Source organism: Megalops cyprinoides, chromosome 9 (genome assembly GCF_013368585.1).
Source record: "Megalops cyprinoides isolate fMegCyp1 chromosome 9, fMegCyp1.pri, whole genome shotgun sequence".
Taxonomy (NCBI): domain Eukaryota; kingdom Metazoa; phylum Chordata; class Actinopteri; order Elopiformes; family Megalopidae; genus Megalops; species Megalops cyprinoides.
The window spans coordinates 35,137,433-35,281,611 of NC_050591.1; the positions used below are offsets into that span (position 1 = coordinate 35,137,433).

General features: G+C 42.8%; 3 protein-coding genes across 4 annotated transcripts in view; 1 reads left to right on the top strand and 2 right to left on the bottom strand.

The window, feature by feature from the left end:
- The first annotated feature begins 7,774 nt into the window (after positions 1-7,774).
- LOC118783834 (zona pellucida-like domain-containing protein 1) lies at positions 7,775-14,148 on the top strand. The gene is made up of 10 exons (XM_036537791.1): positions 7,775-7,868; positions 8,158-8,384; positions 8,623-8,807; positions 9,198-9,270; positions 9,858-9,955; positions 10,198-10,278; positions 10,441-10,612; positions 10,981-11,095; positions 11,608-11,738; positions 13,915-14,148. Exons 1-10 carry the CDS (start codon positions 7,775-7,777, stop codon positions 14,146-14,148), a joined length of 1,410 nt encoding a protein of 469 aa, XP_036393684.1.
- Positions 14,149-19,741: 5,593 nt separating this feature from the next.
- On the bottom strand, positions 19,742-118,406 carry LOC118782697 (disks large homolog 2-like). 2 transcript variants are annotated; one of them, XM_036536172.1, is made up of 22 exons: positions 118,329-118,406; positions 80,945-80,998; positions 74,030-74,080; positions 71,648-71,772; positions 69,980-70,149; positions 68,210-68,346; positions 66,779-66,923; positions 66,342-66,504; positions 63,690-63,749; positions 62,886-63,041; positions 51,564-51,720; positions 49,726-49,828; positions 36,755-36,869; positions 32,625-32,801; positions 31,879-31,954; positions 26,094-26,139; positions 23,177-23,227; positions 22,542-22,643; positions 21,937-22,109; positions 21,251-21,360; positions 20,743-20,834; positions 19,742-19,950 (listed from the first exon to the last, which is right to left on the bottom strand). In XM_036536172.1, the coding sequence occupies exons 1-22, from the start codon at positions 118,404-118,406 to the stop codon at positions 19,844-19,846; spliced, it is 2,448 nt and encodes an 815-aa protein (XP_036392065.1). In that variant the 3' UTR covers positions 19,742-19,843. The 2 variants fall into 2 exon arrangements, with proteins under 2 accessions (XP_036392065.1, XP_036392064.1); XM_036536171.1 differs by lacking the exon at positions 26,094-26,139 and adding an exon at positions 26,807-26,906.
- Positions 118,407-130,000: 11,594 nt separating this feature from the next.
- LOC118783835 (disks large homolog 2-like) overlaps positions 130,001-144,179 on the bottom strand; it is a 14,318-nt gene continuing 139 nt past the window's right edge. Inside the window, exons 1-5 of the mRNA XM_036537792.1 lie at positions 144,169-144,179; positions 138,558-138,653; positions 135,898-136,059; positions 132,327-132,386; positions 130,001-130,081 (exon numbers count right to left, since the gene is read on the bottom strand). The exon at positions 144,169-144,179 is cut by the window's right edge and continues 139 nt beyond it. Coding sequence (XP_036393685.1) covers positions 130,001-130,081; positions 132,327-132,386; positions 135,898-136,059; positions 138,558-138,653; positions 144,169-144,179 — 410 coding nt within the window. The remainder of the gene's footprint in view (positions 130,082-132,326; positions 132,387-135,897; positions 136,060-138,557; positions 138,654-144,168) is intronic.

Here is a 144,179-nt window from a genome sequence, read left to right on the forward strand (position 1 = left end):
TTACACGTGCCGCTAATTCACGCTGCAGAAAAAGTCGGTCTTTAGACTTCGTTAGGGGCATCTGCGGTGCAGTGCAGTAAAAGCTCCTTCTGCGATAATAACAGCGTCGAAAATCATAAACTCTTCGCCCTTGCAGTGAGTTGTAGTCAACCCGCAGGAGTGATAAACCGCAGCGCTTAACCTTGGCACGAGCTTTCCCCTTACTTCTGCTTCTGCCGTATAGTGTTTTTCGATCTTGATTTATGGTTAAGGAATCACAAAAGAACTACTGCGGTGTTTCCAAACATGGGTAAAATGTCCTGCAATTGTGGAAGTATCTCATAATCTATCGCAAGAACGCACGTGCCATTTGTGCCATTATATCACTAAGCGTAAACTGAAATGTGTCGTTTTGGTTTTGAATCATGCTACTATTATTATTTTATTATTTTTTTTTGTCATCGTTGTTGTTGCTGTACAGAAATGGAAAAGAGAATTTCTAGGTGAACAGCCTTTCTGTTTTGATCTATCCATTACAAATTGTGCCTGTACTAGACGTGTTAGGGTATCGTGTGATCTCAAGTGTCCCTGAAATTAGGACATATTTCTGAGAAAGAACAATTTGTTCGAAATGATTTCATCCAGATAATATTCCACAAATACGTCAGAGAAGAGTTTATGCCATCGATGCATTTAAGGATTTAACCTGCAGCAGGTGAAAGTCAAACGATATTCGGAAACAAATCCGAACACTAGCAACAAAAGTTTCACCGCCTTGGCACTTTATGATTTCCCTTAAAGTAAAACGCGCTTGATTAGTGGACCACGGAAGACGAAACGTACACACAATTTTATCTATTATTTGCATGCATTATGCGCTTGACTTCACCTTTGTAAATCTGGGTAATAACCCCGACTACAAAATATTCTATTGTACGCAATAATCCCCAAAGTACAAAAGTAATGTGGTTCAGTATGCCGCTTTGTTCTGTAACAAAGCAGTCTCTTTGTGATGTTTATGTGGCATCACAATTTCATATCACAATGTAAGATCAGAGGCGTCAGGATAGTTTACTGAGATAATTGCCTTTGGCTACAATCTGAGAAGAGATGATATCCCCTGTGAATGTCACGGTATGAGTAAATTAAACGGTTTTGCTGTCGCTGGCTCGCCAGTAGATGTCAGTCCTGGTAGAAGAGCTTAGAAGAGGATGCGTTTATTTTTGTCAAATATTCACTATATACTACTACCACCACTTCTACTTCATTCTTTCTTTCTTTAATAATAATAATAATAATAATAATAAAATAACGCATATTATATTTATTATATTATTATTATTATTTTATTATTATTATTACAACGGAGAGCGCGAGCACAACTAAGAAAACTCTCCTTTTGGGGTACATTTGGGGCATAGGAAATTAGTGCCATGATCAACAAATACAGTCATATTGTCATATTGTGAAACCATGCCTAGCTTTATCAATTTATCAAACTGCGTCCTCAAACAGACTTTGCTCTCAGATGAGAACTACTGTCTCATTATGGAACTGTACACATTCTGTCCCCGTACTGTCGCTATACTTACTGTATGCACTTTTGTACGTCGCTTTGGATAAAAGCGTCTGCTAAATAAATAAATGTAAATGTAAATGTAAATCAATTGACCTCTAGTGTTATATAGTAGCCTACGTCAGCCGGTACGTAGCCGCATCGGATTACAGGTACCGTCTACAAAGTCCCTTGAAATTAAAAATGGTTTTATCGGCTCGTGTACCATTTTGTATGCGTATTGGATTTGTCTGGAACTAAACATTCTCCCCGACGCCATAGGTTTGCCAGTTCTTCAATCACCAGAGTAAGCATACCTAGTAAGTTAGATACCTAGAAAACGAAAGGCGATGAAGACTGCATTCACAAGTTATGTAACCCCAAATACAGATTTTGTTGGAATCCTCTGAATTGTGAAATGCGCAACACGTCATGACTGCATATCCACAAAGTTCACAAAACAAACAAACATCTACAACAATTTGTTTTTAAAAGTGGTTCCCCTGAAACACATCTTGATGTAGCAGGTTAGAGTATAGATTTTTGAAAATGGAATACAAAGTTTTAAAAGTAGAATTCTTACATTAAAACCTGGCAATCTGTTCACATGGAGCTAAATGTTTGGATTGTTCCTGTATGACACAGAGCGGACCTTTTTTAAGAGTCAAAGGTCATGCCGGCTTTTAGTTACATGTTACATAAGGATATTACAACACCTAAAGAGAATGCTGTTCAAAGGCAAATCATCATTGTTACTTGATGTTATTGCTATGTGGGTGAATTTACACACACGAGTCCACAGAACACAGTAAATACTTAAATTTGTATAATTTAATCATCTTGATTCTCATAGTCTGTGTGGAGTGACACCACTGCATACAGTGAAATCTCACTTTTTACCCTGATTATCTAATCATTCTTGTATCTTGTAAACCTCTACAAAATACCGCCTGGGACTGTCACACATCCGCCACCCAATGATGTGCCCTCTGGTGACCCCCTGAAGTGACAGTATGGATTTGTGTGCAGAGAGATTTGTTATTCAGCATCAGTGTTTTTTTAGTCCTCCTGTTGCATGTTATATTTAAGCCCGAATTAGAACATCACACATTTAATAGACACGGGTAACTCCATAACATGTCAGCCTGGGCTGTAGAGGTAAAGCCTATATTCACCTACACATGTTATCAGTAACCGAGAAATTATTTTTGGAAATTTTCAGAATGCGGTACTAATTACTGAAATTCTAGATAACCCAGATATTCCCTCTCAAAGGGACTATCAATAGCACAATGCGAGGGAAACAAGGGCAGTGAGCAGAAATAGCAGATTCTGCCATCTTCCTGTGTTAAGCAAGCAGTTACATGATCCTGTCACTGGCCGATTGCATAATGGGTTAATAGCATCCTGTGTGCAGATCATGTGATTATGTGGGAAAAAAAAAAAAAAAAGAGAAGACACGTAAAAGAAAACATTGAAGAAGAAAAGCACAAAAAACAGAGGAAAGAACAAAAAGGGAAAAAGTATGTATGTGCAATGTATGGCCTACGTGTATATCTGTGCGTAACTACGGAAAAGCAGACAGTTGGAGGGTGTGGTAGGCTATTTTTAGTGCACCTTTTCTGGCCCCCTCCTCCACCAGGCTGAATAGAACGGATCCTCGAAAGACTCCGAGAGTCTGCGACTTGTGACAACTGCAATCACGCACTTGTAGTCTAGATCCAACTCAGAACGATCACCTTGTAGCTGTCACCCACCCATCAGGTTGTGACACAAAGTACTCAGGCATATAAGCCTGAGTTCATATTGCCACTTATAATTATTTTCGCTGTCTTCCACTGTTGCTGTGCCCACTTAACCGTGACAAATACACCTGACCCACCTCTCTTTGCTGATCAGGTGTCCTAACTGGAACGAAGGCTTTGCGCAATCTTCCATGATCAGGGAGGGCATTCTCAATTTCAGCACAGGAAAACCCACAATCGCTCTGCCCCATCCGAACTGCAAACAGAATAATCTGTGTAAAGGAAGGCATGTAACACGTGCGTTGAAGGTCATTCTGTCCCTGAGAAAATCCTGCACATACTATTGTGGTCCAAGAGGAGACGATCTCGGGGACCACAGTAATAAAACAAGGAGACGATAGTGTTCTAGACCAGGAGATTTGCGATAAACATGAGAAAGAGACACCGAGAAGAAGGACCTCTGGAGGCCTGTCTAACATCAGGGTGTGAAAAGGGCCTCAATAGCACTAATGTCTTGCATGAAGCTGAGGGAGATCTTCCGTTTTTGTAGCCCATGACTTTGCCTTGTCATTTCCTGGAAAGGAATCACTGGTTACCAAATGTAATGAGTCACACCATCATGGAGACAATCATGTGCCATCCCCATGAGCCAGTAATATCTGTCATTATGAAAGCACACCTGAAAGCCTACCCTATAGAAAAAAGAAGAACTGAAAGCAGAATACCAGTCTCGTCCCTTGATCATATGTCAGGGTTTCTGCAGATAACAGATAATTCTGTGTGATAACATTTTTGATTCCACACCTTGAGACACTGAATCCCATACGCATCTCTTTTCTCTCTGTCACGCACAATAAATCCACATTATGTTCCTATCATTGAGAGATTAGAACAGGTGGTGCCTAATGATGCTACAAAAGAATTCAGATTTCTTTAATCAACAACAAAAAAACCAACATATTTGATATTGTGTAGGTCCCAAATGTATCTCAGTAAAGGCTGTCTTGATGTATGCAAATATTGTGTTGCTTTTATATGTAAGAAATGTTTATAAACTGCAACAAAATATCTCCTTGAGCTTGACCACTGGCCTGTAACAGCTCGAAGGTAATGGAGGTGGGACCGTTGACTATTTAATAAAGACTCAGTTTCATAATTATGTATCAGATTCAGCTGGTGCCTTGGGCTTTAAGCCCTTTGTGAAAAAATGAGGTCTCTTCAAACCCCTTTGTGTGGAAGCAGACACGCCCTTCTCAAACAAAGCCACCATGTCCTTACTCCGACATCTGAACCCTGCGAAGAGTTTTGATTTTCCTGTGAACTTAGGACACTGCGACCAACCCTACTCTGCATGTGTACAACCATTCAGAAGGTAAATAAATGAAATGCAAGGTAAACAAATGGTTATTTTATGACTACATTAAAAGACTCTCTCTAATTTCCTTTGATCTTCAAATATTTTAACGTGTTTTTTAAATATATTCATACAATTAAGCAACTAGCAGTGCCTTTAAATATCCATGAGTTCTGTATAAAATGTGCACTGATTTTAGGTGAAATAAGCTGATTTACTCATCTGAGTATTTTTTTCTTAAAAGTCATAAGTATTGAAAGCATCATGTAAGTGTTTCCACAACTGCAACTTCTACAACTTACCAGCTTTTCTTGGTAGGTTTAAGAATCCGTTTGAAAAAGACACCTTTTAGGACTTAAGTGCGTTCTTAAAATAGATCAGTTAGGATGAGTCTCTGTTCAAACTTCCTTCTAGGAAAAGACTGCTGCAGGACAAAAGTAAGAAACATCAAGTTTTCAGTGAAGGGAAACATGTATACGAGAACAATGAGAAGGAGATAATGAGGAACTTCCACTGGATCGGACAAACATTCTATTTGTTACAGATGTAGTTAAGGACATTCAGTGGAATGAATCCATCGCCTTTAAATTAAAAATGTAATGACTCTACATTAATTGGCAATAGGAAGGATGAAACAAAGCAATAAAGGTTACATCAGTCTTTGTACATATATTAATTTGGCATATAAAATTTTACAATAAACTGAAATGGACACCCATCAAGGTCATTGGTCCCATTTAATCTATTTTAGGAGTATGGGTTGTAAAAGATATTCCTTGCCTGTACCAGTGACTGCCAAGCATACATTTCTTGTCGTGATTGAAAGTTTATTAGATCATTGCCACTCGCTCTCCTAGTTAGCATGCTAGTTAGCATGCTGAATGTGAGAGGCAATATCATTCACAGTGATGGATTCTTCTCAAGACATTGGGCTTTCACATTCACATTTTGGCTTTACCCTTGGCCCAGACTTCTCCCTTATAATATTTTCCTGTTCTTCACCAACGAAGTCAGGTGCACATAATGAAAAATTGATAAAAATGATTAACTTTTTTAGCGCTAGCGTCTGCAGTGGTGCCAGCAGCCAACTGAACTAGGCTGCTATCACATTTATATCATCAGCAACGGGAAGCGTGAATAATAACCACCATTAGCGTCTTAAAATGTCTGATAAATTCAATCAGGTGTGCATACAGAAAATTCTGAAGATCAACTGGAAAAAAAAAAAGAATAGAATGAATCATTTTATGGGGGAGCCCAAAGCAAAGGCCTCGAGCACAGTCTGCTGTCTGCACTGCTGGGTTTGCCGCGATCTCATGTTGCCCCCAGCTGTAAACTCGCCAAGTCAGTCCCTCTGTTCCAAGTTCAAGAATGGGACACGTTCCCAGGAGGGGCAATTCAGGGATGCCCACGCCTGCAGCTATACGAAGTGCAACATTGTCCTGCAGTCTGACTAGTTTACACAACTAAAGGTTAAAGGCGCCTGGGAACCTTCCCTGGATTCAAACCATTCTCTCACAGTTAACTTAAACTGAATCACAATTAAATGCTACTTTTTCTTCAGGTCCTCCCTTTTTCTTCACAGACACAGTAATTTATGGACCTGTACAAAAGAACAACGCCTGCATTTATTTGCAGATGACCAGAAATAAAGGATTGCATTTCTGTAGTAGCTTCTGTAGCTTCTCTTGATCTAAAACCACTTTACAGTGATTTGGAGCCCCCGTTTGGGTAACACTGAAGCGGGGGCTGGTTAAACAGGCAGGTTTAGAGAGCCAGATAAGCCAGACTGGGAGTGTGTCCAGAGCCCAGGGGAACCCCCTACTCTTTGTAGAGAGTGCCTTGGGATCTTTAATGGCTGCATTGAGTCGGGACCTCGGTCTAACATCTCATTCAGTTATGGCTCAAACTCAAGTGCCCACAGAGGAAGAACTGACAGACATCTTTTGTGAATCACATTAAATTCACTTTATCTATTAGTACCAAATACCAAAGAAGATACAAGCAAAATAATAGAGCTGAAAGTATAACTGCCACCGAGAATGTAACGCCATATATTATTTTCATATTTTTTTGTGACCAAAATAATACATTATTACAAAAAAGGGGAGGCTTAAAATTAGCAGATTTATTGGTTACACGCCAGTTACATCTCAACACAATCCACTTCTCCATTACAAAAATTTCATTACTTTCCAAGGGGAAAAAAAAGAGCTTTTTTTGTGTACATTTTGTTTTGGTTTAAATATGAAGTATTATTTTCAGGACAACCCTAATTATGATACTTATTTTTTGTTTCCACCTTGGTGAACACAAAAACGTTCACACACAAACGCTGGACAGAAGAAAGAACAAATGCACTTCCCAAACATGACTTAATCAGATTAGCATGATAATGTTGCGGTGTGTGTGTGTGTTTAAGCTGCTCGTGTTGCTCTTTCGGCATCTCCCTTTTCACAGTCCCCCCGTTTTGTTTCCCATGTTTCCTTTCACACCCCGCTGCTGGTAATGAGGCCAGTATAAAAAGCAGGTGTCCATAGTGGGACACACGGATAAAGGACTTGGAAAAGGAAGTGAGTACAAGGGTGTAGCTCTGCACTCCCATTCTCTGGTGTCTGACTCTCACCTGTCCAAGGTAACACCTGTTCCTCTTCTTATTTAACAGGACAGATACATGTATGGTATGGAATAGAGGCTAAATTATCCATGAAGCTAACAAGCTTTGGGTGTAACATATGTCTGTATTTATTTATTTATTTATATATATTATTTTTAATGTGGGTTAATATCTTCTTTTGGCAGTAATTCATTAGGTGTAAGATGATACTACTTTAAGCATTAATGGTCACTGGCAAAACATCTGCTCTGAATCATTTCTCTGACATATTTTTTGTTATTAGTTTGCTTTTGTACCCTGGTTGCATTGTTGGTCGTTGGCCACATAAAATCTATTGTTGCTGTTCAGATCAAAGAAAGTGTTAACTCTTGGTGCCATTTCATGTTGCTTGAGAAGAGTGCAACAGCCAAACGAGCGTAAGGAAACAGAGTTTGAGAGTTTTCACAGTGAGCTTGTGCGTGTGGAAGAGGCATGCTGCTGCCTGTTGAGTGATACCCAGGTGTTGTCTTCCCAGTTTGAGGACAATGTGGCTCATCCTGCTAGTGTATCAGCTTGCCCTGATTCTCAGCGCTGAGGCTCAGAATGCATGCCTTACCCACCCTACATTCAGGGAGCCAGGTCAGTGAGTCCTCCGTTCCAGCCATCTCCCTTACATCAAAATGTTCCCTGTCCAACGCTGTCTCACTTTACCTTCTCGAGAATCTTCTAGGGACACCGCAGGAACATGTGGACAAATCTGTCCAACCCAATATCCACTGATGATTTTTTAATTTTTTTTATTCCTTGCACCTTCACACCATCAATGTCTGTTGAAGGAACTAGCTTAAGGTTAAGGTTAAGCCTTAAAAGCACCTTAATATGCCGGTTGGTAACTGTGTAGTTATCAGTGTGTCTTTGTGCTCCCCAGCCAACTCTGACATCACGGTCATATGTGGCACCGAGAATATGAAGCTGAGCATCTTAATGTGCCCGGTCTACTTTGGCGGGTACAACGAATCCTTGATGGCCCTCAATGCCCAGTTTAGCAAACCAGAGTGCCACGGGACGCCCGATTGGACAGTCAACCCGCCCATCCTGAAATTTAACTTCTCCATTACCGAAGAAGCCATTTCCATCTGTGCCAACAAGTTAAAGGTATCTGGACAGAGAGCTGCTGGATTTGGCCCAGTTCTCAGAATGTTACATGTCCATATCTTCTTGGAGAGAAATGAATTGATGTTGTGCTAAAACAAACTAGAGAAAAGAGGCTATTGATTTTAATGTACTGCTTTGCCAGTTCAGGCGAAAGATAAGGAGATCCTTTTGCCTTCCCCACTGAAAATCCTTGGCAGTTACAAATGTTGGTTCTTGGACCTTTCTCCCCATGCCACAGATCACCCAGGAGGTGGGCTCAGGAGTTTTCTCAGACTTTTCCAGTGTGCAGTTTGTCAACATCTCCGGGATGATCAACTCTGTAGACCCCAACGCGGGCACCATCACCTACCGGCAGGAGATGATGTATATTTTCTCCTGCCGCTACCCGCTGCAGTACCTGGTCAACAACACCCGGATGAGCGTGTGAGTGCCCTCCCACCCTTTCACCACTCGATCATCATTTGTGCCAGTGGGAGAAGATTACGTGACAGTGCTGGAGTCACCATGGCCACACTCGATGGACTACAGTCAAGGACTTTTTCCACTCTTGCTGAAATGGCCAGTTAAGGCTAGTTTGCCAGATCTTGAACAATGAAGCTACTCTTTCGACTTCTGAGTTTTTGAATCGCAGGTAGATTGTGAATAACCGCCCTTGATCACAACCACATTTTAAGGCCATCACAGCGACGCTATTTCCACATGTTTGTTGGGTAGAGATTTACGTTGCTAATATCATCACAAAGGCATATGGCCGGTCTCTGTTTCTGTCTGTGTTCTGTGTCTAACACTAATGGGCTCTGTGCTTGTAAACAGGTCTGGCGTGAGTCTGGCAGTCAAGGACAACAATGGGAGCTTCATCAGTACTCTGAGCATGCAGCTGTATGAGGTGAGGGAGCTCTCTGGGGTTCATCCAGCACTTTACATATTAATCCCAAACAACTTTATACCTAAAATGCATACGAGAAATGAGATTTGTCTTTAGTAATGGACAAAATGTACACTTAGACAGTGCAGTCCTAATGCTGGCAGGGAATTTATGCAACTGCTGGAGATCTAGATAGAAGAATAACAGTTTAGCCACAGAAGAACTGAGAGATGGCAGGGTTAGTCTGCCAATCTGCCAGCTGATGAAAACCTCAGTACAAAATGAAGAACATATGAAATAATAGCCTGAGAATAAAGAATAATATAATATAATATAATAATAAAAGAATAAAGAATAAAGAGCAGAGCAGTTAATACAGTGGTAGGCAAGAGCAGGGGCTTGGAAGCAGACTCCTGCATTGGAGAACCGACCAGTGGGAAACAGGTTGAAAGAAGTGAGGTATAACCCGAGCCGAAGAATCTTGTATGAAGCGAAGAGCAAGCAGCAGAGAAGCAGGCCAACTTTAGAGTAATTAGAGTGGCTTTAGGCATGGAAACCGCTGAATTCACGTAAATTACATCTACCACTCTTTGTCTGTGGACTTAAAGGATTCGACCTACCTGAAGCAACTGGTAATGCCGAGTACTGGAGTGAGGCTGAAGACACGGATCTTTGTGGAAGTGAAGGCGACAAATCTCACAGAAAGGTAACTGGGCCTGCTGCCGTATCAGATCCCACATAATGATGCAGACAGCACATTAATTCACCACATAGCTGTAACAATAAAATTAATAAACAAGAGAAAAAACACATTCCATGAACCTAGACTGTAGAAATGACAGAAACACATGGAGAGGATCTCACACACACACTCAACACATGCATCCCCATCACTTGTGAATCATCCACCAGGCCTGCAGTCCTAACATTCCAAACTTTCTTCTAAAGGTTCAACGTGTTGCTTGACCGGTGCTACGCTACAACGGCTCCCTTTCCCACCAACAGCACCTACTATGACCTCTTTGTTGGGTAAGACAGCCTGTACGGTTCTGGCATAATTGAGAGGGAACTGTGGAAAGACTGCGAAGCATGCTCCTCCCATTCCCCGCTCACAGACACACACAAACACACACACACACACACACACACACACCTGCAGTGTGACCGCATGCCCTGTATCCTTCCCCGCAGGTGCACACGTGACGGGCAGACAGTGATGGGGATGAACGGGCAGGCCCAGAGCGCTCGCTTCTCCTTCGAGGCCTTCCGCTTCGTTCAGCACAAGAACATGACCGTCTCCACCTTCTACCTGCATTGCGCCACTAGGCTCTGCGACAAGGCCGTCTGCAGCTCCCTGCAGCCCGTAAGGACGTTGCGCGCTGCCGAAAGCACCGCGAAGCTCTGCCCGTCGGCACACAGCTGCACTAATGCCATAAGGGTGCTCAGCTGCTCAGCTGCATCGTCAGCCAAAATACGGAGCAGAGTAGATTTTTCAACAGCAGAACAGAGACGAATAAATTAATGTATCCATCAGTTCATTCAATAAATCTGGATGCTCTAAAATGGCTGGAGTGAAATTGTAGGTGTAAGTTTAGCACATACTGTGGGGGTAAATACGAGCCGACTACAACTACATGATCAAAGAAAGAGTTAGAGATACTAAAATACTGATATTTAATGCTACTAATATTCAGCTGTTTGACAGAAATGTCTGACCTTTTCTTCCGGCAGAACTGTTCAGCTACTGGTCTGAGGAGGAAAAGAGAGGCTGATGCAAAAACAGGAACAGTCGTTAGTGACGTGGCCATGGTCACATCAGGGCCTATCGTCACAAGAGTGGACAACGGTAAGGACACACTTTAATAATATTAATATCATTATCATTATCTTTATCTTAGCTATAGCTTAGCCTTTATTGGCTGTCTGTTGACAAACTAAGCCATTCCATTGTCTTTGGTTGAATAATATATATAATTTTGGCCATCAGTACTCGGGAATTAGTGATGGCTTTTTAATATTTGAATGCATATTATGTGCATACGGATATGAATTACCAGTAAGTATGTTAATTGTTTCTGCTTTTTATTTATTCAGATAATCCAACGCCGTCTGCTTCTCAAGGTAAGGACTTCCTCTGTCATTTCTGCTAGCAGGTGGAAATTAAATTTGTCAGATGTTGAATGCTTAAACTAAGAATATTGTACAAATACCAAAATTAGGGTGGTTATTAATGATTTCCTAAAATTCATTCGAAAGAGATTTACAACTCTAGTAATTTGACATGAAAGATATTGTAGATATTGTGTGTGGCGATTGCATCCGTGTGCATGACACTTTTGCGTGACTTGTGTCCAGCAGGAACAACGGATTCCCAGGGAAACGGGCCCCTGCTGGGTGTGGCCGTCACGGCCGGGGTGGTGTCTGCGCTCTTTGTCTCCCTGGCGATGTACATTGTCTTCCGCGCCCGCTCGTCAAAGAAGCAGGAGAAGGTGAAACTCTATCAGTGATGGGGTGGAGGGAGGCGCGGAGGAACGGAACAATGGGATGTACGGGAGGGGGGGGGTGAGGTGGGGGGGGGTGGGGGGGGGGGGACAGGGACAGCGATCTCATGACTCGGACTCTTGCGTATCCGGATCACACAGAGATGAGCGCGTTGCGAAGGCGTGGAACGAACGGCGTGTGAGCGCACGGATGGAGAGCTTAGAATGAAAAGCATTCTATCTGCTGGGGGCGGAACCTTGAGATTTCAACTCTTACACTTCCATCTAACAGCAGTTTTGTATTGCATGTTTGTATTGCACAGATTTCAAGTAACATGTTTCAGAAATTAATTTCAGGTGTAGCACTTATATGTCACATAGCAAAATGATTCAAACAGCATTCTTTATGTTGAGAAATCATTTTTGACAACAACATCAGATAGAACTCTATTATTCTCAGCTCTTGAAATGTTAATATTTCATATCTTTTTGACAGGCATCACATCCTGCTGCATGGTATAGTAATATATATATATATATATATATATATGTATATATATATTTCCTTCTGTTTAAAGGCATGCACAATCTCAAAAGGGTTGTTGGTATTAAGGGCTATGTACATTTCTCCTGGATTCTCTTTTTTTATCTAACGGGAATAGTTTGGGGGACCTTATCCAGAGGGGACTGTGCTACCTCTCTCCTAGGCTTTATTCACGGTAACCCATGTGAATTTCAGCTGGCAACACCAGCTTCATCATCACAGATATACATGGCCTGTTGATTAGCTTGCCAGCTGAAATTCCCGAAATGTGGCGAGCTGTCATTGAGAGGATTGCATATGTCTTGTAAATCTACATGAAAGACAGTAGCTATGAGCAGATTCTCTACACCAGAACTTCATGGTTATACGGGTACTTTCACAGTGGTATCATAAACACTCAATATTAATACTACAATATAACTTTTTGTGGAATACTACGATATTACAATGTTTTGGACTTTTTTGTGGTCTTCCTGTCTTTTTCAAATCTGTATATATAAAATGACCTTATTAATGCTGTAAGGAAATAAAATAAGAATTAAAATATTTTTAATACGAAGAAACTAGTCTGTTTTTCTTCCCATTGATAAGGTGTATAAGCTTGATTGATTTAGTGAAAGACATTCTGGGACTGACAGGTTGAAAGTTTCTGCAGATCTGGAAATCAGTTCTTATGTGAAAGCGCCATTAATTCAGGAAATTACACGTACATTGTGTAAATCACTTGAGACCAGAGATATGGTCTTGAGACCAGAGTGACATGGCAGAACATGGTGAATCAAGGACATTTTGTGAATACGAGATGAGGTGTTACTAAGATAACATGTAATAACCAGCTATGCCATGTCAAATCAAAGGAGGATGGGGAAAGACCTCGGGCCTGCACTGGGCAAAAGGACACTGGAGCAAGTGGAGCCAATTTCCATTCAGCTTCCACGCTTGCCTGTGTAGTTGGAGCATGGAGTTGACTTGTCACCCTCCTGTGATGAAACCACTCGTCAAAAAAAAAGAAAATGTTTTTCAAATTCAATTACTTCTCAGTCTCCGAGCCATTTCCAATGTTATGTTAATCAATATCTCAGTCTACCTTTTACAATCATAATTATGTTATATGCTACTCAATAGATTGAACGGTAACATTCATTCTTAAAATATTAATGTCTTGATAAAGGCACACAGTTTTCCTAACTGGAAACTGACGGATCCATATCATAAATTATCATATTGACAAACAAGAAGCTGTAAAAGAAAACAAAGTGGACTTGAATATGACATTGGAAGCTTAGAAGAAGTGTTACAAAGGCACTGCTAGAGCATATACAACAGCTCTGTGTTTATGATAATAAACGACTGAGGAAATGCATCAATCAATCAATCAATCAACGAACCAACCAACCAACCAACCAACCAACCAACCAACCAACCAACCAATCAAACGATATTTAATACAGTGACCTTCAAAACAGAAAATGTTGCCAAGCCACTAATTGATATGACTGCTGCACATCATATAGATCTAAAGTAAGCGCATGAAGCTGATGCAAATAACAACATATCACAAAGCGAGGGGCACAAAGTGAGTGTCCCCAGGGTCACCTCGCTGACGCCTGTGCCCTCCTACGTCCCTGGTTGTGAGGTTAGGACGCAGTCACCAGCTCCCCAGACCCCGCATTCCACGGCTGGCTTTCTATACATCCACAGAGCCTCTGTCTGCTGACCCAGATCTCCAGAGGCCGCAGCTCGCCCGTACCGCACGGGAGAGGGGGGATTGTCTACCTGAAAGGGGAGAAGGAAGCTTTCTCTCACGAGACGTCCCGATCAAAGCCGCGCAGAGACGTATGGCTGAATTTCCCACACGTTGCTCGAGCCACGTGAGGTGTGTCATGATTGCGGGACAATGAGGGCCCGTTGTCCCACCTCGGCCAAGAATGTTGCAGAAAAGATGTTTACCAGGCAGGAAACAATTATTGAAACCAGCACTTCTGAGAGAGCAGGTGTCAGGTGTAAATATATATTTACTATCTACTATAATATTTTATTTCATATTATATTTCATAATATTATTTTATATTTTAATATTGTCAATATGTTAATATATTAATAAATGTTAATGTACTATAATATGTACTATATATAGATATAGATAGAGATATAGATATAGATATATGTATGCATTGCACATATTTGTAGGTATGCATATGTGTATATGTAAAATCATAACATATAATTTGCATTATAATCTAAGTGACTATAATAATACTATATAGCAGTGGTTCATATTAAAATATTTATATAATCAATGAACATAATGGACAGCTAGAAATATCACTTCGAAGGAGTATCGCCAGGAACATTGTGGAATGCTACATTGAGGATGAACAAAAAAGACAACAATTGAAGCAGCACTATAATCCACAAAGTGGATCAGTGTGACAACAGCAGATTCATCAGATAGCATCTTCATGCACTGCCCTCTTAATCCCCAGGAAACACTGCCCCATTAAAAAGATCGAGTGTCACACTTCATCTAATGCCGAATGAGGGCATGATAACAACCCACAGTGTTGGCGAGTGTTGGTGTCATTGTGTATCAGTAATACCATAGCTGTCTATTTTCAAATGAACGTACTGTGTGTATTATGGCAAAGTGCATGCTTTGCCTATAGGATAAATTAGGACGAGCGCCTAACTATGATGGTTTTAAATACTGGAACATATAGGAATACTGGCAGTGTATATGTGCCTCTCTTTTGTCTGACTGTTTCTGTGCCTATTTTCAGTTAGCAAACCATCTTCCTGGAGCCATTCAGTCTCATAAATTAGCACTGATTAACTCAGCAGCACTGAATAATCCATCATGTGTCAAGACGGAACTCGGAGGAAGCCTCTGTGAGAGACTGTAATTTCCCACAGAGCGCAGACAAACTCAGACTCACTTTAGAAAATGTTCAGACAGGCACTTACTTTGAATAGCACAACTTGGTGCTTTTGTTTAGATACAAAACATGCTGAAAAAATATACATTTCCGGTGTTAGTTTATTGATCCATTTCTCCGTGCTTGTTTCAAGGACACAAAGAAAGTGCCTTCTGGAATGTGCTAGTTTTATTGCCCCTCAATATTAAATCTTCTTTCTTATATTTGCTGTAGACTGTGTTTTTTTTCTCAGCAATCTGAATGCCATATTTAGCACACTATGAAATGTCTGATTTAATTATTCTTAGAGCTCATTTTAATATTTGCAGAGGTTTATGATACTATGAATTGTGACTGATTTGGGAATGAAGTTTCCTTAATAAGAGTCTAACTTCGAGCACAGCTGTTGATAACATGAGTTGTCAAATGACTATTAGTAATATTTTAGGAACCGCAGGAGAGATTAAGGCAGAAATTAGGCAGGTTATACCTCAGGTGATGAGTAACCTGTAGACTCCAATCTAATGCTGGCTGTCCCTACCATCATGCCTTTTGAAAGTCAACTAGCAGAATCCCGTTCCAATCGTCTTGACATGTCCTGCTAAGGCCATGGATGAGATATATGGTAATTTATTTTGCCTTCACACCAACACCTGTCTCCTAGTGGACCATTCAATATTCATTTTGATTGGTCCAGTCTTGTGGCGCACTCAATCCCCCCCCCCCCCCCCCCAAAGACATTCAAAGACATTCCCAATAAAAAATAAAGACCTGTTTTTCAAAGATTAATCCCATTAGAGAGAGGCATCAACCATATTCTGTATCAACCAATAAAACTTTACAAACATCTTACCAGTTGAAGGATCAAAGCATGATTAACCCAACGCTCAAATGACCTGCTAGGCAGCATTTGCAGATTTCATTTATAATAAAATTTCTTAATAAAAATCATTGCAACATCACTTGCTTTTGAATTTCTGCATTGACCTTCAGCATTTGTTTGCCTCAACTGCTTCCTCTTAATAAACCTGCTCCATCGGCTCTGCCCGATGAGAACAAGCATTGTACACTGTTGGTTCGTGATCTCATTCCAATCCAATGATCTCATTCGAGTTTACCTGAGTTTACCTAAATACTCTGAATTTAGGTATGTATTCTGACTTGTGTCCTGTTTTTATAAGAAAAACAGATTAGCCTCAGGATTCCACACAGAAATTGTAAAATGTCAATGATATTGAAGAAGTGGGATAATGATGAGACACACTGTACTGTTGTTGGATCGAGTGAAAGTGAGAGGAATAAAGGTATTGTCCTGAGGAAATACAACACCTCTTTGGGTATTCTGAAAGAGTGGTTGGAGCACTCCCACACTCCTGCCTGATAATAACGGCAGATGTGTGAGATGTACCGTGTGTTAAAAAATATGCAGTCATACTGTTTTTGAATGGATTAAATGACAGAATATGAGGCACACCCTGATGGCCAGCCCAGCTTCTGAAGAACCCCTTGAATGTCTTACCGTTCACTTCCTCTTTCCAAGTCCAGGTGATTCCACTGTTCATCCACTGGGGGGAGGTTGTTGGTTGGGTGATGTCAGCCCTCTGTGGATACTGGTCATCATGTTGAAGTGGGCAATACCACTGTAAAGCCTCCCCAGGGGGAGACTTTTAACTAGGTGATATTAATCTGTCTTCTGTCTTATCCTACAATGCTTAGATATGGGTGTTCAAATGGGACTTACCAGTGTCGGGGTGGGGGTGATTTCAACTGGACCAGAATCCTCAATGATGACCTGAAAGACACCAGCAGAAGAACACGGTCCCCCCAACAAATGCATCTGTACCCCTGAACCCCAAAACAGAAGGCAGCAGAAAACAGGCACTTTCCTTTTAAAAGTCACACCAAACCTTTAATTGTATTTAATCTCAAATAAATTCCGAGGACAGTACAATTGGCAGAGAGCAGTTTTCATCCTTCTCATGAGATTGCTGTGCGGTGGATTCTGCTAAAATTTCACCTTCCTTTCCTTTGGCGCTCAACCGTGGCAGTTGTTACAGAAAAGGGCGCAAGGTTCTTCGATGTGTTCGATTAACCGACTTACTGATCGATTAATAGTAAATGCATTTATACATAAAGCAAAGTGGAGCAAAAGGTAATGATTACAACCTTGAACTCATTAGTACTGTAACTGTGCTTAATACTGCCAAGCTTTGCCAAGGACACAGAAGGGGACAGAGTGGCTGGGAAAAGCTGTACAGTTAAAAGGAGAAAGAGTATAAACAGTTGTGGTTGTAAAATACAGGAGAATCTTGCCATTCCCACACATGCCAGAGATCTGTGTGAAGGAGAAAATCTGAAAAAGGCTAATGCGCAGATGGGATTAGCTCCACAATTAACAATGCAATAATGCCATACACAAGGGATGTATATTTATCCATTAGGGTCATTAAATTGTGTAATATTTAAAATAAATGTAAGAGTGCGCTGACATGGTGCACTACAACCCAGGAATAGGGACCGCTACGTGGCACAAATAGTGGAAACCGTGAATCACACGTCCACCAATGGCAAGGGTCTCCTGTAATTTAAAAAAAAAAAAAAAAGTGATCAAAGATGATTGCACCACAGTGACTGAAATATTTGCATGCCAAGAAAAAATGTATGCACAATCTGTTACATCATAAACAACTATTTCAGTAAAACTCAGAAAACAAAATAATACTTTCTTCCATTCCCCGCAATGTTGTCGTACATGATCACACCAGCTTCCACCGTTTTCGGCCTTGTCATATGAAGTAGCCATGTTTAGCTTTCACATGGGAGGTCATTATCCTCTTTAAGGCAAGTGGTGACCAATATGTCGATTCATATTTCTATAACCAGCATATCTGTGAATATGTACTTACTGGGCCTAAGGTAAATACATCAACATATAGCTCTCCACATAATCAGCTTACCAGAATTACAATGGGCTCTGTCTCAACTCACAGATATTACCATCTACAGCTCTAACAGCATCTCATCTGTGTTTATTTAGTGTGAAAAGTTTTAACAGGTTCAGAATTCAGAAGCTGTTGTTCAGTAACCATTACCAATGGGAGCCTGACATGGAAAAGATCTATGAAATACATACATATATTTTTGTACTATACATATCAAGCCATAAATAAATATATATGTTTACATCAATTCACAAATTATGTCACATATAAATTCTATACATATACAATTTAAAGGGGAATAATAAATAAGATTTCCTGTACAATTAACACATCAACAGCTGACAGCATCAGGCAGTCTCGCCCGCTAGACCTGCTCACAAACATTTCATCGGCATTGTTTGAGGTAAACATTAGCCCTTCCTGTAAACAGTTTTGACAGAGTACAGCCACACTGATCCCAGATCAGAGCGCTGTGTCCACTGTACACTCTTCAGTCATTTTGAAGATTCTGCTACAAAAGCATATAGTGTGGGAAACATTAATATTGGGCTGCAGTTCCCAGTATAACCTCCAGGGGGAGACACAAATGTCTGTTTTGAGTTCTGAAACCAAGGAAAACGTATTGGTCACCACAGTGCACCACCGTGTCCAGTCTCCACAACAACTGGATATCTCTTTGCTTGACCTTTCAGAACATTCAAATTAAACCAAAAAAGCCCAGATTCAATGTAAACACAATGAGCTTTGTCCTCAACAGAGCATTTTGATACAACAGGTTGTTGTTTGGAGAAATATACAACAAATTATGTTGCCTAAATCATGGAAAAAGACTGGCTTAATTAATTCAAATGTAAGGACAAAACACATTGGGTTTACACTCATCTGCATCTGCAATAGCACACTATGTAAATCTGCCCTTTAAATTTATTTATTTTTTTTACAAAGTTGTATGTCTTCATTATAAATGGTGTATTTGCTGTTGTACTCCTTATCAATATAAATATCAAAATATAGCACACATTTCAATTTTCCTCTACCCTAGTTGTGTATCAGTGTATCGTTCCTTCAAATTACACAACTCCTTATCCATCACTTTTTCAAATATACCATAATTAATTGTTTTAAATACGAATTGTCTTAGAAACATATGCAAAAAAATAACAATAATAAATAAATAACTGACAAATTAAAGTGAAATGAGTCCAGAGGCCAAGTGTGTGTAAAGATTACAAAGTCACTATTTCAACCACTAATGTTAACGGAGATTGAGGGTACAGAGTGGTAGTTGTTGGTAGGAAAGAGATAAAAGGCTGATATTCCTTCTCCTGTGTATCAGTAAGGAGATTATTATCCATCTGTCCCATCTTCTTCACTTGTTTTTTCCAAGTATTGTTTGCGTGCATACAGATCCCATTACAACTTAAAATAACCACAAAAAATAAATGTTATATATATATATATATATATATATATATATATATATATATATATATATATATAGAAACTAATTGTTCGTATTTGAGGCCAAAAAGGTTACTAACACTTTGTGTTGTACATTCAGGAACATTCATATTGAAAAAAGAAAAAGTGACAATGACAAAAAAGTCTTCATTTTAATAATCATAATAATAATAATAATCATAATAATTAAGCATATGTTACAAATTATTCCTAGGTTGCAGTCCCAGATCCTGGGTGATGCATGTGTGTTCTTTATAACTTCTCCTTTGATGGAATCCAGATATACGGTCCAGACTGATCCTCTATTACCATCTTACACTGGTTATAAATGTCCTCTAAGGAGTCCCCTTGCACCACAGCTGAAAGAGAGGGGTAAGCATGTTAGTGGCCTCTGTTCAGTCTAATCGCAGTGCTCCTTGCATTTAACTCCTCAGCAACAGATTCATGCAGGGTTTTTTTTTGCCTTTTTAAGTTTATTTTGTACCTTAGGCATTGTTTGAGTGCACTGGTAGTTGGCATCAATGAACATCAATGTGTGCAAAATAAAACAATGTAAAATTTACTTCAGTTCATTCCTTCTCACTTTTTACAACATATCCTTTGCTTGGGTACAATAAAAACAGTAAACATTCAAGCATAAATGCTGTTGAAAGACTTGTTTTATACACAAATGGGAAATGAAAGAATTCTCAGACGTGCCGTTTTCATTGTGTCCGTAAGTGGTTTTGGGTCAGGATTTTCAGGTTTAGCTTCGAAAATCGACTAACTACTCAATCCGCTGCGCGAAGAAGAACCCTGTTGTATATTTAATGATATAACTGCAATCCATTACACATCACAATGTGGTTAAATCTCACAAGTTGGTTTCATATCTTCCTTAATAACCCCTTTTATTTAACTAATCTATTTCCAACAGTCTGAAAGATAGCAGCTAAATGTTCTTGATAGGTGCTCTTCTGTGCTAACACTGGGTGGCAAATAGCTATTTTGCGAGCCAGCTCTTGTATCACCATTTAAGAAATGAGGCATGGCAAGATGATAATTGCTGCTGAAAGCCACCGTGCGTGCCACTGTGTTTTGCCGCTCGGTCTCAGTGGATAACAGATGCCAGACCTCCATCATTACAGTGAGTGAAACTGCGCTGGTGTTACCTGTGAAGTACTCGCCAAATTCCTGCTCTAGCTTCACTGCTCGGTCGTACGTTTTCTTGGCCTGGTCCTCCGTCAGCCTCTTGTTCATCTCCCTAAAGAAACGGTTATACAGTGGCAAAGTCAGCCATTTTCACTTGTGTCTTGAGAACAAGTCTCTGGCTAAATGAGCCAGTATTGATTGCGTTACGAAACATTGCGTTCGTCTAGCAGACGCTCTTATCCAGAGCGGTTTCCAGCACAGAATTGATTGAAATGAATTACGTAACGTCACACAGAGCATTAGCTAAATCAGAAAACTGAAAGAACAGAAAGCTTATGGAACTACATGATACACATATACTCTCTGGTAATGATAGGAGTGCAAAAGCACACACTGCTTCACAGTATGATGTTATACGCAGAGACAAATCCAGATAGGCTGTACTTTCCAAAGGCGTCTGAAGCTTGGAAAAAAAAAAATGCGGAGTAAAGATGCTGCTCTACTGTGGCGTGAAGCAGGACCACTTACATCAAAGAATCAATGGATCTGGGCTTTATGAAGATGGCAATAGGGTAGAGCTGTGCTACTTGTAGTCGTTTGATGGCGTTCCCCGACACATCCAGTATGCAGTGTTTGCCCTGCGGGAAAGACCGAACATGAAAACTGACCGCATCAGCCTCGTCGTTACAATCTACTGACCTTGAATCTGCTGTGGTGAGAAATTGCTAATTGTGAGTTCGCCTTTAAGCTGCTGCTATACAGGTTTACTCGCAAAATAAAGAAGTGGGAAAAGAAGAAAAAAAATCACAAAATTCCCTGACAACACTCCAACACACCAAATTAGACGCGTGCAGTCAGCTCTACTGCCAGCATCAAAGAGAGCGAGGTCATGAGGTCTTGCACATAATCTGACCTTTATTTTTCAGCCTATAAAATCTCATTAGGGTCTGGCATTTATTGGAATATAACAAAGAACAGAGTATAATCACTACTACCCCCACACATAAAACTCAAGATCAACCGTGGCTAGCCATATCCAGTGAGAATCCATATCCATATCCCCGAGAACACTAGCCGCAGACAAACTGCTGCATAAATCGCCAAATCAGAGTAACACATTGTTACTGGTTGAAAATGTGTAAAACCAGATGCTGCAGTCTTTAATTCCCACTGTAGATTCTCACGGTTGCTATGGCAACAGCGGCGTTACTCACCCGTTCAGCCACGTATTTGACGGACTGGACACTAGTCCCGTACAGATTGTCGTTGTACTGGCCGGCCTCGATGAACTTGTGCTCCTGGATGTCCCTCTCCATTTGCTCTCTGGAGCTGACGAAGTGGTAGTCACGGCCATCGATCTCGTAGTCACGCTTGGGTCTCGTGGTGTCTTTAACATAGAAGTGGAGGAAGAAAATATCATTTCAATCACATGGCCTTTGAAGTTACAAAGATAACAAGGCACTTAAATGTGTTTAGTGCAATCATTTACCTCGCATCAAGATTGGAAAGAACCCGTCCTACTCTCATTCACCCTGTCTAACCAAGCTAACAAACCTTCCATCACTATAACACCAATACCGCTGCCCCTCCTTCAACAAACAGACAAACCTAAAGCTATGCAAGTCTGAGATAATTTTAATTTAAACTGTGGACAAATACATTACTTTCCCAGTCTACTTACAGTCTATGAGGCATTTGTTACTTTCACAGAGAAGCTTTGGAAGATTAGAAGTATACATAAGAATTTCTGGCACACAGACTGAAGGAGCATTTAAGAAGATACGTGATGAAGAAGTGAGATATCTCGCCCGATACTCACGCGGCACGCATGATCCAAACTTGTCCGGGAATTCTGATATCAGGTCGTCGTTGATCCTGTCCTTCATTGGTCCGAGGATGATCACTGGTCTGGTGTAGTTTACTGTTCAGAGAAAAGCTTGCCTCACCACTCCACAGTACACTTACAGAGAGTACCACAGCTGCTCTCGGAATAACTGGTTCCTCCAAAATGCTAAGTCTCACTGCGTTCCTGGTGCTGCCTTCATTTTAGCTCTAAATACATTTACACCATTCCTCTGAGGCAGCTGAAGAAAAACAACTTTAGCAGGTAGCACAGATACACCTCTAAGACTGAGCACATTTCTTGTCGGTGTAGGATGTATTTGCTTAATTTACATCACTAAAATTTACATTTACATAAACTTTAATATCTGAATATGGCATGTTACAGAAATCATTTAAAAAAGTTGCAGTGTTGTTGCAGCCTTGTGTGGTATGCAGTACTACTGCGACTGATGAGTCAGCGGGTGCCCTAGGCTGCAGTCAGATACAGTGAGGAAGAATGATGTAGCTAACAACTATACAAGAATGTTTGGATCTGGAGAGTGATAGCTGCGTATTTCACACAGAAACGCACGAGTCTGAGAATGCCTCTCAGTCGAGAGCAGTACTTACTCTCTTGTCGGATGACTGGCTCGTAGGACAGGACCACGTCTTCCGGGCTCCCTGATGAAACACAAACACACACACTGAAATGGAAAATCGATCTGAAAATGCTGTCACACCGTGGCTGTGAATAAAACAAGGCATACAAAAAAACACATATACAGTGGAATGGCTATAATCAGTCCATATGCTTTTTTGTGCAGACTTAATTACTATTATTATTATTATTATTATTATTATGTTATTAGGACCTATTCTGTAGATAGAGTAATATTCCTCATGCACAACAGGCATTCCCTCAATTATTATTATTAGCTTGGCTGTTGATATTAAAAACATATTTAACACTATATTAACATATCTAAAATACCAAGTTTTACAACATTATTCTGAGGAGCACTGGAGCAAGCTAAGCTCTGTCGTTTCTTCTGACATGGAACAGATATTGCTGGGGGCCAGAGACTTGCTGATTTTTATAATAATGTCTAATATATCCCTCACATTTAACTGGAAATTAGCAGGCTGTTCCCACTAACTAGCAAATTCTTGTCTTAGTCAACTCACAGGTTTAAATATTATCCCATTTTCTCCCACTTAAATTCTGTTTTTAATCAATGCTGAAAGGTCTTTCCAATATAACTGCATTTCAAATTTTTTTTTTGTTTTTATCATTTCAGCTGCGGATTTGTGCCTACTCTACATTCAAGAGTCGATTTAGGAAATCCGAGAAACTGACAAAAAAATACAGAGTGCATTAAGTCCATCTGCGGGGTATTTCTGTGGGGCAATTTCATCTGAGGCCATGGCACTCTCATTTATGATGCACTGAGAAATGAGGAATGTGGAAATCTCTCCCGGGCACTGCTTCTGCAGAATTCAGTCTGGCCCTGTGCATTGTGCGCAACCCTGTTGGAAAATCTGGCAGTAATATTCCTGCCATTCAGTCTGTGTGCTCATGCTGACTGCTGTATATGGGGTTTTGGTTATAGCAAGCACAGTAAATGGCTGGGAGATTGTCCATTACTTGGATACGCAACTGTGAGAGGGTCATTCAGCTAAGGTTCTGACTACAGAGACTTCAGCACCCCCTGCTGGTTCCCTCTTTAAGGGAACGTGGATTTTGGATAAACCCCACCACACTGAGTGAATAAATGATTCAACAAATGAATGAATGATTTCTGAATGCAAAGAGGCGCTTTCGGTCTTTGCTTACACTAACGCTGCCCAAATGAAATAAATGATAAGCATTAAGATACACAAACAGCTAAATCAACAAACGTAGATATATTTACGTGGTGCGTATGTCCTAAATCCCTGCAACCGTACTTTAACCTCACAGACCTGATGAAGCGTGTCATGTTCCGGCCGTTTGAGCCTGTAATGGAATTATAGCACACAGGGTTGGGCTGGGACTGCTGTCTAAAATTTGAGCCAAAATCTCATTTTGAATGAGACACATACACAAAGGGATTACACCTTTGTTTCCAAGTTTTGGTTACCAAGCATATCAAGCTTGAATGGAGGATTAATTTATTTAGGCTACTTTCGTATTTAGACAGAAAAAGCTTATTTTCCTACCGTTTTCCCCAAAATGGACTGTTTGCTTTGTTGAGCCTTTCAGCTGCATTTTCCCATTTCTCTTTGTTTCTTTGTACGGACTTGTTTCACAATGCAGTGCACTCTTTTCTCAACAAGGCCGGACTGTACTGTGTTCATTTGTTAAACTGCAGAACAGAACATACTGTGGGTTTTATTTTTGTACAGACCTTCATTTACTGAGTGCCTTGTTTTTTTCCTGACAAGGAGAGGTTTCGACAAGATAATTTTGATCTATGTAAGCTGCTGAATATGATTAGGATTCCATTATTAGCAGTAGCCGGTCTGATATTACAGAGATGATTATGACAATGACATATGTCATTGTATACTAATTTGTGTCAACCCTTCCCACCCCCCGATCTAAATTTTACTTGCGGTGCCCTTGTTTGTAAGGGCAATTATTAAAAAGAAGCAACATTTTTATAAAATATAAATAAATAAAACATACGAGCAAAAAAAAAAACCTGGATTCACCCGAACTGGGAGAAAAGAATGATAAACACGCCTCTTTTAGGACTGTGTGTTCTTTGTATAGTGAGAGATGACCTGGAAATACTTGATGACCCACATTTTAATTTTTAAATAGCTGCATTGTGACATCACAAGGAAAAAAAGCAGGCACCTGAGTGAGAACTTCCCTAAGTGACCTGTGGTTGGAAGCAAAATGAGGCAATGCACATTTCAAATATCAGCGGGTTCAACGTGTGCCTCAGCTACCAAATGGCCACTGTGTTGTGCTTTATGACAGCAGTACAATTGGTTTTAACCAAATGGAGCTTCAGGAGCACCTCCTGATCTGAAAATATACAGCTTTAGCTGTAACGTATTTCCAACTTCTTACAGTGAAAGGCTGAAAAAAGGGATCTGCATTTTTGATTTATGTTTCACAGCCCATAAATCACTTAAATACTACATGTAAATCCTGGTCTTTCCTTCCTTTTGACATTCTAAATGTTACACACTCAGTCCAAGTGATAGATAAACAGCTACCATTTTTCACAGAAGAGGACAAACGGAGACGTAATCAACAGACAAATTATGGATCAACTGGGGCAGCAAACAAAACCCTGTGCCAAAGCTCCATTTTTCTTTTCTTTGTACTGTGGTATCATGCAAAAAAGGTTACAAAAATAAAGGAGAGAAGAGAAAAGGGTGGGAATGAATGTACACTGGTGGGGAATGCCAGAAGTGGGGACACTCGACACCCGGAGGCCGAAGAGGGCAGCCTCTCTTTCGCTCGCGAACAACACGAAGGACAAAGAGGTGATTATGACAGGAGGGGAGAAATGCGTCAGGAACGGTCACCTCTGTTACCTCTCAGACTTACTCAGTGTCTTTGTCCCATACTCTTCATCACCTATTCCAGGGATGTCCTGCACAGAAGTCCCCGGAGAGAAAGCAGAGAGAGGGAGAGAGAGAGAGGGAGGGAGGGAGAGAGAGAGAGAGAGAGGAGGAACGACCGCAGAAGGTGAGGTCAGTGGTGTTCTGGTGTAGGGAGCCCTGGAGGCCTGCCCTCCCGAGGCCTCAGTAAGATCCACACACTGCCACATGGACCGTGCCGGCCACAAACACTGAGCTGATGCGCTACAGGAACCACATCTGACATCACTTCCTGGACCTATAACCCCCCCCTCTGTATATCTTTCTCTCCTGTTCTCTCTGTGAGCAGAGATCAGTTTGTACAAGAAAGCTACAAAATGTACCCTTAGCTGAAAAATGTAAATTGACACCTAAACACTATTCAATTTCTTATTACAGTGCAATGGAAATTAATTAAATGGATTATCCAAAAGTCTAGATATCCCCCCACCCTATCTGACAGGAGTATGCGCTCACAGCTCAGTGTGAGTGGCAAATTCTCAAGCAGGCCATGGTTCCTGTACCATCCCTATGGAAACTAGATGGGCAGACGGTAACGGTGAGGAGAGTCCTGCATACACTACATTAGGTGCGTGTGTAGCATGTGCGCATACACACGTGTGTGTGCATCTGTGTGTGTGCACGCACACAAATGTTCCTTTTGTCGAAAGGCCTACTTACATTCAATGTCACTGCACTCCTGCACACCCAGCTCCTTACTCTTGTAGAATGGGAATTTTCGTGAAAAGATGCGGTTCTTTTTACGCCTGTGACTGAGTGACTGTGGAGGGAAAAGAGGCACGGGGCAGATGGGGGTCTGATGGGTGTCACACAAACATGCTGCCAAAAAACAATCTCTTGCAAATGTGGGCGGAGCTGCAGTGACAACCAATCAGTGAACGGCTGGCCATTTTACTTTTCTGGTAGCTGAACTCTCTTGAGTATCCAGCTAAAAAAATGAAATATCATTGTTATTGGCATGTGTTGGTTTATTCATTTATTAATATATTTCTTCATTTTTGTAACAATGGCTTTTTTTTTTTGCTTTAGATCCAAGGGATATTTTGGTTCGAAGTGGACTTTTAAATGCACAAATCTCTGCGATTTCATGTCTGAAGTTATTGAGCTTGTTTTCACATTTTCATTGCATATTGAATACATATAGTACATTCAGTGCTGGCACTACTATGATTTTAGAATATCCATATAACAATAAGTTTGTATTGGAATAGACCCACTATTTTGATTATACTAACATATAATTTCGTTTGATACCTTACTGCTCCAAAGCAATCTTTGACTATGCAAAAATATCTGCTGGGGAACAATCAAAAAGACATGATTAGCAGTATTCAGTAAGAAAACTGTAATTTACACCTGATTAGTGGAGTGTTTATATTTAACTTAGGGAAAATACAAAGAAGGGGTCTTCTTAGTGATGGCAAAGTGAGCCCTACAATGTGCGGAGCTACTGGGTGTTGTCAATCATTTGATTCTATGAACCAATAAAAAGACTGCTCTCCAGAGGAAAACTCCTATTGGTTCAAATCAGTCAGTCACTGATAGTAAATGACAGGTTCTTAGTTTTTGGGGTTCATGGAGCCTTACTCTCCTTGTACTGCTTTTAAATGGTAAAAGACTGGATGAAAAACATGCTTTGTCTTCTTCATTCCTCCCTCAGAATTTCAACTGTATCACTTTAATAAAGATGTTCTTGCATAAACGAGTGAAGAAAACAAGATTAAGAAACTAAAGGAAGATGACAGAAAGATTAAAGTTAAACTGAGCTAATTTGTATTTATTACAACAAAGGGTTGCCTTTAATTGTAAAGCCCAATTTTCAAATGACAAGGTTAGTATAGATTGGGTATAAATAAGGCAAAATAACAATGAAAATTAAAATGCATTCTGACAGGTGCTGTATTAATGTCGGATGGATCAGGTCAAGCAATTTATCTTTTCCTATGAAGATAATTTAATACTTTTATGCTTTGAGTTTATTTTGTTCATTTCCATTAATTAGCTCTGTTTTATACCTCTTTGATTTCTTTAAAATAATATTTATTATGTATTTGTATGAAAGTGTATATTTGTTCTTTATTTTTTTTGCTATTTTACAAAGTTTTAGGACAGGAAGATTTTTTGGATGTACCCCAATGGGCTCTAAAGCAAAAAAGTCTATTATCCTCTGAAAAGGATATCTTATGCATATGAATTTGAAGGCATATGGATACTTTGTGTTACTGTTCACATAGCTGTCATTGATGCTCACACCACCATTACAGGTGAAGCAGTGTAGGACAATAAAATGGTTTTACAACCCAGAATAACATGCCACAGTGAATCTGTACAAACACTGAAAAAAATGATAAAGGTTTGCTTCACACCATGCAGGAAAGTAAATATTAGAACTGTGCTATGAACAAAAGGATGGAGACTGGACATGTGCACACAGAATATAATCATTCAATCAATCAAATGATCAAACTGTCAATCATGCAAGTGGAAAGGAACATGGAACTGGATTGAGTGAAATATGTGGTGAAACCATGCAAGCTGACATCGCCCTGTAACTCTCTTTCTATTGGACCATATTATGTATACCATCACACTGATGTCTAAAAATGTGGATGTGTGCAATTCAAATACAGTATGATCAGCGTGAAACATACAGTAAAAAAACGTAACTCTTGAGAAGCTTTTGTATAGATGTGCAGTCAAACTCTCAATCCTAATCAGAAGCAGCTAAAAGAAAATTATCTCCAACAATTATCTCCTGTGAATTTGATTGATCTGGGCTATCCCTGATGAACTTTGTCTAAGAATTCTAGATTATCACGATTCCAGTTCTTTTCCAGATTATCAATCAAACATTCAATTGAACAGAAACCCCTGCTAGGCCCATCAAAGATGATTTTACTGGGTAAAGCTTTGGTCAGAGATGGATGTTCGGCTCATACTGCCACACTTTAGCGGTGCAGCACAGAGAGACATCGTGGTTCATTTTCAGATAACTGAATTATGCTGGCTACTTCCTGAGACAGGAATCATGTTCAAAGGCTTCCTGAATGCTTTTCGTCTTTTTTATTTTCTAGAAGTTGGAGCATTGGTTCTAGATGTTATGAGAATATAACACAGCGGTAAATTACAGGGCTATAAAATAATGGAGCATTTTACTTTAAGGTAACACAAGAAAACAGACTAAATATTCATATTGTGATAACAGTACTTTAATAGTCATCAATCAAAATCTGATCTGAATTTTGTAAGCACTTGCTAAAGAGTGAAAGTCACTATTGGTCAGTTGAACTCCATCTCACGTTCATCTGCCAAGGTCTCGATGGCAGGCCATGCAATGCCTTCATAGGTTTTTTTTCCCCTCATGTGCAGCACAGAGACGCTATCACCATTTCAAAACGGATGTCAAAGTCTTTCACATTCCAGAAACAGGCTGAGAAGTTACCATGGATACCAAGGACTCCATTCAGCCATTGGTTATGCTTTTTTTTTCTCTTTTCTTTTGTGTCTTTTAGTTGTGTTCCCAGACTGTTTCCTGGGGAAGGAGATTCTTGAGTTGAGTCATTCTGGGCAGTTGTAATTTCTATAGTTGGAGTCCTTGCCATTCAAGGAAAAGTAGGGCTGATTTTTTAAGGGATAAGGCCTGATTTGGTATCTCAGCCTTTTCTTTAAAACAGTTACTTTTACCCAAGAAAAGCATTTCAATGTAAGCACTAATGTACCACACTATCAACACCTTTTCCTGGTAAGCCGATGCATATCTGTTTGTAGATTTGAAATTTAAATTAATTTCAAATTGCAGTTATGTGCACATAATGAATCATGGCTGAAAGACTGAGTATTGATATTCATTCTTTTTTTTAGAGCGATTCCAGGTGTGTTCTTGTGATTACGAATGCTTGAAGTTCATTCATATAAATGGGGACTCATCGGGACAGGCCATTAACCAAACTGCTTAATCAAAAGAAATCAACTGCAAAATTTTAACTATCATTTCAAGCTGTGAATTCTAAGAGCAATTATTTTATCAGCCACCGTTCAGCCCTCACGCTTGAATGCTCAAAATCGGTAGATAAGAGACGTGGCATTGAGATGCAATTACTAGTATCACACTGTGTTAAAACAATGTGAACACACTCATTGTTCTTCCCATAATGCTGTCATTTCTGTTTCATTATTGCTGTGAATGTCTTGCTGAAATTAATCCACAGGCGTAATAACAGAGAATTGTTCCGTGAATCTTGTTGCAACAGAGAGGTCCACCGGACCTGTGATATGACCTCTGACCTTTCTCAAAGCTGGTTCACATGTATTGTGTACATTAGGGCTTTATAAGTTAAGTATAACTGTTGAAGACACAATCTGAGTATAGAGCTAGTTTATATGTCTGAACACACTTCCCAGCTATGTCTGCATCACACATAGATAAGAACTAAAAAGGTCTTAAAGGAGGCATGGATAGGTACAAGAAAAAAATATTTACAGTAAATGAATCTTATCAAACCCTATTTACAAATCTGAAATTTGAGCTAAGTGGAATCCTTGACCCTTGAAAAGCTCCATGCCAACTTCCAAGGAAAACTGTGTGTTTCTTGTAAGCTCATAGAAGGACAGAACATATTATGGAATACATAAGCCACACATGCGATTAAACCTTTTACAATATATATATATATATATATATATATATCCTGAAGTTATAAAGGGATGAAGGGGTATAAAGAATGGTGAGCTCAGACTTGCACTGAGAGATTATTGCATGCGGTGACAGAAGCAGGGGGTAGGCTTTTAGGAGCAGAGATGGTGAAATAGAGCCACAGCTAACACAGGCTAAACACGCAAACAAATGTAGTGCTAAATGCAGAAACGTACACATTAAGCTCTGCTTAATTCATGTGTTTTTTAGCACTGGCATATGAGGTAGTGTTACTTCGTGAGTGGTACTCTAGCCGCATGGTTGCCCTTGAAATCCTTCACACACACAGAGGCACACACGCGAGCGAGGGCCAGGTTATTTCTGTCCTGGGGTAGATATTCAGACATTCAGCACTGATGAAAAATTGAATGCGCATTAGTGGTTAGAAAAGGCCTGTTAGTTTGTGTGAAATTGTTAGCAGGACCTGACTGCTATGATGGCCTGGTCTATTCACACAGTCCAGGGGCTTGCAGCCATGGTGCCATGGCCGCTAACTGGGTCTAACAGCAGTGTGGGGCTTTTCATTGTGGTCTCCTTTTTATGGACGGGAACTCTAAGGTGGCACCAACAGTCTGATATCACAGCAGGCAGTGGGATGTAACCGCAGACCTAACTCCATTATGTGAGTTTGGGAGTGTGGCACCCGCTGTGCCCGTCCTTTCAGTGCATTTCCACAGAGCTAATCACGCTCCTGCTGGAATATGCGGCTGCAGCAACAGCAGAACAACGCGTCCAATGCTTTACATGCACAAACACGACTTTTCAGCTTTCACACAAAGGACAACGCTTACTGTAGGCAGACACAAAGATCAACAATAATCAGTAATGCAAAAATCAAGTGTGCCACTTCATAAGTGTACATAAGTACATAAGTGTGTGCTTCAACATGTGATGAGCCCCACTTGTTTGGCCAGTACCTGCCAAGCGACTCTGTCACCTCTGTAACCTTCTGGAGTGTAATACGTTTCAGATGATGAATCTGCAATCCATTAGAACCTCTTACTTTTTCCTAACCCGAGTTTTCGGTCTTGTTCCTTACCCCTTTAGAATCCAGTGTTCCCGGTTTGGCGTTGAACTTGACCGTCTTTAGTCGCGCTCTTTCCTTCCTCTCCACCCTGTCAAATGAGGAAAGCAGAGACCATCAGACCTTCCGACCATCTCTGACAACGGCTCTACTCCTCTCTTCTGACTTCTTTCAAAATCCCCCCCTCCATCTCAGTGATTTCTGAACCTTCTGAAGCTGGTGGAACAAAATGCCTCCTGACTCTCATAATCTGCAGCATCATATTCCCTCCCCTAAACACACGAGGAGAGGCAATTCTGCCTTTCCCCGCGCTCCACAGCTCATTTGATGCCCTCAATTTACTTTTTTACATGCATAATTGCTCATATCGTTCTCGTCTCTAATGACCAGCCGTTTTGTTTCCAAGCAGTTATTGCTCCTCAGCTCACTTCCACGACGATGTGTTTCAGAGCGCCTGCATGTTAATTTGATATGAATGCAAACACCTGTCATTATTTAAGGGTCCACATTTTGCTTAACATTTTGTTGTACTGTCATTGATATAGCAATTGTAGAGTAATGGCTGTGTATTAATTAAACCATGGGGAAGGGTAATACTCAACAAATCAATACAAATAAGGGCAAGAAGAGGAAGAGAAAGAAGACGAAGAACAAGAAGAGAGAATGAACAGGAAAATAAAAAATAAGGATGAATGAAGAAAAGGCTTCTTGCTCTCTTCCTTAATGAGTATGCATCTGTTTCCTTGGAAACCTGCGCATACCTCCGTTTGCTGGGGATGACCCCGATCTCCTCGCTGTCCCCGTCGGGCGTCACCATGCGCGCTTGCCACCACTCGTCGTCCGAGGCGTTGATGACGTGGAGGATGTCCCCGTACCTGAAGCTCAGGCCCTGGCTGGGCAGCCCACTGTCTTTGGCCCTCTCGTACTCAAACAGCGCCCTGCGGAGCAGCCACAGTGAACCAATCAGCCGACCCTTCGATCCATTCATCCGCACAGCAACCAGCTAACCAGCCGGTCAATCAACCAACTGTTCAGTGAGGATGTCAAAACTTTTATGTTATGGGTTATGGGTTTTTTTTTTTTACAACTGTATTGTCAGAAAGCTCTGGAAGCCAATCCAAACAAAAAAAGCCCAGGGCCAATTTGGGGGAAAAAGGAAAATTCTTAATGAGCCCTAAGGTGACTAGAGGAGGGACAGAACACCAAGAAAAGGGTCAACCTCTTCCACCCAAACAAACCTGAGCGAGTTTTGTCGCCTTGACAGCCCGAAAGGAGAAACGGGCTCTGCTGTTTGCCTGTGGCAGGACAGGCAGCCCCTCCTCAGTCAAGTGCTTCCGATGACACGACCAAAGTGACCTCAGTCTGTCCTGCTGTCCTACCAGGTCCGTCTGACCAGGCAGCTGGAGCAACGTTTCACAGAGGCCAACCCGCTCTCAAACTGAGCAGCAAGCATACACACATGCGTGCTGCAAAACCCTGCAATCTGGGGTTTTCAGGAGGTCAGTGTTTTCGATCAGTGTTACACGCCGTAAGGGAATTACAGTTCTAAAACATGACCTTGGGGATTCTTTAATCTTTCAGCTCTGCTCTCATAAGAACAGCTTAGGAGGGTTAGATTGATAGTGTTTCTGTTCATTTTCAGACTGTCAGAGAGAGCTTGCCAAAATCTGTTCAAAAGCACTGGGAGACATGACTACAATGGGTTGTCGAGTCTGTCTCCATCTTTCCTTCATAAACTTGAATATACACATAGGATATGATCGGAATTAATATCTGACAGCTCATTGGCTTGAATAATATTCAAGGGATCAATATTAATAAGAAGTATTGAATGTGTATCCCATGAGGTAGATTTTACATTGCTAGGATACTAACAGTTGAAAAATGCCTAAAGCAAAGATAAAAACAGTAAGTGATCCACCCAGGAATCAAACCCACAAACATACAGTTAGTCAAGTCCCGTTACCATTACAACTCACTACTTGCTGGTTGTATAATATATATCAATTTTTTCACTCTTGAAACTCTAGATCTATCAAAGTGGCTCATCTTGTTATGTTCACTTGTCAAATAATGTATTGCCTGTTGGTGATGATCAACATTGAATAATGTTAGTTAATGATCAAAATACTTTTTCAGAAGGGGAAAAAAAAACATTGATGAGAACACAAGGATGTACTTTATAACACATTCCTCAGTGAGCTCAGTACGTTCCAGCCATCCTTTGAAATGAAATGCTTTGTTTGAGCTCTCTCTGTCAGCTAGCCGAGATGCTAATAAAAACATTTCGACAAAAGGCATCAACGTGCGTATTACACTGAAGAAAACAGCCCTCACTGTGCGCCAGCATATTGTGTCATTCATTGATTATAATCAGCAATGGAACTGGCATGTATGAGTGCAACTATGGAACGCGTAGCTGTCGGCATGGAAACCATATAGTGCGCAACGCAATTACACACAAAATGGCCTCCATCAGATTTTATGGGTCTAAACCCAGGAGATGGAGATAACGACAGCTGTTGATATCAAAGCTGCAGGCTCCAACACACAGTTCACTGAAGTAATTATGATATTTAACGTGGTAATACGACTGTCCAATCACAAGCAGAGAGAGAAAATGGTACTCATGTTCAGAGCTAAAAGCATCATCTCGGTGCATCCATCAAACAGACCTGCTTAACCTCTGCAAAACCCTGCTATCTGAACTGTGCAGTAATCATACTCTCAGTTTAACAGGCCCTGACAGACATTTAAAAATGCACTTACAGACACTTCATGTCATCCACTGCACCTGCTTACTACTTACTACTGCTAGCGGTAGTGCTGCTAGTGATTTACATTAGTGCGTTTGCACATTGCATTTATGTTAAATACTATAACAGTGGTATTATTCAGCTTATTTCTGGAGTTTACATTTGCATTTTTTAATAAAATGTAATTGAAACATGCTGTACATTAGATTTTTATCTTTTCTTTTCATGATACTATAATACACTGCTATTATAAATAAAACTTTTAAGAAAGAATATAGAGATACAGGAAGGAATTCAGCACACAGAATTATTTGCTAGTGTGACTTCAGTTCAGGGTTTCCCCCCTCATGGATTTATTTTAAGTGTGCCCTCAGATTTTGCTTCCAATCTGAAATAATTACAAAAAGCTCTCTTACGGGCTAAGAGATCAATATCTGATTAGAAGCTCGGGGATCATTGCCCTCATGGAGAATCTTACCTAAAGCTATAGGGGCAGCAAACCTTGAAGCAAAACAGTGAGAAATTAATTGCTTTTGCATTTATTAAATCATTAAATATTAAATTGAGAATCAAGCCCATATATATGTACAATATAATTATCAACAGCAGGTTTATATGTGTGTGTGCATGTGTGTGTGTGTGTGTGTGTGTGTGTGTGTGTGTGTGTGTGTGTGTGTGTGTGTGTGTGTGTGTATGTGTATTGGCTATTTAGGCATAAATACAAGTTTGCAGAGAATGTAATCAGAAAAGAACAGAAGGTTGTGGGATGGAGTTTATATGGTGTTGCCACGGTAACCTGTGAACACTGATGCTGAATCTGCTATTATTAAGGATTTCAGGAAAAAAGGGAGAGGCATTGTCCAGACATGCAGTGCAATTCAGTAACTGTAAAGGCCTGTGGTTTCTTTTTCATAAGAAAGTAAAAGATTAAATTAGAGTTTAAATAAATCTGCTCAGGTTACAGCTAACATGATGCCAGCCAGGACCAAGAAACCTGATCTTTTTGCAAATTGAAACAATTTGGATCAATGGGTGGGGGTGAGGGGGCATCAGGTACAGTATGACATTACAGTGAGATGTCCATGCCATTTGCAATTACTGCATCAAAGTCAGTCTAAAGCATTAGGTCCATATGCATATGCCATTAGGTCCATATGCACATGCCCAATGCTGCTAGATATTTGCTCCATTAGGGTACCACAACCCCAGGCATAAGCCATCTTACTTGAGGCAGGATTACAATGTTCTGCAGTGGCACGTTGTATAGTGAGTGGGCAATGACTCCATGAGTGTCTGCTGGCTCATGAGGGACATTCCCTGACAGATGTTCTGTGGAGGCATTGTGGGTAATGATGTAGGTAGAGCAAGGGTGGAGTGCTGCCATGGGGAGGGCGGAGCCAGGGGAACGTGACAGCCTTGAGCTCTTTGACACACCAGCATAAAATGACTGTATGAGTAATCCACACTTTCCCACTGCACAACATATCCGCCAGCCCAGGGCACAATGACACACTATCTGCCTGGATCTAATATCAGTTTAGGTCAGATAAAACAGAAAAGGAGAACATGTCAAACTAGCCCACCCAGCAAACAGATACACTATAGGACACTCTCTTCTCAGGCTGCAAAGGGTTTGCAGTTTGCAGTTTGACCTCATGCATCAGAATAGCTCAGTTTCAGCCCCTACATAGGATGACCTTTCTGAGCTACCATCCAATCACAATGGCTAAATTCTGCCCTTTTCTGCCGTTTTCCCACCCTGGCCCGGAGGGTATTTGTGACTGACAGGACAGTAACCAATTGCACACCTCGTGTAAAACAGAAAAGTGGAGCACAGAAGATAAAATGTTAACAGCACGTGCCTTTACAAGCGGAGCCGTCTTGACATGTGATGTGAGCAGGGCAGGCTACTGTCAGATACCCTCAGTGTAAAACCCTACAGATGAATGTTTTAATCAATACACCTCATGCTTGTGGATATCCACAGAGTTATGAATACTAACATTTTGTAATATATGGAATTTTAGAGTGACCTGGAAATGATTAGTTGGGAAAAAAAACCCTGACAGCCTGGTTGTCTGTGACAGCCTCTGGAAATCCCCTTGAACTCAACAAATGTGAGACAGCAGGCTTACCTGACATAGAGTGAGCGCTTCTGATTGGTCCGCAGGGAGCCGCATCCCGAGCTCATACTGTGATTCATCATCTGCTCCCGCAAATCATGGATTTTAGCCTCGAAGCGTCCGTACTCTGCAACAGACCAATCACAGACACAATGCTGCAATCAGACTCTGCAACAGACCAATCCCAGACTCAATGCTGCAATCAAACTCTGCAACAGACCAATCACAGACTCAATGCTGCAATCATACTCTGCAACAGACCAATCACAGATTCAACACTGCAGTCATACTCTGCAACAGACCAATCAAATGTAACACTGGAATCATACACTTCAACAGAGCAATCAAATGCAACACTGCAATCATGTGCTTTATTCACAGAGCCACAGATTTTTCAGGCACCAAAGAGTAATTACAGCATTACAACATTAACTTACTCATTTGCATAGCTTGTTCAGAGAACCCTACATAATTCTCCTTTTCCATATTCTCCACCTATACAGCTGAATTTTTCACTGAAGAAATCCAGGTTAACCACATTGCCCAAGAGGATGACAGCAATGTGGTTAACCTGGAGGAAGTGTTATCCTCAGTCTTGGGTCACAAGTCCAGAGCCATGTCCACCATCCTGCAAAGCTACCCAGGTGTTTCTGTCACAAAGCAAAATCCAGGGAGCTCAAGCATTTGTAAACCAGCTTTTGAGGTAGCATTTGATATACTGAGTGCTTGGTACTGTTATTCAACATAAATGCATTTCTCTTACCCTAGATAATCCATCCAACTGAATTTCAAGTTGGTAGCTACTGAGTTTTTTTTCAAAATGTAACTTTTGGAAGTTTTGTTTGAAGTAAAAACCAGGTGAGCATGTTAAACAATCGTTTTTAACCCCAGGTGCCCTTCAGACAGGATGCATCATTATATCTGCTTAAGGGGGCACAGAGAGCCCAGACATGATCAATGCGATCCAGGCTATCAAATACAGAGGCTCTTCCCTGATTGCAGCACAAGGGTGGCCAAGGTCAAAAGTGCTACCGTTCAGGAGAAGCAGTGTAGACGCCTCACAGACACTCTTTTAACACATCCGTTAATTAGCCCTAAATCTCCAGCCCCATCGTTCCAGATTGTTATTTATGCTTTTACTTACTCAAAGAGAGACAAATGCACTTGATGTTTAATTACCTACTCACAATGAGTAGAATTATCTGGCTGAGAACAATTATCTTTGACAATGGTTTGTGAGGCGCTCTTTGTTTCTCTAAAATCTATTTCATATTTCATGACAGAAACAGTAGTAAAATCCTGGCATGTTGTTGGAACCATCGAATATAAAACCTTTATAGAACTTTCACAATATTTTCATGGCCCCAATACAAGGATGTATTGCTTGAGGAAAAATGCAAGTGCATAAAATGCATACTATGCTAAAGTTAAGTCTCAGCTAAAATGAAATCTGTTGTATTCTACAGTATGCATTAATAATTGAATAAAATAAAAATCAATGCACAATTACAGCAATATGAAGTTAAAATGGATCTGCAATTATCTGCGAATGTTATTTATTTCTCATTTCATTTGAAGTGCATTTTGAAGACACAAGTGGTGCCTGTAGAATTAGTCAGTGTAAATAAAATATCTGGAAATGCAGCACACATATTTCTGGCACTATACTGATTTAAAACTTAAATTTCCTTCCTGAATACAAGTCACGCTCACTTCTTTCATACTGTGTGCAATGTCAAGCTATTGTATGTATGAACACAATGTGTGCAATGTGTGCTTCTGAGATGCAGCATATTGACAACCAAAAAAAATAGTCAAAATGGAGGCAAGGCCAGAAGCCCTGAACAATAGCTAAGATTAATATTTGGTGAATCAAATGGAGTGTACAGCCAGCATTCAGACAGAATCTCATTCAGAAATTATAATTCCTAAATGGAAAATAGAAAATTCTTTACTTGAAGCGTTCCCAAAATGATAATGTCTTTTCATTGTAAAATTTGATACAGATATTGCAAAGCTCCAGTTACAATATCTTCTGTGAAACAAAAAAATGACCTTCTCCAACACTACATACAGGAAACCAAATTAATTTTCATAAATTATATATTTCTGGAAAATAATTATGGCAAATGTACATATAGCACATTGATATAGCTACAATTATTGATACAATTAATGATATAACTATGGATAATTTGTGTTGTTTTTGTATGGGTGACTTTAGGAGCTATTTGCAATAATTATTAAGTGTGACCTTTACTGGGCTTAACTGGAAGTTATGTATACACTGGCACTTTTACTGATGCAGTTAGGCTGAGGATCTTATTATTCAAGTGTACAACAGGAGCATCCCACCTGGATTTTAACAGCTATCTGATTTCAGTTTTAATTGCTTAAAGACTACACAACTGTGCTGACCAGTGAAGAGCAACAGCTAGACAGCTGCTAGCAGGTATGAAACCCAACCCATGTCCAGATACCACAGCCAAGCGAAGGAGACTGCAAAAGTGAGAGAAGCCAGTCCAAGCCAGTCCAACCTTGAGTCTCGGGTTCTTTCATCTGCAGAGACATGATAACCACACCGCCACAGTGCTTCCCACTGTGAGCCAAAGAGCCGGAGCTCTACTTTATCTTCTGTAATCGCCCACTGGAAGCTTAGGCACAACAAAGTAAAATATTAAAACATGGCACAGATTACGCAGTGACAATCTGAGCGTTGTCCCTTAGAAATGAATGCTGCACCTCTTCGTATCCAAGACAACGCCATCTGTGCCAATCATCTGTGGGACACGCAAGGATCCACTGTATTAAGCCACGGGTCAGCTGCTAGCCAGAGTGGGGCAGGCACTTCTGAAACCCCGCTGAATTAAAGAGCACTGAGGAAATGCCTGTTGTGCATGAGGAATATAACTCTATCTACAGGTTAGGTAACAATAATAATAATAATAATAATAATAATAATGATAATACATTTACACCTGTTACATGTTAGCGTCTGTGTAGTTTAGCTTAGTTTTCGAATATACCAAAATGTAAGGCTGACTTACTTTAGTGGCCACTACTATGAATCTTTTTCTCTTTTCTCTCTCTCTCTCTCTCCCAGTTAGCTAATTTAGGATGACAGGAGACATTTGTATGATTTGTTTTTCTTTTTTCAAAAACACTTTTCAAAAGCTTATCTTCTATAATAATTCTTCTATAATAATATCTTCAATAAAATACATAACATCAAGGCCTCTCTGTTTTTACAAACCTGACCAATGAACTCAACCACAGTTTGCATCTCACTGAGATGATTTTTTTGGTTAGTTTTTTTTTTTTGTTCTGTATCGGCGCTACTAACTTTATCCTTTCATATTCAAGTTGTATATTATAATTTAGATTTATTTCCCATGCACTGTTCACAAAGCAGACATACCCTTAAGAGCACTTTTTAAAGACATGCTTCAAAAAAGTATTTCTGACACACACAGATGGAAGCTTACTGCCTTTCTTCCACGCTGCAGAGGGTTATACCACTGTAACATTATCACTATATCATTTAGAGTGGGGTGTGTTTCAAAATGGAACCAGAAAGCAAGAAATTAAGGGGTGTGTGTTTCATTAAAAAAGAAACACTTCCCTGTATTTCATCTTGGCAACGTTATTAGAAAACATACATTATTACCAGAGTAAAAGAAACCAATGAAGCCTGTCTTCAGAAGGAAAATAAAAACAGCAAGTTAAAAAATGGATTACCATGGCTACTCTGAAGCATGTGCCACAAATGTATTTGTCATTAAATGTCATTTAAAGCAAATGTATCGAATAAACCCTGCCTCTGTCATGCAGCTATGACACCAGACCATCCCGCTTTCATGGTCACACTCTCTAATGGCAGATAACTGCAGACAATCATCTGTCTTCAGATTCACCTGGACAAAGCACCATGCAGGAGCTGGACACTCACTCATTTGTAGCGTCCTGTCTCCTTTTAGTTGAATTATAACAGGGGATGTGTTTATGAAAGCCACACATAATAAGCAAATATATAAGCCAGCTATGAAAATTTACAATAGGAAATGATCAGACATACACATTACACACTAAACTGTCAAACTTACCTGACTACAGTAGGTCTATTCAGTGCTTAAATTCCAGCACGGCTGTGAGGATGCTTTAAAGTAATATTCCTGCAACCCACTGCTAATCTCTCTAGCGCGTAAAAGAGAAGCCCCCCTCACCTGAACATCCCACACAGTGACACAGTGCGCGTGAGGTCAGCTCCAGTTGCGTGTCTGCTGCTCCGGGTCTCTAGGCTGAGACGAGCCTTAGCTTTCACACGCAGAGCTGACGGAGAGTCCTTCTGCTGGAACTTCAGCTCAGGAGGAACTCTCTGCCAGGAGCCCACAGACCGCACAGCGATTGGTCGCTTACAATCACCACGCACCGCTCAGCGCCACCCCCTCCTCCCGTGCAAAGCCCTGCCATTGGCTAGACACTCCCTCACCGGGATGCAAACCGCACCGTGAGCAGCGGTTTCTTACGCGTATTCTCCTAACAGAGAGATTGGTCCTCTCTTTCTGTTTAGCAGAGGCGCTGCCAGACCACTCAGTTCCCGCACTCATTCACATCCCTGCATATTTACAGCACCTCTGTGCCCTGTTCAGCCACGGCTAGGATGCACAATAAGTTTGCTGTGCTTTTTTTTTTTTTTTTCTTAAAAGACGTTGGTATTACAAGCTGTGAGTTAGAGAGAATTAGAGTATTTAACAAATCACTTCAATAAAATGAAAAGCTTTTTGCATGCAACCTTGATTTAAAAAGAAAAAAAAGAAAGAGTAATTCCATCATTTCCCTGGATGCACTGCTGATTGTGGAATTGATTTCTATGTAATAAATCCTTTCACTGAAAACACATAGGGTGTGATCGATCAGTTTCTCCAGGACTGGACGGCAGAACGAACTGAATGGAAAATCATCCAGCATGCGGTAACAATGAGGACCACTCCATGGATGGCTAAGGAAGAATAAACAGCCATCATCATTTTTAGGTCGCCATTGTCATGGCCGTAGGATTAGACCCAAAGCTCCGGATACAATTTATCAAAACAAATTGCCATCCCCCGCATGAATAATGCCACAATCAATGTGAAATCCTCTGTAGCTTTAACCATTTGAAACTGCCATGCAGCATCCCTGTGAACCTCTGAGAATCACGTGAATCTGAGAATGAAACATCTGCTGACACACAATGGATGATTTTGGCTGCATGCACATTATGCCTCACATTAATAAACCTACAATGGAACATTCATTTTCATTGCATTATATTGCATTGCATTCGTTTAGCACACACTCTTATCCAGAGCGACATCCAGCACAAAAGAAGTGAAGTGTATCCATGTTGAATGAGCAACGGTATCATACCGGGCTAACAACACTCCCAGTGAGGGTGAGCAAGCCTTACCACAAGTTAACTTGTGCAACCTGACTAGACAAGGGAAGCCAAGTATACTACCATACATCTCACTAGATCACAGAACCCAAAATCATCATGATACTATACATAAAATACACAGCAAGCATTGATTTGATTGACATGAAGACATGAGCCTCCACCTCGCTCTGTCATTTGACTAAATGACAAACCTCATCTCGCGGGAAAAGTGCTGGTTGCCAATGGATACTGTGCAAGTTCCATATTGCTATTATTATCAGAGACAGTCAAAATTAATAGCCATTCACAAATGCAATGTCAAGAGATTGAGAGGAGGAGACCAACTTTAAATTATGAATCAAACATTTAAGACAAAGGGAGAAGTTAATCAGCACTGGTCCAGGGGAGCTGTAGTATGTTTCAGATGCACTATGACACTGCAAGGGACTAAGGAAGACTGTCACCTGGATAGGATCGTTGGCGATGTCTCCTGGGAAAGATCACTGGAGAGAAGGATTAGGGCAAATTGCACTGATGACACCCCCACTCGCTGCTTCTTTTTTTAAAATATCCCATCGTTTCTTCCAACAGTGCCGGATGGCTTAGAAAAAACTTCCTGCTTGCAGTATTTTAATTAACCTAGTTTCAGCATTGTGGGATACATGACAATGGCGTCATTCAATTATATATTGTCCAAGTTTCTGATAAGGTTCCTTTTCACTGAAAGAATCTTGTGTGTGAATGGGGGGGGGTTCATACAAGACAGAATACTCATTTCACTAAAAATGAGGTATCAAACAAATTACTGGTATCAAACAAATCTTATTTTTATTAAAACATATTCAGATGCATCTGTAACAGTTGCTGTACCCAAACAAAAAGTACTCAAATAAAAAGAAAATACACCTATCAAAAGCAATTAATTTGGATCATCCTTTTGTGTAACATATATTCCTCACTGTAGATCATGAACAGATAGAGTTGACTGACACAAGACTAAGAATGTCAGCCTGCTGCATTGTGATAAACTTTGCAGAGACAATATATTGCAAGAAACTACATGCTCTGGGTTTATCGGTGGGAATTTATAAATTGGTTGTATTGTATTGGCTGTAATGGAAAAGGACTTGGACTCATAACAATGCTGCAGGTTTGAATATCAGGTACAGACTCTAGGGTACGATGCTTAGGCAGCCAGCAGATGAACGAATGTTCAGTACAAACTTCAGTAAGACTGCCATGGAAGTTACTGAGACCCAAGACCAGCAGATCTGCTGCAAACTGCTAAACTCATTCTGGTGGTTGAGCTTTTGATTAAACAAAGCAAGAACAATTTGAACTACAGAGAAAGTTTTACTTATTCATTTGCTTATAAGCCTACTATTGTCTGAGTCTCCAACCAGAAGAACCCTTGACATGTTCAGTACTGCTTGCAGACCTCTAGGCAGAGGGGACACAAAGACCCTAGCTCACACTAACCGCTGGATCTGAATCAGGGGTGGAATTTATAAATGATGCAACAGAGAGCACATTCAGACTCACACTCCCAGATTTCAGCCAGATGATGTCATACTAGTGATGGGTAGAGAAGTAGACAAACAGAGAAAGTCCAGGTATGTCACACAGAGACGGCTCATCACCAAACATCAAGATGGAAAGAGACTTTTCTTACACAATATTTACAGTCAAAAAGCTAAAAATAGTCAAAATATACATGGCATATGCCTTCTATGGCATAGCTTAGTATCTTAACAATATATATACATAAAATCAAGCTTTGAAAGCTTTCAAACAACAAAATTTAGTTGAAACGCACAAGAGAGACTATTGTAGCTGCCAAAAATGTATTACGAAAAGGAAGTAAGACACAGAAACAATAATCTTCTGTTTAAGCAATGACAGAGAGACGCAGAAGCTGAGGGTGTGGGGCATCCACAGCGCTGGTGACTGACAGACAATGTTCCAGGTGATGTGACCAGTTTTGGAGATGCAGCTAGACTTAAATGCACCCACATGTTGTTGAGTATTTGTATAATATGAATAGAATATGTTCACCTCCAGTTCAGTTGGGCGCTAACCAGAGATAATTCACCATTTGAAGAAGCAATGTTCCCACATTAGATAATGCTCCAAAAACCTTATCCTAATGTTTAGTTTGAAGAGTTCTCTGGTATACAAGTGCTATTCTTCATACAACTAGATTTCTTGAAAGTGCTCTTGAACTTACATAATTGTGCTAAAGGATATGACCTCATACCTGTCTGAGAGCAAATCAGCAAATGAAAAATTGAGGCACATCAAAATTATTCAGAGGCTCGTCTTGATCAATGACATCCTGATATAAATAATCTATTTCTCTCTCTCTCGTCTTTGCGCAGGCTGGTGATACTGCGGGACCCTGAGATCTCCACAGTCACATTCCCAGGCAAAATAATGAACTGTAAAAACCGTACTCCAGTGGCCAAAGGGCGGGCAAGGACAGAAATAAATCACCCCGAGGATTACAGTATCAATGACTTTCTTATTAAACCAACTTGAGCACCGAGTTCTGTGATTAATGCCTTTCCTCTGTCCCAGAGTCCCTCATTAAAACAGATATTCCCCAAACCAATCTTAGTCAGACGCAGGACATATATGCTTGGCAACTTTTGGCATGGTTCTGCACCCCACAGAGTACAGAGTACACCTACTCTGACTACGTAAGGAGATGATTTATTACAACAAACCTCATATATGTCTCCAGAGTCACCGTCTAGACTGATTACAGTGCAAGTGAAATGTTGGACGTTTCCAGCACAGTAAACGTGCCCTTCTCCAAATAACCTGCCTTTTTTAAAACATTTGGTTCCGTTCTCGCCTGTGAGTCTGATTTTTTTTTTTTTGCGTGCCTATTTTACTGCCACGCAGGGGACAGTGTTATGATGGGCCTCCAAGCTGTTCCGTTTCCTCACAAGCTCTGAGTGGCAGCTCGAAGAACGCCTGTGGGAGGTCCTCTCAGTACAGCTAATGATTTATTATTTCCGATTATGAATATGTATCTCAGAGCGCACTCTGCGCGCTGCTGTAAAGTTTGACACTGCCCTTTCGGAAAGTGCTCTACCTGCGGTTCCTTTTGGAGTTCATTTCAGCACTGGGCTGGCCCCAGCTCCCTTAATTAGGTGGAACTGGCTTGCATCCAGAGAGGGCCAAACCGCAATAATGAGACATTGTCAGGCAAAGGTTGCTGCCCTGGGTTAGAGGGGGGCAAGCCCAGCCAGGACCTCTGGAAGAATCAGACCTGCAGCAGAGAGGGGCTACCCTGGCATCCCTACATTAAACCAGGGAAAGAGAGAAAAATGATCCCAGGTAACCCCAGCTAACCTCTCCTACTTACCCCAACCTTTAAATCACCTATCTCTTTAACTCACAGCAGAGAAACTGAGTCAAAACCCATAAAGTCCCGAGTCTAATCACTCTGACCATCTCTACAAGGAGTCATAACTATTTGTATTTTCACAGTAATTCTATGTTCTACTAGAGTAAGCCATCACATTTCTGAGACTCTGCCAGGCTTTTAGAAGTAAATCTTTAGTCAAGCTGAAGAAATGGCTTTTTGCTCTGTAAAAACAAAGAGAACAGATCTATAAGCAGTGGTGCAAATGTAGACGAGGCACCAGCATTAGACAAAGGTTACAAAAACAGTGCTCTAAGAAGCAGTGTTAGAAAAGATCAGGTTTTTCTCAATACCCGGAGGGAATGAGAGAGCTTGCATGTGGTGCCATTGCACAGACCAACATAGTCACAGACGTCATTGTTCACGGCCTCACGGACTGATGACAGCTTCATTACTGAGAAGGGAATACACAGGGTGCGAGTCAGAGAGGAGCAAGCAGTCCGCCACACACAAACACAGACGAGCCTTTCCGCGATGGCCGTGCGGACGACTGTGGCATTTAATTGGGGGGATGGGGTGGGATCGGTGGGTGGCCGTTCTAAGCAGGTGAAACAGAGCAGCCATGGAAACGCAGGTGAACGGAGTTCAACCTTTAACCAGCTGGAGAGACGTCCCAGCTCCGAGCTGTGGGAGGATGACTAACACACGGCACACTTACACTCTCACAAGTCATGGTGATTAGAATGCCATCACCTGTGCAGCTACTGTAGATGTGTGCTGTACTGTAGATCTGTGCTCGGTCCAGACATTATTACATTATTGGCATTTAGCAGACATTCTTATCCTGAGAGGCTTACATTGGTTATGGTTTTTTACAAAGTTATCCTTTTATACAGCTGGATATCTACTGAGGGAGTTGTGGGTTAAGTACCTTGCCCAAGGGTACAGCGGCAATACCCCAGCAGGGAATCAAACTGGCAAACTTTTGGTTACATGCCCTACTCCTTACCACTATGCTACAATGCTGCCTATGTGTCTTGTTTGTGTTAAAAGTGCCTTGGTCCCGGGGTCATGGCTGGTTGAAATACTGAGTAAGAGACGAGCAGACATCCACATAAGCAGCTATGTGGATGTTAATGATCTGTCTAGCTTTGGATGAGCCTTCAGCCTTCATTAAGCATTCGGCCTTTATGAAAATGACATTATACTCTGAACTAGCCAACTGTGCGGGGAAGCTGGTTAGAAGCAACCCATTAGATAGTAAGAAAGAGAAAAAGGTGTCAGTAAGTGCTGAAGATGTGAGAAGTGTTGGAGTGCGCACTGGGAAGTGTGTTATAAGTGGTAACAGGAAAGGTGTGGCGTGTACACAGTGGTGTATGCTCAGAGGTGTGTTGTAAGAAGTGAGTGAGACTTTAAGATCTTATCTCAGATGAGTTTTGTTTTGATCATTTTGGCATTCAATGCAGCAAGATGAGTAGTCATCACTGCAACCACATTAATTTAATAAATACCAGCACATCCCAGTGAGTAGGCCAATTTATCCACCAATGCAAAGCGTGGCTATTCCAAGGAATTTTAGCAGATGACTGTGTTCTTTGCTTAAAATCAATCCCTACAGTTTATTAAAACCTTATTTGATTTCAAAACTCGCTGTATTCAAAGCATCAGTTCCATGATTCTGTTGCTCTACGTATTGCTTTTGACAGGATGAAAAGTATCATTTGCAATGCGGACTTTAATTTGCGTTGACCGTATGAAGTGATGTTATAAACAGTACTTATCCCTCTCCGACTCTGGAATGAACAGTAACTGCAATGACAATGTTCTACCACCAGAGGCATAAAAGGGCAAAAAGCCAGAAGAGGACTTCAATAAGAGCAGCCCATGGGAACAGTCTGGGTCCAGTTCTAATTACCTTGCCCAGGGGTACAAAAGCACAGCACCATGTGGAAGCTGTTATACAATTCTGAGGTATTGATTGGGAAGCTGTGCATGGGTGCATGCCCAATAATTATATAGCTACTGCCATGGGAATGTAACCTGCAATATATCATGCTTTTTATGTGAGCCAAGGTTTATGGATATGATTGTACTCCATATTCAAGTAGTATTTAATCATAAAAAGTACCCTACAATAATAAAAAAACCCTAGATTACCAATGCTAAGTAACACTGCCAATAATGACAGACAGTGTGCTATAGGAGTATGCGTTGAGGTGTGTTACAGGAGTGAGAGTGTAGTGCGATGGTGAGTATGTCACGAGCTGTGCTATAGAGAGTGAATGTGTGAAGGGCTGTTGGCAGCTGAATACACTATTGCAATGCAGGGACCACTCTTGCATAACAGAACCATTAACTTTTGCCTGAGTAGAGGTCCTGGGGTCAGAACACTGTTCTCAGTATCAACCCAAACAGGCATTCTTTTATATAACATTACATTATTGCCATTTAGTAGACGCTCTTATCCAGAGCAACTTACAGAGGTTACAATTTTTACACATTATCCATTTATACAGTTGGATATTGACTGAGGCAATTGTGGCTTAAGTACCTTGCCCAGGGGTACAGCAGCAGTAGCCCAATGGGGAATTGAAGCAGCACCCCTTTGGTTACAAGACCTTCTCTTTTCCACTATGCTACACATCTGCCCTCCCTGTTAATACTACTCAGCAATGAGCCAGACCGAAGAGACGCTCTTCCAGTATTTGCCAGTTATCAGATGCGAAGCCCCAGGTTATTCCTCACAGTCATTCTCTCCTGTGCACACAGAGTCCAGGTGCAGATGTGTGGTGGTCACATGACTCCCTGTACACACACAAAGGACCCGCCCCCTCCCGCTCTCCTCTCTTCAACTTCAGCGCACACTGGCGGCACTGCATGAAGTATGACAGACAGGGCTGTTCTCAGACAGTAAATACACTGAGAGGAAGGGTTCGGTCAGACAGACCAAGCATGTATCAATCCAGCTCACAAGGGCTATCCATTTGCTGAGTGCTTGGCACATCCAACCAAACACTTCCCCTGAGTGTAATTGTACAACTCGTGCAAGCCTTTTCTATAGAGACTGAAATAGGGAATGCCAGCTGGATCCATGAGTGTCGATGATAATGACAATGACATGGTGGAGTACTGATGGATTTTCTCCCTCGGGAAGCTGTGTTTTGCCCCCGGATTGAGTCAGAACTTTGACCCAGATGCCGATCTCACAAACCTGATGCTGAGGGTGAGTCCAGTCTGCGGCAGCACAAAGCAAGGTCTGACGAGTGAGAAAAGAGAGCAGTTATCAGTACCAGCTTTACCATCACCCCATTTTGTTTCCGGGTGGGTCAAAGTTTTGACTCAATCCCAGCCTTAGGCATCATTAAAAACAGTTCAGATTTAAAGTAAAGGCAGTTGGCATAGTTGCGACTGGTCCAGTTTACACATGAGCTAAGTTTTGTTCTCTGGTTTCACCCTCCACGTGGTTCCGAGAATTACTACTCAAATCTACTAACACAGAATCCTGTCATGTCAATCCTCATGCCATGCTGGCTATAACAGCCTCTTTACCGTCTGAGAACTGAAGCAGTTTTAAGGTTACCCCTTAATCCCAAAGTCTTGGACTAAACAGAGGCCTACATGGATGCAACACATACAACCACAGTGGCATACACCCACTGCCCTCACCAACCCATATCAGTAGTAAACAACCAGAATCGAGGCCAAAAGGCAGAGTATCTCTGGATGAGAGGCTGGATCACTGTGATTACTACAGCTCACGCATTCCAAACAGTCAAGGGCCGCCCCAGTGTCCTGATCAAACTCCTCATCTGGCCATTTACAAATCCCTGTTTAATTGGTTTTTATAAATAAATCACTGAGTGTTCTGTTGCAACATGGCTACTGTCCACCACCCAGGTTCCCCCCAAAAAGGCTCTGCATAAATGTAGTCCATTGTTTTTTGGCTATTTAGTTAGTGCTCAACGTCCTGCAGCTGTGACTTGGAGACAGACACCTCCAACCAACACCTCCAGGAGATTCGCGATTCCCTGTCCCTGTGCTCAAGGCTGCCCTCTGTAGGTACTCATACACAGCTATTATAAGCGCAGGCAAGTCCACATTCACTGACAGTGAGCCATGCAGGCTTGCATCACTGCAGGCAGCCCAGGTGGGCAGACGCAGGCCCCACCCACGGTCGGGCCAGACACTCACCCTCCGGGCGATACTGGGCGATGATGGTCACCGTCTGGCCCGCCCCTTTCAGGGCGGCGGCCGCTTGCTCATGTGTGGCCCCCCGCAGATCGATGCCGTTCACCTGCAGAGAGCCAGAAACAGACACACCTTCATACAGGGCACACCTTGCTGGGAAGATGCCACAGCCCACACTACACTCCGATACAGCAGATAATGAAAGGCAGAAAGAGAAGCAGGGAGGAAAGAAGAGAGAGAAAGAGAGAGAGAGAGAGAGAGAGAGAGAGAGAGAGAGAGAGAGAGAGAGAGAGAGAGAGAGAAAAGTGTTCCACTTTTAATTGCCCTTTATTCAAATTGAAATAAAAGGCAGGGTTATTTAAAAAGGTTTACAGCTGTACAGTTACATAAGCACAACATGGGAATCACCAAGGACACGTACCACAATAGAGTGTTCACATTAATTGTAAACAAACTCTGTAGTTGCCTTTTGACCCTAGCGATGCAGAACCTCTTACATGTATTGCTATACTGTATTTGAAGTTGTGTTCATGATTACCATGGGGGAATTCTATAGAGCATTTAATAATGTGCCATTATATGTCCGCTAAATCATTTGAGTGAGGACTTTGCCGAGTGTATCTGAACAGACCCATTCAAATCTGGCTGAGGTAATTAGGATTGAGGCGCATATGGAGTGCACACATCTCCTCACATGAATCCAGATCATGGCACATGCATCCCGCACGGACTGAGCGGCCCGGGTGGGGAGGACGCAGCTCCAACAGGCTGCGTGAGTTTGGAAGAGGTGAAGCGACCCCTCGGTGCTCGGCGGTTATAATTAGACGCCAAATCAGGGCAGCGCCGCGCCCCCGCCTGCCGTCCCTGCCTACCGCCACCTCCGCCACAGCGTCTAATCAAGGGCTCCGGCTCCACCCGTCCTGCTGCGGCACTGGTTTGATTTCCGTTTTTTAATCAGCGCTGATATTCTCTAGGGGGTGAGGAGAGGGCACTGTGATTAAGGAATCAGCATAGCCCCCAGGCTACCCCGGGCGGAAAGTAAACTCTGCTCCCAATGATCCTGCGTGTTCAGACCGGCGCAGACCGTGAGGTTCAGGGTGGATTTACTCCTTCATCCGGCGAGATCCTATCGGCGAGAATGGTGCAGTAGCACTCTCTGGTGGCTCGGAGATGCTCTGCATTGATACTGCTAACTCTGTGTTCCCCACATTTATAGGGTTTCTAGAAAAATGAAACTGAGGTGCAACAGTGTTGTGCTAATGCTCACTCACTTGTGCGGGAAGGTTTGTGTCTCAGAGGCCCATATGCAGGAGACAAACATTAAGTACAGCATGCAGAAAATACAGGTATTACAGGTAAAATAAAGACGGCAACTGGGTGCTTTGTGACTCAAAACAGAATGATGTTATGGAATACTGAAACCCTTACATCATATTTTGGTTGTCAAAATAAATTAAAAAATGAGAAAAAAATGAAAGCACTTACGCTGTAATTTTAAAACAAACATATTCTGAACAGATTTCATGTCAACAAAAGTCAAGCAAACAGCCCACATATTATGAGAGGCTGACCCCCATATAATACCCTGCAACAAGCAGGTCTTCATGGGAATTTAAACACGTCAGCCATAGCACACTACAGAGAGACATCACAATGACATCAACATGACAGGAACTGTATAAAGTAAAAGCAACAAATGCACACATGTAACGCTGCTCTATACTGCATCCTGAAAAACACTGCAATTTCCTCCCCAGTGAAAAATCTAAAGTGGACAGTGGTGTGGTGTCCTGAGACACTGAGAGCCGGATGTCTGAGGGAGGGACGGGGGTCTCACTCACGGACAGGATCTGGTCTCCTCTTCGCAGCTCCCCGCTGAGGTCTGCCGGTCCCCCCGCCAGGATGAAGGACACGAAGATTCCCTCGCCATCCTCGCCGCCCACGATGTTGAAGCCCAAGCCCGTGGAGCCCTTGTGGAGGACGATCTTTCGGGGCTCCCTGTACAGACATGTCAGGTAGAACATGTAATCGGACGCATCTGTCGGACTGAGCATCTTCCCTTCCGAGGAGAGAAACGCGCAGCTTCTGCTAACGGCAGGTACCCTATAGGGGATTGCTCTACTTAATACGCCATGTGTCCTATTTCTGAATTTTTTTTGTGCCCTCTCTCTCTCTTTCTTTTTCTAGAGTCGAGGAGTTAACTGTCTGTTCTTGGCTTCTGACAGCTTCTGTAGCACAAAGCCCCACCCCTTATTGAAAATAAACTATACCTCAAATTGGACATAAGCCCCACCCCCTCAAAAATAAACCACACCCTTTATATAGAAAATCCAATATTCTGCTTGGAAAATAAATCCTGCCCTCTCTGGTAAATAGACCACACCCTCCACAGAAGCTGAGAGAAATTATTTTCGAGAAGGTGCTGGTATCTTCTCATTGTTGCTACCAACAAGTGAGGCCAACCACAACTGATGTTTTTTTTTCAGCAAGATCATCTATTGGAGATATACAGCACACATTAAAGCAACAACAATTACATAATATTCTATCAATTAATTAAAAAAAATAAATTTGCTACCACAAAGGAAAAAAAAATCATAAGTCCTGTAGATTTCAATTTTTAGCTATAAACACTGAAAAAAGTTTGTCTGATAAAATGTCTCAAGTCCCATAAATCCTATGAAAATCGAACGCTTAAATATCCTAATCCGTCAATAAATGTACCTGTCCTACATTCCGACGGTGTGACATTGCTAACGTTCTCCAAATCACATTTTCAGACACTTCTGCCAGGTAACAAGCAGTGGTCCTGAGGCTGTCTCCCAGCAGACAAATCACAGTCTGGCTCTGAGAGCAGGTTTGGCAGAGGCGCCTTTCTCTTTGACATTTTTTCGCCCTAGTTGCGGAGGTGCTACATCCATTCTTCCCCCCGATGGTTCCCTGTAAATGGGCCAGTGCCACTGTTCTGCTCCCAGCTCAGACCGGTTCCGGTCCCCGTGGGTCACGGCACCTGATCGGGCGAAGACCCGCCGCTCAAAGCTACCCCCAGAGTCACACGCGTGTAACAAATCACCTCCATCACAGGAATCAGTGAGGACAATTAATAATTCATTGCTTTTGTAGGGCGTTCATCCTCGGATACAGGGAGGGAGCCTCACAGCGGCGATCGGACTCCTGTAGCAGCTGTCAGAGTGAAGCATGACCACCATTACAGAGCAAAACACTCACTGCACGCTGCCTGAGGTCCGCATCACCTCACAGTTAGTGTCTACCTTGAGTGCGGGAGTCAGACTCATCCTTTGGCAGGATCATAGTTACAGCTTTTTGTAAAAACACACCTGCGGAAGTGACAATCCTGGCCCTTCACTACAGTCATTCATCAGAATGACATATACTCTGCTCTGCTCCAGAAAGCAAATAGGGTAGTTAAGGCAGATTCCCTTAGACTGGAAATTGATTATCTCTCAATCAGATTAAGGGCCAAGCATTATTTCTGTAGATGCAGGTGCAAGTCTTGTCACCATAGGGAAATGGAAACGCAGTTTTGTGGATCTGAATTTTTTGTGATATGGAAATCAGAGTAACAGAGTGTGGGTTCAAGGTGTTGGCCTGTAACGTATCCAGTTCTGTTCATAAAGAAAAAAAAAAGCATTGGCATGAAACCTCCCTCGGGCATGCAAAATCAGTTTAAAGACAAGACAGGATGGATTATATTGGGGAATGAAGCAGAGGCCTGATAAATCATTTTGGCTATCTGACTCTAACATTACAACAGATCTCGAATCGGGTCTTCTGCTTATTGGCCTGTTTGAATATTGCATGTGAAGTGCATCACCACTAGATGGCAGTACAATTCTAACAAATAAATCTTGATGGACACAGCTTCTCTACCAGTTCAGTGCTATTTTGGCTGGTTCATTGACACCTGGATGTCTTGCTGATGTCCTTTGGTTATGGTGAAAAGGAATATGTATAAATACAGTTTTAAGGCTGTACTCTACACACCAAACATTTTGATTATCTGTCTGTATCAGTAATTAAAATCATATGAAAAATCTACATCAAAAACCTATAATCACACTACCTAAAAAAACAGACATTAACCCACATTAAAAACACTATAATTTTTATCATAAGTATTAATAGTCCAGGACAAAATAAATGATTAAATGTTAACAGCAACATTTAAATTACAAGCAGAAATCACAAAATAGCCCAAACCTTGTGCTAGTGAGTGTGCAGTATGTAGCTGTGGTCTGGATGTCTGCTTGGATATTACACTCACTCCTCTGTGCCTGGCATTGGCAGAGATAACCCTGTCACGTGTTAGGGGCCTGATTGAGCAGCCGACACATGTACACTGTGTTACTGTCATGTCAGTACAGAGAGTATCACACGCTGTCTCCCCCTGTCCGCAGCTCCAGTGCACGCACGAGGCCAGCGCTGGAACCGATGACCAGCAGACAGGACACCTCACGCAGCTTCCTCCTGCTAATCTCTAACACAGCACACTGCACTGCACAGATCACCCACGGAGCAAACAGAGACCGCATCTATCAACGGCGTGCAAGCACAACTTTCATTCTAAACTGTGTGCAGCATCATGATTGCAGTGTATGCAATTTATATAAAAGAACAATAAATATGATATTAAACAGTTCCTACGCTTGCATCCATTACCAACGGCAGGAACACAGGAACATGGCGGAATGACAGGTGTGCAGAGAAGATGAACAACCCTGTTCAGACACTGAGAGGGACAGAAGTGATCAGTGTTCGCAAAAACGCAAGAGATCTGTCTTCCCAGCTCTCGTATTGAAGACTGATATTTATATCCCTTTTGTTTAGACACACGACAGCTACACTGACATCTTGCTGTGACATGTGGCACACACAGACAGAGCTCTGATGACCTCAGGGGAGGACGAGGGGCCGTTTGCTTTTTTTTTTTTTTTTTCCCACTTCTGTTGGTGGCCTGATATTGCATATTTGCTTTTCAGACACTCTCAACCAGCTCATATTTTTATCTTTTTTTTTTTTTTTATTTTTAACACACTATCGATTTACACAGCTGCATCACAAAGCAAGCAGTCGGGTCTCAGCACCTCTCTTCAGGATCCAGCACAAGCGTCCCACTTACATCGTATTGTGCTGCTTTTAGCCGTTAAGGAGATGCTCTTATCCAGTCTGACTGACAAAGCAGACAGATAAAAGTACAGGTAATGAGGATAGAACACACCTAGACATGCAGCGCCATAATAACCACTGCCATACTGAATACAGAGGTGCTGCAATAAAAAAGTCAGCATCGTGTGCAATAACAGCCTACAGCAGCACTGAAGAAAAGAAAAAGTTTAATAAGGTGTTATATCGAGATAGGGAAGTCAGATCTGAGCCCTTCAAATTACAGTCTCTGCTCCCGGACTGCTATACCTCAATGCCACCTGTAATTTGCCTCTTTCATCCTGAGAGCAGTGGGATTCTGGGTCAGCAGATGCGTTACACTCTGTGACGCGTAGAACAATGCACGCAGAGACTCATTTAACCCCGGCCCATATAATCTGTCAGCCCACCGAGCGCCCGGGAGAGGCTGGCCGCTTTGTGTGAAAGCTGCTGACCTCTCTGGGACCCCTGAGGTTAATGGGAAAGCCGGGGAGTTTGATTGGGGCTCGTCTGAAACGCTGTCAGACGAGGAGAGGGAGCTGGTGTGAGGCGCACCCGCAACGTCAGGGGACACCTCTCACTCTCAGACGCAGCACTCTCGCCCGGCCAATTAATCAGCGGCTCGGTGCTGTTGGGCCCATTCCTGCCCCCCCACCCCCGATCCGGCTTCTTCCTCATGTTCCACTGCCTTGTCCTGGCACCCCTCCCAAACCACCACCCCCCCCCCCCCCCCCCCCCCCACCCCGGCCAGCTGTGGCCAGCCGATACAACCACAGGCTCCCTTATCTGCCAGGCTGCAGAGGAATTCCACACTGAGTGGCCATAAAGGGGGAGACTGAGCGTGCATATAGGGGCCGACTCGATATCGCCTCCATTTGGCCTTGCGGCCCCGGTAATAATTGCGAGTCTAAAGCACTTACACAATGCAGATCGGAACCCGAGAGACCCAACACCTCCGCACACCGTCACGCCGCAGAGTGGGAAATCAGACAAAGCACATCGTTTTCGCTGGAAAATTTGCAAACGTCAAAACCCATCCCAGAGGCCTCGTCTAAACACGGCTGGCAGCCCCGGGTTCCGACGGATCGCATTAAACATGCAGGGCAGCGCCCGGCGCTCACGGCCTCCATTCCTTTCATGTCAGTGTATGTTTGCTTCTCCCTGGATCCATTCTTCATTGACAGGCGTTTTTTTTTTTTTGTTCTCAACACAAATATCTTTGAAAATACACAAAAGGCTATTTAGTCATGAACAGATACCAAGTCACGAGTTTTAAATAACCTTGGTTTGCAATGTTGTTTATGTCCATAATTAAGATTTCAGAGATTTCAATTTCTATAATTTGTTATATAAATAGTTTAACAAAACAGAAGGCATCAAAGAGCACCAATAAATGTCCTATATCATGCATGTGTATATCTTTCTATAGCTATGAAAAACCTTACATTAATCTGCTTGTTAACTCTAAAATATAACACAGTGACAATGTATATGAATTCACCTGGAAGAATGTCTATCTGAAGCAGTACTGTTATAAAAAGTATTAGGTAGCCAAAGTGATTTCTTCAGAATCATTCGCTCCGTGAAGCCAGCTAGGTAGTTTACTGAGGACTGAGGAGACCTCAGTCTAGCATTTAATCATCAGTAAAATGCAACGAGAAAACCTAAATCTTCCAGCATAGTGTATATTATCACAAATACTCTGGTACACACACACACACATCAACACACACACACACACACACACACACACACACACACACACACACACTGCATGCTACACATAACAATCCAGGATTCAGTCTGAAAGTATTACATATTAAGATGTTTATATTACTGAGGATGATTTTCTATAACGGTCCAGTGTAAAAGTTCACTGACTGCACTGAGAACAGTTGCACCTAGGGCTACTACAGCACGCTGCTTTCCACTGCACCCCACATCCACACTGAGGAACAGAGTGGGGGGAGACAGCTGTGCCCTTGAATGTTAATCTTACTAATGGTTGTGTCAGCCTTTTTTTAACATTATTGTTTCTGAGTGCCCCTCGCGCCGTGAAATTGATCCAGCCTCAGAGCGGCGGGGAGTTAATGAGAACGCCACCAGCCGTCCCTCGCGAAGCCGACCCTGTGACCTCCCCGGCCTAAATGAGGGAATTTCACCTGTCGTCAGCGCCTGGCCTCTGGGGCACCCCGCATCGCCGGGGGCACGGCGAGCAGGACCTCCGCACCAGCGCAAATGCAAGGTTCCGGAATAAACAGGTTCAGACGGGTAATGAGTTTGACCCTTTCAAAAGGGCCAGCCTGGCATGACCTCTGACCCCCCCCCACCCCTACCTACCCCTTCCTATGACGGCCTTCTAATGACCTGACCTTCTGCGTCCAACCAGAGGGGTCACATCTCATTGGACATCGCTGACACCTCGCTGTCGTTACCCATTGTCGGCAAGCCTTTTTGCGGTCCCAGGACAGAGTGAGGGGCAGCAGCACACTGAGAGAGGATACATGTTAATAAAGAAACTAGCGAGGAGCTTCATACAGTGCTGCCTCTGTTCAGAGGAGCGTTGATGAGGTCGCTGGATTCTGGACCTGACAGTCGGGAGTTGGAGTCTCAGGTACCTCACACCTGATCGTGTCAACTTATCCGAAACCGTCGTCAGTTTCATTCACGGCCGCGCCAGCACGCAGCAGGACTGTCGTGAGAAGAGAGAGGAGTAAGAGAGAGAGAGAGAGAGAGAGAGAGAGAGAGAGAGAGAGACGGGGAGAAAAACCACTCCAAACTAAAAACAGTCCAGCGTCTTCATTTTCAGCGTAAACAAAGTACTTCAGCGGGCGATTTATAGAGAGTGGTTCACTGGCACTACTGCTGGAGATGACCAGAGAGACAGGCAAGCCACACTGAATAAAGAAATAATCATTAACCATAATTATGATTTGTGAGCAACCAGTGGTTACACCCATGTTGAAAAACTATTTCTGACAGGGTGTCAGCTTTAAACTAGATCAAAATAACAAAGTAAAACTTAAAACAAAACCTACTTTAAAGGCCGCCCAGAGTTCCTCTCTAACAAAATGTATTCTTCAGAAAATTGTCTGATTTAAAGAGTTTACAAATTACCTTGTAATATCCATCCTACTCAATGCATAATTAGAATGTCCACCCAAACACTTTCTCTGAATTTCTTACACTAAACAGAAAATCAGTACTTGCTTTTCTGTGTTCTCTTCTCTGCCTCCCACCTCCTATTACCAGACTGCAAATGTCAATCATTCAACGGAGCTCATTTTGTGGACATAGGCAATGCAAATCAACCTACATAGGGATATCAGAGAGTGGTTTAGATAGCTGCATTCTGCAGGCTCTGTGAGGTCAGAATAGAGCAGGATCCCAGCTTTCCTGCACCCTAATGGAGCATGCTTGCATGCACAGCACGTGAGTTCAGTTGCAGAGACGGAAGTGGAATAGCTTACCAGCCATGAGTGCTAAAGACCTGACATAATGCTAGATATACTCTAGATACTGTAGCCTATTGGCAAAATGGTGAGGCTAGATGGTCTGAATGAGCTGTCCTGATCACTATATTCCCAGAACCTTACCTGTCCCTCAGTCAAACACAGGTCTAGAAGGACAATGGTCTGGGAGATAAAAATAGTTTTCTTAGTATAGCACGTGTCTCCTTTTACTTTCTCTAGACCCCGCCCCCTTCACAAAAACCTGGCCAAAAAGCTCAGCCATATTGGTGAAAGCACAAATAAGGACTCGGCACTCCTACTTGCGCATTGTATTCGGCCGTGGGTCAGGGTGTGGAGTTACGCCCGCACAAAAGAAGCCATTTCACACGACGGTCTGCATGACCCAGATCTCCGCAGACAGCCTTTGTGCTTTTTTTTCCCATTAATCCTTTCAGTGTTCAGCACCTGAACACAATGCTGAGCACAGTGGGACAGAGAGGGCTCTGGGCGGTGGTATGGAGTTCACCTTCCGGTAGCACATTTCAGACTAATCCTACAAAGCTTGTACACTCGAGGCGTGAAAGAGACTACAGATGTACATTTAAAGTGACGTTTTGTTGGTACAGAGTGCCAGGGTAAGACACCTTGTTCGCATGGATAAAAGGATAAAAGACACTTGTGAAGACCCAGCAGAGAGAGGAATGATAACTAAGCCAGACACAGGGAATAAATAGGCACTAAACATACTGATCACAGCAAATGATATATACAAAATATAAAATTGCTCTTGGTTTACTGAGGTCTTTTTGATTGTGTGACACTTGTTTTGTTATGGAACTGACATTTCTGGATCTGTATAACCCTATTTATAAGCACTAATATACCATATGCTTTAAGTTGCTTCAATGAGTGAATGAGTAATCGTACATAAAACAGAAAGAAATCTTTTAAAATGGACACTGTGAAAATGTATTTATATTTATCAGGGATCACGCAATTTAGACACTTCCCACTTGACAGTTTTTTAAGGCCATTTCTTTGACACACCTTTGACCTCCAGAAGCCCAGTACAACTCCAGGTCCTGAATGACCAGTAAGTACTTGTCTTGCACACACAATTAACTAATCTACACTTAGCTTCAGTTACATTAGGCACTGACTGATTATGATCCTCGGGTTAATCTAGTGAAAAAACATCGAGCCCTTTCAAAATTGCCATAATATTGTGGTAGTTTAATTTTGCTCGTGTCTGTGCCTGTCTCAGAAGTGACAGCCTCACCACTGAGTGCACCAGTGTGTTTGCTAAAACCGTCTGCTATCAAGGTCATGCATTCTCATGATAATCATTGTGCCATAAATTCAAGCTGATGTGCAGCACATTCTGCAAGTGAAACATAAACACAGAGTTTTTATTGCCCTCACTTGACATTATATAGGGCTGTGTAACAATATGAGCAATTTTTCTAGTGTGTGTGTGTGTGTTTATCTTGGTGTGCATGTGCATGATTCAGGCCTGTAAGTGTGTGTGTTTTCACAAAGTTCTGTGTATGCACAACTGTGCGATCACAGCAGTGTAGTACTACACAGTTCACTTGCAGGTTTTTTTTTTAAATGCAACAAATAAAATGCCCCTGTGCACTGTGTTATCACACAGAGTAAGAGGGTGACATTTGGCAGATGCAAACCAGTGTACAACAGATCTAATACTCTGTGTATCAGGGGAAGGCACCGCACATGCAGGGAAATATTTCCAAATAAAGATGACTCACGACTTCCTCCGTATGGCTCAATCATTTGCATGTCAGTAGAAAAAAAATGCACAGCCAAGCAGCACAGATCATGTTTGCAGTAGCAGAAATCCACATCGCAGGCACAATGTCAATATTTCTCCAACACCACTGTGTCCAAACATAAATTTGTGTAGCAATGGCTTGAATAATTCAGGGTGTTAATAAACTGATAAGAAATCTTATTTCAGGATAAAATAATAAGCAACCACTGCACAGCCAGTGCCAAAATAGTAATACACTGTACATACGAAAAAGAAAGATAACAGTGTTAAAAAAAATAAAATGCAGACAAATTAAATACAAAAATGACAAGTTTCCTTTTTCTTTTTGCAGATTTTTTGCACACGCAGCTGTACAAAATATCGAACAAGCAGACGCATTCATCTCCTAACTAATGAAGTGTTTATTGCCTGTCTAGAGAGCGCCGTTCTGAAATTTAAATAATTTATATTCCCATGGTAACCAATTAAGGATCAACATCTCATTATTCCAAGTCTCAAATGTTTGTGTTTGATAAGGTTCAGAAAAACAATTTTAATCCTGCAACAGCGAATAAATGTGAAATGAATGACCGAAAGGAGGACTTTGTGGTCCTTCCAGTGAATAAGCCAAAATAGACACTAGCAGGCTGCGCCATTGGGCAAAAGGCAGAGTGGCACTAATCATTCACCCTGTAAACTCATCCAGAGCCATGACAGGCACAAACACAGTTTACCATACTGGCCCATATGCAAACTTATCAGATTTTGAGGCTCCCGTTCATTTCAAAGACAAACATTTTTTCAAAATATGAAATCACGCATCATGGTATTGTATTGCATTACTTTTCATAACAGTGTAATTCTGAGTAGTGTGACAGTCGTTAATTCATGACTTACCATGGTCTTAATTGCCATCATACCTCCATCTCATTCTCTAGGATACCTATCTAGAATTTGTGACATTTACTGGTACCATATTCTCTCAATGCAGACTTTTCCATTTTTCTAGTGCTGTGCTAGCTACACATCACAAGTGCTTAATGCATATTCTATACACTAGTGTCACTTTTGCCAATGGTGTCACTGTTAGCCCCTTAGCATTAGCATTATCAGCTCCTCTTTGAAAACAACGCAAACTGCATTTTTTAAAGCATATGTTTCAGAGAGGAAACCTGCTTTCAATAATATGCAACATCACTGCATGATGACAACTTTGCTGACTTAGCTTTTCAATGACAATCTACGTATGATCGTTTAAAGGAAAAGAGACATTTATAACTTTCAACCTCAAATATATCTACAAGCATGTACATTCCCTGTCAGATTAAGTAAACTCATCCTCATATCCACAAGCTTTGATCACCACAGACGACACAGGGCAAAATCTGCTATTGCTTGATAAGAAAAATAAATGTCCCCATTTAAATGGAGCCCAGATTGTGGAGTAAATTTAAATGAAAACATTGGATCGTGTTTCGGAGTTGCTCAAAAGTCTCCATCTGGGTCATTTTCCGGCTGCTTTCTGCTTAGGATAATTTACCGTCAACATTCACTGCCAGCATGCCAAGATCAGATCTAAAAATGACTACGGCCTTAAGGTGTCTGAGAGGAGCTCAGTTTTCTGCAGAATAATTCACAACTGGGTAAAGCACACTTGAACCATGAGAAAATCGAATACAATGACAAAACCTAACATGCTGTAATTTACCTTGCAAATGCATCCACATGCTTCCCAAGCCATTCAGTCAAATCAAATCAAATCATACACTCACTCCAGGAATTGTGTGTGTGCCTCTCTTACCAGTGCCAACCTTAAAAATAAATTGCATCCTTTACCCCAAGAAAGGCAGTTATGTTTCAATCCAAAGCGGAACTACTAGGGCTAACATAATCTGCTACTTCAGTTTTGTACTCATGCAGTAGTATATCTATATAAAGCCCCATATACAAAAGAATCAAAACCGAGCACGTATATTGTGTCGAACACATTCAACTGACTGGCAGGCAAGTGCTCTTTCAGATATGTTCAATGCAAACTCAAACCAGCAACAGCTCCCCTCACTCCACATGGTATCAAAAGGTCACAAATTGACATTTTTTTTATCCAGATGACTTTAAAGGAGGAAGCAACAGGAATGAAGCATTTGAAAGGAGACAGCAGAAACCAAAGGGAAGAATCTAAAAAACACCAGCACTGGGAGGACTGGTGGGGTAAGGGGAAAGCACAGGGGAACAGTTTGGGTAGCATTCACTGGGAATCATAAGGAGGGAGAGGGAGGGAAGGAGAGATGGAGTGAGGGAGAGGAAGATGGAGGGATAGTTAAAAATTAGTAGTAATAGTAAACAGAAGAAATTCATAACTGATGGACTTCCAGAGAGGGACAGCTGTAATGTCATTCACAGCAGAACTGATCAAAAGATGCCCTTCTTTTTTCCCAGAATATCAGATTATATTTCTTCTTTTATTGCACTGTTATTGTATGTAGTAAGTATAGAGATGGATGGAAGGGTGAGAGAGGTAGAGAGAGAGAGATCAGTATTAAGGCAAAACAGATACGTGAGCAGGTGGGAAAGTGAGCGGGTGGAAAGGTGAGCAGGTCAGCAGGTAGACAGGTGAGGAGGTCAGCAGGTAGACAGGTGAGCAGGTCAGCAGGTAGACAGGTGAGGAGGTCAGCAGGTAGACAGGTGAGCAGATGAGCAGGTGGTGGGGTGGACAGGTGAACACGGGAACGGGTGGAAAGGTGAGTAGGCTGTGGGGACAGTGCAGGTGTCAGTACCTTGTGATGTCGGAGTCGGGGAGCAGGCCTACGTGGTAGTGAGGGAAGGGGACGGGATGGAGGAAGCTTTTGTCACACTCTACAGGGGAATAGTGCCGGGGGGAGGGCGCTCGGTCACACAGTTTGTTCACAGTGCTGTAAACGGGCTCTGGAGGCCTGGTGAATGACACAGAAGCAGAGAGTTAGTGCACTTATAGTGAGCCGGATGAGGGTCAAAACAGCATACCAGGTAGTGCCTGTGTCAGTGCTGTTCAGAGGGGGCAGCTCTTCTTACAGATGGGTCAGCCGAGCAATGTACTCTCACAAACTTTTAATGGAGTTCGTATCCGTGAACTTTGCTTCTCAGGTGATAATTAAATGCCATTTGCTGGTATCACAGCTTTGTTGATAAACCCTCTTGGAGAAACTGTTAGCATTTCTTAGGCTCCCGCTACACATGAGTCTCAGCCTCTGAAATCGAATGTGAAACATTTCAACCTTTGCAGCGCTGAAAGAAACACAAAAAAACCTGTGAAGTGTGAATAGGATGGTGGAACACAGCGAGATCCGCCGCGAAACCGATTAGTCTTCAAATAAAAAAGACATCAGCCTTGGCGTTTGTCCAGTTGTCATTTCACAGAAAAAGCACGGTGATGGCCTCTCAGCATAATGGCTTCTTTAAAGAGCAGCAGTCTCTCAGGGTCCCCCTTTCATTAAGGGATTGATTTTCTCTCCTCGTGGATCTAAGCAATGACCTTTTAAAACCTGAGAGCGCAGGTTGAATATAGACATCAGTGTGCTTGTCGCTCCTGCCCACAGACTTACCTTAACTGGAAGTGCTGGGAATCAAACCTGTGAGCTTCTGCATCTTCTAACGAGGTGTTTCTAATTGGGATGAAAAAAAAAAAACACCCAGGTGAATAAAGCATTAAATTAGTTAAGAATCTGCTTGGACAAAGAGAGACTGACAATTTACTAATTATCCATTCACACAGCTGAAAAATTCATTGAGACATTCGAGGTTAAGTGCTTTACCCATTGGTACAACAGCAGTACAACACCTGAGAGTCAAACCAGCACACCTCTAGGTTGCAAAGCCTAGCTCCTTCCCTCATACAGCTGCAGGGGTCACAGCAGTACCCCTTGACATTCACAGTCCCAGCATGAGATCTGTGTAAATCAGCATCCAGGATACTTAAAGAAACAGCATGTGTCCCTTCTATCGCCTCTGTAATTTATGACGAGTTAAAACATGAACTCTCATCTGCTCCAGCGCAGCACCATGTGCAAGAAACTCCATAACCGCACAGCAGACAATCAGATGACCAGGAAAGGCCTCTGCATCCAGTTGCATGGCATTGCTGAGCTGTGATACAGTGACACAGGGTAAAAGTAAACTTCATGTTGCTTTTTAGTGCACAGACTCAGAGAGAATGCTAAGTGCTCCAAGATGCCAAGCACCATTTATTATTCTTAAAAAAAAAGAACAAATACGAGAAAATAATCGAAACACGTAATTTGATCTGTTCGATTGCACTGACGAAGCAACTCCATTTCCAGTACTAAGATATGTAATATGATAATGATTAAGAACAAGTAATGTTATCACATTCTGCAAGGCTGTTCCTTCCCTACAGATCCTTACATATGGCCTATGTGCTCACAGTTACTGCAATGTACATCAATCCATCCCCCTACAAACACAACAAAGGTCATGATAGCAAGGAAGAATTCTGCTACATTTTACTTGCTTAGCAGATTTTCTTATATAGAGAAATTGACATAGCTTACACTTTCCACATTGACCATTTACCTGAATTTCCCCAAGATATCCATCTATCTATCTATCTACTGTATCTATTTACACAGCTGAATATTTACTGAGGTAATTCAGGTTAAGAACTATGCCAACAGACACAACGGCATTGGTTCACCTGGGAATCAAACCAGCAACCTCTGCTTTACAATCATTGTTTCTTATTGCTATGCCACAGTGTCAGCCAGGTATTTAGCCCTTTCCTAGCATGCAGTGGTTTACAAATTTCTCCTGATTTTATTGATATTATGTCTACTGCAAAATAAGAGCGTGACAACCCTGCTCCAGTGGCAAGGGTCATGCTTTGCACACAAAAAGACTTATAAGATAACAGAGGCGTTCAGTATTCACTGTGATGCATATCAGCAATGAATACCAACTATGAGCTTCAGCACAAACACAATGAAAATCTGACAAGACAATCAACAAATTACATTATTATCACCTTTCAGACACCTTAGGCTGTCCAGAACAACTCACATAGGTTAGAGCTTTATTCATTTATAGAGGGGGATTTCTACTGAAGAAATTATGGGTTAGGGACTTCGCCCAAGGGTACAACTGCAGTACCCTAATAGGGAATCACACCTTTGGGTTACAAGCCGTGCTCCTTATCTCTACACTACATGAGATCTGTTTAAGTTAGAATGAAAAGAAAAGCATAAATATTACAAATATACCACAGATTGAGAGAATACGATAACAATATTCACAGAAAGCAACAGCATGCAAGCCCCTCCTCAAAAAAAAAAAAAACTAACTACAGTCATGCCTAAACACAGTGAGCATTTCATTTCATTGATGTCATTTCATTGAATGAAATGGAACGAGGAAAAATGAATGTGTGCCCATCTCACGATGTGTCCTTGCCTTTCTATGACATTTTCATCAATGGCCGCATCGTCCTTACACAGCTGAAAGCATTGAAAGACTTTTTGTAAATGATTTGGAAAAAAAAAGCTGTGCTTGAAATCTCTCTCAAAATCCAAGCAAACGCAATCATATCTTCACTGTAGCTTGGAGAAGTCGCGATGTCACCGTCGCGTTTTGATTGCTGGGTAGGGTGGTGGAGAATTTTGCGTTTGGCAGGGGGGCTGATGGGAGCTCGTGCGAGATTGCTGAGGCAGACAGTAATGTAACTACCACTCTACAGGGGGCCAATTCCAAACCCAGCTGGAGTTAAATGTATTCCTTTGACTGCTAAAGTAATGCACTTATACTCAAAGGTTTTTCTTTTTGTTCATTTTTTCCCCCTCCCATTTTATCAAACATATGAGTACATTATCGTTTTCACCTCTTTGCTAATGAACATTCATTTGCAGAGACTTTGATTCATATTATCTGTTCCCTGCAGAGTAATTTCAGGTCATTCCCCGTGAGAATTTCCTCCCAACAGGTGATACAGCAGAACCAAAGCTGTTATGGTACATAATGTAAAGTTACTGAATGGATGTAGAGAGGAAAAAAACGAGACAATATTCTGGATCTGTGGAGCGCTGGTGTCCGTTCAGAAGGAGGCCTAAGACTCCAAACACACTGAGACTCCTCTGATATGTCTGCATTTATGCACAAACGCAACACATGAATGAGACAAAGGCGTCCTCCCAGGTGGGATGGTGTACCTGAGAGTGCCGCTTTATGGCTGAAGGAAAGGTAGTTACCGTAAGAACGAAAAGCCCTCCAGCCTGTTGATGTCCTCCTCCCCCAGCATGTGCTTGGGGATGGGAGAGTACCTCCCGGGGGAGATGGGGGGAAGACCGGGCTTGTACTCCAGGGACTCGTTGCCCAGGGAAGGGATATGCTTGTCCAGAACTGGAGAGAAAGCTGCAAAGCAAAGGCGAGGAAGAACACTCAACAAGGCCGTTCCGCATGCTTACCGAGGTCATGTAGTTCAACTCCTACAGAACAAACGTGTATCAAGCATTCTAGAACAGGAATGTGGTCTAGAGTGTCATAGTATCAGGTGTGATACACTCCTGTCCTACATCTTTGAATAAAAAAAGATTCCTTTTTTTAATTACAAAATGGCTGGGGCAGCTCAGGGTTGTTACTGGAATCATATTGTTACACGTAACAAAAAGACAGAAGCTCCACTTACAGTGTGTGATATCAGGAGGCCCATAGGGATCTGATAAGTAAACACTGGTGGGTTTGCCCACCTTCAAATAGACTACATCAGATGTATTTTTCAATATGGCTACTGCTTCCTCGTGAGAGACTTCCTCCAACGTGTAGTGGTTTACCTGGAAAGAGGAAAACAGTAGGGAAATAAACTCACAATCATGTGCTCCTTCCTTCAAGAACATATAAAAATCGGCTTTGCAAAATATCCAGACCGGAGCTACAGAAATGGGTCAGTGGACTCAGGGAGCATCTGCTGGAAGATTGAGTTCAGTTCCAGTTAAATTGCCCATTACCGCACATTGCAGTGTTGTTTTGGAATCAATAGGCAAGCTAAAAGGCCTCACAGACCTGCATTCACTCTTATTTAAACAAGACTATTTAACTGAAAAAGGAAAAAAAAAAGAAAATAGTTTAATATCATTTGTTCAGACAAAGCGGCACTGTGGGATGTCTGCTGCTTGTGTGGGATTTCAGTCTACAGGAGACCCTCACCATCTCTGAGGGACATGTTTGGGTGAATCTGAGAATACTGCACTGTAGGAATCATTAAGACTTAAGTGTGGGGAGTTCATCCTCAGCACAAAACAACCACACTTTCACCATTATGTAATAATTCTATAAATTCAAGCACATATGTAAAATAAATGTAAGACAGAGCGAGCTGGCACAGTGCATTGCATTCTGGGAGCAGAGAGTACACCTGGACACAGGAGGTGACTCATGTTCATATTTAACACTGAGCACCACAAATCTGCCAATGCTGAAGCTCTCCTGGCTCTCCTCTGATCTCTGCTTCCCTGGACAGTAGTGCTACCCTGTACTTAACCTCTCTAGACCCATAATCTTCCTACAGCCCTGCATGAAAGAAGTATGCTGCTCGGGGTGCATTTTCCTTATCAAAAAAAGGTATAATGGTTCATTCAACATGCTTGAGTTACTACCTGTCATTTAAAAACATTTTTGGATTATCTATCTAAATCAAACTCAATTGTTTCTAAAAATTAATTAGCACCAACCCCTAGAAGTGTGAATTGAACAACTAATTAACATTATTTAACTTCACACTTCAACAACACTTTGTATTACCAATTTGTTTCAGGAGGAATAAATTAAGGGAAATGAGTTGAAGAAATATCACCAGCTCTTTCTGTCTATTAGCAGGGATATTCCTCCAGCTACACATTACTCTCACAAAGGACTGAGAGCAGATACACGCAGGGTAATATTGAACACAGACCAGTGTTTAATTAGCAGCTAAGTCTAGCCTAACTAGGGGTTCTGCTGGATCAGCGCCAGCATTGTAACAGCATGACCTCCCCATGCCAGTGTGGGTGTGGTGAGATGCTGAGGCAGACCAATCAGAGCTCTCCACTGCTGGGGCATAGGAGACACGCTGTGCCCTCACCATAAGCAGCCTGTCGCCAACCTGCAGCCTCCCATCCTTTTGAGCCGCGCCCCCCTCGATTATTTTGGTGACGTAGATGCTGTTGTCTCCCGGGATGTGTTGGTTGCCTACCCCGCCCGCGATGCTGAACCCAAGCCCTGGGGGGTGGAGAGAGAGAGAGATGGAGAGACGCCCAAATTGGCATTGATATCTCCACACCCGAAACACCTACAAAGCCTGGCACACTGATATCAACCATTCCTGAAAAGCGTCAGCCAGCGTCCTGCAACTGAATTAAAGCTCAACAGCGAAGGCGATTGTGTTGTGTGTGCGTGACGTAACATAAATTGTACCATGCTGTGGATTAGTTTCTTATTTTTTGAACAAATGGAAGGAGCACTGAATGTTCCTTCTGCTGCTTCACTTGGGTTTACAGGGTGCAATTTAGTTTATCTGAACAGAATTCAATCTAAAGAATGAATGTTGTTTTTCTTTTTTTTTTTTTTTTCCCTCACACAACTGCCATTTGTCCATTTCCTGAAAAGCCAATGGCCATCATTTGTGTCTTGTATGTAGGTTTTTGTGGTTTGGTATTCAGTGTGACTACAGTTTTTAACAGAAATGCTCTGGAGGAGAAAAGGGTGCTTTATATATATTATAAATAAAACATGATGCTCTACAGTCCCTGAAGCTCCATGGGGGACAATGGGCAATACTGAGAAAGCGCAGTAATTCAAGGAAACCAAGAAGTGGCTCTTCAGAATAGAAGAAAACCAAAAAATCTAATTACCCTGTTCCAGAGAAACTGCACTATTGCAACAACTCAGAAATGAGCAATACAGTAAAAGCTCTTGCATAATGGAGCATACATCTGATTACTGCAAATCGATTTTCCCAGACATTTTCAAATTTGTTTCGAAGGAAAACAAGTAAGTTAGTATGAAACATTTTGCATAGATCTTTACAGAACTATACATATTTTGTATAGATCTGTACAGATTGCATAGATATATGTATATATTTGATTTCTTTTTGTTAAAAAAAGAGAAACATCTCACAGACAAGTATGAAGCAGACTCTGGGAAGGGAAGTCACTTTTCAAAACTAGGTAAAGATGACAGTAAGAGGTTGTAGCATCCTCGAGTGTTCATGTCAACAGAGTTGCAGCTTAAACACAAAAAGTGGAAAAGGTCACTGAGGCATTTTGCTTAAATTCAATTAGAAGCACTCTGAGTCTGAGAGGGCGAGATGGAACTGGGGAGTTATTGAGCGATGAGAGTTCTTGCTGACATGGAATCACTTGGAGAAGAAATAAGCGAGGGTCTCCTCTTAAAAAGGCCTTTCAGTCCTCCATTAGAGATCCCTGTGTTGTAAATGTCAGCCAAGCGTTTAGAGTGTGGTGAGCAATGACTGGTCTTCGTGAACCCAGCTTTTTTTCTGAATCTTTCTGCCTTGACCATTGTTTCCTCCTCAAATTGTGCACTACATTTGCTTAACTTAAAAAAAAAAAAACAGACAAGACTGGTTTTTCTTAATGTTAGTTTACTGCTAGTGTTGATGGGTCATGTTCACCAAAATCAAGATCGGCATCTAAGGATCTCCATGTGTAATCTGTACAGACCTGTCAGCGTTAACCTCTTTGCATTATTCATAAGCCTGCGTGGAAATACTCTGCAAAACTGTTGCCCCTGCTGATAGCGGTGCCAGTCACTCCTGTTCGCATCGCTGACACTAACAGCAGTGAGACAAGCTCGGCTCGGGCTCAGCTCGGTACGGAACGGCCGGCCGCACCTTTGGGGCCCTTAATGAGCTTGATTTCGATGACGGTCTCCAGCATGGGTCTCCTCCGTCGCACGTAGAGCTGCACGATGGAGCCGGCCACCTTCAGTGCCTCCACCGCACGGCTGTGGGACACCTCGGAGACGTCCGCGTCATTCACACGCAGGATGCAGTCGTTCACCCTGTGGGGGTGGGGGGCGGGGGGGGGGGGGGGGGGGTATACGCAGGTCAGGTGTAGCCCATAGATTCCAAATACTGTGTACCCAAAAATCTTAAAATCTTAAAAGTCTGAAACGTTTTCTAAGAAAAGACAGAAGACAGAGGACAAAGTATTCTCTATAACCATAAACCACATACTCCTTTGTATGCATAAAGTCAGCCCACCCCTAATCTCCCCCTGAGCAGAGTACTTCACCTGGATTGCTTCAGAATAAATCCAGCTATATACAGCCATAAATGTGTGAAGATAAACTACTCCAGATGACCTGGATGAAGGCATCAGCCAAGAAAATACATACTGTAAAAAGCAGCATCTCCAGCCATTCTCTTTCTACTTAAAGGAGAGTTATGGGTAACCCTACGGCTTTAGAACTGTATGGTTCTTGTATGAAAATGTTATGAGTGTGCATTGATCGTACATCACCTTCAAACTAGGCTGAAACGAAGGGGTTTCTACCAATTGTAAAATGCCAAAGGCAATGCAAGCTACAGTGAAACAGTACAGACAATACTCTACTCTCTGTCTCGGGTAAACTTGCCCTGAATAAATCATACAACACGAATGACTTGTCCTGTACCCCTCTCTCTATCTCTCCAAGGTTTACCAAGGGCATGGTGTTGGGATGGGGAGCAGAAAAGGTGTGTAGTTGTGCTCAAAATGCAGTTTAACCCCTTTAACATGGGTACAGTTTTAGAGGCCGCCTTTCTAACCCAGCATCGACCAGCTTTCAGAGGGAAAAAGAATACAGCCAATCTCTAATGAACTCGTGATCATCAATCCCACACTGACATTTACAGTGTGTTTCAAGGACACATGCTGCTCAGGGAATGACATCGAAGCACATACAGAACACCAGCGTCATCCCTGCACACTGTTTGACCAGGGAACTACGTAAGCCTTCAATAAATACACAGCAAGACATCCCTGGGCTTCTGTTTTGTTAATGTCACCTATGTTGTTTCCTGGTAAGGTGAATTATTGTATTGTCTCATTGCAACCTTGATAGGCTTTGCTCAAGATCACACTATGGCTATATTTAGTTGGCTCTATTCAGAGCGGACAAGCCAAGTTCATTGAACTTTGCTGAGAGTTTTTTTTTTCTCTTAATCCATGTGTTGCTGTATATTTTAAATTCACCAAATTAATTAGTTAGTTAATTAATTTAGGCCAATGGTCCATGTTTTAGTCTTGGAAACAGAGCTCATTATGACAAGTGAAAGACCTGACACGCGGTCTTTCACACTCCTGACTGTGGCAGAAAAGGTTGGTACTCTGAAACCACGAGGAAAAACCATGGCAACGGTAGCCATCTCTTGGAAATTTGAGTGTTTGCAGGATGGGAGGGAACATTCCGGTGACTCAAAGGGCCAGACAAACCAATACCGATCACAGCCGGAGATCGGACAGACCAATCACAGCCGGAGATCGGACAGACCAATGACAGCTGGAGATCGACAGACCTGAGTCGGCCGTCCTCCGCAGCGGCTCCACCTGGGATGATCTTGGTGATGAAGATGCCGGGATCGTCCCCAATGTGGGGGTTATCTGTTCCTCCCGCTATGCTGAACCCCAGACCTGAGTTACCCTGGAAACCAAACATGTGTCAGTACACGTGCCTGTACCTTTTAATAAAAGCGATAAGTGGGAAAATGGCCAATTCATACATGCTGATTTTCAGTCAAACAAAAAAAGCTGTAAAAATTACTAAAAGACAGTTTAACTATTTCACACATTTAAACACAAACAAAAGGCAGATACCATGTAGAATCTAACACTGAATGTAACATTTATATAGTTTTTACACTTTTACATTGTTTTCACGCTCTGAAAATGTCATAAGAAACATTGTAAGGATGTTGTGCCTGTGTGTAAGAGGGCGTGGCTATAAAATAATACTGCAGCAAAGATACATGGATACAAGTATGCTAACTATTTCTCCTGCACAAATCATTCCACGGATGGGAAAATCTGCAGAAGAGTGTCTGCCAAATGAAAAAAAAAAATGCGAACGTAAAATGTCTGGATTTGGAATTCAGCACCTTATTCTTATGATTTTGAAACAGCCCATGTCTTTACAGATGAGGGGAGCAGCAATCAACTTCAGAGGAGAGAGGGTAGGACAAAATATAAAGCATGACCAGTTAATTAGCACTATGTAGACCCTTTGATGTCCACAGTGTGATAAAGTTTCTTCAGTATGTCCCTTCAACATATTTCACAGGATAAATGTTGGCTCTTGATTAAATGTATGTTATGTGCAATTGTTATGCGCTCATACACATTTATCTTCACATGCTGCTGTTAATTTGAAATCTTAGCTAAGGTCCAACTGCTGTTTAGAGCCAAGTTCTGTCTGAATTAAAAACTGAACTGAGTTACAATGCTGTACAGTGATGTACAATAGCATAGATACACTTTTATAACACCACTCCGCAGATAACCATGGATGAATCTTGTTCACAGAGATATTCAGGGTGGTTGATATTTGCACTATTACTCTTTTCAGCCTAACACTTGTAGAAGAGACAAGCTTTCTAAGATCAAATTGGCCCCGGCAGAGTGTAGAACTATTGGGTTCGGGACTGACTCCCAGCATCAGAATCTGACTGCTGCTGCGTGTAACCTCATGAAGGCCTTATCACTCCCCTCGGCCCAGAGGGCAAGGTAATGAGTCTGAATCTCTGAGCTCCACCATACTGTACTATAAATCACAGCTTCTGCCGGCTTTCATTTGCTCCCATCAGTGTGTATCCTATTTTAACGGTCAACGGTCTGTCAATATGTCATTGGGAGTCTGGTAAGCCGCTTATCAGCGCTTATCTTGTGCGCTTCTGTGTGCAGTGCTGACTTGTCTGACTCTACCCATAAAACACTGCTCCCAGTAAACATTTGCAGTTGGGCTTATGCTATGTACAGTTAGAGGCAACGTACAGATAGATTGGCTGAACAGATCAATTGGCTGTAAATGGAGAATGGAGGACTTTTTTTCCTTCTTCCCATGGTTTAATCTCTTTGTAAATCCAGGAAGGGATCGATATGGAAATAAATGTAGGCCGCGGCTCAGATATGCAGTAGAAGAGTCGTGCGTTTTTATTACTCATCCCTGAAGAGGAATTTAGTCCTCTGATTTGCAACCCTACGGCATCAGCAGCAATCACAGAGACGCGTGCTTGTACTTTGGGTTTGCAACAAAAAACATGTTGCTGAATGACACAGCAAAACATCAAAACTGAGTTCAAAATTGAGTCAAACTCAATGAACGACGCTGCGATTTTGCTATATAGGATAATAATGACATAAATATTGCATGAATCCAGTATTGATGTTTTTTTTCCGCAGAGATTGCTGAGCCGAGCAAGCTTGTGTTTCTGGGAGGGTATTGATCGCTTGTTCAGTAACATGTGGTAATGTCTGTCCCTTTCTTCCTCCCCCGGGGGCGTTGTGCTTGCTAAAGGGCTCTCGAATGAAGCGGAGCCGCGCAGGGTCGAAGGTCGCGCGGTTTTAATACCGTGTCATCATCCGCTGCTGTCCGCTGGCAAGTGGTAATGAAAAGTAGCCCCCTGTATCGAGCCAGCTGTGTCACAGCAGAATACTGGCCACGTGGGCCCAATGAGACAAAGAGGGCTTCACAGCCAGGCTCTCTATAAAGACACTGCACACAATTACGGAACAAAAAAAGCCCTTGTCCTGTACTTGTTATTCCGCACTTGTTTATCGGCAGCATTGTTTGATAGTATTGAGCAGGGCATAAACGAAAGTACTGCCACACCTTAAAGTAATGATGCCCAGGGTTCAGCTCACGACACATTCGAGCACCCGTGAACCGACTTCTTCCCACTCACCCGTTCCAGTGTAATTTCTTCAAATTCATATTCAATTTCTGTCCCATTCACCTGAAAAAATGGAAATGAAAGACATGTTTTGAGGCACCTAGCAGAGTAATTATCACAGAATAAATGTAAATAAGGATATTGGTTACGTATGACACAACTCATCACATGACCAATGTTAATGGCAGACAAAAGAAAATTTCTTTCATCATTCCATTATATTAGGCTTTTGCCACAGCTACCTTTCAAACATCCTATTCTGTTGTTTATTGTACATCTTACTAATGCATTTGAGCCAGTATTAATTGTTTAATTGCAGAAAATTATGCAGAGACGGTAATGCTCTGTGACTGAATCCAAGCCTCATTCATTAATTAACTTTTATAACCATGTTTTGTTATTAGTGTGCTTGTGTGTTCTCACATTCTCGAGATCAGCAAAATTGCTTAACTGAATGACGAATGCATTTAATGCATACTTAAACAAGGGCCAACTCCTGCTTGCAGTATTGGAGACAGAATAGCCACGAGTAATGATACAGGAATTTTAATGAATGGGCTACAATCTCTATTATCTGGCAAAGATGGGGCAAGGGAAGTCCTTTTTACACCATGCTGGAAATATCTCTATCAACCTACTGTCTGCTACAGTCAGTTACATAGTCAGTAACTCCAGATTGGGGAACGGAATCCGTGATGGACCTGGTGCGGGTCAAATAAGTGTCCTACTGTTTGTGGACTGCCTAATCATACCTCTGAGCACGACCTGAACCAAGAGATTTGGCACACCATATGCTGCATTATAAAAATAAACAGATTTGCATCACTGTCTTCAAAAACAACTTTAGTCACTTTGTTTTTTTTTTTTGAAAAGCACTAAAAGTGACCTTATATCTGTCTGTATTTTTAACATATCTTACCTCACATATGCAAAGAAAGACTGCTGGAGTCTTTTACATTTTCGTCAAACCAAATATTAACAAGCTAGAGAGGTTTAAAAATGTTTCTGATTATCTCTGAATACTCTGTGTTTGTCATCATATAATGGAAATTGGGAGAGGTGTCTACAAGTACACACAGTATAGCACAAACCATTGTGGCTACTTATTTTAGGCTGTAATCCAGACTAAATTGGATTACTGTTTTAAAACACATCTCCTTCACTTAACGGAGAGAAAACAAAGCCAATCAATACTACAGTGAACATTCATTCAAAACCATACAGGCCAATGCAAAGGTAAAGTGCCTGTGGCCACTGCATCTGGACTGGGTTTATCAGAAGTTTTGTCAGAACTGATTCAATGAGGATACCTTTGTGTAAATTATCCCATACTTTACAAGCCTCATTTCTGGATAATGTCAAATACTGGTTCCAATTATATGTACTTCATTACACATTATTACATTATTTCTACACTGGCACGGGGGCAATTTAAAACACTGTGTTTTGTTTTTCACTGCTGTGTAATTCACCTCACAAGCAGAACTGTTTCCTAGTCTGTCATTTACAGGTAGACCTACTGGAGTTAGGTCACACACACACACACACACACACACACACACACACACACCTTAGGACCAAGCATTCTGTACTACACTTTAAGGGCTTTAACACTGGATTTGGATTTACAGTAAAGAACAGTGGTAAAGCCTTCTGACAGATTTACACACTTCCCGCTGAATGTACAATAATCAAACAAATGCTAGCGAAACCTCTCACTGCAGTTATAATGACAGCTTTATCCCCTGCTCTCAGCAGGGAAAAATGATGTCACAACCACCCTGTGACTCTTTTTAAAAAAGACCCCCTCGACTACAGCTAAGCTCTGATAAGCGAAGGAATGACACATACCGTCACCCTGACAACCACAGGTAGGGTTGGCTGAATTTATTTTTATTTCTCCGTACCCCTGCACTAAGAGGATCATAGTGTGACCTGCTCCAGTTCCCTGCAGTATATAGCATTTTTTTCAATTACAAGATAAAGGCTTGAAGAACTTTGTGATATGACCTGACATTCTGGAAACACGGGAGGGAACTTGGAGTTGGCTTGACTAGCATACTGATTCCCACTATAGCACATGAAGCTTTCCAACCTCTGCTATCTGAAACGTAGGGAAACAAAAAATATCTTAAGAGCTCGTAGTTTTAGCAGGTTTTAAAACAGAAAATAAAGCCTTGAAATGTATTTTTGTCTTTAGTAGTTTTAGCCTGTTTTCTGCTTTTGTAATGCCTGGATGTACACCCCTACCTTGGTTGACAAGTTAATTTACCTGCAAGACTCTGTTCTATTCAAATCTATTCTATTTTTCAGAATGTCCATTGATTAAACAAAGGTTGCATTAAAGTTCAATGGTTATTGTATTCAATGCTACTTTTTATCTGCTGACAAACAAGGCACTTACATTGTGTAAAAGAAAAAAAATATTGTGTAATTATTGATATGACAAACTATGGTCTCAACAGCATCCACGTATTCCTTCCTAATAGACCACAGCTTGTCATTGAATGATTATTGTCATGGTCCTTTGGGTGGATGATGTATTGTGAAGAGGGTTCATTACAAGGGTAATCTGTTATTTTTCATCTTTTTATGCAGCAGAACAAAGCAAGAGCATGTGGACTGCAGAACACTCTTTAGTTAATCTGAAGGGATAAAAAATAGAAAATATAAAGTATATCTTTTAAAAAATAGTAATATTTGTTTCTGGGTTTCCCCACATCATTGGTGCACTTGTGTGTTTGCTAAATCATGTATTTAAAAGAATGAACATTCCTTATAGTACAGAGTTTTGCTTGCAGACAGCACCCAGGCATCTGATTGGTGTACTGGTTACGAAACATGCCAGTGGGTTGCTGGTTTGAAGCTCAGATGGAACACTGCTGTGGTAAACCTCATCAAGGCAATAAACCTGAATTGTTTCAGTCCATATCCAGCAGTGTAAACAGATGTTTTTAAAACAGTGAGCCACACTAGCAAAGTCGCCCACAATGAGGGTATCAGCGAGGCAAATTTATTATGCAAAGACAGCAGAGTGCTGACCCTCTTGTGTTTTGTGCGTGTTCTAAAAAAACAGCCACACCATTAATAGCCTACTGTAGTTAGCTGGCACTGTGGTGAGTCATGGTATTGTACTGTTTGTTTTGTCTCTCAGCTTCCTGTTATGACAGCCAGCAGTGGTTTGGTTACTGAGAGGGCTATAGACAACAGTCTGACAGGGCAGAACAATTGCTTTCTTTACAAGAGAGAGTTCAAAGCAGAGGCCTTCTAGTTATTTACTGCAAATGTCTCTGACTTCCTGTAATATTGTTCAGACTTACCAGGACAAACCGGGACTAAACATATCAGCTGATGCTCTGAAACAAGCATCCACTTTCTAATGCATTTCTTCATCTATGTATAATTAAAAGGCTATTTTCTATAACTGTACCCCCACAAAAACTGGGGCTAAACGCCAGCACAGGTCATCACTCACAGAGTACAGGTACCATCTGATGATTTGCGTGAGCAGAGGAGGCAAAATGCATTCAGTGATGAATGCAATGAATGTTAATTTAGCAGCCATGGAATCCAATCATGTTAAATTTTCCCATAGAAGAGACAAACAACATGACCCAGCAGACAGACCTCTGAGGTAAACCAGAGTGAAATAAGTGCTGTACACACACCAGCAATGAGATGGAAATGAGATGTTAGAACTTCAACATCGGCTGGAGGTTTCACTGTGACAGCTGTTGTTTTTAAAGCTGAATGTCGAATATGAATACATATCAATAACATGATATGACATGAAGTTACAGTCTGATTGCCATGACATGTTTCTCATTTGTGTTGGACTTATTCATTGACCCTCCTGGTTAAGAATGATGGGTGATATTCAGGTGTTGTGCTTCTGTCAGAAGAGGACTGTCCAGTAGACCAGGGCTATCAGAACAGGTTACTGCATATTACCACTCAGCACAGAGTTTCACGTTAAAAGGAGATATTTCCAATTAAGAAGCCTGCATATGGTCATAACCACACGCAGGACTGATTCCCGCTTCACTGTGGCCACTGCCCAGCCAGTGTGTGCGATGTCAGTTAGTCTGTTCGAACAGAGGATGTGTTTCTGAGCCGGTGTGTGTCAGTGTGAAGTATCTAGGACACCAGTGTGAGACACGGAGATGAGAAAGGGCACCCCTCGGTCTTAACGAGGGGAGACGTGAAGGTTTGGCCTGTCACCCCCCCAGAGCTTAGGGGCGTGTCTTTACGAACGCTCCAAAGTCCTGGATCAGTTGTTCATGCAGAGTGGCATTTTCCCTCCCTTTTTTCCAAGTCGATAAGACCTAATGCTGCGGGTGTGATGCACCTTGTCTGACGCGTCAGGAGACATTACGTTTTTTTTTTTTTTTTTGGAACACAATCAGAACAGTTCACGTCTGTGTTCTTCTCCTCCATCACGGCCCTCAGCCACACGCTACCACCAGCTCAACTGTCACACTGACTCATCTGTCAGTGTCGGGCACGTTTCTGCACTGCAGTAAGCCAGGTGAGCACTGTACGGCCCCTACTGTGCCCATCACTCCAAACCGCCTACCTGCTGGTGTGCACCAGTACTGTACCGAATGAGTTAGAATGACACAGTGTGTTAAAAACTGCGTACTCTTAAAAGGCTACACTTTAGTTTAAGGAGGGAGCTTTCTGTTCGAAAGAAGGAATCTGACAGATTAGTCCTGGTAAAGTACTGTGATCTGCATGAGAACATTTTTAATGCACTGTATTTTGGTGCTTATGTATTTTATTTGGATCTGTGTATGTATGTGCAGTAATTATACTGTGGCTCCGTATTTTCATTTCAAACTTCTTAAAAGTGCCAACATACACACGCACAAAATGCATCTTACATGAATGTTATGTTTCTCTAGATTCCCTGAATAATAGTGCCAATCTGGGAAACACATTCAGGCCCTAAACAAGTAGGGACATCAGGCCTCTGGTAGTGAGCCTGTAGTGAGCTTGCAAATTTCCTTAGTTTCCTTCATAAAAAGGTATCTCCCTAAAAATGGAACCCTGATCACCTGAAGGTCAAACTCTTCTGTTGGGACAAGCGTAGAGTTGTTGAAAGTACAGTGGTGGAAGCACATTGTATGAGGGCATACATGGCGTAAGTACTGAGTAAAACATGTGTGGGCCCTCTAATTAATGCGTGTAGCTGCTGTTCAGCATGTCATTTGAGCACCAGACTGCTCTGTCAGTGCTCCTGATAGGGGGATATCCCTACCTACTCTATTTAATGCAACACTCACGGAATTGGTCAGGTATCTTCTGGCCTTATTGGCAAAAATAATTTCTGATAAATGATAGAAAAGCACAAAGAGGCCATCAGAGCAATCTTTTTATTCCTCTGAATAAGCCTCGGTAGTACTACGGTAGTACTGGGGTATGCCAGACATTGTAGAGTGCAAGCTTTTCAAATCTCCTCCTTTTCAAGACTTCTTTCTGAGATGGAAATAATCACAAATTTATCACAGCATTTAACAGGGGTTGAATCGTCAGTCGTTAACAAAGCTGTTTAAATTACTCAGAACAGTGATTTTCCTGATGGTATGCGCTCCACTGTTTGGCCAAGCTGAGAAACAGTCAAGAAAAAAATCACACAATGAGTGTATGATTCACAGAGAAACTCCAGCAATTTACAGGTCGTATCAAGGGCAAAAGGTAGTGATTCAGATGTACTTTTATAAATAGAACCTACACTGATATATGTAATTATCTGTTCAACAAGAACAACCTTCAGATTAAACTGAATCCATTTCACCTAATATGAGTGATTTTCTACGCTTTCCATGCCTGTTTTTTATCTTTTTTTTTTCTTTTTTGAATGATCATGCAACATGTACAGGCAGTACACTGCAAACTACAGCTTAACCAGCTTGCACCAAGTAATCACATTGAGAGTTTAATATCCAGCATTACATTGGCACGTGTGTAAGAGAGTCTTTATCTAGTTTAAAAATCCAGGAGCTAAGCGGATCTTCTTTTTGTGGTATCTTTTCATACGCAGGTTAATTAATGGATCGGGAGAGCAGCGGATGTTTGCCGGCGATAGCCGTGCTTGTCTCTGATTTATTGGCCCTCCTCGGTGCTCTGCCCTGTTGCTTTAAGAGTCCATTAGAGAACCTCCATTTTCTCCTCTCAGCAGACTGCAGGCTGCAGTGCTCGAGGAGAATGTGTTCACCTCAGTTTAAACACCAAAGAGTCATTTAGTCATCTATAATGAATGAAAAGCAGAGGGGTTCTGATGCAATTCTAAACCCAACTTTTGAGAAATTTCATTCCATTATTGAAGTCTTTTTATTTAAATGCTGTGTTGTCTATCAATGATTAACTATCATGTCTAGGTTAATCTTACTCATTCCCTTCGAAATGGATTTCATTCTACGTAATACCTTGTCTGTAAAGCTGTGTGCTTTGGTTTTGAATGGGAATGGCACATTGCCCTGAGATTAATACACTATGCCTTCAGATTTTTCAATTTTTACACATTTTAGGGATAATTTAATAACTGCCATCATCATAGCAATACGCAGGCAAATCTATAACTGTAACTTTACTGAATACAAATAATTCTAAGTGATATAAGAAGCACTAGGACTAGCACTAGAAGAACACAATCAGTTCAGGGCCAAGTTATTTATATTCAGTCAAGTTAAACCTGCAAGACATTGTTCTTTTTACTCTGCTGAACATGGTTCAATGTGATTTTACATTTGGAAGTTGGTCAAAGGTCCAGGTGCATGATGGGAATTATATTCATATCTTCTCCCTTAGCCCACAGAAAGTCCATTCTAAGAGGAGGTTGAAGTCCTCAAACAGGCAGTGGTAAAGCATGCTGGATTTATTTTAAATAAACTGAGAGCAATAATTAGAAGATTCCTTCATACTTACGTATGGTACTGAGTCCAGTGTCTCTGCATTGACAATTATTGGGGCAGGACTTGCCTAAAAAGGAGAGAGACAGAGATTAGCATGTGCAAACATCTGTGCTGTGCCGACCACGTTAACTATAATGTAACCTTATTACTGTATATGGGAGCCCACCCTGCCCTTAAAAAGAGTACTTTAACCTACTGAGCCACTCCGGAGCCCTTTGGCACACATTTTTAATATTAAAATGGCTGTGAATACAAATCTGTTCAAAGCAAATGTGCCCACTTGACAGCGCTAGTCAGTAAGTGCATATTTCACTTGGGCTGTCGAATCGTTGTTTAAAATGCTTTTTAAAACAGATGAACTGAATAGCAAGAAGCTGTAATTGCTTAATTTTTATGCTTTCACTTCTCTAATTTTTGGAGTAATAAATGGAATTATGAACCTATTAGCTGGTAACTGACTACCATTTGTTTTTTAAAAGTAGGCAATTGTGGGTTATTTTGTGAACATAAGGGCTCCAGAACTAAAAAAGGACAGTGTGGCGTACACCTGTTCTTACAGCTCACTGTTGATTCTAAAAGCAAACCTCATGGAAGGTGTTTGATGGGGCGCACCCAGAACACATAAAGCCAAGGTCCCAGACAATGTTGATTTATGAATGTTCCTTACAGCAAGTCCAACCAAAACTCGTTCCCTGGCTTTAACATGTACCCTCTCAATAAACAGCCCTACAGCATCTGTTAAATGAGTAAACAACTGAAAAAAAATGCTTTCCCGCAAGGCCTATTAAACAGAAGAGTTCTTTTTTTTAATTCACAAACTGAATGAGATTCGTGCCTGGAGGCGGGGGTGCAGCTCTCTCCATCGCCCCGAATCAATCAGAGTGGAATAGATTGTCTCTCCGTGTCTCCGAGCACACAGCACACCGGGCGGCCACCGGCGCACCTGTCTCTCACTCCTCCGCCCAGCAGGGGGCAGCAGCCACACCTGCCTGACAGAATCAGGGCACACCCCGGTGGCCTCGTCGCTCCGCAGCGCGGGACAGATGGTGCCGCTGATTAGACAACATGGGCACCGCTTCCTCTGTGCTGCATCTGGGCCGATCACATGCCATCATCATCTCCGAAAGAACCGGTCCGACTGATCTGGCAAGCGCTCAGCTCAGCTAATACAGCACTTGTACTTTACAGCATGTAACCCTATAACCACCTATAGCCAGAGCACCAGCAACCTGTGATTACCATCCTCTGAGAGCTTCTCTTTTACACCTATTGTTCACCGTGGAGACGGGTTTTCTTTCCAGGCGTGAGGTCTGTATGTCATAGTAACACCATTCATGCTGGTGCCAGATTAAGGTTTGACTGGGAGTTAACCGTGAGTGAGAGGAGAAACATATGTGTGTGCCTGCTCTTACACCATGTGGCAAACCGTACTGTAGAGGAGTGTTATCGGTCCCTTCATTTTGGCAGAGATCGAATGCAATCTTCCTACGCCCCTCCACACATAAGCACTGTCTGTAATCCTGGAACTACTTCAAAGATATTTGCCAATATCCCCGTGCTGGTGCTGTTAGACTTAAGTGAACCTGTTCTAATTATTGAAAGGGCCATGGCAGTTAACAAAGTTTATAATTAAAGAGCGGGCGCCCTCGTCCGTAGGCCAATTAGCTTTTGGGAAAGGGGCGATATTTCACACAAGCTAATGATCACGCTGCAGCAACTAAAAAAAAAAAAAAAAAAAAAAAAAAGGCCCCTGAAACCATGGACAAAGCCAGAGTGTTCTGACCAGTCGCTGCCTCTGAATTGCCTTTCAGACCTTTTAACAAGCGCACAGTGAGGGAGGGAGGGAGGGCGGCACAAACAAACATGTCACTCTCGGTTCCCTGGGGACAGGGGGACAGGGCTGGCCTGCTTGCATCCGATTCTCACCCCGCCGCATTAGCATTCAGTTGCCGTGCGGGGCACAAAAGGCGAGTGTTGCGGGACAGAGGCGGATTACCGCTCGGGAGAGATCGATGCCAGCCACCGAGACACTACCAGCTTACAGCGCACGGCTGATAATTGCGTTAATGGATTCAACGGCGCGAGCGAAAGTGCTTGGTAAAAGTAAACGAAAACGGTGTAAAAGATTGAGCCGGCTAGGCCACAAAGCAGTAGAAATTCATTAGTGTGGTCAAACTGATTTGAAGCACATTAACTCTACACCCTTACCGTGAGAATAAACATGTCAATTCTGAAGATGAAAGGAAGGAAAAAAGATTTGCTTTTTTGGCACGCATTTAGAGGGGTCTTCATCTAATTACTCGGGACTGATCTGCACTGAATCCTACTGTATGACTAGTACTTAGTGTTCATTTTGGTTTCCTTTTTGGGTTTGGTTTAGTTTAGGTTTGTTTCTATATTCTGTTGTTCTTTCTCACGTATAAATTTAAGATCTAAAATGTCTAAAACTTGTGAGCTTTATCAACACAGAGAATGGGTCACTTATGACTGGCCACTTCTGCCCTCTGTCCAGCCCCCTCTCACTTAGTTCTCACCAGATCCAGCATGCACTTGTTCATGTGACCAAGCAAGAGCCGGCAGAACGCACCAGAGACGTCCAGTTGTGTCAAGAAACAAGCTGGAGAAAGAGAGAAGGGTGAGGAGTGGCGGGTTCTCACACCAAATCAGGACCGAATTTAACACACACCTTGCTGCCCAAGACACAATGTGCATGAATGAATTTACACTCAACTAGCCTCTCAAACAGTAGAGCGCTTGTTATGTGACACTGGGGATGCTGTAGCTGACGTGCTCATGCCTGGTTCACACAGGCTGGCTTGACAACCATGGAAACAAACCACTCCCTGCTGTTGTTTTCTTGTTAAAAAGCACTCCTGTTACATGAGAGGCTGCCCACTGCTTGTGTACTAGGAACAGAATAGAAACTCATCTCATACGACCATGAGAGCTGTCACCCAGAATGAGATTATAGTGCATAGTCACATAACAGGGACATGTTGGCCGCCAGCTCTGACCGGCTCTGACCTCGGCCCCAGCCTCAGGGCCTCCACACCACCCCCGTCGTGTGGCTATTTTCTGATAACCGCAAGGCCTTTCGTGGCCGATCTGCACTTACACGACTGCTCCCTCTGATACACGCAGAGTTGAAGGGCAGCTGGGCACTAGCAGATGAAACTGGTTATGACCTGATCCTTTCAGATGCAAGCCTGGCCCCAGCACACCTGTCAGGGCAATAGACCTGGCCTAAGCACCGCTGCTCGTCTTTATGCAGCTCCTGTATTACAGAATAAAAACATTCAGAATGAGGACAGGCTAAAATGTAAAGCTTCAGCATCACCCACACTGACCCCAGAAGACACGATCTCCCTGTAGCTCTGTCTATAGAGCAGTGTTTAGAATTCAAATGTTGGTTGTACAGCAATGAGAAAAGCACTGTTTTCTTGTACTGGACATTTCGTACATTTACATTTGGTAGACACTCTTATGCAGACCTACTTAAAACAGTGCATTCTAACAACACCATACAGCATGATCTTTTCTTTTATGAAAGATGAGAGGATACTGTGTTTGTGTTCATGCTGTAAATTAAAAAGTTTGTCATGAATTTACTGTAGGAACATGGAAACTGAGTGTGCATCAGGGGGAGACTGCCCCCAAAGCATTCATTATTGTTTTCCTCAACAACAAAGACATTCTGCATCAATTGTTGTCTTAGGGGAACTAAAACTGTGAAAAGCAATGAATTCACAATAGACAGAAAGGTGTCTGGTCAGCCAACAGTCCCAGAACACATCTCAGGTTTCAAACAGCCCATGCCAACTCTCCAACACCTGTCTTTTTTGTCCATGAACAATGAAAGGCTGTGTCGTAATAGTGTACGATCGGGTGCAGATATCAGGAGGTCAGGTAAAGTGCACCTACAGCAATGCCAGTCACTGTGAAATTCTCAGGACAATAGCTCACAATTATATATATATTGTATATCTTAACAGAGCTTGAAATGAACCCAGGTTGTCAAAAAAAAAAAACCCTTGGCAGCATGTTTAGTCAGATGAACAAATCACCTACAAAGCAAATGGCCTTTAAAGGTTGATTTCTAAAGGACTGACGCAGTGTGTCTCACCCAAACACTTTCTGCTGGTCTTATTTTAACACAAAGCAACCCGAGGAGTCCATTCAAAGGGATGGAAATGTTGCAGAGTGACTCTCACATGAACAGCTGTGTCTCTGCTTTATCAGTCCAATCTTTCCATTTCCACGTCCCCAGTCCTCAGATAATTTAGACCGACACACTCCAGTATGTCTCAGGGCGAGCACTGCTACTTACAGTTTCATACGTGTGCTTTCACACAAACATGGATCAATGCTGCAAGTACCTTCAGTCAGTAAAGTAAGCTCTGCAGAGCTGCCATTCTGAACTCATTCGGTTGTGAAGCCCATATTCTCAGACCCTGCCAAGGTGTGATATGTGTTCATGCATCAACAGATGCTGTTATTATCCTGCATGAGGTCATATTGTTTTATTACTTCCCACAAATTCAGGTTTATCTCACTTCCAGCACCAATTGTAGGGTTTAATACAATTGCAATTATACTCAAGACATGTACAAGCGTTTCACAAGCATTTTACATTTTAACTGCTAATAGAATTATTCAGGCCACATATGGCTGTGGGCAGCAATAATGTAATGCTCTTCTCAGCATGCATGAAACATGATTTTAGTTGTAGTTACAGTGGCTATAAAATGTCTGTTCTTTAAATGTGAACATTATTCAGCTTGTTAACACAATCTGCAATGAAAGCCCTCTTCCTGGAAGGAAAGGAATGGGTGAAGTGAAGGGGAGTGTCAGAATGGTATAATGTAGGACTTTTTGATAAAAGAGGCTTTAATACGTAATATCTGTTAATATCTGATTTCCAGTTCAGGCGTCAGCCAATTCTGCCATGTTTTAAGCAAGTTCTCATCACATAGCTATACTCATTTCCTGTGCATTAAACCTTTCTGTTGCTATTTCTCAGACTGAAGATGAGGACCAATCAATGGGAATATGATTCAGTTTAGCCTACAGTCTGATTTATTTCATTTGTTCATTTATTTATGTTTTTTAAAGTAACACTCTCTGCTTTGACGATACATTTAAGAAGCAGGTATAACTTCTCTTCTTGAAGAAAAAAAAAAACTTGCATGATGAACTAACTGCACTGTTAACAACTTCAAGCCTCGAGTTCCGTTTTTGAAAACTGCTTGCAACAGGGGGTCGATTCAACTGTGCAGACAAATGCGGGATGCATCCTTACATAACTCCCCCGCAGGGCAGGAAATTACCATCAGGAAGCAGCTCCCCCCCCCCACTCATCAGACGGAGCGCCTGTCTGTCAGGAACGAGAGGTTCTGACATTCCCGAAATGGAGCTGGGGCCTCTCCACGTCCCCCCGCCAGACGCTCGGACGGGCCAGCTTCACGCACCGCTGGAGTTCAGACAAGCGTTCAATCGACGGGAAATAAGCTGGAGCAAGACGGCAAATAAGATACAAAGATTCAAAATGAAAGAGATGAAAAGATGGATCATCACTCAGAAAGCATCGCCTCGGTTCGTCTGGAGCACTTGCACTTGAGTGCGGTTGTGTATTATGAGTACAGAGCTCGGCGGAAGAGTTAGGGAAACGTACACACTGCTGTTGGCAAAGCCAGGCCCATGCTGTGGAATCCACACAACATATCAAAACCCCATTAGTCAAGCCAGGATACTCAGTCCAATGTTTCCACTGTGCTGATTGAATTTGTGCTGTAAAACTCATTACGGTGCATGTGATCCCTCAGCAACCGTCAGAGACACATTTCAATGCAAATTCACATGGTGAGCAGCTGGCCCTGTTTTGGGATTTGATGAAGAGTTTTTTTTTTCCTCTCCCTCTTCTCCCAAAGCCGTCAGATTCTCAGCTTCATCTAAGGGGACTTCGGTGCAAACCTCACACGTTAGCTCACTGCAGCGTACTCAGCTGAACTCCGAGACCTTTTTTATGGTCCAGGCTAGTAATGTTTTAAGTTAAAAGTAGATTTCCACACACGTTAATCCCAAAGTAGTCAATAGGGGTGTTCTCCTGCTCCGGAAACGAAACACAGCAGACCCGTGGGCCTCTTTGTTTTGGTATTGTTCTGCTATCTGTTTAGTCCCTCTGAATGAGCTCTACCAGACAGGGAACTGCAATCAAATGAGAATGAGAGGTATTTAAATGATGAAAATCTACCATTAAATATCAAAGCCACACAGATATTTTTAGACAAATCTGGTCTTTGTGTGACCAAAGTATTGAGAGCTTTGTCTTTGATTATTGGAGCTGATTATATCAAATTTCTCAAAGTTTGCTAGAATCATTTACTAAAAATTGCACTGTGGCTTGCTAGAGACGCCAGAACTGTCTTGCTCCAATTGCCAAGGCTCACCCTAGTGGTGAGTAAGCAAAATTTCTAGCAAACCTCTGGGAGTACTGGCTAACCAGGAGAACAATAGCTACTTTGTGTTCAGTTTAGCCAGAATAGCAAAAGATCTTACATCAAAACCTGAGCAATGAAACATTTAAGCAGGGGTGAAAATGTACGCTTACTTAATAATTCAATTTTTATTAGAAAGGCTGTTCAAACCTAACATCTGCTGTAAAATGAGTGCCATCAATGTACCAAGGTGTACATATTTGCCTAAATGAACATATTAACACATGATACGTTATATTACTACATCATGCAGAGTTACTCAGCATGTAGGAATACCCCTCAAATTTGTTAATTACCATGTCAAGCAGCAATGAAGTAGTGATGAAGAGAAGAAAAATGTTCAAGTCTTTCATGGTTTATTAATACAAACAGAAGCCAGAGGCATTCCGTCAATGTCAGACTCTCACAGCAACACTGAGCGACAATCATAAATGATTTCAATCAGTTAGTGGACTGTTTCCACATCCAGAGCCAAACCAGCTATTACACGCTCCGTTCTCAATATGCCTCTCCTGAATTAACCCTGTGGGAGACCAGCATTTCCAATTCACACCCTTTATATGGAAATGACCAACAATTTCCCTGCCAAAACCAGATCACGGTTAACTCTCTGTGTGGATTTAACCATCTGCTGTCACAAGTCAGGACAGAAGTGGCACATCCTCAATTAGAGTAACTGATTTAAATATCAAATTCTTTTCTGTTCTTACAAATCATCACTAGTTTCACAGTTACTGAAATTAATATGGCAAAAAGAGTGACCTGTTGAAATTTGCTTAGAAGCGGTAAAACAGTTAAATGAAATCTGAATGCTATGATTATGATTATTACATTGATGTCACCATGGTGATGATGTTGATGATTATTATGATAATAACAATAATAATAATAAGAAGAAGAAAAAGAAGAGAAAGGAGAAGAAAAAAAAGAAGAATAGTTCTTGTTGTGGTCTTGTGTGCTCTTGCACTGAATTAATACATGGATTTTTCTATTTTACCTTATTTTACCATAATTATATGCTTATTGTCCCACATGACGTGTCAAAAAGCATGCTTACATCTCAAGATAATCATTGTTTCTTATTTTGTGAAAGTCTTCAAAGGTGGTTAACTCTGAAAAAATATTATTTAAATACATACAAACTTTTTGGGGCTGCACTTTGTTTTAGTTTTAACCAGTGCTCTAGTTTTCTCCAGTTTACGCTGGTCAATAATTCAGTGCTGCATCTATGTATAGTGCATGATGCAGCCATCAATATTTCAGAAGCATTTCTTAACATATAAAGACAGTCAACAACACCAGTGAAAATGGCCAAGTGACAGAGGCAGGCCTCAGAGTCAGGACAGGGGAAGAGGAAGACATGACAAAACCAGTCTAACCACTACGATTTAGGATTTTCTACGCATCTTATTTATCTTATTTTACCTTACCATGCTCCTCATGGTAAAGTCCAAGCATGGTTGGGGTTTATCTTCACCTGTAATACAGTTAAGCACATGTTGTCTTCCTGTATTTTGTCACGCTGCGAGTTTGGGGATCACTGTGGTATGCTGAAGGGTTAGCACCCCCACTGTGGCACAGCTAATCTGTTTGCATGTCACATGTTCACTTTGGTTGTTCGAGGTTAAGTGTGAGCATGGTTGTGGGAAGACTGACCAGGCCTCTGTCTCCCGTGTGTACCGGATGTGGCTCGGATTAAACTGAAACCTTTTTTAAAGTCAACCTCAAACAGAGTGGGTGCATGCTGGAGTCCAGAGGAATTAGTGCGTCTGACTGTCCATTACAGAAAGCGACATCAGCCCCTGTAGGCACTATAAAACTGTGATTATCTCTCTCAGCTGGGAGTCTTTAGCCTGGTGAGCTAATTGTGTTTGTTGTGCTATGTGAACGGAGCATGCTTCAAAAGCCCTACCTCAGTTAGAAATGCACTGATAATAAATATTGAAGGTGTCACACTTTAAGTCATCCGGGCTTCAATCCGTTTGAACAGCAACAGGGTGTTCGTCCAAGAACGGGCACATCAAACAATCAGCACACATCTGCGCTGTGCTGCACCTCATGGACACCAGTCAACCTTCCCGTCATAATGAGGTTCACAACAGTGACCTTAACGAGACAACCATCTGCCTCTCGTTCACAGTCCGGTGTAATGCACCGTACCGCAGGCAGGCAACACGATGTTCCCCTCCATGCCGGGCTGGCGAGAAGTATCCCTCAGCAAAAGCTGCTGCGAATTCGCATTAGATGACAATCACAACGGCCACACCAATGGAAACGTAAAGAGAAAAGCTCATCAGACGTAAATTATGTGCTTTATTTTAAATGTCACGCTAATTATCAGCGCACTCCACATCTCTCTCTGCCCCGCGGTTCGCGACGAGTTCTCCCCGCTTCTGTACGCGGCGCCCTTGAGAGAGCTGTAATCACTACGGCAACGTGCAGCAGCAGGACCTCTCTGAGCGCGCTCGGTTCGGCAGCGTCGTCGGGAGATGGGGAGGGGGAGAGGGGGGGGGGCAGGAATGTCACCCGTACGAGCGAAGGCTTCAGGCAGGGCACCGGTGTGGCACGTCTGCCCTCGTTTCTCTCCTCTCTCTCAAAGACGTCAGGCTGTCCTCCCAGCCACCTCCGCACCTGCACCTCCATCCCCTCTCTGAAAGCAGGAACCTACAACAAGCCGGGAGCCTCCAGCCAGGAGCAACTCCTCTGGGAGAGAGACCGTGCTTCTGCCAGTTCTGTACCCTGCAGTGTTACTGCGCCTTTTTATGCACAATGTGTAATATTTAAAAGAAAAAAGTGTCCATTTCATATGAAATAGTGACATCAAAGAAAAGGTGTTAGTTATATTGCTTAAGTGGGATGATGATCATCCCTTCTCTTCTTCATTAACATGGACTTCTTTCCTGGTGTCAGTATGACAAACCTGGTTCACTGTAACTACTTTAATATCAAAACTCTTTTGGCATGCAACTATATCTGGACTTCAAATGATACCAGGCTGGTATTGTCATTCATCAGAGATCTGGGGCCTGACCAACTGATGGACTTTAACATAAGAATTATCACTGTGCATACACTGGGAATCACAGAACCCAGTAATAATACATGTTCTGTTTTTAAAGAGTTGATGTTAATAATATATAGTAAAATAATAATGAAAACGAATAAGAGCACCAACTGGGCGGCAGTGTAGCATAGTGGTTAAGGAGCAGGACTCGTAACCGAAAGGTTGCCGGTTCGATCCCCGCTGGGACACTGCTGCTGTACCCTTGGGCGAGGTACTTAACCCCCAATTGCCTCAGTAAATATCCAGCTGTATAAATGGATAACATTGTAAAGAACTGTAACCTATGTAAGTCGCTTTGGATAAAAGCGTCTGCCAAATGAATAAATGTAAATGTAAACTCACAAACCCCACGAGACTTATTAAGGTGTTCACGGTTGTGCCAACCTGGACAAGATGCTCAAATGAAGAGAAGAGAACAGTCTGCACTCAGTAAGCTTATTCCACAGCAGAGCAGAGTGGGGAGAAGCCAGAACCATTTCAGCCAGAGTGCTGGGTGCTCATTTTGTTAGATATTCTGAAGTATGGCAATACAGCCTTTCACACCTTTTAAACATCGCTGGGAGGGATGCAGGGTAGCTGGAAAGCTGTTAAGCACATCCATCGACACCTACATTTCTAACAATACTGTCTGTTACTGATGTATAAAGAGATCTTGAACAGGAACAATTTGTTACTACTACTAGTATTTGTATTATTTTCCTGTAGATTGATCCATATTGACAGTTGATACCAAAGGAGATAGCTGTAGAGATGTCATTTGCATTCGAATTATACTATCATAGTTGAGATATGACTTATATTTATGGATGCATGCTATGATTTTATTGAGGACTGGACAGTTTAAACATATAATGTACCTTTAAACAGCAGGCTGTCACCTTCAGTGATTGGTCATTCCTAGCCCTTTAAATGTGACTACACTAAAAGGAACACCATAACTGCCACAATGCTCACTGATCTGAATCACATGGTGACCTTATCAACTTCAGCTCAACCTAGCCTAAAAAATACGGAGGCATTATAGGTTCTATAATCAGTAAAACAATACTGCATTTTTAGTAATAAATCAATCAACAGTTTCATTTTTCTTCTGTAAATTCCACTGACTGCTGAACTCCTCATGTTTTGCCAGAATAAAGAAGACTAACACACACTTGCATAGTTTGTCACATAAAGTTAAGAGCAGGGCAGAATGTGGTTAGATTGAACCACATTTGCCTGAATATCATGAGTTAGCCAATCACTGCAACTAACTTACACTGCAGCGCTGCGTAAGAGATTTAAAGCAAAGTAACACGTGTTTAAATCTGAGCAGAGACCGTAGCTCTAAGGCTGCTGGTTCATTTCCCAGGTGGGTCACTGCAGTTGTACCCCTGGGCAAGGCACTTAACCCCAGTTGCCTCAGTAAATACTCAGCTGTGTAAATGTAAAATTTATGAATTTGTATGACATGTAAAAAAATAAAAATCACTCTGCATAGGGACATTGGTTAAACTAATGCAATGTGAAGTTCAGAATTTGAGACATCATGAAAACATTTAGAAGGCATATTTAAGAAATGTCACAACCTGACAACTGTGTACAATATATGCACTACAGTGCTGGTTGTGACAGCACACTGGTTACTGTAAGTCAGGAGCCAGTAAGCTACTCACTGTAAAACACTATAAAGCAAGCATCTTCTGAGGCACAGTCAGCGTGGTTAGCCTCGTGTAATATTTTCAGCACAGAATTTCCCTAAATGACCAATTGACCTTGGAGAGTTAAACAATAAACTAGGTCTCATGACTCTTGTTTTATATCATTTTAATTTTTCTCACAAGCAGTTCAATTTCCTGATGTTACAAACCATGGTCATGACACAGCTATATTTGCTTGCATAAGCAAACAGTAGCCGAATTGTGCTTGGTCTTTGAGAAAAGTGATAGGGGTCTCTCTATTTTTGCTGAACCAGTCCTCCTCAAAAGCTTTGCCACCTCGTTACACTGTGTCAAAGCAAAACCAAAGACTCTACCCATTCCACCAGAAAATTTCCAGAGTTTGCACAGGTCAGGCACAGTTGAAATTCTGCACCTCTGCACTAAACAGCGTGTGAGGGTTTGCTGTGAGTGACAGATCAACTTCCAAGACAAACGCCAGAGAGAAAAAAGAAACAAAGCTCTACAGAAAAGTAACACTTTTCTGTCTTTCTGAGAGGGTGCTGGCACACCAAAGGGCACCTTCAGCACCCATAGCAATCCAAACTTCCCTGAAAAGACAGGCACGTCCCTGGCCAGCCACGCGGAGCTCGCTTTACCTGGTAGGGGTCCTGCCAGGCGCCATGGTTACAGCCGCAGTCTGACCACCAGTCGCAGCTGCCGCCCCTGACGCGGGGAGCGGCCCTGCTGGGGCTCCTCCAGGTGCCCTCGGAGCGCGAGGTGGTGAGGCGGGAGCGCTGGCGGGGCAGGGTGGCCCCCGAGGAGGAGGGCAGGGTGTGGGAGGCGTAGCCGTACACGTGGGGCGCGTGGGGAGCGTGGGGCGCGTGTCTCCACACGCACGCACACGGCCCCTCAGCAAGCGCCAGCTCCATGATCCTGCTCTCTGCATCCCGGCAGCAGCTCGGCTGCTTGTTCAGGTAGGCTGTCATCTCGCCGGCGCCCCCCCGGTCCCCACACAACCCTCACCAAAAAAAAAAAAAAAAATTACACTCCTTTCTCTGTCGTTTCTCTCTTTCCTCTCACACTCTGGTACTCTTTCTCTCTCTCTCTCTCTCTCTCTCTCTCAAGCAGGTCTTTCTTTACCCGCGTCCTCTCTCTGTCGTTTTCTCTCTCTCCTCTCTCACTCTGCTACTCTTTCTCCCTCTCTCGCTCTCTAGCAGGTCCTCCTTCACTCGTGTCCTCTCTCCGACAGGGGGTCGGGTTTCTCCCTCGGACCGAGGAGCTGGGCAGAGAGAGGAGGGTCTCGCTGGCTGTGCTCGTGCGGTGGGTGTGTGCTGTTCCCTGCGGGCTGGTGCCCTCCGTCCCCCAGAGCTGCTGTCAGACACCCAGCATGGTGGGAGCAACAGCAGAGGCGGCAGAGAGAGTGAGAGCGAGAGAGAGAGAGAGGGAGGGAGAGAGAGGGAGAGGGAGAGAGAGAGGGAGGGAGGGAGAGAGAGAGAGAGGGAGAGAGAGAGGGGGACAGGGAGAGAGAGGGAGAGGGAGAGAGAGAGAGGGAGAGAGAGAGAGGGACAGGGAGAGAGAGGGAGAGGGAGAGAGAGAGGAGTAGCAGAGTGCCCGTCTGCTGGTAGCTCTTAGTCAATAGATGACTCAACTCGCAGTGCAACTTGACAGCATCCCCGGCTCCAGGCAGAAGCAATCTATGCTGTGTGTAACAGGGATTCAGCACCGAAACCCGCCGTTCAGATCGCTTTGGGTCGTAACCACAGCAAGGGCTACGAGAACAGACACCCTCTCACAGTATATTCAATTACCAATTATATTCCTCTTCCTGGAACACGCAGGGTTTGCCTGCACAACCTACCTCTGTTTTATGATGGAGCAGACTCCCTTTGATTTGTAGCTTGGTTTTATGTAAATTTGGCAATTTTGCTATTACTATTATTAATTATAATGCTTGATTAAACAGCTTGGTCTTTACAAAACCTGCTAAAACTATTTGTAATGGAAAAAAAATACAGCAGGAGGTGCATGTGTAGAGCAGTGCTTGTAATTTCATCAGAAGAGGGCACATAACACACTGAAGCCTCACAACCTAATAAATCACAGCAACACATATTTACATTTTTACAGATGACGTCAACACTAAATGACATACGCAGGGCTGCTGAAATTCCTAATTCAATTCAGAGTGCAATCTATTTCTATCTGGATGTCAGATTTCACTGAAACAAGAGGGCTTTGGTTCAAGTAATTGATGCAAAACAGTTCAAACTCAAATCATCCAAGGCTGAATTACTGTCCATTCAAATCCACTCTAACATTCCCATCAACTATTGTGTAGCTCCCCCTGCTGGACATGATGCTATATTTCAAGCTGTCCAGACTGCTCACATCTAATGCTTTTTATTTTTGTATTGATTACCTGGCTTAGACTCAGGCCATATTAATGGATTAAAACAAATCTTGACTGTAAAACTCAAACCAATCTAAGCATTGCTTTCATACACAATTATATTCTTCTAACTACTCTAACTTTCATCAGAAGTCAGAGTACTCAAAAGTCAGACAGAAGTTTTGGAATTATAAGCAAATTATTGTCTCAAACTTGTCTCACACTGTAGATCATTTTGTTCTGTGTTAATTTCTCAAAGTTTGTATTATTTAAGGCAGTTTTAAAATCACTCCCTACATTTTCACTAAGTATTATTCCTTAATTTTGTAATGTTTATCTACATACATTGCTGCGGCTGATTGGTGCTTTCAGAATTGACTGCATCTTCTGATTGACCGTATCTCAGTAGAGCTGGCAGAATTACAATGACCCTTGAAGAGCGGCCGCATGAAGGGTATCTATGGCAACCCTCGAGTAATTTAAAAAGGGCATGTTCCTAACGAGTGAAGAGGACATGACTGCGGAGAGGCACCGGCATATTTCACCAAGAACAAAGCGGCACGTTTCTGTGTGAGGCTGAGTCACGGACGCGAGGAATGCCTCTCAGATCCGAGCCGGCGGGAGGGGTGACAGCATGACTGGGGCTTCAGACACGTCTCCGTGAGCGACCGCTCAAAACCAGGAGCGCAGCAGGAATTTGTGGGTGCTGGTCAGGACTTCCGCTCCAGCTTTGAAATTGACATATATTCTGGAAAATTCTGCACTGTTGTGGCAACACCAGCCCTGTTAAACCCCCAGGCTCTCAGAGCACAGCGTGCCTGTTTTTCTTATCCAGCGGTTAGCGGCCGCCTCACCCACAGAGCGATTTCACAGCTTTCGGTCAGCAGAGACCCTTTTCTAATCAGCAGGTTGGGGTGTGAGAGATTCTCTCATCAACACCTGAGAGAGAGCGAGAGAGAGAGACTCAGGTGGCAGCAAGTGTGCGTGTGTGTGTGTATGTGCGCATGTGTGTATGTGTGTTTGTGCGTGTGTTTGTGCGTGCACATGTGTGCGTGTGTGCGCGTGTGCGTGAGTGCATGCGTGCCTGTGTGCGTGTGTCCGTGTGTGTGTGAGTGAGTGAGTGAGTGTGAGTGTGTGCGTGTGTGCGTGAGTGCATGCGTGCCTGTGTGTGCGTGTGTGTGTGTGCGTGTGCATGCGTGCGTGTGTATGTGCGTGTATGTGCGCATGTGTGTATGTGTGTGTGTGTGAGTGCATGCGTGCCTGTGTGTGTGTGTATCTGTGTGTGCGTGTGTGTGTGTATGTGCGTGCTTTTGAGCAGCTACCATCGCTTCTATTTTGTTTATTTTTTTACATTTTTTTTGATGTTTTGGCTAATGAAAACCCTATTTGTGTGTGTGTGTGTGTGTGTGTGTGTGTGTGTGTTTGTGTGTGTGTGTGTGTGTGTTTGTGTGTTTGTGCCTACACACGTACTGCTACCATTTTATTTAATGTAACATGTTTTGATGTTTTGTGTATGCATGTGTGCCTGCACGGTGGGAGTGTAATACCTTCATTTGGATGAGGCCCAGGGTGGGACTGTAGCAGAGACCTCTTATATAACAGCGAGATCCAATTAAACTTAGTGTGGCCTGTGTGCTCAGCTTTCCAAAGAGCGACTGTGGCTGCTGTGAGCACTGACAACATGAAACTACTGCGCTACTGCTGCGGACATGTGCGGTCAGGCCAGGCACGGCACGGCACGGCGCGGCGCGGCCCGGCACAGGAAGCTTTACCTGTGCTTTCATGGAAAACATGGGAAATAGCATAAACATACTATTTCCATATATTACAAATACTTGTGTCCGTTATGTTTGATGTCTTCTATTATAAAACAGATTGAAAAATCCCTTTTCCTGACTGGCTGCTCAGGGGTTCCATTCATGCATTATTGCGTTAATCACCCTAAAAAAGTAAAAAAGACGAATCACAAGTAAACATTTTCCACAAAAAAATTACTCTGCCTGGTCCTAAACCCCATGGATGTGCTCAAATATTCTAAAATTCTAAGCTAGCCACTGTAACCTAGCAACAGTAACAGTTGCTGTTGGAGAGCTATTTTTTATGGTAGAGTAACATTAAAAAAGAGGTTAAAAACAGGTTGAAATAATAGGTTTAAAAAATAGTAATAGGTTAAAATGTATGTTAAAATATTTAATGTGTATATTTTAAGCTGTTAACATATATTAACCAGTTTTATAAGTGTAATTATGCATGGCAGGGTGTGGTTTATTTTAAGAAAGTGCATACTACAGGGCTAAAGGCTTATCATATTCCTGAGTATGCAGTTACTCACCTATATAGTACACACCTGCCATGTCCTATTGCTTGAATATCCTTGTATATGCAATATCTTAATCAAAGTGTCCCTATCCAAAGGATTTAGTGACACTTTATATCTAAATGACTTTCATGGAGGTCCCATACCAAAGACCCTCTTTCTTAAACAGAAACTACTACTCTTCTTCCACTGTTTTTCCTCTGGGCCAGAATAAACCTGGTGTTGTTGGCTCTTGATCTGGGTTTGGCTGGCACTTTTAAACACATGGTCTGATTTCAGTTCAGGGAGATTTACTGTAAGAAGCAAGAAATGAAATATTTTATCACTTGTCAGTAAACACTGAATTGGTAGCAACAGGCATTCACTGTATTATCTTATGATGAAAAAAACATTTGAAAAGGCTCAAGGAGATCAAAGCATACAAAAAAGGCCAACACCATCTTTTTTGGCATAACACAAACCATTTTCTCTGTGTTGTTAAGAGGATAAAAACAGTATTGCATCTTTCTTTTTTCTCTCTTTGGTTTCTCTATCCAAACAACAGTGAAGATCGCCTAACTAAGAGAAAGACCAATGAGAAAGCAGGAACCCAGCAAATCAGCCCCTCCTCAGTACCTGAAGCATTGCCTTTTGTAGAATACGGAGAACGAGAGATCCCGTGACATTCAGCTAAAAAGAAATCATTTTAGCTTCCCGTTTTGCGATTAAACCCCACCCTTTCCAAGCGCCAAGAAGCTTAAATAATTACAGCGGAACTGTGAGAAAGACACCCAGGTCATGTGACCCCGGCTCCGTAACCTGCAATCAAACACTTCCTGCCGCTGTTCAGGGAGCTCGGTCTCCACACAGCACATAATCACGGGAGTGGAGATCGCCCACGCACTTTCCCAGTCAACACAAAGAGGCTGCCTGTCACATTTAACACTGCTAAGCCAGGGCTCCACTTCCAGCCATCAGCTATGGTACAACTGTCTTACACGTTTGCTTTACATTACAAATACGCTATGTATAAAACAATGACTGTGTCAAACAAAAACAAAATAGTCCTGCTTTTTCTGTGAAAATGTGCAGGATTGAGCGAGGGTTTAGAGTGGGCACAGACCTATCCATTCCCAGTAGATGCAGCACATCCACACAAATGGTGTCTGCGACTGTTCCAGCAGCCTGGCTGAGACGACCTCTGTGCACTCCCAAGGTCACAGACTCTCATCTGTGTATGAAACACGGGCAGGCAGACACGCCTTTGGCGAAACGGGTCACATACGGTGTCTGCTCACCTTGAGTGCTGAGCCAAATTCACGCACCTTGCTTGAGATCTCTGCCTCAGGCCACAATCCTGGCCTCTTCTGTTATTATTTTCCATCCCTGCCATTAGAGGATGTCGTTATGTGGGAACACTGCCGAGGAACAGGCCTGCTCAATGCTGAATTCATCAGATGAGAGTGTTATATAAGGCCTTAATAAAGTATTTATAACTAATTTGCTATTTGGAATAGAATCTTTTCACTGAACTTATATTAGTCTTTTGAAATGGACTTTGTTATGCTAAAGCCCTAGTGATGTGGAAAAGTTTATCATGTGGTGCTCCTGTAGGCCTACATTATTTCAACATTTTTACTGAATTTGCGAATGTGTGCAGTGAGCGTATGTTAATTGCAATTCACCGAACAACCACACGATGGCAGTTACGACATACCTAACTAATCTGGCTTGCCTTGCCAAATGTGTTATAAACCATGTTGTATTTAAAAAGGATAAGGAGAGGGTAAAGTACGGTAAAGTTACAGTATCCTGATTTTCAAAGAGTGTAAATATCCAGGGATCTACTAAACAAACGAACAGTCTGAAGATGTATTTATATCAGTCAGTAATGTACACTTAAAAACACTTTGCTTATGAAAATGAGCAAATGCAAGAGAGATTTATCGACCTTTCTGGAATGCATCCCTACAGCACCAAAACACAAACACAAGCAGTATGCATGTACTAGTTAGCACAGCTCTGTCTAAGGGGTTGAGGCAAATTTGGATGCGCTTCGGTGTGTCCTGTATGCGCTGGCTTCCATGCAACTTTATGAGATACACTTGGTACCCATTCTTTGTAAGTTGCTCTGGACAAGAGCATCTACCAATTAGAAGTAAATAAAATGTATGGAATGCAGTGAATTTCAAAATAAATATCTACTGTGACCGTTTCAACAAGCACTCTGCAAGTGTGAGAGACTCAGGCAGGACAAAGGTGAGACAGAAGCCACTAGAGGGACATTGAATGCAGTCTGAGTTTCACATGCACCAGAATAAACCCCCAAATCAACTTCTAAGAGTGATCTGGGTTTACTGCGTGCCATTGTCCTGAGAAAACCCGTGACATCACAGCCTCCTGCAGCTTGCTTCACAGTGCGTGACACAGCTGACTTATTATGATTTATAATACAACACATTGATGTGTAATTCCATAATGCGAGACTCAATCAGCTCCTGTCAGTGGAACTGCAGAGCTCAGAGTGTTGAGCATATACTTGATTACAGTTTAAAAGGAGCCAGAGGTGAGGAGATGGAGTGTCTCACTCCGTTCCAATGGCTGATTTAAGCAGCAGAGAGCAGGGGTGCGAGCTTAGGAAAGATGAGCTCATGAATACCAAAAAAAAGCACAGCAGGTGTGTCCTGCCGAGCAGTCATAACACACCTCTGAGAGATAAAGCCTGTACCAATGAACCAATGCACACGCAGAGCACCTCACGGTGACATCACACCCGAGCTAGCTGGGTCAGAGTTCAAGTCAAGTCACGCTGGCTGTCAGAGTCCTCTGTTACCATGATTACCATGATGATAACCGCGTTATATAAGAGCTCACTGTTTTGCCAGCTGTATGATGTAGTACTGTATGTCGTAGTGCTTTTATAAACTGGCACCTAACCAGACTCCTATTGAATAGAACATTACATAAAACACCCCAGTAATACAACACGACTGATAACAATACAGGCTTCATTTTATAAATACAATAGCTCACAAAGAATATGGGTACAAAACACCCCCTGTGAGGCAGAGGTAATGGCTTTTTGTCAGCATGCTATGTTTAACTTGAATGAATGAAATTAGGAATGAATAGACTTCAAAACAATATTTTTGGATCTATGCCAGCAACACTTTGAGCAACTTTTAGAGCATCATGGTTAATTTTATAATGTTAAAAAGAGAATATGGTGCTGCTAATAGCATTGCAGGTCAACTATTATTACTACATAGAGTACTGAAATAGTTGAGAATTCATATGTATATATAAAGAAATAGGGAGAGAGAGCATACTACTCGGTACTGACAGCACTGAAACACAAAACCACATAAGGGTCTCTGTAATGCCTTCCACTTCATCAATGCTGTAAGATCCAAATATCCTCCACAACAAACAACTTCCTACTGTGTTTCGAGCATTCCTGACACAGCCAGGCCAGCTCACCGCAAGGGTGAGCTCAACTGAAAAGCCAGATCACATGAAGACCAGCTCAACAGGAAAGCCAGCTCACCTGAAAAGCCAGCTTGCCTGAGGGCCAACTCACCTGAAAGGCCAGTTCACCTAGAGGGCCAACTCACCTGAAAGGCCAGCTCACCTAGAGGGCCAGCTCATCTGAAAGGCCAGCTCATCTAAAACGGCAGCTCACCGGCAAGACCAGCTCACCTGGCGGGCCAGCTCACCTGGAAGCAGTTGAGACTCCCACGATGTCTCTTCAGGATTCTCTCTGACAGGCTCTGCTTCCACTTCCAGATGGTGACCAGCGAGGGCCACTTGCTGGGGTCCCCGTTGGGGGCCCGGCTCTTCAGCGCATCCACAGAGAGGCGCTTGTGCGGGGACGGGGGCCGGGGGTTCTCTGAGCGTGCTGGGTGCAGCAGGTTGGGCATGCTCGCCCGGTGGTATTTCTTACTCAGAGAGGTCACCTTGTTCAGCAACACTGAGTTCATTTTTGCAGTCCAGAGCCTCCCTATTCACACAGAAATGCGGGTTGATTCGACCACAGAGCGGACGGGAATCCGAGCACCTCACCACGGTCGGAGGAGCGGGTTGATCAGATCCTACTTTCCGATGCGTTTTTACACACTAACCAGCCACTACTTTCCTCTCAACTGCCGGAAGACAGTATGTTCTGAACTGTGGTGGTCGTTCACAGCCAGTTCACTTCTCCATCACTGGAGGGGGTGCAGTCTGTGAAACCTAGAACTCTGTCAGTGGAGCTCTCTCAGCCCCATGTGCCCCGCCCCGCCCTGCCCCGCCCTCTCCCGCGTTGCCTTGCGCCCCCTGACCCTGCGCTCGCCGCCGGCTGCGGCCAGAAACGGGGACTGCGGTGACACATATTCAATATATCTGACGCGGTGCCCATACGGAGGGGAAATCAGATTTGATTAGTCAGGGCCAGACTCACATGTAAACCACAGGAAGCCATAATTAATGCCAGAGGGAGGCTGTCTCTGTGGGACAGCCAAAAAAAAACTAGATTATAGTCAATCAATAGACGGGCAGAACACCCGGCTCACATCGCTGTGCCCGGCGCGAGAGGCCGCCCCCCGAAAATAATAATTATAATAATCACTCTTTGCGGCATGATTGTGAATTCTGAGAACTGCACCCAATAAGGAGAAGCCATTACAGTGCCTTATCATTTTGAGGCTTTTTAAAGTTCAGTAATGGAAATGAACCACCCTTGATGGCCAGCTCTCCTTTTCCTTTTTTTTGTTGTTTTCCTAGAGGTGGTTGAAGTAAACAGCTACTGAAGTGGGAACAAAATGAAACAGGAGATGTACTTAAAAAGCATACAGAGGCCCAGTTATTTCTTGTCACGATTTAATTTCCAGTCACTCGCACATATCAGCAGAACTAAACAACACTAATGTCCCTCTCTCTAATGTCCCGACTCCGTTCACATCGCTGTGGAAGGACGTTAATGAGCAGACGCTACTGTTGCGGGAGGGGGGTTGTCCACCGGGTTTGGATGAGATACCTGATTGGCCGAGAGCCTGTTCCTCTCCGCCTCTTTGTGCGACAGGGGATTATCCCATCCTGCAGAGGCGCAGATAAGCGCCCCTTCCCTCCCAAACTCTCTCCTCGCCGACGGGGACGAGGTGTAGAGTCAGTGCCTGCCAGCGACGCATTCCCAGAGTGCTGTTCTGCGTGCCCTTGCCTCTGACAAACACAAGCACCCCGCCACTCCATCACATCAAATACACGATATTCACACTTCAGAGCTCAACGCTGCATCACCCACAGCTCGGTCTTGCTCACTAATCAAGTTATTTAAATAAGGTTTGTTATTAGTAATATTTAATCCACGCTGGTGGTCCTGGAATGAAAGAGTGACTGGTCCAGTTCCAGGGCGTGACACTGCAGTATTACTCCTTACTTACCTACTTAACCTAGTAAATACCCAGCTGCACAAACAGAAGATATGCACGTCTTTCTGGGTAAAAGCATCGGTTATGCAGATTAATACTACTACTAATAATAATAATAATCATAATAATAATAATGCTAAAATCTCCACTCTTTTGACAGGATAAGATAGGTGCAGCAGTGAGAGCTGGTGTTCTCAGGGCCAGGCTAGGCCGAGAGGAAATGTCTTCAACTCCAGTGTCTTATTGGGTGAGGAACCAAACAACGGGGCCTGCGTGCTCCATCCACAGGAATCCCTCATGCTGTGTCCCAATAGTTATGACACCCTGACATAATTACTACGTTATTCAGTTACATCACAAAATTACTTGTCTAAAATTTATTGTCTATTCATGCATTCATTAATTTATGCTTACATAATTTATGCTTACATATTTCTGTCATTCTCTTAGTCTTAAATCAAGAGACCTCTAGTCAAAATAAATGTATATATGTTCTATGTATTAAGTACTGATATTTACAGCTGAGCATTACAAACCACGGCCTACTAGCTCAGAGCCTGACTTTGCCAGACAATGATGCAAGCCGGTTGTACTACCACCCAGTGATTTTCAATGGTCAGAATGGAGAAATGCAAAACCCTTTAGACAAAAAACCTGCTCCAATACAGCACTGTGTCAGTGCTTGCCAATTGTGCTTATAAGTAACTGATACATATCATAATACACATGAAGTGTTTTTTTTTTTAATCAAAGCTCTCTGTTAACTTCAGCTCAGAAATCGTGAGTTTCTTTAGCAAAAATGTATGGCAACAACATACCACAAGGAAAAAAAAACAAAAAAAAACAAAAAACAAAAACGAGAACAGAAATTTCCAGTTTGAATAACAATCTGATAAGCATCCGAAAATCCTCAGCTCCATCAAATCCACAGCCAGAAACCAAGATTAATCACCCGAATACAAGCCCAAATCAACAGAGGGAAAAGGAGCGCACTCAGCACGAGAACTAAACAAACACACACGATCGCAAGAAAGGCCTTGAATGTCATGTTTACTCCCGTCGATACACACAATGTCCTAATCCTGCTGAACGGGGACGGAGACGAGCCGCGCCCGGGCGCCCTCCACAGACACTCAGCGGGCCCGCTGGTTTTGTTACTGCACAGCTGTTTGGGTCAAAGCACCGGTCCCCGAGCCCTTTGAAATCGAGCTCAGTTAGAGCAGCGCGGGTTGTGGAGATCCGAAGCTGCCTTTTGAAGTCATGAGAGCCGATACCCCCGGTGGACGCGGCTCAGAGCGGGCGAGGGAGCGCGTGTGACAGGCGAGGGAGGGAGACAAACAAACAGCAGCGTGGAGAGCGCTCGCCGCAGTCCCACACCGCTCATCTCATGCAGATCCAAACAGGAAGCGGGGCCCAGCTAACGAGAATTAGGAACTAAAGATAGGGCTTAATTGATGCTAAAATAAAATTGCAGCGGCAGTGCGTGATTCCTCGCTTCCCCGGCAAAGACATCGTGAAGTGGAAGTGCTTCTGTAACGAGCACAGTAAGCCCACAGCAAAACTGTGCTTTTACACCGAGCAAGAGGAGAGGTTTGAATTACAGAACTGCATTAATGCATTTCAGACAAAACAAGGTAATACAACTTAAACAGTAGAATTCATAATCCATGTTGTGAAGACTGCATCAGTGTATTACATTGTACATCTATGCATAATGCATTACGCACTCATCCACACTGACTTACATGCAGGTCAAAGCTCACGTTCTTTATTATTCTTATTTATCCATTTACACTGACATCTATTGCAGTGGGTGCAAGACAGCAGAGCCCTCTTTAGGATTCAAACCAACAACCTTCTGGTCACATACTGAGTTCCTTAACCAAAATGCCATATTGCTGCCCACCGCATGAATGTCCAGCAACTGATGTTGTACATTTCCGTTCACTCAAGGACCCACAGCGATTGAGACATCATGCGGTATTGATTGAGGTGATGTGAAGAGGCTTGTTTCCTAATACCTGTTCATCTTCAGCCTGGAGATCGGCACTCTGCCTGAGCACTTCCAAGCTGTTGAGAGATATTGGAATCCTACCTTTCCCATCACCTGTCAAATCTTTTAGCGCTGCCAGGCCAGTGGTAATCTCATTTCTATCAGAGTGGCAGCTTTTTTATTTTTTTTTACGGGCTGAGAAATTGTCACCTAAACACTGCATGCGGCGCTTATGAGAAAAATTTTCGCCCCGGCGGTATGAGGCACGCTGACGTGAACAAATCCCATTTGGGAGCCGGAGGGATTCGGCTGTCGAGATCGCCCATAACTGCCCATCAACAATCCCATCACCCTCCTCATATCTACCTCAGAATTTCAATTTACAAGGTCTTTAAAGAGGCCAGCCTAAGCAGTAATAACATTGCCTCAACCTGCGCAAAAAAGTGGCGGGGCCTTTTTGGGTAGAGAAGTCAAGTGATATGTGAAATGTGAGAACTGGAGACCTGATGGATTCTGGGTTTTTTTTTTTTTTTTTTTTTTTTTTGCAGCCGGTCGTTTGTGAACGCCATCTCTGCAGCAGGAAACTCAGCCGTGAGGGAGAGCTGTAAGCGGGCACACCGCCCCACAAGGGCTGCCTCCTGCACTGAAAATGACCGCTCTGTCTGAGAGGCCATATCTCATGAATCAAAGTAAATTGCCCCCCTTCGCTCCAGTGCTCCTTTAATGTCCTGCAGCATCCCAATACCGAAATTTCTTGTTTATTTATTTATTTCTCTTTTATGGCAAAAACTACTTTTATTATCTCCAAAACACACAGAACAAAGCGCAATGGTGCCTAGAGAAATCCCAGACTGTCCATCTATCTTTATTTTACAGGAAAGTCCGATATTTGAATGGATTTCGATATTACCAAAAGACGATTTCAACCTCAAGAGGATGTGGCTGGATGATGTTCATGTTTGCTTGGTTCAAAACCCATAAATCCTACATACAGAACGTGAAAATACATTTGAGGGTGTTTGCGAGTTTAAATCCGGACATATGTTGCTGTGACAACAAGCTCCATAAGGCTTAAGCAGATTCAAGCTTTGACTGTCTCCCGTGAAAGAAGCCTACAGGAAGGGTCAGCTATCATTTAAAAACTGAACAGTCTCGGGTGAGTGTGGCCGCGTGTGAAGTGGTCATTTATAAAAATTGAAGTCTTGCAGCTGAGAAAAATGAAAGTGGAGAGTCATTGACACATCAAAGAGCATCGCTCTTGTGTTGGTGTCTAAAAGGGCAGCATGAGCATGCGTTTCCTTAGTAAACTAACAATAATGCAAAACATGTCGTCAAACCAGCTAAAAACACTTTAATGGAGTCTACAGCGAACCTGTGTGCATATAGTATGTATTTGGAGCCTAACAAACCTCAGACAGAGCAGTTTCTCTAGGGACAGACCTTCAGAAGGAAGGGGGTTTTTCGACAAAGAGTCCACAAGGTGTATGCAAAAGATTTGTGTTGTCTGGCTACCAAAGCTGTAACCCTCCATCACTTTATAAATGAGTGTTGCATAAAAACCACTCTTACCTCTAGGCACAAGAAAGATGTCAGTATTTTGCCCAGTGATATCGACTTTGCATGTGTTAAGGACAGAGACAGCTACAGCTACTGTATGTAAATAATCCTGACTGATATAAATCACATTTTTTGTGTTGCTATCTACAGCATTAAGAATAAATGAAGTTGTAAATGCTCTAAATGCATCACGCACAATAAAACCACATATGCATATCAGAACATTTATTTTAATGCAACGAAAGACAGAGGAAGGCATTGAAATTATTCCATACGCACACAGCTGATTATGACTGACTAGGCTAAGATTCTTAATACGACACAAACAAATCCAAGGCAAGGAGGAAGACTGCCATCTTCCAGTGCACCACTCAAGCACAAACCGACATTACAGGAAATCGTATATCATCTCTCTAGAGCGTTTTGCTGTAGAGGAACGGCCTTGCCGGACATAGCACAGCCATACACGATCAGAAGGCCAGGACAATGCTCAGGGCTGGGCTGCTCAGACTGCTCTAACAGACAATGCACTGACAGCTACAGGGCGGAATTAGAGCAGGGCTCTGGGCTCGGATCCGGCCCTGACCGTGTGAACCCACAGAGCATTTGATCGGCTGCAGTCTGGCTGAATAACAGCACACAGCTCCAGCGTGGGTGCAAGCGTGGGTCGGGTGCCAGAACTCAGTGGACTCGGTGTTTGGGGAGCGGAGCCAGGTTGTTTTGGGGTGCAGTCAGAGGGCATTAGTCTCGCCCCTCTCTGGGAGTGCAGTGCAGAGCTGTGCTCTCATGGTTCACTCGAGCCTCTCCGCCTGCTGCCTGATGCAAATTGATCCAGATTCTTCAGCAGGATTATCTGGAGTCTCCTGATTAAAAGCACGCCCTGAACCAGAGGCCTGCACATACACATACACACACACACACACACACACACACTCACACACACACACACTCACACATACACATACACATACACATACACACGCACACACATGCACACACACACACACACACACACACACACACACACACACACACACACACACACACACACACCATCTGTGGAAGGATGATCTCTTCATTAAGCCATGAGTGATGCAGAAACTCAGCACTGCTTCGGCCCACTGAGAGCGTAACTGTGAGAAACCTCTGTGCCTTCTCACAGCTCTCTGTACAGAGGAATGCACACGGGTAATGGGGCCGGAAATTCATATGGAGTCCTCTGATTTTAAACCAACTGTATCTTTCACAATGCTGAAAGGTTCGTTCACTGCTTGCTTTTGTTCATCAGGTGAGGGACGTCACCATCAGAACCCCAAGAGTCCAGAGCTATGTCTCCTCCTTTTATGCGCTCCCTGTTGGTGATGTCTGAGGGGAAAATATCATCAATCTTCCGTCTCCACCCACTTCACATTGTGTCTGCTGTGTCTCACATTGTTTCTAAGCTGTGTGCTCTTAACAGTACTCTGTGACAATCCATCTGTTAAGAGCCCTGTTCGGCTTTATTGATTGATTGAACACGAGTCAACGATCTGGGCTTCAGCATTTCTGTAATCAACTGTCACAATACAGGACACTGTGCAACATTCTTCATCTTCGGCATATAAGATGACAGTGCACCAGTGATTCAGTGCTCCGATTTCAACAGCTCTGTTAGTGTCCCCATGATCCCCTAATCATTTAGTTCCCTTCACCCCATTTCTTATACCTAAAGCAGGCAAACGTGGACCTTGTGTTCATGTGAGACTGCATCCCCTGTTTGCGGTCTGCTGCAGGACCCCTATCCTTCCTACCTGTCCTCTGCCACTTTGTGCCATGACCTCATCTTACCTCATTTTTACCTGTTCTACCTGAGTTCACCTCTCATGTCTGAGCATGCTCTCTCTGGTCTATCCAGGGATCTACCTTACCTTGTCATTAACTCTCGTTCCTCTGTGCTGTCTGTCCTCCAGGTGAGCTCCCGGCACACACGCCACTCAGCGGAGAGGGGGCTGATGGGAAAAGTTCCCACTGCTTGATTTATTCTAATCAGAATGGCCCTGCACTCTCCTGCCTCTCTAATCAGCTCGTCCCGGTGCTGAGAGGGCATGCTACCATGCAGAAATCAAAGCCCCCCACACCGCGTTCCCTGCATTTTCCCTTCCCGCTTCGCCCACCCCCCTCCGCCCCTGCCTTCAGCTCTCACCGCTCATAACTTCGCCTCTCTCTCTCTCTCTCTCTTCCCCTCCAAGGTTGCTGACATCTGCGGTTCACTCCCTCTCGTCCCTCAGGAAGCTCTGATTCATCAAGGCCGACCCCCACACAGCTGCGGGGCCTCAGACGAGGGGCCCCCATCGTTAACAGCCTCCGTCCTGCTCTCTGATTCAGACCTCTCCTCCCTCCTCTAAATCCCAGCGGCAGAGCGATGTGACCAGGTTCCCTGCGTTGCGCTCCCAGCTCTAACCCCCCGGCATTCTCTCTCTCTTCTGCCACCTCAGATTCTTTCCCCTCAGTTTTCAAATTTTCCTGTTCGATTTCCCTGCTTGCAACATCTACACATGACTCTTCCCTGGTCCAGAGCTACCATCCTCTGTCATGACAGACCTCTCCTGCCTCTTTTCCTTCGCAGGTATACCTCAAGGTTCAGTGCTTAGCCCCTAGCTGTTTCCTCCTACCACTTTTTGTCTGAGGCCTCTCACAGTGTACCATTGATTAACTCGCCATTTTTATGCAATATCATTTTACCTTTATAATTATGTTCATCATTTTACTTTATTATTTCTGCATCAAATTCTGTATTTATTTCAAAATCTTGGTGCTAGCAGACCTGGCCCCCTGCTACACAGTCCCCAGTAACCTCCATTCTCTGGCTGAAGGTCTGCTCATGCCCTGTGCTCTTAAAAGGCTGTTTGCTGGCTCTCTCTCTCCTTTACTGATCCACATTGAAGGCCAGCTTATTTACAACCTCAGTATCCGAGTGGTGGAAAGAGGTAGGGATGGGACAGGGAGACTTCATAAAAGCCACAATGGGTGGCACCACCTTGTGCTGTCAATTATTGACTTGCTTCAACCGCAGAAAACACTGTGATTGGTCACACATCGTATGGTTCACGAAACCTCACCCTCCCACCACAATGATGAGGTTAACCACAATCAGGAGAGTGGAGTGGGCCCACCTTACGTCACCTGCTGACAGCTCAGGTATTACTGTGGTTTGCTTAGGTAGCCGTAGCTCTGCCATGTGGCTTCGTTAGGGCCTCTCTTTGTCTTGTAGCTACGGTTATAACTTATGGCACTCAGGGGATTGCATAAGATAAGGCAGTTTGTGAGTGTGTGCTTGGCTGTGGGTAACAGCTCTGTTACCTTTTTTCTTTCTTGATACTTTGCTTCCTTTCTCCGTTTCTTCATCGCTTGCCCTTGCTCTCATACACCTACCACACATCTCTGTCTATGATATTTCCCCTGTGAATGTGCAGCACACCAGCCATAAAAAAGAATATTCCAGACAAAGCAGGACACCTGAGCAAATCCCTGAAACTAAAGCAGGGAATCAAACATTTGCTTTCCTGATCAGCATAATTTCTCCATACGCGATCTGAAATGCGTTGCTCCATTGTAGCAACAAAATAGCCACTTCATGTGTGTGGTTACATACATTTTTTATAGAAACAATGCTATTTCATTTTATTTTGAGACACAATTGCCTAATCTGTCTCTTCGTTTTCTGTTCAAACTGCAGATCTTTTAACCTTGTGTCCGTGATGTCCGTGTTGCGTTCCTTCAACAGCATCAAATGTACTGCATCGGCCAGCCTGACTTTTACACTGCTGATTTTAGAGGACCTGGAATCATTCTCTGAAAGACATAAACCCAGGGAAAGAGTTCTATTGTCCATACTGAACATATTGTATCTTATACTGTGCATGACTGTAAGGGCCATTACAGGACCTCTGGTGTTGGGGTGGCAAACCCTGGATTTTACTTCTTAAACAGCTTCAAATTAATTTTCAGCCCAACTGAATATGCCTTAAATAGGAACAATGTTGTGCTAGGAATGGGTCACAACACATGCAGATTTTTTTTTCTTTGCGCTGGTTTTTGGTTTTTATTGGGCACATGCTGCATCTTCACCACACAGCTTCAGGCAGCCTCCCTTCCAGGTACACATAAAAAGGTGAACCGCTGACCAGAAGAGGAGGAGACAAAACTTGTCGGCTATCTTTGAATGTGACACAGACGTTGGTGACTGGTTTGGGCTGCAGGTTGGATGGGGAGACCAGTGTACAACATTTTTGGAGGGCTTACCATGACCAGTGTGCTAGGTCATTTGTTATGCTGTTGGGTATCACTGTGACTCGCAAGGCTACCTATTTTCAGAGATACCTTTTTGCCATTGGGTCAATAAACCTGGGTACTGGTCTGTCACCTTTGTGCCATTATTATTAATCAAACTACATTCTAAAACTAAACACAGCCAATCACCACTGTGGCCACAAAGCCCAAAGGACAGAACTGCCCAAAGAGGAGATCCCTAGAGTAGATAAGTTCACCTTGGAGGACTGCCTCACACTACTTTTGGATTTGTTTGTTCAATTTTTCCCCCCCACATACTCACACAACATACAATTGGATTACACTATCTGTTCCTTCTACAGCCATTTTCAGCAGTTGTTTTCCAGCCAAGTGAGGCTAGGTCGCAACATTTGTTTTTCAGGTAACTTTTGTAATTTTTGTCTTTTAACAAAACAAAAAGTCCACCAGCATTCATGTTTAAATAAAAATAATTCAATGAGGAGGAGAAAGAGTGAAACGCCCTGCAAAGTTCATCTTTTTAAATGTGACAGCAAAACCTCCTTCGACAATTGCCCCGATCAGCATATTTTAAAATTAATGTAGTGTCCCTTATACTTATACTCTTATTCCCATATCTACTTTCCATTCCATGTTATAAATGATCACCCTTTTCTTTGTGCTTGATGACCCACTATTGACAATAAACTTTGTATTAGTATCTCCACATGGTATAAAGAATCACAAATTAGCCTCCCATATTTCATTTTCAGCAGAGTAACTTTCATAAAAATAGGAAGTGATATTGAAAAATATGCTCAGCTAGGCCACACAATCCTTTTAAAAATTTTGGCTCCTCAACATATGGCAAGTGTTTCTTCCATTAAGTTGATTATTTTGGCACTCTACGTACTTTGAGGAATCATTTAAGCAGAACATAAATCAGACATATTTTATTGTTTTATTAACATAAGGCCTTTGATTTTGCAACAATAAAGATGGGCTACTTCCTAATGCTCACCTCACACTAGGAGCAATGCAGTTACCAGGGATTTGTAAGATAAATCAACACAAAAAGACCCCAGTCCTAAAACCAATTTAAAAACCCTCATCACAGAGCAATAAACCTGATGGAAGCAAACGGAAAAATGACTTCTATAGCCTCTGCTTTAATAAGATGTGGCTTCACAGGAGTTTCTTTACAGGCTACACAAAGCACATTGGCTGAGGGTTTCCTCTGGGAAACAGTGTGCTCCGCATTGTAGTGGAGTAACTCCAATAAAAGGAGATAATTCATGGCTATATGGCTAAGATGGCTGCAGTTCAAGTCTTTTGCAGATAATATCCAACCTACTGCTAAGCTTTTTTCGCACCAGCAGAATCACAGCCAGCCATTACCCATCACCTTCCCCTGAGGCTTTACCTCTGGCTGACAAAGCCCCAGTCCCTTCATAACCTACCTCAAATAATGAAACACCCAAACTGCTGGTGCCAGTTATAATATGATGATATACAGTGCTGTGGTTTTCCATGCATGGCAAAAGCTACCCTGTAAAATGATCATGATGACAGCGTACATTTTAAAGGAGATATCCCCTGTCTACTGAGGTGGAATACATAAAGAAGGCACTTCAGAATGTTAGTCTAATAAATATATTTTGCAAGCCGTCATAGTTATTCATGCATAGACCCTCCCTGTTGGCGTGTTTGTATAAGGAACTCACAATCAATATCTGCTGGAGAACATGTCTACTCCAATAGTGAGGGCGGCCTGTACCCTGACTTCACATTTCTGAATTTCAAATCAACCCTTTAAATCCAATGTCTAAGCCACTTTCTGAAGAGCCTGTTTTTAACATTCATGAAACATGCAGAACAAATCATACCGGCTAACAAAGATATGTTTTTCATGCACGTGGTTCTGAACATTCAAAGGCATCCCTTCATGAAAAAGGTTCAACCAAAGAAAATGTCATTTCTGAATTGTATGTGTGTGTGTGTGTGTGCACGCACGTGTATTATTGTGTTTTGACTTACATTAGCCTGTCATATTTGTGCTCATGAAAGTATATTCATCGCTTCAGCCATTCAACACAAAAACATTCTTTTGCTAGAAGCACCTCAAGGCAAAAATGTTAAATAGAAATACTGTCGTTGATTCTCAAGCTCCTACGCGCAATCCAAGTGTGCACATGCAATAATGAGAGCTATGTGTTGCACACACTGCAGGAGTGAGATGTACTGTGTGTGCAGGTAAGGGACTGAATCTCAGCTTAGTATCATCCAGCTTTGGACTTGGTCTCGTTTTCTGGGGCGTGAACTTACTGTTGTACAAATGCACATCTCTTAACGGGATTCCTTTCACCTGACCATTACCTACAATGCATCACTCCTAACGTGGATGACCAATCAGAGAGGCCATAGGTGCCATCTTAAAGCTCTTTGGCATGACTCTGCTGAGGATTTAACTCTAAAACCTCCAAGGTGAGGGTGTACACTAATGACGAGGCAGGTGAACAGGAAAACGTACCAATCTGTGAAGCAAAAGTGAGCAATCGAAAGGCACAGATCTGGAAGGTGAAAGCCTTCGGCCATGTGGCTGTGGTCAACCCGAGGACAAGGTCAGCCACACGGTGAAGGCATTCAGGTGACCTTTCTGACCGACATCTGAATCTACATTCACTTCATTATCTTGCTGTGTGTAATCATCTAGTGCTCTAGGATTCATCTAGAGCATCTACAATTTTCTCTCAAAGAAAATAACCACTTGATTACAATTATTTTCAAGCACTTTTAAATCACAAGTTTCATACAGACTGTCTGCGTCTAGCATTTCTTCTCCCTGAATCTGCTGCTCCTACCGCCACATAATGCTGACTGATTAAGAAATCCAGGCAAAACACTTCAGCCAAATGAAGGCACTGAGGAGAGGACAACAAGAGGAGAAATCCCGGGGAAAGCGATGAATGTGCCAGGCGTTTCCAAATCAGCATTACAAGGTCCATCGATTCGGCGAATTTTCAGCGCGTACAACTAAACACTCTCTCTGTGGCTCATTTTCAAATACTTGATTTTCCACTTCAATACCGTCTGATTTCAAGCTTCAACTACACAATTACATATACAAGTGGAATGATATCTGTGATTGCTAATTTTGGGAAAAAATATATATAGACATAGATAAAGACATTTATATAGATATAAATATAGATATGGATACAGATACAGATACCGATAGGTATATCTTTCAAATTCCTGTGATCAGGGACTGGCCTGACTATGACCAATGTTCCAGAAATCCTCCCCAAGAGACGAAGATCCAGCTCAGACTTTACGAGCCGCGAAACCGTACAGCACATCTTAGCAAGCAGAGGAAACGCCACAGTAACAGGGAAGCATGCTGAACATCATCCTCTCAGCTCTGACACCGAGACTGTGTCTGTCTGGAATCAATAACAGCCACTCAGGAACATAAATACCCCCCCCCCCCCCCCCAACACACACACACATACACACACACACACACACACACACAGACACACACACACACACACACACAGACACACATACACAGACACACACACACGCAGACACAGACACACACACACACACACACACACACACACACAGACACACACACACACACACACACACACACACACACTCTCACGTCTCATGCACACACACACACACACACACACACACACAAAACAAAAAAACCCAAAAATCCTCGTGGCATCTGTTGCAGAGATAAACGGACACAAAGCAATAAACTTCTGCAGACAGGAGCTGACTGCTGGCTGTCCATTCAAGTGGAAAATATAGATTTTAGAGACATTAAAATGAATGAAAACGCAATTCACAATTCCTGGCTTTGATCCGCATGAACACAAATCTATCTGAGGACAGTTTTTTTATTTTTTTATTTATTTATTTTTTGGTTGGAAATCAAATAATGAAAACAGTCCTTTTTTCTCAATTCATTTTATCGCTTCATTGGTTTCTCCATCTAAATATGGTTTGCTGCTGAACTACAAGAGACTATGAAATGCACCTTGTGTTCACAGTGGAATATTAAGCTGTATCAAAGCCTGCACTGTCCCAACACTAGTGATGGATTAGACTTTATAGTGGTGAGATTGTGTGCCGTAGTAAGCACTGATGTATTCCGTATGTTGGGAATTGAGAGAAATGAATCCAGCAGAAATGCGATTTTAGTCAACAGATCCTGTAACCGGGCCTGCAAAACAACAAAACAAACCAGGCCGACGTTACAGCTCTGAGGAAACAATCGTTTCTGTTCATTTTCTGCATGCGCCCTCTGGGGGAAACCTGGCGTGGATTAACACTGACCTCAACTGCACCGCAGAAAACCCTGGTGCACCCTTTTAAGATGAGCCGGTCTGCTAATTAGCGTGCATCCCAGCTGTGCTGAATTCAGATGGTGGTGGGGGGGGGGGCAGTCGGTGGGGGGATCTGTGCCATTTCAGCTCTCGATAAGCGTTCACGCAGTCCATCTCACCACTGCGAGACCCCGTCAGGGTGAGCTGGAACAGATCCGACAGGGCTGCTCGTCCGAGCGTCTCCTCGTTAAACGATTCCCCGTCCCAGAGGACCAAAAGGACTGGGGGGGGTGGGGGTGGGACACTGATCACCATGTCACCCCGATGGTTTGTTACCCTCGACAACGCATGCCAGTTTAACAGAGAGGCTGTGAGAGCAGCCTGTGGACCCCAAAGCAAATGGCGAGGCTGTTTCTCATTCCTCCCAGGTGATACACCTGCCAGGATTATGCTAATTATGAGATCACTGATATTTTATCTTGGGTTACTTTATGCCACCTTTCCTGCAAAACGTACATTAAGATACAGCCCATAACTGAGAAATCCCAAGCCCACCTCAGTGGTTCCGCTTCCTACCCAAGGTCCATAATGATGGGAACGAAAGAGATCACACATACAAAGACACAACCCTCTCTGAACATGTGGACAGTTCAGCATGAGCTGAATATTAAAATGAATATTAAATATTAAACTCAGGAGGAGCCACATCCCCTACACAGTCACAACCTTCTGAGGGCAGTAGCGTGGGGAAATGGTAAGGAGGCTGCCAGTTCTGTTCCTCAGTGAGGCCCTGCTGCTGTACCCTTGAGCATTCCACAACTCTGCCTACTTCAGCAAAAACATCCTGCTATATAAAACGAAGGATATGTAAGCTGTTTAAGTCACTCTTGATATGAGCTGCTCCTGATCAGAGAATGTAAATGTAACATAAATGTAACGCAGTCACATCTATTATCTATTATTATATGGCAAAAAAAAATGATCTGGAAATAACCTATAACCATCATAAGAAATAAAGGGTGGTGTTTACCCTTTAAAGAGGCAGCATGCTGATGCCTGGGTTTTTTTTCTTCCTGCGGATGTTTAATTCTGTGTGGGCGTGTCTCTACCCAGTGAGCGTGGCGGGGGGCTGACACCGACGAGGGTGACAAACGGCCATGTGTGTGGGGGAGCCTTGCAGCAGTCAAGCCGACCTGCCCCTGTATCTCCCTCCTTCCACAGCTCCTCTTCTTTTACCTTCTGCGTGTGGAAACACGGCTTCGCACGCAAGACAGAAGCGCACCAACAGACTGCCGCAGGGGCCGTGATTAGCAAACTACGGCCTTGGAGTCTCAGACTTTTTTCCTCCACTGTGTGCGAGGAAGGAAACAGCAGACTGAGCCAGCAGCCTGCCGACGACATCACCGAGGCTCTGGGTGCCATTCTCACTCCTCCTTCCCATCATCCACTGGGGCATCCTTTAGTCAATCCCAGCCAGACTTTGTCCCACCTCATTTCTATGGTGTGTCAGAGAACAGAAGTGACAAGGAAACAAAGCTTCACAAATATCTTCATGGGTGATGATGATGATGGCTATCAATATAATTAAAAATGTATTATTAATAATATGAATGCCAATACTACTACTTACTACTACTACTAATAATAATAATAATAAAGGCTTGTTCAGGGGTTGTTTGTTACACTATCAGGGTTTAAGCAATAGCCATCTTACATTTTCATTCTGAGATATTACATGTTTTCAGATGTGAAGCTTTGGATGCCAAAGCCTTTTTCACTCAGACGATCTTCACAAAACCTACTGAAGACAACCGGAAAACAGGACACATTCGATAGCTTTCACTTCACAACGCCTGCTATTGGCACAACTCGACATTTACTGAAGCAATTCAAGATAAAACACCTGGCTGGAGAAATCAAGTGCAGCTCTCAACCCTGCAACCCTCCAGCAGCGATGTGAGTCCCTCTCCCACTCCAGCACAGCACAGTCACCCATTGAGCCGTCTGGAACAGTGGTAAAGAGCAGGTCCTGTAACCCAAAGGCTTGATTCCTGGGTGGGACATTGCAGACCCATACAAGAAGGTATCTCATCCGAACTGCCTCAATTAAGATCCGTTCAATTTCCATAAAATCAAAGCATGAAGGCTGCGTTTGATGTGCTTATAGTGGTACTTTTATTTGTCTTGGAGTCTGATGAAAGGATTGCACCTGGCTGTTGACCCCCCCCCCCCCCCCCCCCACCACCCCCCACATCCCCCACGGCTGTGTGGACATCTTAAACAGGGAAAAGAAAGGGGGGAGATGGGGCAGAGGAGGGACACCGCTGGCACGGAGGGGAAGTGGTAAGCGGGACTTTTCGAGTCGTGGACAGGACTTGGTTAATTTCATAAAGATTGTCTGAAATGTCTTTCCCCGAACATTAATTTGGAACTTGGAACTCAATTTGTATAAACTGATAATGGAAAAATTGTAAGCTACGCAAGTCGCTCTGGATGAGAGAATCAGCAGTGTAAATGTAACGTAAGCCGACTGGCAGGACTTTCCTAGTGAAGCCCCTCCCACTGACGGCAGAGACGGGAATGCCATCTGGGACCGTGGGGGAATGGCGTCTTCACGTTTCCAGCTCACCACACAGTGAAACCTGTTGACGCTACGCGCGAAACTTCACACTCCGCACAACCAAATGGAACCGTCTGTGATACCGCTGCCGCTAACGCCGATGCCGAAACACAATAACCCCGTCATCTATCCGCGAATTCATGCGCATCTGACACCTTCGCAGGAAAACGGTAACGTTTGGCACCATCTCTAAAAAAAAAAAAAAAAAAAAAAAAAAAAAAAAAAAAAGTTACTCACACTGAAAAGACTGAAAGGACAGCACTGAGGGGATTGCTTGGATACTTAAAGCCTCTCTCATGCGCAAAATCAACAGGAGAGAGAACAACAGCAGACAAACTGCATCGAATGCAAAGCACAGTGCTTTCAATTAGTTACAGTTCTGCTGTTTTCTGGCAAACAGGGGCATGAACATGGCACAAGAAAAACAGACAACAAAACCAACACGAACAAATATGTAAGACTCCGGCCGGGATGGAAATATGCAGTGAATATGCATATTATTCCAGTTGCGGAGGGCTGCTCAAGATAACATAACCAGAGGAGCTGCTGGAAGGCAATAGCAGAACTATGGGAAAAGAGAATAACAGACACCCCAATGTGCTCAAGTCATTTGCAAAGAACAAATAAAAAAATACCTTCCATTAGGCATAAATAGAAACAATGATACATATGATCTAATGAGCGCAATCACTGCGCAATTTACATCTTGTATGAAACAATGGCATTAGGAAGCAACTTTGATACCCCTTCCTTAAGATCTCCAGTAGATAAATGCATAAGCTATTTCAATTGCAAATAGGGCTATATAGCACAGGCTTTCAAAGAGAAAATTATACATGTGTTTCATAAGGTTTTCCTCATTAATGCAAAGGATGAATACTGAACACTACATAGATGAAAAGCTCTATCCGTTCAATAGCTTTCAGTAGTACCTGTGATAATAAACCCATGAATATCACATGACATGAGCTTCATATGTAAGAGTTAAACTCCCATCAAAGCACATGCATGTTGTATAACACTTTGAATTACAGGAAGCAAGGAGGTAGGAACCACCAAGACATGCATGGAAACAGAAACACACACACACACACACACGCATGCATGCACACTCACACACACACACACACGCACGCACACACGCACGCACACTCACTCACACACACGCGCGCGCGCGCACAGGTACGTACACATGCACGCATGCACACACACACACATGCACACACGCACACACAGACACAGACACAGACACAGACACAGACACAGACACAGACACACACACACACACACACACACACACACACACAAGCACACAAGCACACAAACCTACCTTCTGAATTTTAGCTTTCCTGGCATTATTTACAAGCCTTCTGCCCAGCTTCTTGGCGTACCAGATAGAGGCAAACATATCTCAGAAATGCTGTCACTCAACTGAAGAGCAAAAACTCAGAAGGTGCTTCAGCATCGGTCAGAGCTCAGCGTAATCCAATCGAATGATCGCCGGGAGAGGAGACAGTCTGCAGGAGTGGGACTCCAGTCAGCTCTCTCTCTCTCTCTCTCACACACACACACTCCCTCTCTCGCTCTCTCTCTCATGCTCTCCCTCTCTCTCTTTCTCTCTCACGCTCTCTCATCTGTCACTTTCCCTTACTCCTTCACTCCCTCTCTTTTTAAATCTCTCACTTTCCTTTTCACTCTCTCTCACTCTTTTGCTCCCTCTCTCTCTCCCTCTCTCTCTCTCTCTCTCTCTCTCTCTCCCTCACCCCCCCCCCCCCACCCCCCCGTCAGAGGTTCCCTGCTCCCATCTGTAGGTCTGTTTACATTTCACCAGCAGGAGGAGCAGAGAGTGCGTCCTCACATTCTGCCCACTCTCAGCCTGCCACAGCGAGTGCCTCCGTGCTCACTTCCAGATCCCGTAAGCATGATCATCCCACACCGCACTCGCCGGGGCGACTCACAGGACGGACACCTGTCCAAACGCTCGGCCCCTCGGGGCAGTACAGGGGGGAGCGGGGCGGGGAGTGTCACTCACAGCGCCCCCTGTCGCAGTGAGGCTACTCTGATTTTTTTTTTTTCCTTCATTTCAGAGTTTTTCCTTCCTGTTTGCTTTCCCTGTCCAAGCCTTCTGTCCATCAACAGTTTCTATGATGATAAATTAACGGGCCTCTCCAGATGGGCAAATGTCACACACACACACACACACACACACACACACACACACACACACACACCACCTCTCTCCACAGATTTTAGAAGTATAAAATCTGTATAATCTTTGTGGGCAGAATCACACATTAGCATTCTTGTCCACAGAATCTTATATCTCATTGGGTATAAAATACTGAATGACAGTGGTACAAAAACTACTACTATTTCTACTACTGTTGCTGCTGCTACCTCTGCTCTTAATAACAATCTTAATAATATTATAGTTTATGTATTCATATGAGCTTTCTTAGGAGGCTGTTTGATGTCTCTTCTTTGTGACTTGCTCTTAACTTTTATAAAGAGATTACACCTAGCCTTAACAGGATCCGATTGCATTTACCTGTTTACATTCACCTGTGCACCTGTAAACTGCAAAAAAAAAAAAAAGTTTTAGAACTTGCCATAATGTTTCAATGTAGTTTTGAATATGAAACTGTGACTGGCTGGTTTTTTTTTCCACTTTTAAGAACAAACTGCAGAAGCACAAGGATTGAATGCACCTTGAAAACAATCTTCACTTCACCTACGGCACCTTCTGCGGCTCACTGTTATTCCAAAAAACAAATCACAGTTTTGCATCAAATACCCTAGTGTGTGACATCAGGTTACCAAGCAACGCTGCTCTTGGATCCAGACCAAATGTTGAGTTTAGATAATTATCCTCACAACGGCACAAAGATAAATCACAAAATCTACAGGCCTATTTACACGCCTTTAAAACATATTCTGTTTGTGTTTTGTTAAACCATTTATATATAGAACAGATATTTTAATGACTTCCTGTTTTCCAACTTTCTGTTCAATGCCCTTGTTTAAGAGCTGTTTAAGACCTTGTTTAAGAGCTAAAGTAATGCAGAAAAATAATCTGAATCTAAATGATAATAAACTGAATATTCATCCACTGCCCTAATCATCATCATGTCAGGCATGATTAAGCTTTGTAATCTTCCACATTGACAGCAGTAAGTGAAATTTACAATAAATAACATTCTTTTCTCGTGGCTTAGCTTTGTTGCGCAAAAACTAACCAAAGAAGAAGGAACTTCTTCCAACTTATATTCTAAACTAAATGCAAGTGGAGTAATTGAATTAATTGATAATCAGAAATGCAGCACAGGCCAAAAAGCTGCTGATATGTTCCTGTGAGTATCAGAGTCTCATCTGATGCAAACATTAGCACAAGCTGGAGGTGAGAAGCTCATTAAGACTGGATCAGCACTTCATCACACTTCATACAGTAGGGGGCATATTAACACTGCCTTATCAGCATGCTCTTCATTTACACTCAAATCAATGGCATAACAAGCACGTCACAAATTAGACCTGTGATAAATAATTCAACAAACAGAATATGATGTCCCTGACAAGCCCATAAACAGCACAGTTTTTACCTTGTGCATCCAGAATATTCTCAGATATTCTGAACCGCACACAGGCACGTCTGGGCCGTGTGCCTTCACATTCCAAATGATTGTCTGTAACGTCTGTTTCTGTTCTGGAACATTCCGGAAGGTTTGACTTGCTTCTAAAATGCAGAGTCATAGTAGGCAGCATGCTTCCAGAATGGAACCCACAGCACACAAACAGAACCTGCCCTATTCAAATGGCGTTAGCTTTATTACCGTTCTGGAGCAAATGTTTTCAGCAGGCACACTGCATGTAATAGATGGCCTGGGCCCTCTCTTGGACGAGCCCCCACGTTTGGCACGACACAAAGCTCCCAACAAATGCTGCTTATGACAGTGACCAAAAGGAGGACCAGCTTGATTAAACAGCTCCCTGTGCCGCGCTTTACACACAATTAAATCAGTTAGCCATGCTAGGGAAACACATCGATACGGACATCGATACGTTAATTGTCTGAGCACTGGGCTGAATTACGGTCCGGCTCTCAGCCTGTCACCTGCACAGTAACGTCAGTGCGGTGTAGTGGTAAGGAGCCCCTGCATAATATCAATCAGATGCAGGCCAGATGTCTAACGAGGTCTGAGGGAAACCGCAAGGTGGCCTATCAGCATAAAACTCAGGCGTGCAACACAGCCTTACAGATGCTTAGAGGAGCCTTTAGAGATGCAGAGCAAAGGCCTGGAGTATTCTTCTAAAGCAGCCATTTGCTGTTCCAAAAGGAGACTGTGAATCAGCTCAGCTGTCTCTTCTTTAACGCCATTATCAATAAGAGCCACATATAGTAATATTACATTACATTACTGTCATCTAGCAAACATCCTTATCCAGAGTAGCGAACATGTAGTAGGTTACTACAGTATTATATTCATTTATACAGCTGGATATCTACTAGTTGGATATCTAGGCAGTTGTGCGTTAAGTACCTTACCCATGGGTAAAACAGCAATGCCACAGCATGGAATCAAGCCAGCAACCATTTGGTTACAAGCCCTGCTACTTACCACTACACCACACTGCTGCTATTTACCACTACACCACACTGCTGCCCTGCTCCTTACCACTACACCACACTGCTGCCCTTTACCACTACACCACACTGCTGCTCTTTACCACTACACCACACTGCTGCCCTGCTCTGTACAAATACACCACATTGCTGTTACTGTAGATATTACATACCTACAGCAAAGAACAGTGTCCTCTCTTTCACTGCACCAAACTGCTGACAACCTGAGGAGCTCTATTCCACGCGTAAGCATTATCGGGAACTTAATGATGATGATCTTCACTCCGAGAAGATGACAGGAGTGTGACATGTGTCGGTAAAATCTCAAACCAGGACATATTTAGCGGGTGTCGAATTTTCCTGTCTCTAAACCAGACAAAACAAACCCACTGTCTTCATCCGGAGAGACAGGGGGGCAGGGTGGGCGGTGGTGATGAGGGGGTTCAGAGGGAGCAGTGATGACGGTCGAGGTGGAAGTGAGTCACCCGCGGGGATTCTATCAGTCAAAATGCAGCGTGTTTTCAGCTGATACTTCTGAAAAGTTCCACAACACAACCACTCTCAACGGAACATCTCATTTTAGCTGTGCTTGAATGATGAATTGCCTGAATTATCAGGACAGCAGTGTGGTCTTGTGGTAAGGAGCAGGGTTCGAAATTGTGTCAAAATTATTACTAATTTCGGATTGTATATTTTAGAATAAATCATACATTCTTGGTTTTCAGAGTGAGCTCATCTCAGGTGAACACATTCAGTAAGAGAACAACAGGATTAATGACAGGTCAAGATAACTGAAGTGTGGCCTGTTGCCTCACGTCTTTAAACGCACTAGACGGTAACCTTCACCTCACTGTCCACAGCTGAGGCTCCAGCATTACCAGACCAGCAGCGAAGACAAAACAAGCTTCTGCTTAAAACGGCCTGCGATCTCCCCAAGGAACAACAGGGTGTACCGTCGATGGCATGAACACCCTCTCATCTGCCGGCTCTGAATAGGGGATCTTGCCTGGAGCAAATTACGCTTCGCAATGACGCAAATGCGGCAATGCAGAATGACGGCGCCGTCACTATTTTCAGATGAGGAAGTGGCCAAACTCTGCCGTCTGCAGGCCGGACACACTGATCTCATTCGGGGGATCATTTCTCAAAACCACTCAACAACACTGCGGCCATTACTGGGGAGTGCCGAAACCCATTCTCCGGAAATTAAATCAACCGAATCACCAGACTACTCAAAAAGACAAAGAAAAACAACCCATATTAGCGCAATGCACATTATAAATTTTTTTAAAGTATTATATCATTCCACGGTGCACTGACATTCTGACCTTTTGCAACTCACCCCTAATCATAGATTAAACCCCAGAACACACTGCTAAACAAGGCACATTAATCAAGACAAGAGCTCTTTGCTTGCAGCACAGACTTCCACACCTCACTATCAGTGACTGTCCCCACTTAGCGGAGGTTAGCACGCATTAGCATTCACTAATGCACGCAGCATCGCCTGCTTCCCCGGTGAGCTCCAATTACACCTGCAATTATTTACTGAACGCACCTTCAGTCTGTCATTGACCCCCTCAACCTGCCGCTCTATCGCCCCAATTATCTCCTGCGAGGTCGCTGTCACCGGTCGCAGCATTTCCATAATGGCCGCGGGTCTGAACGCCAGCTTCATTAATCCTCTCCGAGACCTTTACCTGCCCGCGTTTATCTGATGCAACATGATAGCGGTCGTGAGGCGTGAGGGGAGCGTGCGTGAGGCGCGCAGGTGTGTTTTGGGACAGGGAGTAGATGTGAGTGACACGGAGGTGAAAGGGCAGGGTGAGTTTGGGAGAAGCAATGTTTCAGTGCTCACTGCACCAAACGCGAGCAGACTTGCAGAAACCCTGTCTAACTGTCACTGAAGAAAGACACTGATGTCGTTCGCCCAAATAATTTTGATATGATCCCTTCACGGTGATGGTAGAAATTCATATTATCAATAACAATGGGTAAATCCTGCTCTGGGGGAGAAAAAAAATCAATAAAAGTGTTTGAATTATTAACTGTAATACAAAGATGAACGCGGCTTGTGATAACCGCACTCTGCCATGACACATATCCATTGACATCAGTGACATGAACAGCAGAGCATGCTGGGTGCAAAGCAAGCCTACTTCTCCACCAATCAAACGGCAGCATTCCCCATCTCCCGCTCTTTCTCAGTCAGCCCAAGTCACGCCTCGTTCCTGTGGAGGTTCTGGCCCTTGTCATGACTGCAAGCCGCAGTCGTGGTGGCGGGGAAGCAGGAGAGGATGCTGGAAGGAGGGAGGGGCTGGAGGGGCGGGAGGGACAGGTAAACGCCGCGCTGAAGGTCAGGTGCACGCATGGGGGGCGCAAGGGTTCAAAGTGCCCCCGCCTCCCGCGACAGCGGCAGCTGCTGCACTGCGTTTGATGTCTGCTTTGGTCTCCGACCCCCTCCCAGCTGCACGTCTTAGGGGAAACATCCCTGAAAGAGGCCTCAACGAAGGAGACTCTGTCTGTGTATGTTACAAACAGGGATCACACCTGCCTCTCCTGCCAAACAGCAGTGAGGACCACGAGATTAAAATACAGAAAAAAGATAAAGGAGGTATTCCCTCCGTTCATTCCCATACCACGTAGCTCATCGACTTGCAAACCACTGCAGTCTGTAGATTCCAGGAAGTCGAAACAATCCAATTAAAGGCAAATTACACCTGTTTCAACTGGGATAGATCCACCTTCCTCTTTTTGTGCCCACCTCACTGCCCCTAACAGATGCAACCAGTGATGGGAATGTCAGAAACAAGTACAGATATTCTATATTCTGACCAGATAATCAGCTCTCACTTGCCCTCCAGCCTCCTTACTATCCTTGTCTAAGAAGTTCCTGTTAGTATGCTAGCAATGGATTCTCAGTTTTATATAATGCCCCCTCAAGAATATTCATAATGACCGAACACCTAAACCTTCAACAATGGCAGAGAAAGAACAATCATTGTGAAGTACAGAGGTGTCTATATCTGGACCATGCGTAGAACATCTGTGGCAGCAAAGCTGTAGCTGTCCAAGGTTCTGAAGCTTCTGTCGCTAAGCTCCTTCAGAATGGTGTCTCCGCAGCTGGGGACCGACATGTCAACACCCTCCTGTAAACGTCTCCCCTCCTGATATGCAACTAGCAGGAATAGATGCTGTGATTAACGCAAGACTAACAGGCGTCATGCCTCTTTTTTCATGCAATAATTTTAATTTCACACCATTGATTTTCGGGCCGACTTAAAAGTAATGAGACATTGATTACAGTTGATTGCACCTGAAGAACGCCGAGGGAAGAGACACAAACATCAGGGGAGCGACTGCCAAAGGAGACGATGATTCACACGTTGTGTCAAACACACAGAGCCTCACTCTCCATTCCCCTGCCTTCTCCGCGCATTCGCATATATACAGATGAGCAACACAGTTTAGTCAGCGCTGATAAACAAAATAAATAACGGAGCTTATAAAATGTGCAAATGCCAAAGGTTGTATTATTTTGTGCTTAATTAAAGCCATCAGAGACGTTATCTAATACTAAACGCAGGCTGATATGGATGATGTAGGCCATGCACAGATGATACTGTGGTAACACCAGCTCTCCCTGCAGAAGCACACACCTATAAAGCCCAGGTCTTGTGGGAAACCAGCAGTTTGAACATTTTTAAGCTGAGAATCAGCAGCACTGCTGAAGCATGGAAAGAAGCTGGATACATGGGCTCACAGTCTGAGTGGCATCCTGACATCCTGCTCCTGATCTCATCTAAATGAAGCAACTTCTGCGTCTGAGGATAGATTAAAAACCAAAAACCTGTCAGATATGTAAGGTATATTATAATCACACTGTAAGAAGGTACCACATTCCACTAACATCAAGGGTGATCTCACTGATGATTTTACATTTAAGACCAGTGCAAGGCAAATAAGACAAGTGAGGCTCCCATACAGCTTTTTCTTTGTTCATGGATATGCTTTATAATTAGGGCCTGGGAAAAACAGTGCATGTATATTTAAAGGAGTAAGCAATGGGAATGAGTAAGGAGTGGATAAAAGGCCTGGTCAGCACAGTAGCCACCAACCAAACATGTGGCAGCGTTAGGGAGCTAGCTACAGTCTATCAGTAACACAAGCAAAGATGAACCAAGAAAGGAGAAGCCTGATCAGATGTTCTGAGTAGTTCTATTGTGCATGCAACAGATGCAAGTCAAAGCAAATCAATTTACAAAGTTAGGCATCTATACCTGACCAGATTTAAAAAGCAATCTTCCTGACTTACTGATTTGTATCACTACATTTATTCATTACATTTACATTTATTCATTTGGCAAGTGAGGTAGAGCACAACACAAGCAAAAAAACCATAAGGAGTCACTAATAAAATGACATAATACAAGCACCACTTACTATGATTTATTTATTACCATTTTTAATTTTTGTGGCTGACTGATAACTTTACACAGAGCATGCTTGGTGTTACATGATAATAACCTAATGAAACTGCAATCACCTGCTTTCCGCAAAGTCCTATCAAAGACACAAATAGGCACAGCGCTTATCAATAAGAGAACAACTGTGGATTAATGAAAGCAAATTACATAATATGAATGACAGTTCAGAACATTTGTCCTCCCAAATCTATCATTTGACTAGCAGAAGCAATCAGAGCAGAGTTTTGGTATGTTTGAACAAATCACAGTTAACCTCCTAAACACGTTATAACTGTCCTCCATATCCTCACAAATTATGCGGTTCACCAAGCCATTCACAAATCACCACTGCATGCTATCCTTCACACCTGTGAATAACTTTCTGTAGCATTTTGCTTAAATGTGTAACTTTTACCAGTGGTTTCAAACAGCAAATGCAAAATGAAAACTGTACACGAGAATGCACACTGCAAACCATGAACAGTGAGGGACACAGACACTGAGGACTGAAATGACTTGCTGTTGTAGAGCAGGGCCAAACCGTAAAGTGTCCTCAAGTCATGAGGTTGAATAATGTACAGATAAGCGATATGATGTGAAAATGGAAACAGAGCGGTCAGTATACCCCCATCTTCTTTTCACAAAGCTGTTTCCATCTCTTGCATTCAATTACATGCCATGAGAGAAGAACGACTCAACAGACGCATACGGGACGGATTTTGCATTTCACGTCTGAGGCTGCCTGTGTGCTGCACATCACTGACATTTGAATAGATTCAGAGTCAAGGTGTCTGAGTAGGACAGGCATTCACTATCAGAGTCGGCGAAGAGCATTCAAAGCCAGGAGCCGCGCTGAACCAGAGAGTGAGATTCAATGGAGAGTCTAAATCTAACAAGATGGGACACTGGAAAATTGCATTTCAACAGATCTGTGACGGGGAGGCAGAGATAGCTTTGCACATATACACAGCATTGAATATATATGTGCACAAAAACACACACACACACACAGCCCACTTTAGTATTCTGATCATTGATGTTTTGGGTAGAGGTGACCTTCCAAACATCTGCTGCTTAGAGACAGGATATTTTTACATCCTCATATTTACATCCTGTAAATGTTTTTTTTGAACATATGTATATTTCCTTTGAGTACATAGGACATTAGTCTGAGCCATTCCTTCAAATGCTATTGTTCAACACAAACTAACACAAACTAGTTCATGAAAACAATGTTCATATCTATCAAATGAAAGAAGCATGTTGAATAGTAAAACTTTATTAAATCTTTTCCAAATGCAGGAATTTCAAGGGAAAAGCTGATGAGGACCAGAAAGGTCCCTCATAAATATTCACATTTTTCACGTGTCTGATTTTGATTACCCCTGGATGTCCTTAAGTGGCAATTATGGTTACAAACTAGTGTCATTCTAGATTAATTTCATGACCTTTACATTAATTAATATCACATATCCCAGCAGTTTTCCTTCACACAATCAAACGAAAGAGATGTAGATGTTTTAAACACGTATGCTTCTGGAGGTTTCAACAATATTGTGGGAGATTTATTTAAGTATCTGACTTGATTGGATTGCAATTTACTTAATGAATGTAACTTTTATGTGATTGACCCTGGGAGGTTGGTGGATGGGATTGGTTTTTGTGATTAACTTTTTTAAAAGTTAATCACAAAAAACACATTATTGTATAGTATTTTAATACATACATATTGGTATACACAGTATACCCTCAGTTTAACAGAGATTAGTCCCCTTTTCAATATACCATAGTCCAAACATTCAATTAAACAAAATGCCCTTATTTTTCAATATACTATACCTGCATGCATGGTAAAGCTTTACAGGTGGTCATGCAATTACCTTAACCTGTACCGCTGTACCGCACCATGAAAAGCTGACCCATCCTGCAGCACGAGCCCGTCTGCAATGCCAGATCGCTCTGTAACACAGCTCGCGCAGCTCGGCTCTCTGACAACACTGGATGTGTAGTTAGCGTTTGCTCATGTCTGGGCTTTGACAGATTGGGGCTGGCAATCACAGGAGAATCACAGGATTCGGGTACACAGCAGACCCCGAGCGTGGGCACAAATGTCTCCAGCTCAGACAATGGCGTGGCACCAGGTTTGATGATTCATGCTTCCTAGCGTGGGAATACTGACTTTACACAAAAATGCATAAACTTCTTACAGTGTCTGTTTTCTTTCATACAGTATATTTCTTTTGGAGCCTTTTTTGTCTGAAGTGAATGCCCAAAGATCATCACTGCATGGCTCTGTGTGAGCTCACAGCTACCAGGGCTCAACAGACGACGGGTATTCTCTGCAGTTCCTGTTATGATGCTCAGTCAAACTGCGTTGACCAAAAAAAACAAAACAAAACAAAAAAAACTGTATTCCACTTATTGATTATTAAAGACTAAGTTAATAAGAATGATTAAATCATGATATCTTAAAAATTATGACCTATGAACTGCTACATATCATTCCAACATTATTTAAGGATAATTTTGCACATCTGTAAAATATGAATACTGCTTAGTGAATTTTACTGCTTAAAAAAAAAAAAACACTGCTCTAGGTAGAGCCTAAAGTGGAATATGCATGCTTGAACAGCTCTTGCAATCTGTTAATTAGGCAGCCTGAATCAGGATATGCAAGTGGCTTTTATTGCCCTCGGAAGCACTTCATTGATTTATTTGAACTGGATGCCAACTAGCTGGAAGGTCCGGTCGTTCAAATGGCTGCTCGTTCTCGACGTTCCAGACCATGCCGTCCAGCTGTATATTGAATGCAGTTCCCGTCCTTTCTGAGATTGAACGCTGAAGACGCGGACAGAAACGTCAGCTCAGCAGTGACAGCGATGTTTGGTCTTTTCAGAGACACTTGCCAACGTAATCAGTCAAGGTGACGGGCGACGCGGACGGGACCGTAATGGCCTCTGCATTCCACATCCATTTTCCATTTACAGTGAATCACATCGCGGTGCAATCACTTTAAAAGGACGCGCTCGCCGCGGACCGAAACGCGGCGATATCAGCGCCGGTGACGAAGGAGGGTGTTACGGTGATTCGCTGATGCCGACAAAACGCTGCTATCATGATCTCGGCGATGTGTGCCAATAGGCTACCTAACAGCTGTCTCCAAAACGCACCCAGACATACAGAAATGCTTCAAAGTATTAGTGGTAACGCTACAGGAACGGAGCCGGAGCAGCCATGCGGAGACATGTGCACAGATTACAGAAATAGAGCGTTTATATGTGAATGCTGAATACACATGACACCTCTCAGACGGCATCTTTCTTTCAAACCCCTCAATGTGCTTTGCCTTTTAACATATCAATGAAGGTTGTGTGTGTGTATGTGTGTGTTTTCCTATAGAGTTAGTAAAGTTATGTGGGATAAATTAATTACAGTTCTTTCTTTAAGGCTGGGAAGTAACGAATACTTGAAATAAGCTGACTGATACAAGTCCTGTAGCCTGCTAATTAAAAAAAGTCTTCACTGAGCAACAGTATTAACTGATACTTCTATTACTGTGCTGATAAATTTACCCTTTCCCCTTTAAGTACTCGAAGGAAAGACGGCTTTGGAGAATGCAAATGGCATATATCAATTATTCATACAATGCTGTTAAGTCATATTGAGACTGTTACCGACATCATTAATGTGTAGTCAATCACAGCTCAGCATAAAGGTGTTATTTATGATTGATTTGATTCTTACACAATGCCAGCTCATCACAAGTTTGCAATTCATAACAAATGCAATTCTGACAAAAATATTGTACAAAAAAAAAAAGTTTAAAAAATGTAATAGTTACTTAAATTCTCAACAAAGGGTCAAAAACAAAGCGCAGCAGGGGTCTTCGTCACATGCTCCACCACCACCCCATCCTCATCCTCGGCCCAGCGAGCTGGGCGGCACAGGAGGGGTCATTAGAGTTGTCACCTCGGAGGCTGCCATGGCGATAGAGCTCTGCAGACAGTGTCACGCTGGGAGAAAATAAAACTCAGCGGTAATTGTCTCTTGGGGGGTGGGCAAGATGCTGCTCTGCTCCCCAGGGAACCTGCTCATCATTAAATCTCTCATCATTAGGCAATCTGGAGTCGAGTTTACCTTCTCATTTACCTTCCCACCCTCTCTCCTCCTGTGACTCTCTCTGCTCTCTCTCTCTGATCTGTATCTATGTATAACAGATGTAGATAGAGATATAGATACAGATAGAGGGGAGGGGATATATATGTATGTATATATACACCTCCCCTGTATCCCACTCTCCCCCAGCATTCCGAGTAGCAGGATAGGATCCACCTCCTCAGCCAGAGACAGAGAGAGTGGGATACAGGGGAGGGGATATATATGTATGTATATATACACCCCCCCCCCCCCCGTATCCCACTCTCTCTGTCTCTGGCTGAGGAGGTGGATCCTATCCTGCTACTTGGAATGCTCATTGTCTCTTACGAGGAATAGAGAAACACACATATATCCATATCAATGACTGCAGCATGCAGCTATAATTGGACAAAACAACAGGGGCCGAAGGGCTACCCTTACTATTCCACGCACACTGTCCATTCCGCAAGGGTAGCAATCCATGCAGGTCCGCCGCTAAGCCTGGCCAGATTCACAGGCCAGACAGACTGAATTAATTAGAGAGAAAGGCAGGTGCAGTCTGAGAACAGTGCCTCTGAGGACACTGTTTACACAGAGGCAGATCGTAATGATCCCACAGTCACCTTTGCCTTGTTCGGGAGATGTGAAAGCATATCTCAGATGCGCGACTACCTGCCACGGAAACCTAATGAAACATTGGCCAGCCTGAATATTCACTTAAATTGTCTGCTTCATTTCATTTTGGACCAATTGTCCCTGCTCCACAATCCAAGGCACCTCATTTAATCAGAATGAATTATTTTCATTTCAACCACAAAATGTGCTCTTATTCTTTATCTCACTAAAATATAAGCTGTTTCATCACATGCAATAATTGTCACATTTTGCACCAATTTCTGATGGGGTTCATATTTACCCAACATCTATTATTTAAACATACTAGCAGTGTTCCCCCTATCCCAAAGGTTACAGTCAAGATTCCCAGGTGGGGCACTGTTGTTACACCCTTTAGCAAGGCCCTTAACACAAGCTGCCTCAGTAAATACTCAGATGTGTAAATGGGTGGTACATTAGCCTGTAAATTGCTGTGGATAACAGTGTCTGCCTAGCAAAATGTGTAATGTAATGCAGACAGTTCAAAGCACCAATCTGATTTGCAGGCTGTATGCCTGTGGTTGCAGACATGTTCTATGGTGCAGCAGATTCCATGCATATGATCACAGACCGTACCCTGCAAGTTATACTGCACTACATCACATTACTGTAATTTAGCAGACACTCTTATCCAGGGCAGATTACATAGGTTACAATTTTTACATGTTATCCGTTTATACAGCTGGATATTTACCGAGGCAATTCTGGGTTAAGTACCTTGCCCAAGGGTACAGCAGCGGTGCCCCTGTGGGGAATCGAACCTGCAACCTTTCGGTTACAAGCCCTGTTCCTTACTGCTTTACTACACTGCCGCTCTACTGTAGTTGCCCACTATAACTACATTCAAACACACATAATTCATCAAATCAACCATTGATAATCACTGATTATTAATCGTTGACGCCTGTCAGTCCTTACAATGAATGCACAGAAGAAAACTCTTTCTGGCATGACAATCACAGCACTGTGTAAAAACCATTGTGATTGAAATCCCCGAGACAGATTCAGACACAATCTAGGCACCGTTCAACAATCAATGAGTCACTACAGAGCAAGTCACTCTTATATTCTATATCATTTTATGAGTCGTGATGTTGAGTCTTTGCTAAGTAAAATGAACAATACGAATAGCTGGCCGTATCACAACTTCTGTTCCAGGAGAAAAATTCCACAAGAGGAGACCAACACACCCTTAGCCTTGAGTCCACATCTCACAAATCCACTTATATTGAATCCAAACACAGCACATGCTCTTGAGCTCCTGAGCAGATTCTCAGCGGTTTCACAAGCTTTGATTCCAAACACAGCTTCTGTAAATCTCATCAGAACACATCAACAGGACTGGATTCAGAGAGCCGCACAGGGCGACCTCACTGCGGTCAGCGGGACATGGAGAGGCAACTCCGAGCAAGCACGGGAAACACATTTTCAAAATAAAATGGAAACTTGCCGGGTAGTTGCCTGCGGTCAGACTCGGGTACGAGAGGTCACTGCGGGTCACCACCGAGTGCTGCAGGTAAGGAAGGGAGAGACAGGATCAGTGGTAGGCACACCTGGGCAGGGGAGAAGAGAAGCTTAGAGGAGTCCCGGCACACCGTGTGCGTGACACAGGTGGGGCACAAGCGTTTGTGAATGGGGATGTGAAGGAGTTTAGCACAAACAAGGATGCCACTCGGAGAGATGGTCTGTTTAGTTCAAGGTGAAAGGGCTAATGCAAAACGAATGGAGCCAGAGTACTCCAGCGCTAATGAAGCTGTGGTGCTTTTGTCCCGTGCATATCAGAGACAGAAGTGGAAAAGCATGATCCCTCCTCACCTCACTCTTAGCACCGCAAAGACAGGAACCCCACACAATGCCGAGAGGCGTGTGGGAGGAGGTGTGTGCTGAGACTGCCTCTCTGATACTCACCTTTTGCGTCCGGAAACAGCCGAATTCAAACACATTTTTCAAAATTAGCCTCACGACTCGACTTCGATAAAGGGATGGGGGGAAAAAAACGCAAGCTTTGAAACTTAATCGGGAACTTCACAAATAGTCCAGGTGGCCCTGGTCAAGCTTTGTGTGAAGCCGTGAAAAGGACTGCGTCACTTCTGTTCCGCTCTAACACTGACTCATTTCATTTTGTCAAGATTTTTTTTTTGGGGGGGGGGGGGGGTGTTTTGTAGAGGAGCCCTGGGATGCTGGTGGTTGAAGTGACTGAGCGTTTGCTGTGTCACACTGACAGGACATGCAGCGGAGCAGATCGGAGGTAATGACCCCCCGTCACAGGCCATCAGCGTCACGGTGACGGACATGAACCCGTTTGCCGTGAGATGCTGGAGCAGCGTATGACGGGATTCCATTATTCTGGGGTCACGAAGGCTCCCGCTCGAACAGTGCTCATTTGGCTCTGCACAACACACCTGAGATTGCAGTTCCTTTTACTTACATTTCAACAGTCAAGAGAGCCTAGAGGTATTGGTTAAACAATCATTTAAAAATCACTTCATGAGCGTTTAACATTAAATCGTTTGAAGAATTTAATCAATTAACTCAGCTATATTCTATTGTTTATGCAGTACTTTTATTTGTAAGATGTTCCTGGGGGACATTTCATGACATGACAATTATTTACCCAAGAGCAATATGTCAAATTTGATCAGCTGACTGATTAGCTAATTGATTGCCCAATTGGCTGACTGATTGATTGATTTGCTGACTGATCAATCAACTAATTGGTTGATTGGTTCCCAAATATGCCTTTCAGATCAAACCACGAAATCCCCAGGTGATGCATTCCTGCCTGCTTTTATGTAAGAGAGTGATAAAACACAGTCTTACTGTTATTATGCCCATGTGCTAATCGAAATGAACTGGATTTAATTGACAGCATAACGACAGCAGACTTGGATCCTTGATTTAACAACACATGACAATATACAGTTTCACACGTTCTCATTTAACTTTGGTTAGGGCACCATCTAGTGTTTACAAGTGTCATCACAGCTGTGAAATCTGTAATGACAAGGAGCCGCAGACACAAGCAAGTTCCCTGTCTGATTTGGGCTACATTAATATTGTTTCCTTACACGATATAGCTACTCAGCAGCTCCTTCATCACGGGCAATGTACAGAAATTACATACCATGTGATCCATTTACATGTTTAATTTAGACATTTATTTACTGTGGCAACTCAGGTTGAATTACTTCTTCAGGTCTAGGCTGCTTGGGCCTAATGTAGTATCCTGTTGACCAATGACTCTGTAATCTGAAGATAGAAAGGGAACAACTGGAGTTCTGTTGCAGCACTCAGGCCTGTAAGCATTAGCATTCGCTTTGACATAATTCCTTGTGTTGAGTACCCTGACTGAACATACAGTATTAAAGCCACTTTCACCAAATGCTGTGGCACCATTTATTAAGAACCAAAAGGGCTTTGCCAACTCAGGGCATGTTACTCCTGATATGAAAGAAAGAAAAGGTCACTGATGGAGTGTTTTTTTTTTTTTTTTTTTTTTTTCATTCTGAGACATCTAAGTGCTCCTTAGAAAATAATCCATTTCTATACACTGTGGTTTGTACCTGGAATGATAAATTGAAAATGAAATTTGTCAGATATATAAGAAAAAGTAGGTTTGATAATTTACACAAATATACATCCATCCTTTTGTATCAATATACTTCACTTCTTATACTCGCTCTGGATACATTTACATTTACATTTATTCATTTAGCAGACGCTTTTATCCAAAGTGACGTACAAAAGTATACAGTAGGCAAACAGGCATGTGTACAGGTCATACAATGCAGAATGCATACTTCTTTTAAAGGCAAAAAGGATAAGAGCGTGCTAAATGAATAAATGTAAATTTAAATGTCCATCACTTCTCAGCTCCCAGGCAACTGGGTGGTCATGTGACAGCCTGCTGTGCAGGCCAGACTCAATCTAGCTGCAATGTGCTTTGTCTTTAACTTATCAACTTAAATTAAGAAAGTGACACTTTTCTTTCTATTTTTATGCAATGCTTTTCATTCACATCAGCAAATATTAATGATATAGAGGAAGGGACACAAACTATAGTAACTTTACATAAAGATAAGGACTCTGTGGTTAACTTGAAGAAAAGCCACAGTGGAACAGTCTTACTTCAGGTAAGTTTTACTATGCTGTGACATCATAACAATATTAGTATATAGGAGGTTACGTCTGATTTTGGATACCTTTACCCTAAGTGGGTCAGGTTCTGGGCATAAAACATACATTTCAGGTTGGGTTTGTGCCCAAATTATTACAGTACACAAAATAACATTTTTTTTACCATGTTAACTACTCTTAATATACAAACTGACTTCCCAGCTCAGCCAATCAAACTCCATTGGCTCTTTGTGAGATCCCTGCTATTCTGAGTGTTGAAAGTAATGCTGAGGGACAACGACAACGAACAGTAGACTGTGGACAACCTCAGGACCAGAGGACAGTCACGCCTACAAAGGTCCTTTGCAATTATAATTTACAACCTGTTTACTGCCTGCAAAACATGTAAGCGCTTGTGAATCAGTGTGGTGAATCAGACAGGGACACCTTCTGTGTGAAAACAGCCTCAGCGGGACCATTTGTGCAGGAAAAGCTGCTGAACCACGGCTTTCAGAAAAAATGAAACAGAAATGCCAAGAAAGCAAAACAAAGCTCAGGGATGTCTGTCCTTTTTAATTGGCTTGTGAGGCCGGACTGAGCCAGCAGAGTCTTATTGGTGTGATCGTGGGGGCCAGACTATACGGCTAACTGCTGGCCCATCCACTGTGCCTCACAGGGGAGGTGACTTGTTATGTCTGTGGACTCAGCAGAGGGTACGAGCCGAACTGAGAGAAATCTCAGTGATGAAATGGAGCCGCTGCACTGGACGTGTGGATGCGGTGGGAACGGATGAAAGAGAGACAGAATATAGGAGGAGGGCAGGAGCAGACGAAGGAGGGACAGAGGGTGCAGGAAGAGGGCGGGGACGGAGGGCACTCTGCCACACCTGCCCAGCACGCACTGACCTTGAGGGGGGAGACGTGCGAGTGGGTGGCGTAGCCGTGCACGTTCTCGATCTCGGGCGCGCTCTTCTCCGTCACGTGCACCAGCTCCGGGGCGTGAGGCTCGTGAGTGAGCCGCGGGTAGCCGTGGTCCTGGGGAAGAGAGTCCTCGTCCTGGTAGTGGTACTGCGGCAGGGGGAGGAGTCAAAAGCTCTGATCAGCCAATCAGAATGTGCGGAGCGCTCCATCTGAGCATTACAGACCGACGGCTGATCACAGCTGTAACTGAGAATACAGTAAAAAGATCTCCTTAGATCAAACTACATAATGAAGGAGCATTAACATCCCAACAACATCCCCGTTAACTCGAGGGCGTGTCATTGCGAATGTAAAAACAGCACACCCAAAAGATCAGTCACTGTGCTCCTTGATTTTTATCAGCTCCTGGCAAGGCTGTGATATTCCATTGATAATTCAGTTTGAGACAGAAAACTTTTATGTAACTCTTTTAAAAAAGAAACCTCCAGGAGGCCTTGCTGTACATGGTCTGGCTCAGCAGCAGCTACACTGACAGTGAGTTGTAGTGCTGTTTGTCTGCAGGCATAACACACTTATCAGATACTCTCTACAGAATAAACAGTATGCTCGTGTGGGTGTGAGTTTTGGTATTCTGTAGTGAAAGTTTATTAGCTGATATATTTGAAATCATTACATTACATTATTGTCGTTTAGCAGCCGATCTTTTCCAGAGTGACTTACAGGTATATCCAGTCATTCATAACCTACAGTTGCCTCAGCTGGATATTAACTGAGGCCAGCTGTAGGATAAATTTCTTGTGCAGGGGTACAACAGCAGTGACCCAGTGGGTGATCAGACCAGTAAAGCTGTGGTTACAAGCCCTCGTCCGAATGTTCATTTGAGCATTTTCATTGTTGTTCATCTGGTGGCAAATGAATGCCATGGACACAGAAGGACAGGGTCACCTTGCGCACCTTCTCTGTTGTGTACGAACGGGTGGCATCTGCTGTGTCCAAACACATCCACCGGCATTTTAGCACACTGATGGTGTACTTCATCACTGAGAGAGAGTGCGCGTATGTGGCTGTATATAACCTTATGGTATCTGTGCATAACCCACAATTGCCTCAGTAAATATCCAGCTGCATAAACGGTCTGCTAAATGTCAATAATGTTACGTGGGTTGACCAGCAGTGTTTCAGCACATATCTATGGCTAAAACAGAACGGCATTGATGAAGGTCCCTTGACCAAAATGTTTGCTAATTTGGGCTTCATCCTCTGCATTTGGGAGCTTCATCTGTGTTTTCTTTCTTTCTTTCTTTCTGGGTGGGATTTTAGTCCCAGATGATAACAGTGTGCTAAGCCTTAGTTTGTTTCTGTAAACCGATGCACCCCTGATAATCACTGAATTCAGTGTTTGCTTGTAGGTGCAGGAATTCTGAAAGGTATTTCATTCTGCCACAGAACAAAGTACTTTTCAGTGCATAACCTCTGCCACCTACAAAACAGATTCACAAAAAGATAGATTACTTACTTTGCCTAATTATTTGTTAATTGCAAGTATTGGAATGTTAAAAAACGTTGTCTTGCTCAAAAGTGTTTCTGTGAGCTTGCATACTTGCATATGTGATATGAGTTGTCTGGAGCAGTCCAAAAATTCATTTACAGGCACGAACAAATTCCACTGAAGAACAAGTTTATGAATTCCAAAATGTTCATCACATTCATTGCATGCATGCTATTCACATAAAATTGTTTGTGCAACGTGAATAGCGAATCTGGTCCAGTGGCTGTTTGACACATTAACTATGTGCAATGACATCTACCGCCCCCTAGTGTTGTGCCAAGTGATAGCTGGCAAAGAGAACCAGTGAAGCTTAACATTGGCTGTCTGGCTTCATACCTTCAGCCAATCATGTCAGTAGCTGAACTGCATGACTTTCCTGCCTTTGCAATCAGACAGCAGGGACTGTTTATAAGTTAGTGGAAATTATTGCCTGAGATAAAATAACATTAATAAATACAATGTGTGTGTTTTTTTTCAGTTCTATCACAATTTTACATTTATTTCAGCTTGAAATGAAATATGTAAATTACACTAATACCATTTTTACCTTTTTCATGGCCTAATTTTATAAATGTCTCAATAAATACTGAACAACTCACACATAAATCCATAATTTATTCACTTTATTATTAATCAGTAATGGTTTTTCTCAGAAGCTTATTATTCCAGGGAGTCTGGACTGGACACTCTGTTAAATGTTTCATCTCCAGTAAAATGAGTGTAATGGATCATCTTACATAGCAAAATGGATTATGAGATTAAACACATTGCTCATCCCCCACACAGCGGCTGGTAGTGTTTGTGTGTGTGTGTGTGTCTGTGTGTGTGTGTCTGTGTGCGTGTGTGTCTGTGTGCGTGTGTGCGTGTGTGGTGACAGAGGTATGTGCTGTGGGTACGCAGGTGAAGTGTGCAGGTGCAGGTGAGGTGTGTGAGTGTGTAGGTGTGTGAGGTGTGCAGGTGCAGGTGAGGTGTGTAGGTGTGTGAGTGTGGGTGAGGTGTGCAGGTGTAGATGTGAGCGTGTCGGTGTGTAGGTGTGTGGGTGTAGGTGAGGTGTGCAGGTGTAGCTGTGCGGGTGTGGGTGTGGCGGCTCTCTTACCCAGGGTGAGCTCATCAGGGCCGGGTTCATGCATCCCGGGTGCATACATACTGGCTGGGGGGGGTGAGGGCATCCCTGCACCGCCGCCGGCCTGTTCTGTAGACAGAGACAGAGAAAGGAGATTCTCAGGATGCTGTGTCTCCCAGCAATCAGAGAAGAGATCCTCAGGACCATGTGTCTCCCAGCAACCAGAGAGAGAGGATCCTCAGGACCATATGTCTCCGAGCAACCAGAGAAAGAGAGAGGATCCTCAGGACCATGTGTCTCCGAGCAACCAGAGAAAGAGAGAAGATCCTCAGGACCATGTGTCTCCCAGCAACCAGAGAGAGAAGATCCTCAGGACCCTGTCTCCTAGCAACCAGAGAGAGAAGATCCTCAGGACCCTGTCTCCCAGCAACCAGAGAGAGAAAATTCTCAGGACCCTGTCTCCCAGCAACCAGAGAGAGAAGATCCTCAGGACCTGTCTCCCAGCAGCCAGAGACCGGGAAGATAGTTGGGGCCCTTTGTTTGAGAAGTAGAACCAATAAGGAGCTTGATCACATCACCAGCAGTGTTACAGAACATGCACAGATGTATGTATTTCCAGAGGAAACCAGAGGGTCACATCATTGCAATCAATAAGCTGGGCTTCAGAGAGAGGAATGGAGTTCCCATAGACACACACATGCAATGGCACGCCCACGCACACACATCGACACAATTCAATGGATGACCAACCAAGACACAGCCCTGAAACAGACAAAAGAAAAGGGAAGCCAAAGTCAACTCAGCTGAGTTAACTGAAAACAAAAATCATTTCAATTTCACTTCACTGGTGAAGTGCTTTCTTTGGGTCCACTACCACAAGATGGCGCTCTTTCAGTGTTAGAGAGGAATGCCAAACGGCACAACACATGAATGCACACAGAATTTCTATGACAGATAATGTATGCTCATTTTTCAAACTTATAAATTGCAGAGGCAGCCCCATATCCACATTACCATGAAAATAACTAACTGCAGAAAAACAATAAATAGCTGAATTTGCTCACAGCATACTGTCATAATAAACACAACAATCCTAGAGACATCCAGCTTTTTTAACTGTCAGTGAAGCATTTCACAGGTTTCCCCTAATGCTTCTTAGTCTTATTCTTATTCTTATCCTTTACTCATCGTATCAGTGAAGTTTATAACCATAGTCCACTGCATTAGCAAAAAATATCTTCACATTAGAATGACCACATGGTTCTCTTGTATATGAAGGCCTTCCCATTAAGTAATGATGCTAACATCTCACAGAATACTTAAAGTCGTTCCCAACTATGAAAACTGCTCACTTTCTCTATGCTTAGTTAATGAGTACCACATAAGAATGTTTTATAGCATCCATCCCATCCTATCATCTCAGCTGCGGTACAGTCATAACTCTGAAGAACTGCTATGAGTGCACTCTCCAGCATAGTCAAAACAGCAGAGCAATTAAATTATCTTAAAACTCCTCAGGTTTAATTAGCATGTCAACCAAGTCATTAAGGGGAACCACTGCACAGTGATGTCTAATCCACTGGCTTTTTTAAAGCTCTCACGCCAACTGAGGGCGGGTTGGCATTTCTCTTGCCCATAGTTAAAACAAATGGTAGTTTGCCAACTGTTATACTGACCGACTCTTCTGCCAGTGAAAGTACAGCATGGCTGTGGTGGGGGTGGTGGGGGGCGTCAGGGGTGAGGCTCATAACCGAAAGGCTGCTGGTTTGATTCCCCACCGGGCCACTGCTGTTGTACCCTTCGGCAATGTACTTAACCCAGAACGTCTGACACTTCTCACATAAATGAGCAGAAAAGAGCAAAGATTCAAAGGAACAACAATTTATTTCAAAACCCAGCAAACAAAAACAAAGAAACCAGCTTAAGCAAACTGACAACAGGAACAAAATGAGCCCTTTCACTCCCGTCACATACCTGTACTTAATAAGCCTTCAATTAGGCAGGTGTGGCTTGTTAGCCAATAGGCTGGCTCCAGGCACACAAGCAATTACAGAATTAACAATTATCAGGTTTTGGTGAAGTTGATGACAAGATCTCCTATTGGTCAATTTGAAATGTACAGGTGACAAAGGGCCCTTAAATGTTTAACAAACAATTAACAATTACCATGTAGTTTCTAGGGGGAGGTGAAGGCTCCCCTTCACACCACAACTGTCTCAGTAAATATCCGGCTGTACAAATTGGTAAAACTGTAACTTATGTGAGTCGCTCTGGATAAGAGCATCTCCTAAATGACAATAATGTAACATGATGTAATGCAATGTGACAAAGATTGAAAATCTCTGGGAACAGCCTTCTGCTCTGTGATGAATTAACACAACCCAGGCTGGGGAGTTCATAACTGCCACCACTGTTTAGTCAAAGATGTATATGCTGTATAAATAAACAAATCAAAAGAAGACAATGGGTCCATTACCCAGCATGCATTTCAACACAGGTGCCCTCACACCAGAAACAGATGTGCTGCTACCCATGCCACTCACAACTGGACACAATTCAGTTATTTAATGCCATTAATGTAACCTTCCATCTCCTTGAGTCACTGATGAGTACATTTTTGTCACTATCAGAAATAAACAAATATTCACACGTGACACCAGAAAGATGCCTGAGGATGTACACAATAGTAAACTGGTAATTTTACCATGGGGTGATTTTGCTGTCATTCATACCCTGCTAAGCCTCTGCTATGCAGGAATGAAAAGACTTGTTGAATGGAATTCTCCGGATAAAATTTGGCAAGATCACATCATTGACTAGTGCGTTATTTATTGACACCTGAGATAATCTTACACAGGATTGCAGACAACAGGATGAATAGACATAGAAACGTTTCTCTCTTTCCGGACACAATACAGCAGAAGGTAATGCAGACAGTGAGAACTCAATGATAGTAATCACTACCTACAGGATTACAGGCTATCCTCACTTCCCATTCAGATGTGTTCCTAAGCCCTTCTACTAATTTAGCTTAATTCAAGCGCGCTCGGAAAGACGTATAATTCACCCAGTCAAGCTTCAAGTAAGAAAGGCTCCACATGTCGAGCTCAGTAAATCATTAAGACGTACAGGAACGTTAGCAACAAGCACCGAGCCTGAGCAGACAGATTTATTTATTATTTAAAAAAAAGAAGCAAACTTAAAGCTGTATGCAGCCTCTCCGGAGTCCTCACACAGACAGCCAGGCAGTGGGTTAGGATGGAGCAAGACTACTGAAACCCTTGCTTGACATTCTGCTGCTGTTGTCTGGACTTTCTGTAAGCCTCTGTCAGGCATGACTAAGCACCAGTCAGGGACACTACAGAGGGGGTCTAATGTGTTGGGTCACAACTATGTGATGGATGCTAGGGGCATGCCATGCTGGTGACCATTCAGTTTACAGTACTGTCCTTTAGTAGATGCTTTCATAGGATACGTAATGTGACTTACAATACATAAAGCATATGCAATTTTTACGTGCTATTCATTTATATAACTGGATACTGAGGCCATTCTAGGTTATTTACCTTGCTCCAGGGTACAACAGCAGTGTGCCAGCAGGGAATCAAATGAGCAACCTTTCGGTTACGAGCCCTGTTCCTTACCAGTATGCTACACTACCATCCCTATTTAACACCACAACACTACATTGTATAACATTTCATATATGATATGCAAAATGCTTATAAGAAATTTCCATGAAATATTACTAATTTAAAATGTGAGATATGTTTAAATAGGTCAGACATATGGATTATGTGCCATACTGGTTAAATTGAATACCTTCTCCCTTCCCCCCTATCTCTCTGTAATGACTCATACCCAGCTCACAGACACACACACATCCAGGAGAGCACTGCCTCCGCTCTCCTAATAAGGGACGTCCCAGAGAGACCAAAACAGCCTACATTTTTTTTTTTTTTCTTTTGGACCTGACTGACATTGCTGGACACAATGGCATCATCATCAGGTTGCTTTAACTCTGCTCCTGAGGCTGAATTCTCTGTGCTGATTGGGTCTGTCCCTCTCCAGCTTCTGTGCAGCTGTCAGACTTTGCCAGAGGAATGACTGTCCTTACCCACAGCCCCGTCAGCATCCCAAAACAGGAGTCTTCATGTCTATAACAGTCCTGCTCTGGCCGTTTCATTTAATGATGGGCACTTCAGCGTTAATTTGGCAGTGTAGCAGAGTGGTAAGGAGCAGGACTTGTAACTGAAAGGTTGCTGGTTCGATCCCCCACTGGGGCACCGCTGCTATATCCTGAGGCAACGTACTTAACTCAGAATTGCTTCTGTAAATATCCAGCTGTGTAAATGGGTAACATGCAAAAATTGCAATCTATGTAAGAGCATCTGCTAAATGCCAATAATGTAATGTAATTCCATTTACTTAAAATACAAATATAAACAAATAAAAAAAAAATATATATATATATGTATTAATTAGTGCATTCTTTAAGCTTGCTGGTTGTAGCATTTCTTTGTTTTGTTTGGTTATTACTTTTAAAGATGTAAGACTTAATGTATGTAGCACAACTTAATCCATTTAATATCCCCACTGACTTGCAGCAAACACAGAGGTCATTAGGCATGCATGGGATATTAACAAAGTCTGTTACATTTGTTTTACTTTACTTTTCTGCAGGTCTCTACAGATTTTCATTTATCAATTCTTTCATGAATAAAGGAAAGTTAGCTTGTAGCCAATGTCACTGTGTAGAAATATGCAGTTATTGACTCTGCAGGGTGTTAATAATTGGAAAATACGTACAGTAACACCCACTAACTCTGGTTAACTACCTAAATTCTAGTAGGTTAACTAGCAAGTTGTCACTCAGATAGTACTCAAACCATACATGGCCTTACCAATGTAAAAACAAAGGATAATAGGAGAAAATGATGTTTAGGGACATTTTATGTATTTATTTTTAATTTATTCTTTTTTACCAAGAGGACAAACTACTCCAATTAGTCAAATTAATCTGCAGTGCTACAAAGTACAAACCCTGAGTAAGGTAAGACTAATATTAAAGGTCACCAAATGCTCAGTCATCAATAAACAGTATAAGTGATAATAGGTTTCTATGTGACATTAAAAAGGTTAAATAAAAATGGAAACATATGAGGTATGCCAAAATTTCCCTGTGCGTGACTCAGTTTGCATATGGTTCCTCACTGACAGCCAGATTTCACATAATTAGTCCTGAGCATATGATTTTAAGAGCTGATATGACCACATGCATATGCTCCCCCGCAAGATGAGCAGGGACCTAAAAACCACAGTTAATTAAGAAACACTTAAACATGGAAATGGCGCATTGAATGTGTATTATATTTTCAGACATCAACCAACTAAACTCTTATTTTGAGTTGTTTTTTTGTCCAATGCCTTTTTTCTCATCCTCAAACACAAAAGTAGGTGAAACGCTATTCATAATCAAAATCACATTCCAAAAATGGGAAAAAAAAAAAGACTAAATTCCAACATCGGCGCTCGGCTCTTATCTCCTTACTTACAGCTGTTCCTACTTCTATTTCCGACCCTCAGCGAGCGCCGATGACATCACTCGAGACACAAACAGCCACCAACGTCAGCGCCCGCCTACCTTGCATCCGA

Bases quoted from the DNA above. Each gene is read 5' to 3' on its own strand.
- LOC118782697 (XM_036536171.1), bottom strand. From the start codon at position 118,406: ATGTTTGCCTCTATCTGGTACGCCAAGAAGCTGGGCAGAAGGCTTGTA. The intron at 71,773-74,029 runs GTGAGTGGGAAG...TTTGGTTTCCAG, and splicing joins AAGAAATTACACTGGAACGG to GGTAACTCAGGTCTGGGGTT. The intron at 31,955-32,624 runs GTATGCGCAGGT...CTCATTTGACAG, and splicing joins GTCATCCCCAGCAAACGGAG to GGTGGAGAGGAAGGAAAGAG.
- LOC118783834 (XM_036537791.1), top strand. From the start codon at position 7,775: ATGTGGCTCATCCTGCTAGTGTATCAGCTTGCCCTGATTCTCAGCGCT. The intron at 8,385-8,622 runs GTATCTGGACAG...CCCATGCCACAG, and splicing joins TCTGTGCCAACAAGTTAAAG to ATCACCCAGGAGGTGGGCTC. The intron at 11,096-11,607 runs GTAAGGACACAC...TGTGTCCAGCAG, and splicing joins CGTCACAAGAGTGGACAACG to GAACAACGGATTCCCAGGGA.